The following is a 144179-nucleotide window of genomic DNA, read 5'->3' as shown; positions in this document are numbered from 1 at the left end:
TAATTGTGAAGTTGCTCCAAGAGCTTGTGTTTGCTAGCCTCCTTTTAAGAAGTCTTCGGGACACATAAAAACATCCTACAACTCTGCTGGTGCGGCTGCACTCTGCGATCTGTGAGCCCTACCCTTGCCTGAGGTGCCTCCTTCCAGTTAAAGGTCCTCAAAAGTGGGCTTTGCAGATAATCTCTGCCAGAATAAGCACAAAGCAACGTAAAGCCATGCAAAGCCTCTCAGAACCAACTCCGGATGACGTGAAGCCTTGCTGAGTTCCGCTGAACAGCTGAAAGCCTCTTGGAACCAATGGCAGATGCCGCAAAGCTTTGCTGTCTCCCGCTAAACTGCTGCCAGCCTCTTGGAACCGATGCCAGGTGACACGAAGCCTCACTGAGTCCTGCCGGGTGACACAAAGCCTTGCCGCGCAGCCCACAGCACCAAATGCCTGATGGTGCGAAGCCTCGCAAAGCGACACATCACCCCTGATATGTCACACTTCATACCTGTGCACCCCGTTTTTCCAAGCATCACCTGCAGACCAGAATTGCTTTGGATTTCCGCACCTCACTACCCCCTAGGGTCCGGATTCGATGCATCTCTTCTCCTGATGCATCGCTGTGGTTTACAAAGCTTCCCTTCTCTGTGGCTGTTTGGCCTTGTGAACTTTGGCGTATCTACAGGTACTTAGGTGTAAAATCACGCAGCCAGAGTTTTCTATTTACCAAGTTGCTTGAAACCTTTTAAAGTCATATTTTGAATTGTGTATGCTGGATTTTTTGTCGTTTGGTCTTGTTTAGTTTAAATAAAGATACTTTATTTTCTAACATGGTGTAGTGTCCATTTGCAGTGTTTTCACTCTTTTACTCAGTGTTTGGAGTACAAATACTTTACACATTGCCTTGGGGATAAGCCTGTCTGCTCGTGCCAAGCTACCAAGGGGGTGAGCAGGGGTTTTCTAAAGTGTGTATCTCCCTCTTCCTGACTAGAAGCAGGGGTCTCTACTTTGACAAAGGCGCATATCTGTGCCAAATAGACCCCCATTTCTAACAATGGAATGTCAGTGAATTATCCACTTATTAAATTAAATGCATTTATTACCGAATTTATATCAGTAACCTTTACCTAAAAAAATATTATTAAATAAAATATATAATTGTTATAGGGGCTTCCACAAAACCCCTTTTCTGAGACTTTTCTAAACTTCACTTCTGTATGCCCCAACAAACATGTGGGAAAGCTACTTTTGTTGGCTTCCTTCTTGATCTGTAACTTCGGGGAACTCTCTGGCATAGCTTCTTGGTGCCTCCAGAACCCAAACATCCATGATTATTTATCACCATCTGTTCAAATATATTCTCAGTCTGCACCTCCTATTTTCAGTAGCATAACAACTCTGTAGAAATACAGCAGCCTGGGCATCTCTTGTTCTTGTGCAATATGAAAAGCCTTCACCAATCCTCAGTCTTTCTGTAAACACCTACCTGGGCTCTAAACCGATGATTTTTCCTTTCAATCTAGCATGATAATACAGGGGCATTTCAAAATGCCAGGTGGCAAAATATGCCTCCTCCCTCTAAGAACTCTCCACAAGTTCCTCTGCAACTTACCAATATTAAGTAAAAGTAATAACATACTTGGACATACTGTGCAATAGTCTTAACTAAGCACGCATCAAAAAGAAGACGCTATGCTTCTGCACCAGGTTCCTTTATGGCAGGCTGAAATAGCTTGTGGTTGATCTGAAATAGCATAATTGTTGTCTCCATGCTAAGGAAGCTCAATTTGTAGAAGAGGTGAGATGGAACCTAGAAGGGAGAGAAATAAAGAGCCATGGTGGTTATGGGGGTGGATGAAAGAGGCACAAGGTGGAATCAGGACTAGACGTTCTTGCCATTCACAAGCCTGACATGGGCAGCCATTTTCTGAGATCAACTTTGGGCCCTGAAACTTATTATTTTACAAATTAAGGACTGACTATATCTCAACTGTGTGATAGCCATAAGTGAATTTTAGCCATAATTTATAACATCTCCTTCGCTTGCCTCCTCTTTGCCAACTTTTTGAGCAGATGCTGCGTTTTGTGGTGCTGAGGACATCCTTCTCATTTCTAATTTTCTTTGGCATGTCTTTTTCATCCTCCTCTCTTTTAAATGACACATTGTTCCACTCCCTGCAGTTCAGGAAATATGGTAGGGACCATTGTGAAAGCATGTGCATTGAGATCAGCCCTCTTCAAGTTAAATTATAAAAATTACCATGATCTGAATAAATAAAAGCTGAAATATCGAGAAGAACAACGTGCCACTTGCCATCCATATTTCAACAAATCTTTAATCTGAGGACATTTCCAAAACCGGATTAACTGGAATGTCTAAAAACACGCACATATAATTCAGCACAGGTATCATTAAGCAGATGGTAGACGTTATTGTGCTACACGTCTATGCAAGGAATAAAGAGGGGGAATTTCCGAAATGATCGAGTTCCAATTCAGATTTGTTTGCATATTGCTGCTGATTAAGAGGCAAATATTAAAGCAAGCAATCCAGTCTTGAAAATAAATTATTGGTATCTGCTCTATCTGCTCCTACCTAACATTGTTTCCTCTCTTAGAGCTTGCTTTAATACTTTATTAAAGAGGCTTTGGAAGGGAAAAGATAATGCATTCGTTATTGCTGTAATGATGTGACCTTTACATTTAGAACCTTTTTAAACATTCACCACAACATGGTTATGCCTACAAATGTGTTATCAGATTGATTGCAGTGGAATAATATGTATGTAAGCATGAGGATGAAAATATGCATTGTATTTTAATGGTAGAAATAATTGTAAAACCCAAACCACAGGGGCGTAATAAAGGCCCCAGCAGCCCCCGTGGACCAGAGGGGGCTACCACGTCACAAACTATAGGTCTCTTCATTTGAAGGAAAAGTAGCACCTATCTGGCTTATATGTTCAGGCTTTGCTACATGGCAAGCCAGTAGCCTAATACTTGCCTCGATTGCAAGGCAATGTTACACGAGGGCCAGGTGTTATCAGTCTTTTCGTTGAAAATAATGTTCATTTTGCAATTACATAATTATTGATTCAATTAACTAGTAGTCTGTTAGACTACATAAAACTGCATATGCAACTCTAACGGATACAATATGCAGGCATACATTGCGGTATAATCTTTAGGCCTACCGTTTATTTTAATCAGATTGTTTTTGCAGAAATGCGATTATCGTAAAGGGAAAACAAACATCCCAGTGACAGGGCTTCCCCAAGCACTGTCTGAACTGGTTTCTTTCAGGTACATCCTTTTCAATTAGCCCCTTAACTTCAGTTTCTGTAGGTGACAACGTTACACAATAAACGCTTCAAACCTTGGGTAATTTTGAAAGAATCCTTTAGAACAGAGGACTGAGTATAGCAAACATTTTGACAGGAAACACTGCACCTTGCTGTCCACAGAAATTCAAATAATGATATTTAGTAAAAACCAAAAGTGATAGTGGGAAAGCTTGAATTAATTTCATCTCCAGGTAATGACCAGTTTTTGCTCAGTATGCCACCAGAGACAGGGACCAACCCTATCAGAATCAGCCGCTGGCCACACCCTCCCTTCTAAATGGACCGTTCTTAATGACCTCCTAGGGCATGTCCTCCCACCCGTCAGTCATTGCTTAGGCTGCCAGTCCTATAACCCAGTTTCAGATGCACGTCTTTATGTATAAGTCTCTGCGAAGGTTTGGGCCCCAAGCCGGAATGTACTCCACGGTAATTATAGTGAATACAACGGGTAAGCAATAGCTTATCTGGCCACTGGGAGACATTTCTATTGTCAGCATCTGTGAGGCAAAGAAAAGCTATGGATTGAGTTTCCTTCAGATCGTAGAAAGATCCATAGCCTTAAGAACTGTTGTAAATGTCTCCCAATTCAAGCATTTTTCCCATGTGATTCTGACATGACAGAACCACTTTGATACCTCTGCACTTTCGTACAATTTGAATGGAATTGTGATACCCACATCATGGCATACCCATCACACTTATGTCATGTCACTGAGAAAAGCCAAACATGACAGATGGAGTGATCGATGAATTAATCTTAAACATTGATAACTACTCTGGGTTTCATTGTACTACATCTTTTTCTTCTTAGTGTAACACTGCAAATAGTGACAAACCATAAGAAATGCAGGAAATTAGTCATGATTTACATATCATTGTTCAGTCTTAAGATTTGATAAAGGTACAAGTAATGTGACTGTTGAAAGTTTCCTACTCACTATTAACCATAGCTAAATGCTGGTAGCTGTATTCCACTAATACGTGTTCAATAGCACATGTATTTTGTTTGGTACGGGCATTCCTCTGCTAGAGTCAGGGGGTGCTGACATTGGGGCAGATTCCCTAAGGACTTGTGTTGTTATTGCATATACAGGTGTTTACCAGACCATGTAAATATTGCTGCTTCTATGTACATATTGGTTTATATACAGCGGTGTTGTGCCTGCTACTTAAACTTTACGAAGTGTCATGGACTGTTTGTAAGTATATATAAGTGAATATTAGTTGTTTGTTAACACAAAAATATACACCATTCAACCTTTGTCCCATTTTGCCTCTCTTGACTCATACAAAACCTTACTGACTACTATGACCTCTCAAACGTCATTTTCAAACTTACCCCATCCTTTTTTAGCCAATTCACCCAACTAACAGGTGTATATGTCCTCAACGCCCCTTTTATAACCATCATTCTATCCCTACTCAAAACCTACTAAACACACAAAAACCCAAAAGCCCAAACTTACCAAAACTAATCCTCAAGGAAAAACGATTTGTCAGAAGTAGTAAGTGCTATATATAACTACAATTTACAATTACAATTACAATTACTATTCGTTAGAAACAGTTCTGAAGGGAAACATTTGGAACAATATTTAAGAGCATTTTTCCTCTGCAGAAGAAAGAATGTTCTTGATCCAAACTGACACTTTAGATAAAGAGTGTTATATTTTCTTCCAAGAAAAAATCGATGCACTGTTTACTGTGTAGGTCCCGCTGGGTCGAGACTGTGCACTATCTTGCCAGCATGTCCTCACTGTAGGGCTTTAGTCTTAGGTAATAGCTCATATGGCACTTGGAGTCGCAGGCAGCCACAAGAGATTTGTAAAATGCATAGATGTGCAATTAATACCTCTAGAGGCTCCAAAACGGCATCATTGAATCATCTCTGGAACCTGTTCCTTCCTGGTATTTCTCAGTAGAAATCACTAAAGGTACAGTTGCCTTTAACTTGATTCTTTGGAGCACCATACTTGCCCACAGGTAGTCAAAAGATTTGAGATGGGTCGAGCAAACAGAATATGAGGCTCTGTGTGTTCCCAAAGGATTCTGGTATATCACCTGGATGCAATTCAAGCTTCATAGTCAATTTGAGGATTGACCAAGTTACATGTCGGAAGACTTGTGCATGTAGACATGCTGTCAGAACTCTTTTCTTGTTTGGCCAAACACAACAATAAGGATATAACTACAAGTGTGTATCAGTGGCACCTACAGTTACTACAGGCCGGGTCCTATTTTACACATATGCATAGACTCAACACAGTGCCACTGCCTCTTACCAGCTACAGGCAGTCTTTTGTGTGGAGTACTCCTCCTCCCATATGTCCTTAATTTAAAAATAATCAAAGGTGCCCTCACCAACAGCATATTCCCGGAGTACTCTTAGCATAAGGTCTGTCTTTTCAAGGAGAGGTTGCAAAATCAGTTCAGACGTATGTGGACTTGAGAGTCCTTGGATCAAACATTTCTGTATTCAGAAGACCTATTTCGTGAGGCCCATGATGGCAACATGGGACGGTATTATGCTGTGCTATTGTACCAAGGATTTGATCAATCCTCCAATGTAATCCATGACTAATATATTCTTCAATTTATTTGGATCCCGATATAACCACAGTTTCTTTTCCCGATTGAACCTTAATTCAATGTAACCAACCCTGTGTTCTGGGCCATTATGACACCTACCAGACTAACTTCTTGAGTTATCTGAATGACATGAAAATAATAATTTCCCTTTTAAGGGATTTAAGCTGAGGATCGTTGATTCAACAGCAGGATGGTTAGCACGTCAAAAGGATAAACTATTCATGCATGCTTGTCTATCACACATTTTCTGACCCTCCAGTTTGATAAATGTAACATTACAAAAATACATTTAATAAATATAGCCACTGGTTGGAAAGAATACATGGGTGATCTACTGCAACAGAACACGCTCATTTAAACACTGTAATGCGTGTGCAAATATTGTAAGGCACCCCCATGTCTTTCAAATTACGAATGTGTGCACCCCTGAAACATGATTTATTGTTTAACATTACCCGTAATTTCTCTTTATGACCTAACTTGCACTCTCTTTTAGAAGGCTCAGTCTGCAATTTTAATATGTAATTGGGATGTTGTTTTCTTCTGACACAGGACTTTCATTTGTTTTTATGTCATCAAGGAGCATTGTTCACCCATTTCTTTTTTCGAGAAAAGTGTTCCTCTGCCTTTATTGATTTAGAACTTTTACTTCAGCGTTATCACACCCTCTTATCATAAACTCCTAGGAACCAGGGAATACACGTGATTTTCAACTCAATAGTTCCAGAACTGAGTGGTTGTTCTCCAATAAATCAAGTTTTACTCATAAATGCAGAGTGTAGGTGCGGACTCTCACAATATGCCCCTTTGTACCTTTGCCTCAGTTCTGACCAGTCTTGTGGGATATCAGATATTTAAACACCATTTCCCATTGTGATCACACGCTCTGTTTAGCAAGCATATAGATTTAAAATGGTTTCCTTTAGTAGTGGGAAACTGGCATCTGTTTTGCAAGAGGAGCCTTGCCTGCTCCTCATATTTCTTCTATGGCAAGATGTTGTGTCTTTGGCTATCCACTCAAAGATGGAAAATGCATGGGTCCACACACTTTATCAAATGTACAACATGGCAGCCATTTTTTTGTGATATTATCAACCGCTTCTTAACATGAAGATGTGACATACAAATAATGTACTTACTGTGAAACTTACCCTTCTTCTGAGGAAGGTTGAAATTTCCGGATAACCATGCAGTTTTGCATGTTTTTGGTGCACTTGCAAGACTTTCTACAAGAAAGATACCAATGTTCAATTGCTCACATTATAGATTCTCCTGGCTAGCTGCCTCAATCACTCTTTAAGACCCTGTGAGCTTTTGCACACTCATTGCATCACTACCATCCACTAGCCTCATTTTCTCAGGGTAAGGCAAAGGATTCAACATTTCTTACTAGCCATATATGCACACCCTTCTAGTGCAGTCCTTTCCATGGCCAGTCATTTCTAGAGGTGCTAACTTGTATTATTGACAGAGCATGAGAAACACTTTAGAAAGGTGGAATGTTTCATAATGTAAATCACAGTGCTCATGATTAAGGTGAAGACTGTGTACAACCTCACTATGTAATGCCTATTGCATGCCTATTGTAGCTTCCGCTCACCGAGCACTACAAGTCCTCATATAATTTTGTAAGGAGCAATTCTTGAGTTTGCTTTGCCTCATCATGGAATGTAAGATCAAGATTTGGTCTACAGATAAAATCATAGAGCAAGCCTTCTGTAGAAGCCTCTTTTATCACAATCATTCTACCACCTAAACGTGTCATTGATTGTGAAATCAGCCACCAAATCCTGTTCTCTGATAAATCTACTTTATATTGACCCCCAGAATATTGTGCTACAAGAATATTGAGTACATAACATTGAGTGATTTGATTTGAATAAAATTTATAACGCGCAGACAATAACCCGAAGGCATCAAGGCGCCTAACAAAACATATCATTAACATAGGCATGACACCGTTACAGGTAAGCCTGCACAAAGAGATGCGTCTTCAGAGCGCTTCTGAATGCCTGAAGAGTAGGTAGGGATCTTAGTTCCAGTGGAAGTGCATTCCACTCCTTGGGCGCCAAAGTGGAGAAAGCCCTGCCACCCCATTTAGCTCTTCTGACTCGAGGGACTGATAGGAGAAGTCTACTAGAGGAACGCAAGTCCCTGGAGGGCATATAGCGGGACAGGATAGATCCTACACCAGTGGAACTGTTTTTGGAAAGGGCCCTATAAGTAATGCATAGGGTCTTGAAAAGGATACGGTCCTCAACAGGGAGCCAGTGTAGCAATTTTCTGGCCGCTGTGGCTGAGGCACGCTTGGGGAGGTCCAGCACAAACCTGGCAGCAGCGTTCTGGACTACCTGCAAGCGCTGCAATAGACTCTTATTCAGTCCCATATACAGCGCATTGCAGTAGTCCAGTCGGGAACCAATGAGGGAACTGCAAGCTGTTTTCTTGCCTGCAGAGATGGATAATGCCTGATTCTCCTCAGAATGTGGATGATGCCCCAACAGGTAGAGATAGTTCTACTGACCTGTTTGTCTAAGTTGAGGGCAGGATCAATCATGACCCCCAAATTTTTTGCAGAGGAGGTAGGGGAGGGGCAAACTCCTAATGAGTCTGGCCACCAGCAGGATGACCACACGTCATCATTCCCTCCAAACACCATCACCTCCGTCTTCTCCCCATTCCGTTTTAATGAATTATGAATCATCCATTGTCCGACTGCCTCCATACAAGATCTAAAATTGGAGGCAGTCGGGGCACCTGACTGGGAGAGAGAGACGAGGATCTGGGTGTCATCCGCATAGGATACTATCTCCATCCCATATCATCTAATAAGCCTGGCAAGTGGGGTCACATAGATGTTAAATAGGGTCGGGCTAAGCGCCGACCCCTGAGGAACCCCACATTGCACGGGCAGGGACGGAGATAGAAACTCCCCCAACTTCACTCTTTGCACTCGATGACTGAGGAAAGAGGTGAGTAGATCTAAGGCTGAACCCTGAACCCCAACCTCCCTCAGCCGAGCTGTTAACACTGAGGGAGAGAGGGTATCAAAGGCCGCCGTCAGATCCAAAAGGATCAGGAGGGTGGTCTGGCCCCCATCAACACGCGTGCGGATATTATCCAGCACTATGGTGAGGGCCGACTTGGTGCTGTGTTCCCTCCTGAAACCATGTTGGGAGGAGTCAAGACAGCCCGAACTCTCTACAAATGCGGCAAGATGTTTATTAAGATGTGCTTCCAGCATCTTTGCTGGAGCAGGGAGCAGAGATATGGGCCTAAAATTTTTTAGAACCGCAGGATCAAGAGAGGCCTTTTTAAGTAAAGGTTTTACCACCGCGTTTTTCCATTGGGGGGGGGAAAAGGCCATCCCTCATGGCTCTATTCATTATGTCAACCAGGGGGGGCAGGAGAGTATCCCTACACTGTTTGAGGATCCTAAGCGGGCATACATCCAGGGGTGAACCTCATTTAGTTTTATTGAGGAGATCATTCAAGTCCTCCAGAGAAAGAGGGGGAAAAGAGTCTAAGGTTCCCAAAGGGAGTGTTTCAGCCGGAGCAAGGTCCGTAGATCCCAGAGCAGGAGACCCACTAATGAGAGATTTTTGCAGCTCCAAGGCAGAGTAAATGTCTAAAATGTTTGACTGAAAGAAGAAGGCAATATTATTGCACAGCTCTTGGGATGCTACTACGGGATCTGGGGTTTGGAGGGTTATAAGGGAGTCCACTACCTTGAAGAGCTCTTTAGGAGAAGTCAGTGAGGTAGTCAGGGCCGTAAAATGCTCTTGTTTGGCCTTTACGATTTCTGCCTTATACTTCCTCAGCAGAGTCTTATGTGCTTCCTTATCCTTTAGGTCCCAGCCCGAGTGCCATAGTCGCTCCCGCCTCCTCACTTCTTGTCTGAGGAGTCTAAGATGTTCCGAAAACCAGGGGGCAGAAGGCCTTTTTCTGGCTCGGTAGCATAGTTGGATCGGGGCTAAATCATCCAGTGCCTCAGTCACTGTCTTTTCAAAATGTAGGACTACTGTGGAGACACTTCCCCCTTGAGGTAGGGACAGATTAAGTGTCCACGGGGTAAAGGAGCTATTGGAGATATTCTTAAAATTCCTACGGCATTCCTTTTTGCTCAGAAAGTTTTTGGACGATTGGATGAGCGGACAGGCTAGCTCAAATGGAACGGCCAGGTGATCCGACCATGACAAAAAGATAGGGTCCTTGATCGTCAGCCTCTCATCATTAGAAAAAATTCCATCGAGTGTATGGCCTGCTCGATGTGTAGCCCCTTTAACCAATTGGGAAAAACCACAAGCTGACATAGCATCAAGCAAGGAGATAGTATCGTTAATATCGTACCTCTCCAAGTGAAAGTTAAAGTCTCCCAGAACTGTGAGATCTTGCCGACCAAAGTAGGGTTCTAGGACGTGGAGGAGCCGTTGTCCAAAATCAGTACGTGACCCAGGAGGGCGATATATCAGAATTCCATTAAAGAAGGCACTGTGGCCGCTTTTTATGGAAAAGAACAGAGCTTGAAAACTGTCCGTGTGGACAGAGATAGAAGCAGTGTGGCAATGGAAGTGATCCCTGTAGAGGATTGCTAACCCTCCTCCCACCCGGCCCAATCTATCTTGACGAGCCAGGCAGTATCCTTCAGGGACAGCATCAATAAGATCTGGACCGGAGGAGTCCTTTGCCCAAGTTTCCGTAACGAAAACCAGGGATGGCTTCCTATCTGATACAAATTCCTTAAACAAGATGTTATTTTTAATGAGCGAACGGGCATTTAGGAGGATACAATCTTCCTTCGATGTCCTAACTCTGGGGGAAAGGGATGGTAAAGGCATATGACTGGATGAAAGGGGCGTAGAGCTTGCCGTATCTGACAGCCGGCATCCACAAGATAAAGGGCGTAGGATGTCATCCGGTGAGCATGTATGAGAACATATAAGCCTGTGGGGTTTAAGCTCGAGTAAAGTCTGAATAGAATATCTAAAGTATCGGGGGTCGGAGGTCCCTAAGCCAAATGTCCTGCCGTCCAGCCCGTCCTCAGCGCGGACGGGCGCAGACGGGCTGGACTCTGGCGTGTCTCTGGCGTAGCGACGGCTTACACGCTGCGCGCACACACTGCGCGCCATAGTAGCCGGTTTAAATAGAGCTCTAGCCAGTCCACCTGACTGTTAGAGCGCGATCAATACAGCGCTTCCCAACACCCACCCAAGATGGCGCTCACCTAATTCAGAAGCGCGAGGGACCGGCCCGCCAAATAGCGGTGAGGGCACTATTTACGTGCAGCAATGCGTATCGGGGTTAAAAGCAGGGGGAAACTATGGGCAGATGAAATTAAAATAATAGACAAAACGGGATATTTTTAAAATGCGCTAAAGCGTCCAAAAGCGGCCGTGAATGCAACAGTGACAGGCCTAAGCAGGGGGACCTACCACCTGCCTTCCTTAAATAGTAGACCCGGAAAACAGCCTCTAGCCAGTCCACCTGACTGCTAGAGCGCGATCAATACAGCGCTTCCCAACACCCACCCAAGATGGCGCTCACCTAATTCAGAAGCGCGAGGGACCGGCCCGCCAAATAGCGGTGAGGGCACTATTTACGTGCAGCAATGCGTATCGGGGTTAAAAAGCAGGGGAAAACTATGGGCAAATGAAATTAAAATAATAGACAAAACGGGATGACAAAAATCAAAAGATAAGTGCACACAGGAAAATATACATCCTAATATGGACGCACTTGATTTTGATTGAGTTCTGTATCTTTACACATGTACATAGTATTAAAATCCGACATGTGTTTCTTTATTTACATTCAGGGTTGGTTTCTATCATTGTAAATTGATTCAGTACATGATACAACACTTTGCCGCACCTAGCCTGTTGATTATTTCATGGGTATGTCATTTTTACTATTTATATAAAATATGTCTGATTGAGGCACAGTAACCTATCTGAGCACCTGTAGAATCTTCACTATGACATTGATACAAAACATCTCTGCTATTCTGATGCAGTTATTATCTGCATCTTCTAACAGTGTCCAGCATGCCTTGTACAATTGTGTACTCATTTTTTATATCAAGCCTCAATGATTTGCTGAGTTTCCCTGTATCTCATTCACATTTTCTATGCAAGTTGGGGAGTATCTACTTCTTTCATTTCTCTACAGCTGCATGCAATTCTTTAGTCTCTTGGTTATGTGGCTTTTAAAGCACTTTTCCAGTATTCTTATGAGTGAAACAACTTCTTGATTGGTATATTTTGTCTGATTGACAATACTGTTGTATTATAAAAAAAAAGGGGGCATAAACATCTAGGTTTCTTGTATTGTCTTGTATCCTTTTCAGTGCATTCTGCGACGGAGTCCTGACAAAGGCTTTTTAGAAACGCACGCAGTTTGTCAACAAACCGCCAGTTTTTTCACATTGTTTCCACATATGTATTGTACATTAAAAGCAATCATTGACTATGTACCATTTATAGATATGACATATATGTTATGAAGGAGTGATAAACACTCAATCCTTTGTGCATGAATGTATTAATTAGAAATGACTTTTTCATGTAATAACTGATATCTATGACAACAAACGCTTTTAACAAAATTCAAACAAAAAAAATATATATATATTTAAAAAATATATTTATTCAAATCGAAAAATATTTTTGATACAATAAAAAAATGTTAAACAAATAATTGAATGATATCGGTTTTGGTCTAAATTGTCTGGTTTTCCATACAAATTGCAAATGTATGAAACATGTTCTAGATATATTTGCCCGCATATATAGTAAAAGTACCCTGCCCAGGTGGTTTTTTACAGTTTAGATTTCTTATCCTCAACTTCACATCTATGTACCCTGAAGATATATGTGCTGCATCAGCACATATATGTAAAGTAAGGCATAGAAGGTTGACTTAACTGTTATTATTTTTTTATATTTCATCATTGATATTGTGTCCCATCAATATTTTGGGGTCAATATTCATGGTGTACACCATGTCCTCCAGTCCTGTCTTTAATGTATTAATGGCTCATTGCCCCAAAACGTCCTACCCCTTTAACCCAGGCAAAGTGGTGTGTACTGTCTCAATATAAAAACGGAGGCTTGTCTTCATCCTCCACTGTTCCACTATCTGAAGAAGCTAGTCTGATCCTTCATCTTGTGCCATGCCAAATTATGGGAGTCCAAAATGGATCCCATTGGCCCCAGGCACATATAATACAATGAGTTACACTAGAAGATGCATCTTACAAACATGCATGCACACACATGCAAACACACACACAAACACACATATAAATACACACATACACTTAACATGTATACAGGAGGTCACACTCGAGGGTTTAGAAGGCAACCTGTTCACTGACACAGAAAATGGCCTGGCCACATTATAAATTCACAAAACGTAGAATGAGTGTTTGAAAGTTGCTTATTAGTAGTGATAAGTAGTGACTTACCAATAGTAATAAGGTCACAAACACAATAAAAGGTTCAGTCAAGGTCTCAATAAATTGTTCCCTTGCTCAACCCTTGCTAACTGACAATGTGCAGGCAGGTGTAACTTAGAAGAAAGGAGTGTAAATCATTTGAAAACAGCAATGCATTAAATAAGTAATACACAACACACAATAAAAATTAGATTCCAATTTATAAACATAGATTATATTTTTATGAACACATAGACATCAAAATGACATAAATCCACTGTAGGAAATCAGAGATTTGATTTTTTTTTACATAAACACTTACTTCATCTTAAAAACATTAAGTGCCACTTTGGGACATCTGGTCGTGTTTGATCTGGATAGAGCTAAAGTTTGAGGCCGACCATGAATTCCAATAGAATTCCAATAGAAGTCCAAGTTAGATATCCTGCATATCTAACCTGGGCTTCTATTGGAATTCTATAACTCATATTAGCAATCCCATTATCGCCATTTTAGCGGCAGTTTCCTGCTGCTAAAAAGGCGATAATTTTAGCAAGGTTCTTGCTAATATGCCCCAAGGTGTCCACTGTGCGATTTATTAAATGCTGACTTAGTCCATATGTTTTCCACCTGTCGGCGGCTAGACTCATTAAAATCTTCAATTATTGCTTTTTGTGAATACACCTTGGATCTTAAAGTGAAGGTAACCCCAACCCTAATGCTTCTTGGTGTTGATAACAGTCAGGGGCAAGTCATGGTTTATTGTTTTCTTTTTATTGCTATGGCAGTTCTCCAAATTTGTGTTGCCTCAGCCTGGCTTGATCAAGCCGCTCCAACTTTTCAGCTTTGGCTAGCTAGGTTACTTGGGATAATTAACCTGGAGAGGGGAATTTACGAGGGGAATGGTAAGAGAGGGAAAATTCTTGGTATACATATTTGGGACCCTATCTATAACTGGAAGGAATCGCAGTTTCATAGTGGGCCCTAGACTTTAAAAAAAATAAAAAGACTGGCATATTATTACCACCATGGTGCATTCCCTCTGTTTGTTTACTTGCTTGTCAGAACTTTATTTCAAAGAATATCTGTTAGAGTTACTTTCCAATTGTGGATAACTTTTAGTTTTATTTTTACTAAAAAATGTATATCAAAAATGTCTTTAAAATATCGCATTCAAAACATGGAATGACTAATCCTCAATCGCTAATGAAATGTATATATATAACTGGTGCTGTTTATAAATTAAAACGGCAATAAAACATTTTTTTTTAAAAGAATTATACGGGATTTGGCTTGGAAGATTCCCAAACTCATGTCAATTGTAGTATATAAATAATAAAAAAAATCACTATGCTTGCACTTCCACAGCAGATAAGCTAAGAATTTGTATTCAACCGATTGAAAATCTTTATTCGGTTCAATATCAATTGACCTTAAAAGGTACAAGGTTAAAATTCATTTGAATTCAGCTCATAACAAGGAAACATTAAATGGCACATCATCAGAAATTATCAACAAAAGAAATATAGTACATACCTCGACCTACTATCTTTATAAATATATTTCAGTAAGAGGAAACAACCACACCTGATTAAATATTTAAAAACAGCATAATGAAATTCATAGAATGCAAACAAGTGACATAATTCATAAAATGCAAATAGGCCACATAATGAGTAACAGAACTGGGCTTTCCTAATATAGATTGCTCCCCTATAAATTAGACGGTATTAAAACAGAGTAACACATCCAATGTTAAGTTGGAATCCTCCACAATCTCTACGGATCAGTTTCAAGTAGCATGAATCCAATTTAGAAAATGCATACATTTATTTGATTGGATCCTTTTAAAATACAATGAGTTAAAAAATAAAGTGCATATGACCTTATAAAAGCTTAATGAATTATACTTTTTCCAGATACGAACTGGGCCCCATATAATTGAGGCAATACTGAAACATAACAGTGGACTGGTCAGAGTACATATGGCAGCCTTACGATCCCTAATCTTATTTGCAACAAAGAAAGGCTTCAAATAGTATCTCCACAGTCCGTCATAAAACCTGCAAAAAAGGATAGAGTGTTTAGTGCTTTGTTTTGAAGTGCCATCACATGGCCATGGAATCCTATCAATGTGTTGTTGCTTCATAACTGGAAATGCGGCTCAAAAGTGCAATATACCTAGCCACAACCTTGTTAAAACAAAACCAACCTGGGGCTGTGAGACAATAGACAAGTATCACTGAAAACCTTCCTCATAGGGATTGGACATACATAGTGCAACCGCGCCAGGACACTCATAAGTAGCCGTGCACGCTATAAATCCTTGTAACATAGCATACCATAACATAGGTTTTGTAACTTTGCTAAGCTTCCTATTTTCTGCCCTTGTGCCTAAGAGTAGAGTTTTTATTTCATTGTTATAAAAAAGCCAACACACTGTGTGGTGATGCAATCATGAAAGGCAAATGTAACTGCTTAAATGTATGATTAACCAAGAAATATTAAAACATGATCAAGTGCTAAGCAGTCCATAATAAGAGATCTGAAAAGGACGTTTCGGTTTGGCCCAAAGTGACCGCCAAAGCAAAATTGGCTTAAGTGTAAGTAAGTCTTCTAGGTAGGTTAACCCGACCTCTAAGTCAGTAATATATGTTGAGGTAAAGGAAGGAATACTTAACCATTTGATGAAGGCACTCTCTTCAGCCTGCAAAGGTCTCCTCCATACATGGCAACTGATAATGCTTTGACTATATATTAATAGTTTTTCTAATAGGGCGACTGCCGAGATTGCTAGAACATCGAAATATGCCCTTACAAACCCTAATCTTTTTTGATCTTGTGTTTTGTAACATTGGCCCAGGAACCATTACTGGAAAGTAATATGCCCAGATAGTTAAAAGTGTCAACCCTCACAATCGAGGAGCCTTTAATAAAATGAGGTTTTTTCCCCACAAATCATTGTGTAAGTTTTAGTGCTATTAATCTTCAACATCCTCTCCTCCGTATAATCAGAAACTGCGTCCATCAGCCTCTGCAGACCAATGGGAGTTCTTAACATCAAGACCGCGTCCTCGGTATAGTGTAACACAGCAAGCCAATTATAGGCCCATCTGCCTGCAGAGTTCTGAGGGCATAATCAACCCCACTATTGTGGAGGGAAAATAGAAACAGGGCCAAAACACAGTCTTGCCTAAATCCTTTCTTCATTCGAAAGGGTTGGGTACACTCCCCATTGGACCAAAGTATACCCTCGCAGTATGACTCCCATATTTTGGCAAGAAAGCTACCAATGATTACCGTGTCCCCCGGGTGAGTAGTGTATGTCATAGGGTCTTGTTATCCACCAAGTCAAAGGCACTACTAAGAGCAGCTAAACAAATATACAATGAGCCAGGCTTTTCCTTAGTGTATTTCCCAACAATCAGGTGTAGGTTAACGCACTGTAGTACAGTTCCCAAACCTTTTCTAAAACTATGCTGAACCTCTGAGAAGATAAAGTTATCAGTTGCCGCACTTCTATCAATACCTGCTGAAGTAGTAGAGTTGGTGCCTCCATGTGCAAGTTCTGTGGCCCCAAAGTCCTTTCCAGCATAATAAAGTGTCCCCCACTTCAGGAGACGTGGCCAACAAGCTTAAACAGGGATGGTTGAGTTGCAGAATCACATAGTTGTCCCTGGACTTCTAGCCAATAGGGGGGAGGGGCTGCCGGGCATGCCCTTGGCCGGGGTATGGCACAGGTGCATCCCACGGCATGCATATAACAATGCACTATATAGCACTAACGGCAGGAGTCAGGTGCGGGCATGGGAGGCATTGCCGGGCCCCCTCCTTCTCGGCCTTGTGAGCGTCTGAGACTTGTACTCCCCCTGTCAGAATCAAGCAATGACGTATTCACTTCTTAAAGCTCAATATATGTTTCCAGATAGTGTAGTAATGGCATGTATCTTTAAGACAGAACCCTTCTATGTAATGTAGAATGTTATTGTATGAAAACTGTTGTAGATGACGGAGCGTTTACTGAACACTGAGAAGGCATTCTTAGATTGACCTCCGGTCCAGCTGCATGTACTTCTTTCTTTTGAAATAAAATACTATATATTTCAATTCTACAAGTAGACTTGTTCTACTGATTACCATATGGAAGATACCACAATTTTTGGCGACATGGATGGTGAAAAAATGACGGAATTTTAATTACTTTTTGAACTGTTCGGGGCCATGAAATTATAACTACAGATACTGGATCCGAACCGAACATCATTTGAAGACTTGCATTAATGAAGCTTCGTGAGTAAACGTGGAAAATGAATTCTAGCAGTTTATTGTACACTTTTGTGGATAAATTATAAACGTCAAATTTAAAGACTTTCGAGTGGTGTTTGCATCACCTGCACTGGATTGTTGTTTCTGAAGAGAAAAGACTTTGAATAGCAAGTTAGAAAAGGTCACCCTCAAAAGTACGATTCCTAGCATATTTAATGAATTTCATCACAGAAGTACTTTTTATATTTCTCTTCCATGTTTAGTATATTTTCCAGATGTACAATTTTTATATACATAGATTTTTTTTGTGTGTTGGAACATTCTTCAAGTGGCTGGTCAGACGACTCAAGGTGTCGTGAGTCATGTAAACCAAGAGTGTCAGGATTACCTTCACCAACAGAAACATCTGGACCTTCACAAACCAAGTCACTGTGTGAGTCTATCGAACTATGAGTTCCTGATCTATCCTGTGTACATGTCTGAACAGGTTTGTCTAACAACAGACCTGACATCTCACCATCCCCTTTTTCACAAGAAGATAAAACATCCAACCACCAATAATCTCTTTTTAACCTACTACTGTCTAATCCTTCCCTACCAATGCTCCCTGCTAAAGCAATACGACTCATGTGGTGAATTGTGCCATCATCCAATTCAACAGTATTTCTCATAACTTTAGTAATCGTTCTGGGTTCAGAGAACTTTGAGTGCAATTTTCCTGTCTTCCTGGAAGACTTAACACGCACTAATTGCCCAATTTTGACATTTACTTCTTTAGTACCATGCTTTTCATCATAATATTTTTTATTTTTACTTTGTGATTTCAAAATAGACTGTCTGGTTTTATCAGAGTCCCAGTCCACCTTCTTACTTCTACCAATCCATCCTGGATTAATCTTGCAATGAGGAAATCTTCCCCGCATCAAACAAAAAGGACTTTCACCAAAAGTGTTGTGCTCCGTAATCCTATAAGACCAGACCAATTTGTATAACTCATCATCCCAGTTTTTGTTACTTTTTTTTGCTAGCTGCAACACACCTTTGAGCATTCTATTTATTCTCTCCACGACAGAATTGCCCCTTGGATGATACAATGCAGTAAATTTTTTGTTCAATTCCTGTACTGGTAACAAAAGTCTTCATCAAGTCTGATCTAAACTGGACACCATTATCAGTCAGAATGGATGCAGGAAAACCCTCTCTCAAAAAACACATTTCTAAGAATTTTATTACACCTTGTATGTCTACTTTAGTTACAACTTCCACTTCAAGCCATCTTGAGAATAAATCAACAAGAACTAAAATGTACTTCACAACATCATCTTGCCAAGTTATTGGTCCCATGATGTCCAAAGCAACACTTTGCCATGGCAAACTAGGGCACTCTAACGACGATGAGGGTGGATTAAGGGTTTTCTGTGTTTTATCCGAAGTTTCACATTGAATGCAATTGCGAACGTGTCTCTCAATGCCTAAATCAGCTCCAGGCCACCAATATAACATTTTAACACTTTTCTTGGTTCTAGAGATTCCTGGATGACCTTCGTGGCCCAAATCAATTATCTTGTCTCTCATGCCTACAGGAGGTATAATTCTTCCGGATCTACACACAAAATTTCCATCCAAAGCTAATTTATCCCGGACCTCCCAAAATGGTCTCAGGTTCGGATCAAGTTTGTCATTCTTACTCCATCCTTGAATGACTTTGTTAGAAACATTATGTAACACCTCATCTTTTTTGTATTCCTGCTCCCACATACTCTTTGACAGACTAGGAGTGGTTTCAAAAACCGCAGCAACACACCAATCACTCCAGGGATCTGAAGCAACTTCTTTGAGAGGTAAAGAATGCCTACTGAGAAAATCAGCAATGACATTTTTAGCTCCCGGCACATACTGTACATTATATACAAAATCTTGGATTCTCATTGACATCCTGGCTATTCTTGCCGATGCTCTGGAAAGACCTTCTGTCATAAGTAATTTTGTTAAAGGTTTATGATCTGACCCTAAAAGAAATTTCTTTCCCCAAATAAATTTTCTAAAATACTCCATCGCCCACACACACGCTAAAGTTTCCCTCTCTATGACAGAGTATTTTTCTTCTGTCGGGGACAAAGGACGAGATGCAAAAGCAACCACTACTTCTTCGCCTTCTTTATTTATCTGAGATAAAACGCCTCCCAAACCTGTACCACTTGTATCAGTAGTAATAATGGAAACAGCTACAGGATTAAAACCCTGTAAAGCAGGAGCTCATGCAATAGATTCCTTAATGGTCATAAAAGATTTTTGACAATTATCACTCCAGTGGAAAGGAACTTTGTTTTTCATTAAGATGTGCATGTCATATGTCTTGCTTGAGAAGTTATGTACAAATTTTGCATAAAATTCTGCCAAGCCCAAAAAGGATCTTAACTCAGCCTTCGACTTGGGAGAAGGAGCTTTCAAAATTGCTTCCCCTAAAGAGCTCTTTGGTGTTATTCATGACCCATCAATTTCATGGCCTAGGTAAGTAACATGTTTTTCAGAAAATTTACATTTGCTGCCCTCAGCAATCAAACCATTATTTCTGAGGATGGATAAAACTTCTCTCAATAATGTATCATGATGAGTTTTGTCTTCGCCCATGATCAGAATGTCATCTTGGAAGATAACTACCTCAGGAATGAGATCGAATAGGTTAGACATCAGCCTCTGAAAAACTGCAGCGGCTGATGCCAACCCAAACGGCATACGAATAAATCTATAACATCCGAATGGAGTACAGAAAGAAGTTAATTGTCTGCTCTGCTTATCCAACACCACCTGGTGATAGGCAGACGAGAGATCGAAAGTGGAAAACCACTTGGCATTCCGTGTAAGAGAAAGCATTTCATCGATTCGAGGAAGAGGAAATTGGTCAACAATTATGTTATCGTTAAGATATCTGAGGTCCACACACAAACGGGCTCGACCATTGGATTTCCGGGCAACGACCAATGGTGAAACCCATTCGGCAGCCTCAATGGGTTCTATAACTTTGTTTGCCAACATCTTATCCAACTCTTGTTTGACCTCTTCCCTGATTATGAAAGGAATGTTTCTAGCTTTGTGAATCTTGGGAATAGCACCCTCCCTTAAACGGATTTTATGAGTGAAACCTTTCAATTTTCCCATACGATTCTCAAACACTTCAGAAAACTCTTATAATACCCACTTCTTGGTGTCCGCGCTTTCACATGCAACTAACACTTGTTCCTTACTGTTTGGATTGAGGATGATGTCTAGTAACTTTTGGTCTTTCCACCCTAAAACCGGTGGGCCAACCATTGCCACATACAATTTCCCAGTAGCCTGCCTTTCTTTAAACCTAAATATGAGAGTTCTAAACCCTAACATATCAATTTCCCCGCCTGTATAACACTCTGCAGCAACATTATTGGGTTCCAACCATTCTCCTATCTTGTCTACAAATTGGCTTTCCCACATTTTGTTTGGTATTATATTGAGTGGTGATCCCGAATCAGCTGCTAATTGAACAGTGATACCACCTAATGAGATGTGGCATAAAGGTTTTGATGAAATGTCACTACTGATATTTAAGACTACTTTTTTTTTTTAATCAAATTCACCTGAACATCATCATTCTCATCCGAATCTGGCACAGAGGAGTCATCCTCGTGTCGAACATACGTGACTTTTTTTTGTGGTATTTTATTGTTCTTCCTGTTACACACTCTCGAAAAGTGACCTACCAAGCCACATTCCAAACACTTAGCAGATTTAGCAGGACACTTTTCAAATGTAGCTGCATGTGAATAGCTGCCACACCTGTAACAAATAACATTACTAAATTTCTTTTGCTCATTACCCTCAGATTTTCTTTTATCACGAAAATCAATTTTCCCTTTCTCAAACTTATTAGTTTTGTAGCTTTTATATGTTGCTTTCTTTTGAACAATTTTCCCAACTATCTGTTGAGAATCTTGAATCTTGTTATCATGCGATAATGTAGCTTTCGCGCAACGATCAGATAGTTCCGCCTTTGGTAAAAGTCCTTTTTGTTTGATGCGGGGAAGATTTGCTCATTGCAAGATTAATCCAGGATGGATTGGTAGAAGTAAGAAGGTGGCCTGGGACTCTGATAAAATCAGACAGTCTATTTTGAAATCACAAAGTAAAAATACAAAATATTATGATGAAAAGCATGGTACTAAAAAAGTAAATGTCAAAGTTGGGCAATTAGTGCGTGTTAAGTCTTCCAGGAAGACAGGAAAATTGCACTCAAAGTTCTCTGAACCCAGAACGATTACTAAAGTTATGAGAAATACTGTTGAATTGGATGATGGCACAATTCACCACATGAGTCGTATTGCTTTAGCAGGGAGCATTGGTAGGGAAGGATTAGACAGTAGTAGGTTAAAAAGAGATTATTGGTGGTTGGATGTTTTATCTCCTTGTGAAAAAGGGGATGGTGAGATGTCAGGTCTGTTGTTAGACAAACCTGTTCAGACATGTACACCGGATAGATCAGAAACTCATAGTTCGATAGACTCACACAGTGACTTGGTTTGTGAAGGTCCAGATGTTTCTGTTGGTGAAGGTAATCCTGACACTCTTGGTTTACATGACTCACGACACCTTGAGTCGTCTGACCAGCCACTTGAAGAATGTTCCAACCCACAAGAAAATATCTATGTATATAAAAATTGTACATCTGGAAAATATACTAAACATGGAAGAGAAATTATTACTCCTAAAAGATTTGAGGATTTTATTCGCTTTTGAGTATCTTATACATGCTTATAGAGATTTGTAATTTTGTTGTTTTATTTATTGTTTTCATTGTTTAAGAAAGGGGATGTGTAGTAATGGCATGCATCTTTAAGACAGAACCCTTCTATGTAATGTAGAATGTTATTGTATGAAAACTGTTGTAGATGACTGAGCGTTTACTGAACACTGAGAAGGCATTCTTAGATTGACCTCCGGTCCAGCTGCATGTACTTCTTTCTTTTGAAATAAAATACTATATATTTCAATTCTACAAGTAGACTTGTTCTACCCATTACCATATGGAAGATAACACAATTAGCTATGGTAACTTATATATTTGAACAGGTAGGTATACCTTTGAAATCATTTTTGGGAAAGTTTAATTTGGGGTTCAGGTTAATGGCAATATTCTTATTAACCCTCCTAATTGTTCCCAATGTAAATACAAATTTAATCCTCACATAAATGTTAATTTTTTTAGTAGATCTTGCTATGACATAGCTGGGGTAGGCGGTGGTAACAGAAAGTATAGATAAGCAGCCAAATATGTTGCCTTCCAAAACAAATATTTTAGGCCCTCATTCCAGTATACTCAGGACATTTGACTTGGTATTCCTGCACCTACATTACTTAACCAGTTGGCATTTGTAATGCTGAGGTGCAGAAATACCGTGGTATTTCAGGTTCTACCATGAGAACTAGGGATTGACTTTGTAAATCAGGATTATGCCATACTAAATAGCATTTGGGGTGAAAGACAAAAATGTATAATTGCAGATTTTTTAAATTCTTATGACCTTTGTCACCACTGATCTTATACTGTGTTTCTCTCTCGTTTTATTGTTCAGCAGCTTTTGAAAGCCAGCTCGAATTCCATATAGTATTATTTAGCGTAGTAATTAAATGGAAAATTAAGTTGAAATAAGTCTTTGTGGTATTCAAGATTCTGTGACTGGGGCATTAAAACTCAAATAACAAGACTGTCCCTTCTCTTTCTGCTCCCTGTGCTGCTTACTTTAAACTACTCCTAACCTGCTTACCTCCTTTTAGAGGACACAAGCCGCATCAAATGATGCCAGGGCAGAGAGCGAGCTGACCTACCCTAAATGAAATGAATACTGACATGAAGCCACTGGCTGACCAGACTGACAGAGAAATATACCCATATTAGTCAGTCAGATTTTTCCTTGGCATAGCCATGCAAAGTGGTTCCAACTCTCATTGTTTTCGTCAGCATTTCTACGGTTTATCTTTAGTTCCTTCTCTTCCAGACCTTGTACCACATTTTGGCACTGAGAACGCCAGATCCCCCATGTAGCTGGCCTTTTGCACCCCATAACGAATATACGTCTGTTCTGACATTTGAAGCGTGCTCTTAGTGCAGCTCCTGCACCAGCCCCTAGGCCCTTGAGCCAGTAGCGTAGTTCATGTATGTGGCAAACGCTGTAACATTGAACAAGCTATGCGTAGTAGTTTTCTTTATCAGGGGCCGAACTAAAGTAAGGCCTTATATGGGTTGTGTCACTGAACCAGCTGCATCTGGATTTTTGCCTGCAGTAAGCTCTGGGAAAGAAGCCTCTTTAGCTAGGGAGGGGTGAGGATCCCTGTATATAGCACACTATTGGTGATGAGTGGCGTAGTACAGGCCCCCAAAGCCTCCGCAGTGCGGGAGCCCTCGAGCCACAGGGGGGGCACTGAGCTGCATGTAGGGCCCACGCTGCAAGGGGCTTCCTCAGCACAGTACTGTGGCCTGGGAGCTCCTGATTAAATCTGGAGTGAAGGCCCCTCCGCGTACCTTGCAGGAAGACCCCCTCAAGTTTCGTTACGCCGCTGTCGGCGATAAGGAAAGTAGATATGGTTGAGACTCATAGTGTCACAGCCAAGTAGTTCAGAAGAGAATGCCCACCCAATTTTGATATTTATACTGCTCAGACCTCTTTTCCATTGAAAAATCTGTTCAGGGAAAACAAAGCTCTAAGGTCTAAATGTAAGTTTTATGCTGACTACAGTAAAAAACGCTGATTGGTTTTCAACCAAACTTGTACATAAACTTTGCTCATAAAGTGTGCATATGTGGATTGGTGTTAACCTGTTCTCTTATTTTTTTAATATTAGCATTGGGACAAGTTGTCTGCGGGATGGAATAAGTTGACTTTATAGACATTAAATTTGCAATTTTTATACATTTCTGAATTCTGACAATCACATTTGAATTTTTCAAGGACTGTGATTGACTGACAAAGGGCTTAAATTATATTTTTGGGACATCTTGTAATTCACAAATTTGGAAACATTCATGAATTCAGCAAAATGGAAAATCTTGAAAGAGAGAGAATTGGTGGCCTGATGACTGAGCACGAGAAAAAATAGTTAATAATAGCTGTAGTTACCTTAGGGCACAAGTTATAGTTACTTGAGATAACTATAACAGATGGATTTCTATGGTTGTTAGACTTTTAAACATTACGTTGTTACTGAAAATCTTACCTAACGATAACTTTATTTTAACATATTGTCTTTTTCAGGGAATTTCTAGTTTTCGTAATGTAAATTAATATTTAATTACCATAAGTAAATACTCGCCTGGTCCTATGGCCAACCCCACAATGCATACGCCCTTTGGCCGTGTGCAGTGGGTGGTTGGTCAAAAGGCCTGGCTGTAGTCAACCGCCCCTAAGGCATCCAACCCCATACTGCCCAGGGCCTTCTGTCGTGCTTGGCAGAGAGTTAGCCACAGGACCTGGCTGTGGCTAACTCCTCACATGCAGCCAATCCCAGGCTGTGCATATAGGAGGACAGCCTGTTCCATGACCCCCATCAATACAGGCAAAGCACACTCCCATTTCTTTATCAATGTTAACATGATACATTTGGGAGTTTTTGTAATGGGATCTAATTTGATACATTAGGTGACCAGATTTACCTTTAACTACGTATGGTCCCTGCAATCGTCCAAATAATTTCTGGTTAGAGGAAACCATCATCAAAAGAACAGGATCACCCACTTCAAAGGACCGTTTTTTCTTTGTTTTCTTTTATCATAATGTTTTTTTTTTACTATTTTGGGCTTGTTCCAGATTAGAATTTACCATGCTTCTGTTTTTTCTAAATGGGTTGTTGTATGTTAAATATAACAGCAAAGGGTTAGCACCATCCTTCTCTTTTTCTCACTCCTCCTTGGTCATAACCAGGTGAGAGCATGGCTGTCGGCCATAGAGGAGTTTGAACGGTGAGTACCCTGTACTCATCCGCTCTTTGCACCGTATAGCAAGCAATGTAAGGGGTAGCATGTCTTCCCATTTTCTTGTTTCCAAGTCTAATAGTTTTTTAAGGTTGCCTTCAGGGTTGCATTATAATGCTCAACAAGCCCATCCGCTTGTGGATGGTAAGCAGCCATGAGAATTTGTCATATGCCAAACTGTTGGAACACCTGTCTCATTAGTTTTGAGACAAATATTGCCTGGTCTGTTAAAATCTCTCTTGGGAATCCGACCCTGGAGAAAATGGAACTCAGTGCTTTGGCTATGTAGAAGGCATTAGTGTGCCATAAAGCCACTACTTCCAGGAAACGAGTGGTGTAATCACCGAATACCAAAACATAACGGGATCCACTACTGGAGGGTAGCAGAGTCCCGATTATGTCCATGGTCACTCTAGAATAGGGCTCTCATTTAACAGGTAGGGGAAATAGGGGTACTTTGGAGGGTTTGTATTGGCTAGTTTTCTGGCAGATGGGGCAATCTCTACAGTACAGTTTTACCAATTTATACATCTAGGCAAAACAACTTGTATAGGATTGCCTTCTCAGTTTTCTCTGTGCTAAAATGACCCCCTAAAAACAGTGTTTCCCAATCTGTGCGCCTTGGCACCCCAGTGCGCCATCAAAACTTGCCAGGGGCGCCGCTCACCAAACACACAGCTTGGGAACCACTGCAGGGTGTAACACTACCCATCACTATCTGTATTTTTAGACAACATTTTTAGTACTGATTTAAGAGAAAGACACTGCCCGAACTTGTTTAGGTATTTCTTTAGGGACGTTTTGAGACTGCTCAATTATTTTTGAAATCACGTTAAACGTCTGCGGACCGAACAGGCAACATTGCCTTGCAAAGCGAAGAGTAATATAAACAACACACTGTGAAAATACCGCCCAGCTTCACTTTGACCTCCGAGGGAAACGGGAGTGCATATGGCCTCTGGCATGAACTTGTGACACTTCAATAAATCATGCGTTCTTGCTTTCATCTCCAGCAAGGGTAAATATGCTCTCTGGTATAGCCAGTGGAACAGGCCTGTAAAATGATGCCATTTATTCAGGGGCTGCAGCAATCCATATAACATTACAATTTGTGACTGGTGGGTTTTTGAAGTGTGTCAATCTGCAGAAAAGATATGAGCTGCAACTGTGTTTGCTGAAAACATTTAATACAGGAATGACTCTTTGACACGCTCCTCTATGGCCATAAAGTCAAAGCTGAGAGGTTGCGCTAAGACTTTCATCATCAGGATAAAAGGTATTATTGAGTATTGTGCAGGCAATAACTGGAATGTGGGGGGCTGACACTGCTCCTACCACAAAATCAGATTCCCGAAAAAAACAACCCTGGTACTGGCAGGGGGTGCCACAACAGAGTTTTTCACAATTACTGCTCAGTGCTCAATTAGCTTTGCTTTGTGGGCAGCAGACCAGACCCCATGGAGCGCACTATCGCTGCTGTTCACTGGATAGGAATGTGGAGAAGGTCACTGGCACCATGCGGCGCAGCCCATAAGGGACACAAATAAATTCATAATATATCTAATTCCCCCAATCAAACACAAACTGTGGTCCATGTGGGCAAAAGAGCAACATGGCATTGAGAAGAACAACTACAAATGTGTTTATACTTCAAGAACAAAACAAGGTGATCCAGGAACCCACTGTACATGAGACCAACAATATGCCACAGCAGACGTTACAACCACAGAGGTGATGCACATGCCAATACAATGTTGGTACAAGAACTGAGAGTTGCTGCAGCAATCACGTAACAAGAAGAGAATGATGCCACAGAAGTCATGTAACAAGCACAGAGATACGCCACAAGTCATGTACCAATCTCTTTAGTTCTCACACAAGACACAAAACCAGGAACAGGCAAGGCCTACAGAGAAACTAAATGCCTAGAGTGGATTAGACCCTGTTGTTAGTGTGATTGAGATGTTTTTATGCTTCTTCATTCGTTGGTCAGTTTTAGAGATCGTTCTCAGCTACTAAAGGCACACAGATGTTTCTTGTAGATGAGGGCACTGGCAGGTGCATACATGTGATAATATACATAGTTCTCATGGAAGGAGATATTGTCTTTGATGGCCATGATCAGTCTTATATTTTACATGGTCATAGAGGGCTCTACTGTGGCCCTTCTTTTATCTGCCGTCGTCTTATATAATATGTTTCCTATTCCACACTCATGCGTTCAAATGTATTCTTTTTGATTTCTTCAAAAGTGGTGATTCCTTGGGGGTAAGCTGTTTAATAGGTCACCTGGATGTCTCCTGAAAGCAGAGGACCAAGATACTGTCCCCATTTGTCATCTGGCCAGGCAGCCGCCAAAGCCATTCTGTCAAAGTTATTGAAGAAGAAATCAGGATCCTCCCCACTAATGTACTTATGTAGAACTATAGAGGGCAGGGTTGTCAGTCCTCACTGTTGCCCCAACACATCTGCAAGTCTTCCAATCGTGATTACTCTGATGTTGGTCGGTCAGTGCTTGGTTGAGTTTCTCTCTATTTCCTTATGCTACCACCAGAAACATCTCCATAACCTCTTGAGTTTCTCTTGGCTCTCCTCCATCTTGTTTACTGCAGCCTCCATATCACTGGATCCCACTTCAGACACCAACTGTGGGAGGGCTGGGAGGATAAACAGGTGTGGAGGCTAGATGTATTTCTTAATGATGATATTTATTGAGTTAATGAGTAATATAAGAAAATATATGTACAGCACGTAGGTCAGGATGAGCCGATGCATGAGTAATCTGTGTGTTTTTTTTCTGTGTTTTCCAGAGGGTTCTTGTTTATAGCGGGGGCCAGCCGAAGGGTCTAAGTAAGCGAAAACCATAGCAGTAAGTATAAATCAGAAAATAGTGTCCATCCTAATCCTTCACCACACCCTTCGGTGCATTTGTGTGGACTTGTAGGATATGTCGTTTTTATAGTGCCCAGGGAGGGGGTTAGTAGCATGCAGCTGGAAATTAACAGGCCTTTCCTTCTCTTATGCGGTATGACCTCTTCCCTTACATTAAGGGGTTTCGTACCGGGGTTACTCTCATCCTGGTTTTGTGAAAGGTCCTCAGTAAACTCCAGGTTGTCCTTCCCAGACTTGTTTTCAAGGTGAAAGCTGTCAGGCGAGTTTGTTAGTTTAGGGTCTGTTTCCTTCGGATCTGAATGGAAGAGGTGCTCAACAAAGTTTGTTTATGGAGCTTCATAAAAATTCAGTGCACCCGTGCTGTTTACTAATCAGATTTGTGAATACAAGTGCCAACAGCAATGCCGCGATTGGATGGCTGCAACCTGAGAGGAACGTTGTGTCTGCCATTGTGGCTGCCATTTTGTTCATCTGGACTTGGTTACCAGTGAGGAAAATAAAGTTAAAACGTGATAGAAAGGGTCAGGGTAGAGGTACCCTGACCGCATGGGACTAATGGAGGGATCTGACTGTGAGGGACCCTTCATGGGAAAGAAATTCTCCAAAAACTTTGTTTTTTGCCACGCAAGGCCTCACGGATCCTCATGGATTCAGGTGAATTTGGTCAAATCCACGGATCTAGACCCCTATAAAAAAAAGCTTACACTCACTCACACATCCCCATACCTACTCACACACAAGCACTTACACACTCACACAACCACTCACACACTCACTCACAGGCCCACACAACTTTCACACAACCACTCAGACACCCACACAACCACTCACACACCCATTCACAGACCCTAACAGTTTTCACACTTGAACACAGCCACTCACACACCCACTCACAGACCAACAAAGCCAGTCTTACATGCACTCACACACACACTCCCACATCACTTTACACACTCAAACAAACAATCACACGCACCCTCACACATCCAGGTTGCAGGGACGTTATAGTGAGGCAATAGCATTGAAAAACCATAGAAATTCAGTGAATAAAACAAAGGTTACAGGGATTATAGATAGGTTCAGATTTTACACACATAAAACCATGGAAATGCAGCAGATATAGTTATCTCAAGTAACTATAACTCATGCCCTAATGTAACTATAACTCATAACCTCACCATGCAATGCTAATTAACGCACATATTACATCTTCTATGACATAATTGTTAACGTCACTGCAAAATTTGCAGCGGAATTATTGATGGGAAAACAATGCATGGCTGGCGCTATATATATATATATATATATATATATATATATATATATATATATATATATATATATATACATCTTAAAGGCAAGAAGAAGCCAAACTGCCGTCCCGGGTCCCCAGGTAGAACAGAAGACTCCACGATTCCAATATCAGGCAAAAGATTATTTATTAAGCAGCGCTTAACAAAAGCGGAAACTGACGCGTTTCGGGCAAATGCCCTTGATCACAGTATATATATATATATATCCAAAAACACTTCCTCCATTACACCGGGACCCAGAACTGCGGTGCAAAGCCAGGGATAGAGGTCACCCTGTAAATATAAGATTCTCACCCAGCACAGCGCCGCTGTGCGAAATGTACTTCCAATCCAGCCTCGTCACAATATCAATCCATAAAGCGCGTGTGCTCTCAAGTTGAAATTTTATTCATTTTGGTTCCAGCATGTTACAAATGGAAACATGTAGCAAACCCAACGCGTTTCGGCGAAAAGCACTCGCCTTGGTCACGGGTGGGATATATATATATAGATATATAGATATATATATATAGAGAGAGAGAGAGGGAGAGAAGAGAGAGAAAGAGAAAGAGAGAGTGATCAAGTGGTCAAGGCAAATGATCTCTAATGGAGAAGGATTTTTTTATCCCCACTTTTCTTTTACAGGTTCACAAACTGTTCACTGCCTAGATGTCTTGATGTAACACCGTTGTTAACAAAGAAATCATTTAAAAAACCACTATCATGAAATAAAAAATATATTGAAAACTTCTGGACAGATTTGACCAAATCAACATAGGCTGTATTAAAGTTCTAATTTGTCTAATTGACTGTAAGACTTGTCAAACAGTGGCAATGTTATCAGCAGAACACAAATCACCTTTGTAATTGAAGTTTAGACTAATCCATAACTACACACTATATATAAAGTGTTCTCTGATTGCTTGGTCTACAGACCAAAGCACTGTGACTGGCATGGGACTAACTGTTGCAGTGGCCAATATTGCATTGCAGTTACCGATACCTGGGTCCTGATAAACTAGTTATTTAAATACTAGGGGACAGCACGAAGAGCATACCTTGACACCATGGTGAGTGTGTGTGGGGTAGGGGTAGGGGTGAGAGTAGGGCAGATATTGCCACAAAAATGTATGTCCTCGTTTTTTAAGCAGGCGTGCAAAATCAAAATCAGACACAAGCATCTTTTTAAAATGTAATTATTAATAACAAGCACATATTAGATACAAAAGAGTCATTGATATGTGATAAAAAAATGCTTAAGTCACTATGAATGTGTGTACTGAAATGAAAGTAACTTTATGAAAGCTGCAACCATGTCAACATTGGAGGTAAAGTGGTTAGGGAAACAGACACAGAAACAAGTCAGGGGTTCCCAAATGATCAACTTTCATTTGAATACAAAAAATACAAAGAAGCAGTGAGCATATATTTACGAGTGCCTGGTTTCAAATGATGAGAAATAAATCTATGTAAAAGAGTGTAAGACCTAATATATGCAGGAGTAATCACATGGCTTCCTACATGCTCCTGCACACCTGTGTTTTACCACGTAAAGGCCTAGGGACAAAATTAAAAGAAAATCTTTAGAGCATTTGTGGAAGCCAACAAAAGGATGTTCTGCAGATGTTCAAAATACTGCACTGTAACTTTAAAAGCATCTGCCTGGAGGGGCATTATGTAATTGTCCACAATTGACACAGTAGCTGGGATGGTTGAACATGACACAAGTATGCCTGTTTTAAGGTAGTTTATTAGATGTCACTCTTTTGAATGTGGATTCTAAATGCACTGTAGTCATGCTTTGAGAACCTAGAGCGAAAGGAGTATGTCATGTGGTATCTGATATGTTTGTCATTGATGTAGACATTGATTGCATGAAGAGCAGTCTGGTTAATGGAATTATGAGGTGGAATAGGGTAACTGGGCTGGTATCAAATGCCTATAATTTGCAGAGAAGGATACATTAGTTTTATAATCATGCTGTCTCATTCTGTGCAAAAGACAATGTTATTCATGAGCTCTTAAGCCCTAAAATGTAATGCTTGCTAGCAGTCGCTCTGGAAAAACAGAATCATGGTTTCATGTAAAAAATAAAAGTTGTTGCCCTAAGGTTTTTATATGTTTTTTTAAAAATATGTATACTTTTGTACTTTTGGCATTCATGCCATTTTTTTGTAAAATAAATATAAAATACCTAAATAGATTTTTAAAAAGCAATTTCGTTGCTCACTTTTCATGAAAAGTGATGAAATTATCGATGTATTTCCATTAAAAATCCTTTAGGAAAATATAAATGTGAGAGCAGCCATCAGATTTAGATGACTGTGTAACACATTATACTACTACAAGTTAGAGATACTTCTCTTGAAGAAAATGATGCATTTCATGAGATTTGGACATTATTTAGGATCTATCGAACAATCTATGTCTCCTTATGTTTACCTTAGTATATCATTTCACAATTGCAGTTATGTTCAGTGTACAATTGACAATTTACTCAATGTGTTTCTTTGTTTTATAGAGATCCTAACAACCTGCAGAGTTATGTGAGGCAAGACACGACAATACACAGTATGGAGTTCCTGTGCGTTTGTTTTCTCTCTTATTCAAATGCTCTTTCCCTGCTTTCTATCTGTGGCTCTCATGTTTAGTAAGTGTGGCCGCTAGTGGGGACAGAGAGAGATTGACAATAACATTGCTACTGTTGGGTCTTGCACACAAGGTTACTGCAAATTATAAGACATGCCTGGTTCCTGCCAGAGGCCAGAGAACTGATGCTGACTTTGCCATGACATTGACCCAAGATTGTCTAGTGGAAGGATTCCACTTAGTGAGGGACCTTAGGGTGTTGCTGCACCCATATTGCTACCACTTAGAGTAATCATACAAAAGAACCACATCTGAGAGTAGAAGGAGGTGGGGCCGGTGGCCCAAACCTTTGAGATCTACATTCAGAACCACTTACTTGTGCATACTTTTGTGTACCAAGCACCCAATCCACAAGGTAACTTGAGCCACAAGCACTTGAACATTGACTGTGTCTCCCTATACTAAAACACCAGTGAATAATTACAATTTTGCCCTAAAGAACCTTAATAGTGAACACACATATATGAATATGGGTCATAGAATCAGAGAAGATGCTTGCTCCATATTGCATTGAGCTCACAACTATGACAGTTTTACACCTGAATATTTATGTGTATTTAGTCAACAATAGCACCTGTCTTAAAACTGTTCAGCCAATTCATATTTCCTGTGATTACTATTATATTTTGGTGAGTGATTCAAGTACTTTCTCTCTTTACAAAGAAAATTACAGGGATGCACAGTAAGTATTGTGTGTCTTGTTTGACTGTATGAATTCAGAGCCTTTTCCTCCATGCCACCTCCCCGAGAAGTCCTTGACTATCCGCTCTCGCAAACTTGAGATCAAGTGCAAAAAGGGTATTCTTGACACACGGTTTGCAGTATCATAGTTGGTCAGGCTATGGGATATCAGTGGTAAAAGACCTCGACTTCAAGGGTTGTTGCCTAGTAATCCCTGCTTGCACCATGGCCCCCAAACAACGTATCACATTGCACTACATGGTTTATATCAAAACGCTACAGAAGGCACACAGCTCTTAAAATTTTGCGGCTAGCAGCTCCAAAGTGTAAAGACATATTCAGTGTTTATTCTATTGAATACCTAGAGATTCCCGTCTTCAAAAATGTTAAAGGTATAGTAAATCATAATTGTAATATCACTGTACTAAAGTCCCAAGCTACATAACTAAAAAGTTTAATAATATTTGAGCAGTTCATCAGCCCAGACAACTTAGGGCTAGATGTCCTAACTGATTTAGTGGTCACAAATCCTGCAAACCAGTAAATTCCAGGGTTAGAGACTGTCAAATCATTTTGTCATCCTAATGAATTAATGTTATGATTTGGAAAAGTTTTCCTGAATAGCAAAATGTGTTTAACGAATACTGATTCATAATTAGGAGTGATGTGCTTTTGGCGTACCTCCAAAATACAAATGGGTACTATCGATTTCAATGGTTTGCAACTGTAAATCCAGATGCAAACCATTGATTTGTTACAGACTCCAAAATAGGGGTAGTATCTGGTTTGCAAATGACAAGGTGTCTCCATTGGACTCCTTCCCATTCATGAAGCAGGGTGGCAACTTGGGATGGAGTAGGCAATAATGCAGGGACCACTGCAAGCTGTCACTGAAGTTTTTCAAAATATTAAACTATTTTTTTTCAACACTGTTTTGTTTAACTCTTTCCATGCTGATGACGGAACTGCTCCGTCATCAGCTGCGGTAGCTCTGTGCTGATGATGGAGCGATTCCGTCATGGCCCCCCCCGACGCGCCTGCGCGGCGCTGATTTCGCGCCTGCGCGGCGTGTTCTATTGAGCGGGCGGGGCCATGACGGAACCGCTCTGTCATCAGCACAGCTCACCCGAGGCTGGTGACGGAGCGGTTCCGTCACCAGCGTGTGAGCGCCGCGTGGTCCCCCCGCCCCCTTAGCGCTGCGGCGGAATAGCCATCGCAGCGAAGAGGTTAAGGAAATCTGCCTGCTTTTAAACAACTTCAAAATTGAAATGCAATGGAAGAAATGCTGATTTACAGCCCTTTGCAGTACACCATCCCTGTCATTGCACTCAATTAGAGGGTCACAAATTGCTTCTTTTAGAGAATAGTAATTTGGCAGGGTGTTATGCAACCATGTGCAATTCTCAACTTTGCAATCAATATATTACTTCTTATATTGGTTCTCAAAATTGGAAACTGGTCGCAAATATCAGGCTGCAAGTTGTAACCATATTCTGCAACCAGTATCTTAGTACAGCTGGCCCATAATTTGTATATGTATGTTCTTATTTCGACCTTTCTAGGTCAATATTTTGTATCTAAACTAAAACCTAGTATCAAATCTCCCAGGAAACCAATTCAAATGTCGGTGGTGGAAAAGGTAAAGAAATGTATCAACACACACACCATGAACCATATCTTTATTGAAGGGAGCAAATTAACATAACTGCACATAAAAAATGGTGGTACACTCACACATACACTCACACTGGCCAGAATATACCATTGATAGTGGAAATATGGCTCCATAAATACTTGCTGACACTCACTTCTTTAGGACTGAGCTGCAGAATTTGAATGAGAAGAGAACTTGAGGGTGGCCAAATCTGAGGATTGCTGGTGCTCAGTTCCACTGTACATGTGAATTAAAGACTTGGCATTGGCATTTTCATGCTACTATTTGAAACATAATTTTTTTTACATTTAGAATGTGAATGTTCATATAGATGCATGGAAAATACTGATTTTACCGAAAAAGGAGATTTCACTCTTTATGTTCATTATAATAAGCCAGCAGGTTGGATGAGCCAAAAATGACGAATTTCTGTCAACTTGATTGCAAAAAAGCAAATCAAAATCTTAGGTACGCAGAGTAAAAATCGAACATGGTATAAAAATATGTTCTTTTACAAATATTGAATGCTATTTTGAGTACCTGTGAGAGTGGAACAGTGAAAAATTTTCCACAGTACACTAAGAACTGAATTGCATATTGACGGTTTGACATAAAAAGTGAATCAATTAAGTACGAAAGATTTTTCAAATATAACCACCTTGATCCTTAAATACTGCATGTATTTCTGAAAATAAGTACAGGTTTATGAAGTTTACAAGAGTTTAGTCGCCAGGCAATACAGTTATTTAGGTACAATACTAAGACCTGCAATAGTTTGTTCATTGGGACTTGAAACACACTGTGAAATCACAGACTCAAGAGCCTACTACCACTGGGAAATTAGACCCAGAAAAGAGCTTTGTTGCAAATGATATTTTGCAAAAGTATTTAAAAAGTGTGACTAAAGTGCTGTAAAGACAATTTAGTTTTCAAACACTCGGAGGTTGAGGACTACGGAAGTGGGTTATTATATTTGAAGGATATGAGCCCTTTACAAGTATTAAGTCTGCAATCTTCTGTCTATTGGGAAACAAGCAACCCATTGCAGCCCTTGACTCTCTCAAATTAGCAAGGCAGAGAAGTCCAACATTTTTCTCAGTGACTAGTATCCCCCTTCACAGGCATACAACAAACAATACCCAATAAATCATTGTTGAGTCAGTGTATTTACTTATAAAAGGAAACATATTTTATTATGCACACACGACCCAATCTGAAATTATTTGCAAATATATACATGTTTGAATGTGGAGATACCTATGGTGACACCCTCCTATCAGTTCATACTCATAACGAGCGTGAAACCCAAAAGCACAACACCCCCAAACAAATTAGGCACATTTAATGGGGTTTAGTTATCCAAAGGTAGGCCTACTGGCTTTGTCAGGGTGCCATCACATTCATAAAAGAAGACATGTCATATTAAACCAATGCAACACTACAAATGGTACCATCTTACAATGAAATGCATTGTCATACAATGACCCATTGTTAACTTTGTTATTGTCAATAAACCATTTCAGTGCCCCTCGTCACTACATGTAATGATTCATGTAATTTTTATCAGTGACATCAAAGCATTTCAAATTACAACCAACTGGGTGCAACAATCTTTTTTCTACTATTACTACTATTACAAATGCTGCAAAGCAGTCTTAGAACCCACCAACAGTGGTCCCTGCACTCCAAATCGTTTGTGCTAAAACCTCTAGGTCCCACAGTGCTTGAAAAACCAAGGAGAGTTTCCTTAAGCATCAATTGAGTGAACCTTGGAGACTTATGTTGTTGATGACAGTGTATTATCTGCTGCTTCCAGACATGCGCATGATGACTGGAGGTCTCCTGGGACCGAATCTGTCAGGAGCCCTGTGAATTTACATTTCCCTTTCTTTGGTCCCCAGGAATTGAGGAAACCCAGAGATTCTCAAGCAGTGGACAATGGCGGGACTCTTTAATTTGTCAGTCTGCTGCCTTGTTCCTTGCGCAATTCCTCAGAATCTTTGCTCCCTGGAAAGATTGGGGTCTCGAAGGATGCCAAAATTTCACCTAGCACAATCGCGTTTTTGCAGCTCTGTACCCAGGACCTGTCCTCAGTCCATTGCCTATTGTTCTCTTTAGCCTGTAGACAGCTCCAGTAGAATCCCATAGCCCTCAAGGCAGAATACCTTCCATGCCTTCACACTTATCACCTGTGACCACTTGCAAGGATCCTGGGTGATAGCAGAAGTCAAGTCAAGTCAAGTCAGAATTTATATAGCGCACTACATACCCATAGGGTCTCAAGGCGCTTGAGGGAGGGGGGGAGGTTTACTTATCGAATATCCATGTTTTAAGTTGTTTTCTGAAGGCTAGGTGGTTTTGAGTAAGGCGGAGGTGGATGGGAAGGGAATTCCAGGTCTTGGCCGCTAAGTAGGAGAAGGATCTTCCTCCCATGGTGGCTTTGTGGATGCGTGGAACAGCGGCGAGGGCTTTGTTGGACGAACGCAGCTGGCGGCTGGGGGTGTAAAAGGAAAGGCGTGTGTTGAGACAATCAGGTCCAAGTTCGTATAGGGCTTTGTGTGCGTGGGTGAGGAGACGGAACGTTATTCTCTTGTTGACGGGGAGCCAGTGAATGTCTTTCAGGTGAGCGGAAATGTGGTCTGTGCGGGGGATGTCTAGTATGAGTCTGGCTGAAGCATTTTGGATGCGTTGGAGTTTTTTCTGTAGTTTCGCGGTGGAACCGGCATAAAGGGTGTTTCCGTAGTCCAGACGGCTTGTAACCAGTGCGTGGGTGACCGTTTTTCTTGTTTCGGTGGGGATCCAGTGAAATGTTTTTTTGAGCATGCGTAGGATGTTGAAGCATGAAGATGAGACGGCGTTGACTTGTCTGGTCATCGAGAGTGAGGAGTCCAGGATGATGCCCAGGTTCCGTGCGTGGTCCGTCGGTATGGGGGCTTTTCCTAGGGCCGTTGGCCACCAGGAGTCGTCCCAGGCGGAAGGGGATGAGCCTAAGATGAGGACTTCCGTTTTGTCCGAGTTCAGTTTCAGACGGCTGTGCTTCATCCACTCGGCTACTTCTTTCATCCCTTCGTGTAGGTTGGTTTTGGCGGTGGTTGGGTCTTTGGTGAGTGAGAGGATCAGCTGAGTGTCATCAGCGTAGGAGATGATGTTGAGCTTGTGTTGACGTGCGATGGTTGCGAGGGGGCTCATGTAGACGTTGAAGAGGGTGGGGCTGAGTGATGATCCTTGCGGGACGCCGCAGATGACTTCGGTGGCCTCTGACTTAAAAGGGGGAGGCGGACTCTCTGAGTTCTTCCAGCGAGGAACGAAATGATCCAGTCCAATGCTTTACCTTGAATTCCGATGTTTCTGAGGCGTTGTATAAGGATACTATGGCAGACTGTGTCGAAGGCTGCAGAGAGGTCGAGGAGGATAAGGGCGACTGTGTCTCCGTTGTCCAGTAGTGTTCGAATGTCGTCTGTTGCTGCGATGAGGGCGGTCTCGGTGCTGTATTTGGCTCGGAAGCCAGACTGTGAGGAGTCGAGTGATTTGTTGGTTTCGAGGAAGGTGGCGAGCTGATTGTTAATGGCTTTCTCAATGACTTTGGCAGGGAATGGGAGGAGCAAGATGGGGCGGTAGTTTTTGAGTTTGGTGGGGTCCGCTGTGGGTTTCTTCAGAAGGGCGCTGAGTTCGGCGTGTTTCCAGCTATCTGGGAATGTGGTGGAATTAAGGGAGTGGTTGATGACATCTCGGAGATGGGGTGCGATAATTGAGTCTGCTTTGTTGAAGATGTGATGGGGACATGGGTCTGTAGGGGATCCTGAGTGGATGGAGTTCATCAGGCGAATGGTCTCTTCTGTGGTGATTGGGTTCCATTCGAAAAGGATATTCGGAGGAGGTAACGGTTCGGAGGTGAGTGGGGTGGACTGGTTAACAGGTTGGTTGTCAAAGCTGTTATGGATGTCGGCGATTTTGTCATGAAAGAATGAGGCAAGGGAGTCGCAGAGGACTTGAGAGGGGGTGATGTCGTTAGAGTTGGCGGTGGGGTTGGTGAATTCTTTGATGATGTTGAAAAGTTCCTTGCTGTTGTGGGCGTTGTTGTCTAGTCGGTCTTTGAGTGCTGTTTTCTTGGCTGTCCGGATTAGTTGGTGGTGTATGCGGGTGGCGTTTTTGAGGGCGGCTTGGGTGATAGTGTTTGGGTCTGTTTTTCAAGTTTTCTCAAGGGAACGACAGAGCTTCTTGGATTTCTTAAGGTCATCGTTGAACCAGGGGGCGTTCTTGCTTCCTTGCTTGATTTGATGTTTTTTCAAGGGTGCTAATTTGTCGGCGGTTTGGGTTAACCATTGTGTGAGGTTGATGGCGGCTTGGTTAGGGTTCGTTGAATAGGCAGGGGGTTTATGAAGAAGCGATGTTGAGATCTGGTCGATGGTGATTTTGTTCCAATTTCTTCTCAGAGTTGGTTGAGGGTGGTTGTGGTTCGAGGTCTTATTGTAAATAAAGTGGATGCAGCTGTGGTCCGTCCAGTGGAGGGGTGTGGTATGAGTGAAGGAGATATGCTTGCTGGAAGTGAAGATAGGGTCGAGTGTGTGTCCTGCATAGTGTGTGGGGGTGTTAACAAGTTGTTAGTTGAAGTGAAGTCAGGAGGTGACTCTCTGATAAGAGTTACCTCTCTGCAGGCCCAGTTCCAAGAAATCCCAGAGGACACATTCTCCTGTAGGGTACCCATTGCAGATCCGGCACTTTTCTTTCTCTTAATGGGTGGAAAAAGGCCTGGCCACTGACCCTGGAAAGGTGAAGCCACGGAGTCTTCACAGTATAGGTCCACGCTACACCGGCACCCCAGAAAGGAGTCCGATTTTCTTTGAGGTCCTGCCAAATCCATCTTACCTGTCCCCTTCTCTTCCTTGTGCAGAGGTTTTTTAAGTGAGGGTGGAAAGTTCTGGATGGTAGACACTTCCACCCAATCCTAGGATGATACATCTTCACTCCACCACTGTCCAAACTCTCCTGCACAGCATTTTCAAGATTATGATTTGAAGTGGTCTGTTGACAGCCTGAACCCACAGGCCTAATTGCCACAGCTGCCTAGCGCCTTCCCTTTAAAACTTCTTGAGAGACACCATAGGCGCCATAGGCCTAGCCTTTATCCCATTGTCTTCATTGGGACGAGTCCTTCCAGGCCTGGTGCAATGTAAAAGTTGTCATATGTTGATTCCATCCCCACCCCTTTCAGTTGCCAGAAACACTCCAAATCACTGGCAAATGACCCTATTGTGTGGCGTGTCCCCTTGGTCCAACAGCTGGCCAGCAGAATAATTACCTTTGTGAAGCATGGGGAGCAAAAGTCAATAATTTATTAAGAGCTGCTTTAGAGCAATATGACCAATTTTGAAGTGGCTCAAGAAGTGAAGATATGTGGAAATTAATTAGTATGAGGCTTAAACATAGCAATAGTGTACTGTGGTGAAGATTTCACCCACAACGTAGAATACATTGAATCAGTAAAGCAAAACAGTTATACGTACTCATGCTACTAATGCCTAATCATATTATAAGGCCAGCACAAATCCAAAAGTATCCCTTCAGTGAAAAGCTACCTGTGCACAGACACCAGCCTGAACTGGAAGGTAGCCTCACTGGCTGAGCCCACACACACACGTGCCCATGTCTGTGTCCTTATATTCAGATGCAGCCATCTAAGAACCTTTGGCACCAGCTGTGCAGCAGCTGTACTGGTTTTAAAAGGGGGATACTGGTGGGTAGATCTCCCAATCCCAAAGAAATCTATTTAGCCCAACACAAAATGTGTCAAATTGTTTATTTTATCTTGCATCTTACCTCAACTTTCACCACAAGATACAAACTTCTTTCATTGTTGTTCTGCTTAAAAGACTCATCTTTGGACTGCAGACTTGGAAGGCCTGCTTTTCTCTTGTGTTGCCCTTCTGCCTGCTGCTCTCTGACTGTGCTGAATGAGAGCTGGATTCGGTGTTCACGCCAAGTGATATCCACGGGCTGTTGGCTTGCCTCCTGTAGCTTGAGACTCAGGGAAATCAAAGTCTCTACCCCTGTCCAGTGCCTGGTTGCACTAGAAGTGGCACAGATACTTGCAACACAGATTCTGATGCATCTCCTGTTTGTGTGTAAGAGAATCATTGTATCAACCTGGTCACAGAAGTAAAATTGGCGCATCACATCGGAACCAGTACTTTGCCTCCAGAGATCAATGCATCGGAGAGCATATTGCTGCAGCAGCAGCTGGGTGAGATTGAAACATTACCTCGACTGCATGGCAGAATCTGGTGCATCACCCGATGTCTCTCAACACTGGCACCCTTCTTTGGAACTGATGCATCACCTTCACTGAGTGGAGAAGATTGACGCTGCTTGTTGTTTGCGACCAGGAAAGGTATGTTGTTCACCAGGGCCTACGTGGGTCCTGCAGTCGGATGGTGCTCCATCACGGTCAGCCGGAACTTTGACTTTATCCTGGTCCAGCACGAGCTAAAGTAACCTTTTTAGCACTACTTGCTTCTACGTGCTTTACTGCATTTCTTAATTTAATTTCAATTTGTAAAATTCTATACATTGGATTTTTGTTGTATTGGTCTTGTCTTGTTTATAATATAATAATCTGTTTTTATGAACCAGTGTGGAGCCTTTTTGTGGTGTACTCATTGTGTTACTGTGTGTGTGTTGTATAAATACTTTATAATACACATTGCCTCTTTAGATAAGCCTGCCTGCTCTGTGCCGAGCTACAAGAGGGTGAGCACAGATTATCTTTTAGTGTGTATCAAGCTTACCCTTGCTATGATTGTGGCTTCTGCTTGGCCAGAGTGCATTGCTTTGCCAACTAGAAATGCAATTTCCAACACAGGTAGAATAACTTTGAATACTTGTTACTTGGTGCGGGATAATGGCTGGAATGGGAGATTCTAGTACCCAAACATTACCACACCAAATAAGGGATGACTTGCAATGAGGCCCTTTATAGATGAAATTCAGTGCTGTGAAACTTTCAAATACTATGCAGATTATAAATGTGCTTCACATAACAGAAATACATCATAAAGATATTACAAGTCATCGAGGAGTTCCATGAACATATACAGGATAGAGGCTGAAGGCTGAGTTCTTCATAAGGTCATGAAACTCCAAGGTGGCATGCAGCATCTTTATAATGTATGGGGGTAGTTTATTCCTTATAAAACATAGTCACAACATCATCCTTTCTCCAAACCTCTTAAATCCTTGGTGTGTTAGTCTATCATAAGAAAGTGATGAGATGTTTCTAAACATTAAGAACAAAATGTACAATCTGCAGTGCAAAATAAACCACATAAAAAAAGAGTTAGATATTTGTTACAAATATATATTAGAATCAGTTTAATACAAGCCAATAATTACCTAAACCCTGTAAAATATAGACATGTTGCCATAAATATCTCTTTTTTGTTGATCTATGTTCATCTAAAAAAAAAGCAGAAGAAAGAAAAGCAAGGTTTTAATCTTCAGTATTATTTATGCCCCATGTCCTGCCTTTTCCCTTGGCCTCTGGCAACAGGCATTGTGATGTCAGAACTCAGCTATAATATGTTATTAGAGTTGAGCAGCTAAGTCATTTTTGATTATATGCATCTGGGTATATATGGGATAAAGTACCCGCTGCCATCCATTATAGGGATGTTGCAAATCACAGAGGTGTTCAACGACCTTATAGAAGAATGAGGCCGAAGACTGAGTTCCTTTATCAGGTTATGGAACTCCAATTTGATTTGCAATATCCTTTTCCATCTATGGCAGAGGGTTCTTTATTCCTTATAATACATATTCAAACCATTACCTTTCGCACAAACCACTTTAATCCTTGGTGTGTAGCTCTTTCATAAGAAAGAGAGAGCATGGTTGCAAACATGAAGAATAAAAATAATTTGTATTGCAAAATGAAACACATCACAAAGGCTGTGAGATAATTGTTGCAAAAAGATATTAGAACTAGTTTAAATATATTATAATTATAGTCTTTTTTTAAGGCACAATCCCTTGTAATGTGTAGAAACAGGCAGCAAGCTTCTAACTTTTCCATAATTAAATAAGGGATAACATGTTGCCATAAATATCTCCTTTCTACTTGCCACTGTACAGCTAGAAAAACAGAGCAGAAGAAAAAAAAGTAACATGCTTTTATTATGTTCTGTGACCTGATCTGATTTTTCCTTAGTTGCTGGGTCCAACAGCAAGCATTGTAATGTCAGAAATCAACAGTTATAAATTATTACAGTTGAGTTTGGACTGTCCTTTCTTTAAAATTAACGACTGGGTGTGTCACAAGTCGCATATTATTAAGAAATTAGAGACGGGTTTTTAGTACAGAGTTTGCAGAATCCCATGTATTATACAATTATTAGAGAAGGCTTTTTAAAGGGATTGCAGAATCCCACATAGTATAAGGAAATTGCAGACAGTCTTTTATACAGGCATTGAAAGCTCCCATGGACTATAATACAATATATCTCTGCTGTATATCTTTGGAACAGTTCTAGAAGGCACTACAGCCAACAAAACAATAGGTCATAGTCCACTTTTGCTGTAAATGAACAATAACACGTACAGCCATTAACATGGGTTCTTTAATTCATTAGATTTATCAAGAGTCAACAATAAAGTTATCCTATGGGAATATTGGGTAATGAATGCCACGAACAATCATTCATTTCTTCGACAGTCTTGCAGGGAGTTTCTGTGATGAACAATGTACTGAAGTTAAACAGTATTGTTATTTGACCACCAACGCTTGCCTAATAAAAATTTGCAAAGATATATCTCTGCCTTACTGTAAAAGAGCAAACTTTCAGTGTGCTTCCTTTTAAAATGCAACAATGTAAAGGTCACGGAGGAGGAGATGAAACTAGGAGTTGTAATAAGGAAGGAGAAATAAAAAATAATGACAGAAATAAATTGTCATAAGAGGGGACACAGTTATGATTTATTGTGATATTCTACAAATTTGGTGGTGATTAAAAGCCACCTAAAATTCACATTAACAAGTCACATAAAAATGGAATTAAACTAGTGGGCATAATGTGGCAGGATATAAAGAAAAATCATGACAGAAATAAATTGACAGAAGAGTGATACTGTTCAACTTTTACTTGGTAGAGTCACACTGACAGGAGACGGGTATTTAATTCCAGAGTTGTGTTGGAGTTTTTGGAGTTCATTAAAGGCCCCCATTAATAACCCCATAAAAGGGAGCCGGAATTAGTGACCGAGAGGAAATAAAGAAACAATAATGACAGGAATAAATTGACAGACGAATGATGCACTTAATGTTTCACTCTGACACCCTCTATTAATAGGCCGCCGCAATCTGGAGCAAATGCCATTCATATTTTAGCCAAAGTGCACACTAATTAGGACAGCTTTCTGCACTGCAATCGCATGCGAGACTCCTCGCCTTTAGAGTGGAATCATTTGAATTCGAAAGAAAAGAGCTGGTGACAGAAAAAAAAACTTTCTGCCTGGGCTTTTCTAATGAGATAAAAATCCCCCTTCTCCCCATTTCCCTGCGATAATTGCTGATTATGTTGTTACACAGTAGCGGCTCTCCGCTCTCCCCTCCCAATCATCATGATTTAGTCTGGCATATCAGGGTGCTTCAAACACCGACTGCAGCGGCTTGAGTCTAATTTGGCGCTCATTTGGACCGCAAGTACCGACCAAGGTAAACACTGCATTGTTATAATTAATTACCCCTTAGGCCCCGCCAGGCCAGCTCTGTTTCAGCTGACCCTTATAATAATAAGGCTCGGGGCATATTGTATTTCTTTTGACAGATTAATTAGAAATTCAGCCGTGGAGGTACAAAGAAACCCTGTCATGAATATTTAAATGTACCGACACAAAAAAATCATGAAAGGGCTGCTGAACTACATGACAGACAGGGGATATTAGGCAAGTGATTCTAATCAATAATCTCTTGATCTCTTACATATTAATACACTGCCTGCTGTTATTAAGCTCCATAATAAGGAAGGGGAGAGAAAGTTAGTGTAGCTGTGCTGTAGGCCTTGCTAGGCCCCTGGTGAATACACTAACTGACTGAGGAAATGCTCAGAGGAGCCAGGCCTCAGCCTCTTCAATCTAATCCAATCTTAAGGAATGGCAGCTCTGAGCATCACCGACTTGATAATTATTGGCCCTGACAAGGTGAAGGCGTTTGCAGGCAAATGAGAAAGGAAGCGAGATAAGTCCCCAGACCACCCAGCACAGGGCAGGCTTTAAAACCAACCACACGCCGCTGTGCACTCTTGTATTAGCTTTAACTGCGGGGATGTGGGAATCGGAGACGTACTGAACGGTCAGTGACAGGTGATCGCTGGGAGCTTGCTGTTACTACTGTTAATGTTAACTTTAACACCAAGTCGGATGGATTTACCCCTCGGTCCCCGCGCTCTCTCCTACAACGCCAAGGCCGCACGATGAATTAAACAGCACGGAGGAGCAGCAGCTCTTCTGAATTCATTACAGGGGCTCCTCACAAAAATGTGAGGAAAAAAACGAATTGCACAGTTCTCTTATGTCAACGGCACTCGCGGAACAGATTTTAAAACCATTGCAAATCACTGCGCCACGTGGGTGAACCGAAGCACAGGCGTTGGCGGCGGAAGGTTCACAATAAGTCCCTGGCACAAAGGGCGCTGATTTCAATTAAACAGCGCGTTTAAAAGTGAGTAGCATGGTTTGTACTGTCACAGTGTACAAGGAAAATGCAAGCGAAATATTCAAGTGGTTATGACTTCTGCCTGTAATAATACAGAGCTGTACGCCCACTGGCTCTTCTTTAATCTTCCCTTTATCCACTCCCTATTCTTCTATTGTCAAGGAAAATGCACAAACGATCCTTGTCCCTACAATGCATGTTTCAAAATCTCTTCTTCAGCTGCCAAATTACAGACGTTGATACTGAAATAGAACGTTGCACATTTCGTGAAATTGACGTTTCTCACAAGAAAGGTCCAAAAAGGACTTTTGTTTTACCCATATATGGAATTGGAATATTTTAAATTAAACCTCAAAAGACTCATTTTGTGTTACTTTTACAGCAGATAGAAACTAAGAACTGGATCCCTGTCCTCACCTACACATAAATCAAGCTGCTGCTCGTGTGCTACTCAAAGGTGGACAACCTTGGAGCGACAATTTATACGCGGCCGTCCAGCCGCGGAGTATGCACCACCCCGTCATCCCTTGGGGGTCACGGAAGTGAAACAGCAGCCGTACACGGGATCGAGGACGGGCCCACTTGCGGGGTCCATACAGGACCTGATTGTGTGCTTTCCGCACCACACTTCCCATAATACACAGTCTCATTTGAGCCTCCCATTGGTGGGTGTGTCATATGGAAAATGGAGAAGTGGGTTAGCGGTTGTGCACACCGCTTCCGTTAAAGCCCCTAAAGAGAAGCATATGGAGCTTCGAAACGCGTCGGGCAGATCCATTACGGAGCGGCATCTACAAGCGGATCCCCGTCCTCACCTACACATAAATCAAGCTGCTGCTCGTGTGCTCCTCAAAGGTGGACAACCTTGGAGCGACAATTTGTACGCGGACGTCCAGCCGCGGAGTATGCACCACCGCGTCATCCCTTGGGGGTCACGGAAGTGAAACAGCAGCCGTACACGGGATCGAGGACGGGCCCACTTGCGGGGTCCATACAGGACTTGATTGTGTGCTTTCCGCACCACACTTCCCATAATACACAGTCTCATTTTAGCCTCCCATTGGTGGGTGTGTCATATGGAAAATGGAGAAGTGGGTTAGCGGTTGTGCCCACCGCTTTCGTTAAAGCCCCTGAAGAGAAGCATATGGAGCTTCTAAACGCGTCGGGCAGATCCATTACGGAGCGGCATCTACAAGCGGATCCCCGTCCTCACCTACACATAAATCAAGCTGCTGCTCGTGTGCTACTCAAAGGTGGACACCCTTGGAGTGACAATTTATACGCGGCCGTCCAGCCGCGGAGTATGCACCACCCCGTCATCCCTTGGGGGTCACGGAAGTGAAACAGCAGCTGTACACGGGATCGATGACGGGCCCACTTGCGGGGGTCCATACAGGACTTGATTGTGTGCTTTCTGCACCACACTTCCCATAATACACAGTCTCATTTGAGCCTCCCATTGGTGGGTGTGTCATATGGAAAATGGAGAAGTGGGTTAGCGGTTGTGCACGCCGCTTCCGTTAAAGCCCCTGAAGAGAAGCATATGGAGCTTCGAAATGCGTCGGGCAGATCCATTACGGAGCGGCATCTACAAGCGGATCCCCGTCCTCACCTACACATAAATCAAGCTGCTGCTCGTGTGCTACTCAAAGGTGGACACCCTTGGAGTGACAATTTATACGCGGCCGTCCAGCCGCGGAGTATGCACCACCCCGTCATCCCTTGGGGGTCACGGAAGTGAAACAGCAGCTGTACACGGGATCGATGACGGGCCCACTTGCGGGGGTCCATACAGGACTTGATTGTGTGCTTTCTGCACCACACTTCCCATAATACACAGTCTCATTTGAGCCTCCCATTGGTGGGTGTGTCATATGGAAAATGGAGAAGTGGGTTAGCGGTTGTGCACGCCGCTTCCGTTAAAGCCCCTGAAGAGAAGCATATGGAGCTTCGAAATGCGTCGGGCAGATCCATTATGGAGCGGCATCTACAAGCGGATCCCCGTCCTCAACTACACATAAATCAAGCTGCTGCTCGTGTGATACTCAAAGGTGGACAACCTTGGAGCGACAATTTATATGCGGCCGTCCAGCCGCGGAGTATGCACCACCCCGTCATCCCTTGGGGTCACGGAAGTGAAACAGCAGCCGTACACGGGATCGAGGACGGGCCCATTTGCGGGGTCCATACAGGACTTGATTGTGTGCTTTCCGCACCACACTTCCCATAATACACAGTCTCAATTAAGCCTCCCATTGGTGGGTCTGTCATATGGAAAATGGAGAAGTGGGTTAGCGGTTGTGCACACTGCTTCCGTTAAAGCCCCTGAAGAGAAGCATATGGAGCTTCGAAACGCGTTGGGCAGATCCATTACGGAACAGCATCTACAAGCGGATCCCCGTCCTCACATACACATAAATCAAGCTGCTGCTCGTGTGCTACTCAAAGGTGGAAAACCTTGGAGCGACTATATATATATATATATATATATATATATATATATATCTGTATATATTAAACTAAAGTTGAGAATAATTTATAGTTTGGAAAAGTATATTCATTCTTTTTTTATATTTCACATAAGTCGCGCACCTACGCGCACCCTACATGATGGCTGCTCATATTTCCCTACAGCACATTTTAGAAGTCGCGCCGGGGTTGCGACTTTGGCGTAATTTGAAAAGTAGGAAATATCATTATAGAAATTATCATTCTTTTTTTTGTTATGGTGTTTGACTAATTTAGTTTAGAAAACTGTTTATAAACTATTTTTTTTAGTGTAATATTGACCATACGAACTTTCATGACAACGCGACGTGTGTGCATCTGGTGCATGACCTCTCCCCACGCGTTTTTCTGGGGTCGCACCGGGATCTCGCCCCAGTTGCGACTTCGCTGTGTTTTCAAAGTTTGAGATATTGCTATTGAAAATTAGAATACCAAATTGGAATAAAGAGTTTTACTAATATCCCTTTTAAAATACTGTATGCACATTTATTTACAGTCTATAATTATGTCTTCTATATTTTACGGGTGTTTGGTTTAAATAATTTTCATTACAGTATTGTATGGGCCTTCTTCTCAGTCCCAGAGGGCAAGAAAAAAGTGACCGCCCGTAAGGTGACTTGCACAATCTGCCAATACTCATGCGGAACCAGCAGCATGAAAAAGCACCTGGAAACTCAGCACCCACTTCACCTGGCTAGAGAGGAGAGGAGGAGAGAACTTAATGAGGCGGCACATTAAGACCCAAATGCCCCTTTTACTTTTTCGCAGCAAGTTCCTCCAAAGCCAAGGCCCCACATCATCCCTGGACTTTTTGAAGTGACGATCAGCTGTAAGAAGTGTGACACCAAACTCTGCATTGCAGAACTATCCATCAATGTTTTTACAGCTGCCATAAAAACATATAAATGTAAAAAAAAATTATAGTGTGCTTTTCTTTTTGTGAAACAGCTTGCTTTTGGTATGTTCTTAAAAAAATTAAAAACACACAAAAAAAGAAATAAAGGTTTAAAAATATATATATTTTGGTTTTGTTCAAAAAAGAAAAAGAAAAAAACGGTTCTTATGGAACCACATCTATTGGTTAAAAAAGAAAAATTACCTGAGTGATTGCGTGAGAGCAAGGACACTGTGCGGGTGATTGGAAAAGTTGAAGCGTACTGCAGTGTTATTTTATGAATCTTTGGGTAGTGGTGGTGGCATGATTGAAGGAGTGTATGAATAATGGTGGGTGATTAATTCCTGGGTAACTCAAGGAGTGAATGAGTAGTGTCTAGGTTATTAGAGGACTGCATGGGTAGTGCACATGTGTTTGTAGCACTGCATGGTTAGTGCCTGGGTCATTGGATGAGTACATGGGTACTGACTCAATGATTAGAGTACTGCAAGTAGAGTGCATGGGGAGTGTTAGAAATGGGATCTATGGTTGGCTAAGGATTGCGGCAAAGCCAGGCAGAAACCACCACTCTAGTCAGGGCAAGGGAGTTACACGCCAAAGAGAACCCCTGCTCACCCCCTTGGTAGCTTGGCACGAGCAGTCAAGCTTATCTTGGTGGCCATGTGTAAAGCATTTGTACCTGCACACAGCAACAACATCCCAGGCACACTACAAAAGTAGCTCCACACAAGGTTATATCAAAAATAGCCTTTGTATTCTCATAACACATTAGAATAGTAAACACATAATATACATGGTGCCAACTGGCACTAGGTCATATCTACAAGGGATTATATACACCTGACAAGGATCACTGGACCACTGTCAGAAGCATCACAGAGAGAACTTAGTAAAAGTAAAACATATCATAAACGTACAACCAGTAACCACTGGTAATCACTGTACTTAGCATCAGCCTGTAACATAAACTACATTATGCACAGTATACCATTAGGTACCAAACGCATTGTACTCCCTTAATCTCAACAGTCTAATATCTTAGACCCTAACCTCCTAAGCATAACTCACATTAGGATATAATCTCAGTGGAACACAATATCACTAGCATAAACCATAATATGCCAAATAACCTCATACTCATAAAACTACATTTTAGAGGTATCAAAACAGTAGATTATCACATTTCCTAATACCACATAAATCACATTTAGCACATAGTCTCCTAATAAAGACCATAGTAGAGGCATTAATCACGTTAGGGCCTGGTGCCCTATTTACCTCCCAGTCCCCCTGGCCAACTGGCCTTCTCAAAGGGGCTGAAACATCCTGTGTCCAGAATGTCAGGGCTGCTGCCTAGCAGCTAAAGCCAATTATACCACTGTGCAAACCTAAACGTAAGAGCTGGCACTAAGTGCTGCGCAGCTTTGAATGAAAGGGGGCAAAGGAGTGCATCTCACTCCTAACTTCATAAAGACATTCCCCAAACAAAGAATGGCCTAAACGATGCAGCTGGCACCAATTGCTACGCAGCTGTAAATAACTGTAGGCCTGGCACCATTGTGCCTCTTCTGTCCCCCTCAGGGACTCTCTAAAGTAAAACTGCGCTAAAATGTTGCAGCTACCTGCGCTCTCGCAGGGCAGCTGGGAATACTCAATTAGGCCCTGGCACAACTGTGCCCTCGGGGCCTCTTTTGGGGTTCTCCAACCAACCATGCTCCACAAACGAGGCAGTTGCCCTCTATCAAGGCGGGCAACTGGAAATCAACATAAGGGCCCGGCAATACGGGGCCCTCTAGCCCCAACGGGACCTTTAAAATAACTTGCGCCACTTTGGAGCCACACAAGCTCTGTAAACAAGAGATGCCCCTCTCCGTGGAGCGGCCCGCTGCCAGATGGGGCCGCTATGACTCTGTGCCTCTCCCTGGCACTACATACCTAGATCCCCACTCACCGGCTGGGGGAGAAGGGAGGACTCTCCTCTTAGCGAATGCAGCACTTCTCTCGCGGGGCTTCCCTCTACTCCTGGGAGCCCCGCACTGCCATTGGCAGCCTCAGCTACATTTCTCCTTCATTGGGGCCCTCTCCTGGGACCCTGGACTTCTCTGTTCTTTGGCCGCCACCGAGGGGCTCTCCCTTACGCATGGGAGCCCTGCGTCACCCCTTCGCGCCGGGCTCTTCTCACCAGCGCGGAGTGTGTGGGACTTCCTTCGCAAAATCGGAAGTCCCGCCTGCCGCCAGGCACCACGTTGCCTGACTTCCTCCCGGACGCAGCTGTGATCTCCTTTTAGGCTCTGATGCGGGGTGGGCACCCGCCTATACCATAAAATGCTAGCGAGGTGAGCACCCGCCATCTGGAGTAACTATAAAGCGGGGTGGGCTTTCGCTCAACAACACGCAATTGCGAGGGGGGCACCCGCTTTCCTTGACCAGAATGCAGGGGAATCCCTATGCTAGGGATTCCCTCCTCCACGGGCAACTCAGTGCTGTGGAACCCTCGTGCTCCCTCTCAGGGGGAAATTTGAAATCAATCATAGCTCTTACCAAGTGCTAGGGCCATGAAAAGTAAGTTCCCATAAATGAAGAGGCTCTTCAGGAAAAATAATCTGTCCTTAGAGGAAGGGAGGAAGGGGTAATGCAGCACCCAGGGAGGCAAGCCCTCTGTCCGCCCCCTGGGCCCCAGCAGCAACACGCCCCACAGGTTCAGGATCCACAAACAGAACATTTTCATGGGGTCACAGCCCCTATATTTATATCAGTACATCTCTTTGTGTCACAGCACAGGGCATGGGGGAACCAGATGCAACTGGTTCAGGGGGGATTTGGAGCACTTTGTTTTGCCCAGCTCCTCTCCACTTTGTCAGGTGGGGGCTCAGTGATCAGACACACCCCAGGGGGCTGAGCCAGCATTGTGAAGGGAAGGCACAACCCTATACAGGTCCCAGGTGCAACTCCTGCCTCCCATCTGCATGCAGATCTCTCTATTCACCACTGGGCCAACTCACTCTGTCTCCTGGAGCCACCCACACCTCTCAGCTCCTATCAATTACAAGCCAGACATGCAATTCACATCAGGCAGGCAGACACACAGTACACAGAAATGCCAACTTTTAAAAGTGGTATTTCTCCACCAGTCACCATAAATTTGTGCACATCATTGTGCAGCATTTATTCTCACAAGTTCATAGATACTATACTCGCCCCTGCACTCCTCTCATACCAGGAATAACATGGACACACATATCCCCCATGTATTCCTATGGGAGGGCAGGCCCATCTCACCACACATTCACTGGACCACAGTGCTAAAGTGCTCAGAGGCTTAAAATCACCAACACCAGGTTACAAAAAAAGGCTAGGAGAACGCACAAAGTTTTGGGGGGAACCTGCCAAAAGGACCAAGTCCAACAGTGAATTTATAAGTACTAGGGTATTTGCGGAGTGATTGGATAAGTACATAGTACTGGCTGGGTGATTGGAGCAGTGCTTGGGTAGTGACAGGGTGATTGCTGGACTGCATGGGTACTACCTGTGGAATTGTATGACAGAATGAGTAGGGTGTAGGTGATTAGAGGACTGCATGGGTAGTGCACAGGGGATTGTAGCAGTGCATGTCTTAATGTATAGGTCATTACATGAGTATATAGGTACCGACTGAATGATTAGATTACTACAAAAAGAGAGTGCATGCGGAATTAATAAGAGCTTGGTTTACTCCATGACTACATGGGTAGTGCTTGGCTGATTGGGAGAGTGTATTGGAAGTGCCTGGGTGATTTCATAACTGTTTAGGTAGTGGGGGAGTAATTTAATTAGTACTTGGATACTAACAAGGTGATTTCACAATATGGAATCAGTCAATCATTACTCAAGTAGCTTTAAAATTACCTACTCACTACCCTTGCACTCCTCTAATCGGTCAGGTGCCTCTCAATAGTTCACTAAGCATACATATAACTGTATAAATACAATTTGAACACATAGATCAGTCATTACATATTATCCAGTTAAATAGATAAGTACTACATGCCTGCAAGGCTAATATGTGGCTGTTTACTTTTGAGCTACATCTTGACCATCCTATCTACAAATATGTGACATCATTACATTATATCTCTCAACAGACTTAAAAAAAAGATAATTAACAACACCTTTTATGAGCATTTTTAAAACCCCACTTGTATTTTACATCTTCACCTTTGTATCTAAAATTATATGGCATCATTCAACCATACCTTTTTTCAGACTACAAAAAAAGCCTAATTTACAGCACCTTATTTCACCATTCAATCTTAAACTATGTGGCATCATAGGGGACGTGCCGGCCAAGATTCATAATCTGTCATCATCCTGCAGACAATTCGATCTAACCTGGCTTTAATCAGCATTTCCTGTCTTGGGGTCTCTTGCGGAACCGTTTGCTCCAGCTCCGAACTCCTGGCCGCGACTAGAGACCGAGAGACATTGCCCCGATGTTGGTGCCAGCTCTGAGTGCTGGGGCCAACTGGGATCTGCCCTCCTCCACTGTCTCCCGAGCATGGCTCTCGGAGCTCCCTGCTGCCTGACAGATGACGGTGCATCCAGCGACGTGAGGCCCGGTGAGTGTTGCCGCCGTGGTGGGGGGCTCTGGTGGGGTGGGGGTTCACGGGCTGTACCGCCCGGCTAAAAATCCATTGTGTACATTGCCCTGATCTGATGCAAAATGTATTTTGATTATACTGAATTTGTCAATAAAGGTTTTGGAAAAAAAAATGTGGCATCATTTAACTTTACCTTTGTACAAACTAATAAAAAAAAACTAATTATTAACACCTTATATGATCATCTTTTATAGCATGAATACATGGGTAGTGACTGACTGATTTGAGTACTGCAAGGAGAGTGCATGGTGAATTTATAAATACTTGGGAATTGGCGGAGGGATTGGATAAGTACCTAATACTGGCCCGCCAGGACCACGCATCATCGCTGCCTGCGCACATGCTGGGTGAAGCAGGTGCCACTAACTCAGTGCACCACAAGTCACTGCCGTGTGGCCTTATTGATTCAGGTACGCAGAGCCCCGCGCAAAGGTGTCTCAACATTGTCACTCTGTAATTATCCCCGTGCTTTTTGACACACGAATTATATCGGGCTTTCATTCATTTTTTCCACAGTCCATGGCGCACCTGCACGGACCTCATCCCTCCGCCTAAAACAAGTCTACGGATTATAATGTTAATTCCCGCCAGGCTACATTTGAGGTAAATTGTTGGCCCCAAAACCCACGAACCATCAGAGCCCTGTTGGACTTTCCTGTTAGACAGCCTTTTTAAAGTGGTGGGTTTCTCTCCTTTGTTTTGCAGATACATAACTGACAATCTCTACAGACGGCGATCCGCTGCGTTTTTGTAAAACAGTTTTTCCAGGATACACGCTTATGCACAGCCCTTCTGCAGGTACCTTCGCTTGTGATATGAACACATTAAAAAAGACGATTAGACGTGATTTTTGTCAACTAACCCTGGGCCCACCTTTGTTTACAGACTACCTCTCCTTTTTTCTTAAGAATTAACAGTTTTGGAAAGTCTTGAAAACTCAGGTAGGCAGCTCTGCACGTTGATGGTCGCTTTGTTCTCCTTTTTCATTATTTAAAAAAAAAAAAATAATAGTTTTGCCAATTCTAAAAGGAAATTTGTTTCCTCTTTCAGATTTTGTGTCCGGTCCTGATGAGAATCGGACAAAGGGTCCGGTTCGAAACGCGTCGACCTTCTTTGTTTTGGGTTTTTGTCAAAATAATTGTATATATTAGTGTTCAAAAACTGTTATATATTAAGTATTTAGAGAAACAGTTTTTTCTTCTATGTTATTTTGAACAGTCTTTGGATTAAGTCATTGACTATTCTGTTTCCCTTGTTGTCTATTGTGTTATATGTCTGGTATGTTGTAAGCTGAAAGGAGTGTAAGTATGATTGGAAGACGGATGTTTTTCAAGAGAGGGTGAATATTTGTTCCAATTGTCTATTTTATGGAGTGTATGTCTTTTCCCTAAATCTCTTTTTTGATTATTTTTGATACATATATATATTGAAAGCATTTCATTGCGGTTGTGTGGATTTAAAAAATTTCTATAAAAGAAATAAATATTGATGGATTAATTCCAATATATGGCTAATAATTGATTGTTTGTTAGCCTTGGAAACAAAAAGGTCTGTTCGGAATTGCACTCAGTATTGGCATCTTCTTTGTTGATTATATTAATAGACTCTGCTTTACTGTAGGTGAGTCAAAGCCCTTGTTTGTTTTTTTGAGCATATAAGCGGATACCATATTGGCGAGGCTTCACTATTTTTACCTAATAGTGGTTGTTTGCACAGAGTGTTAGGTAGGTTCCCTGCCTATAAACAGAACTAACTTTCACTGTTTATATATATATATGTTATTTGTTGTTTGTCTGTAATTACTAACAAGACATTAGGACAGTAGGACTATGAATGACGGTGACACGTTCGCTTATAGCGAAGAACATATTCAAAAATTGCTTAGCGACCCACCTGCATTTGCTTCCGCTACCTTGAGTGTGACAGCAAAGACTCAAAACGAATCGGAAAAACTTATAAGACTAAAAAAAAAACAAATCAGGACTGATTTACATTGGCACTTCCTAATCCAACATTTAAGAGCTGGAACAATTCCCAGTGGCCTCCAAATTCGTAATATTCCTGTGGTGTTCACTGAGGATCCGGATTATAAAAAAGGTTTCAGCTGCATCGAAACTAAATGCAGCCGCGACCTCATGGTCCTGACTGTGGAGACGGCGTTAAGAATATCTCAAAAACAACTGGAGGAGAAGAGTCTCTTGTATCAGAAATAATAAACAACCAGCAAATTGCGGACTCAAAAACCCTGCTGGAAAAAGTGGAAAAAGAAATGCTGGAGTTTAAAGACTACACAGTGGCTCAAAAATCAAATAAATTTGAAACAGATAAGAACAACTATTCCCTTGAAAGCAAATACCCTTATTTAAACAAGGATTTCTATACCAGAACAGATTCTAGGAGGTACCTTCAAAACAACGAGGGTCGATCAAAAAATAAATTTCTGACTTTCTCAGACACCTCATCTTCATCCGGTTCAGAAGCCGGAACAAGTGAACAGGACACCAGTGGCTCTAATAAAAGAGGAGGTCAACCCACTCAATACCAACAAAGAAATAATCAGCAGCCTTTTTTAGGAAGAGGCCAACGGAGATCCAGGGGCAGACCCCGATACAACTCTCAACCATGGGAAATTACAACGAGACGCCAATTCTACAAAAACTAGGATGTTCCTCGGTTTTTAATCTATCAGGCAGGTCCCTTACAAAGACAGAGATACTAGTCTTGGACAAAGGACTCTCTTTTGTTCCTTCTAGGAGAACAGATTTTGTGAAAATGAAATTGGAGGTCCTTGAGTTCTGCAGAAAAATTAGATTAAAGACTTATTTTAAGGATCAGGAAATGGAACCAAGCGGAGAAGTTACAGGTCTCCGGAAAAAATCAAATTTCTGTCCATTAGGCAACAAAGTACCAAAGGAAGTCATAACTTTTGAAAAAACGTTACTTTCTGCCATCACTCAAATGGAGTCTAAAAAACAATACGTTAAATTTAATCTGCCTAACGATCAGAAAGACGCCATGTTCTCCTTAAAAAATGATCCAACACTAATAATAAAGCAAGCTGACAAAGGAGGAGCAGTAGTGGTCTGGCAAACGGATAAATACAAAGCAGAAGTTATGAGTCAATTGGAAAATACGGATTGCTACAGAAAGATCAGAAGTGATCCAACAGCTGATCTTCAAGGACAACTTTTTAGCATCATACAATCAGGACTTGAGCAAGGTTTTCTTGGTCCTAAAGAATCATCTTTTCTACAGAACAAAAGACCTCGCATACCAATTTTTTATGCATTACCAGAAATTCACAAAAATGAAACAAATCCCCCTGGCAGACCTATCATCTCGGGGTGCGAGTCCCTTTGGGAACCAGTGTCTAAGTATATAGATTTTTTTCTGAAGCCATTGATTTCACTAGGGATGACAGACGTAGCCAAATGGATGTCGAACAGCCGCCTGAAACTGAACTCAGACAAGACGGAAGTCCTCATCCTGGGATCCTCACCCTCCGCCTGGGACGACTCCTGGTGGCCCCCCGCCCTGGGCAGCGCACCCAAACCAACAGACCACGCACGCAACCTGGGCTTCATCCTGGACTCCTCCCTCTCCATGACCAGACAAGTCAACGCCGTCTCCTCGTCATGCTTCAACATCCTGCGCATGCTTCGAAAGATCTTCCGATGGATCCCCACCGAGACCAGGAAGACGGTCACCCAGGCCCTCGTCACCAGCCGTCTGGACTACGTCAACTCCCTCTACGCTGGAACCACCGCCAAACTCCAGAAAAGACTCCAGCGGATCCAGAACACCTCAGCACGACTCATCCTGGACATCCCCCGCCGCAGCCACATCTCCGGACACCTGAGAGACCTGCACTGGCTCCCGGTCAACAAGAGAATCACCTTCCGGCTCCTCACCCACGCACACAAAGCCCTACACAACCGAGGACCAGGATACCTCAACAGCCGCCTCAACTTCTACGCTCCCAAACGCCAGCTTCGATCGACCAGCCACGCCCTCGCAGCCGTCCCCCGCATCCGAAGAGCCACCACAGGAGGAAGGTCCTTCTCCTACCTGGCCGCCAAGACTTGGAACTCCCTTCCGACCCACCTCCGCCTGACCCAGGACCACCTCGCCTTCAGGAAGCAGCTCAAGACCTGGCTGTTCGAGCAGTAGCGGACCCCCTCCCCCCAGTGCCTTGAGACCCTCCGGGTGAGTAGTGCGCTATATAAATGCTCTGATTGATTGATTGATTGATAGTCCCAGCACATCTACATGACACCACTGCATTCATCAACAGACTGGCCAACATTGTGTATGATCCATCCACACAATTGTTGGTTACAATGGACGTCGTTGCCTTATATTCCCAGATCCCTCAAGAAGAAGCACTTGAGACTTTGACCTACTTCTTAAATACAAGAGAACAACCAGCGAGGGTACCTACTGATTTTATCATTTCCCTTGCCAAATTAGCACTGCAAAAAAACTTCTTCATGTTTGGACCGGAATTTTTCTATCAAATCAAAGGGGTGGCCATGGGCTGCCCTTTTGCACCGGAATTGGCTGTATTATTCATGGGCCTTTTTGAGGTGAAATTCATCTTTGATAACAACCCATTTTCACCACACATTAACCATTATATGCGTTACATTGATGACGCCTTCTTCATTTGGAGTGGTTGTGAGGAACATCATAATGAGTTTTTGTGTTGGCTCAATAGACGCACAAAGGATATTCAGTTTACCATCAATTATAATAAACATCAAATCACTTTTCTGGATGTAAAAGTTTATTAATCAGAAGGTACATTGGCCACCACTCTATTCAGGAAAGGAACAGACCGTAACCGGGCTTTACATTACACAAGTAACCACCCACGGAACCTCCGCCAAAATCTTCCTTTTGGCCAATTCTTACGAATTAGGCGCAACTGCACGTTCAAAGATGAATACTTTGAACATGCCCATAATCTGTTGGAACGCCTCATGGCTCGGGGATATCCTAAGAAACTTCTAAAACATGCAATGCGTAGAGCATGGTGGACCCCGCGGGAAGTCCTCCTGGAGAAAAAGGAGAGACCACACCTGGAAAGAACAGTCTGTGTCACTACCTTCTGTCCGCATGCCAACCAACTGAAAAAAGTCATCAATCAGAATTGGCACCTAGTGAAGAACCTTGAAGTCAGCCTACAACAGCCACCTCTTTTTGCTTTTAAAAAGGAGAGAAGTATTGCTAACTTCTTAGTTCGTGCAGCACTACCTAAAAAGGAACCCTCTACATTAAGAAGTATGTTGGGCCTACAGCCCATTTGCAGACATCATAAGTGTGGCACCTGTGTGTGCTGTGACAACACAATTGAGGGGGACGTTTTCTCACACAATGACATATTTTGGAAACATTCAGCGTTTACAAATTGTAAAACCAAAAACGTTGTGTATGGGGTCCTTTGCCCCTGCCAAAAGCTGTACGTTGGCGAAACATCGCAAGAAATCCGCCAGCGTATTTGTCAACACAAGTCAAGAGTCAGAAGAGCTGTAGCCAATGCACCTTTAGTGAGCCATTGGACTATAGAAGGGCATACAGAACACGACATAAAATGGACTGTGTTGTCTAAAATGGAAATGGACACGAGAGGGGGCGACTTGGAAACTAAACTATGTCAACGTGAGGCAACTCTTATTCTCAGATTTAACACTGTTAGCAATGGATTAAATGAACTTTCAGAGGTGTCGCGGGTTTTCTGAATAAATTTACATTTTGTCTGCATCACATCATCGGTAGGTTTGACTACGACCGACATCGATAAACTACAACATCCAGAATTCCCTCTGCTACCCTATGACCCCGAACGACCAATGGCAACCCCTGTTATTACCACCTGCCTCACAACAGCGGACGACGTGTTCCTGGCTCCCGGTCCGCACAAATCCTTCAGTGGCGTTCCGTTTTTTGCATTCTGAGATTCCCGATTCAGGTACGCAGAGCCCCGCGCAAAGGCATCTCAACATTGTCACTCTGTAATTATCCCCGTGCTTTTTGACACACAAATTATATCAGGCTTTCATTCATTTTTTCCACAGTCCATGGCGCACCTGCACGGACCTCATCCCTCCGCCTAAAACAAGTCTACGGATTATAACGTTAATTCCCGCCAGGCTACATTTGAGGTAAATTGTTGGCCCCAAAACCCACGAACCATCAGAGCCCTGTTGGACTTTCCGGTTAGACAGCCTTTTTAAAGCGGTGGGTTTCTCTCCTTTGTTTTGCAGATACATAACTGACAATCTCTACAGACGGCGATCCGCTGCGTTTTTGTAAAACAGTTTTTCCAGGATACACGCTTATGCACTGCCCTTCTGCAGGTACCTTCGCTTGTGATATGAACACATTAAAAAAGACGATTAGACGTGATTTTTGTCAACTAACCCTGGGCGACCTTTGTTTACAGACTACCTCTCCTTTTTTCTTAAGAATTAACAGTTTTGGAAAGTCTTGAACACTCAGGTAGGCAGCTCTGCACGTTGATGGTCGCTTAGTTCTCCTTTTTCATTATTTTTTTAAAAAATAATAGTTTTGCCAATTCTAAAAGGAAATTTGTTTCCTCTTTCAGATTTTCTGTCTGGTCCTGATGAGAATCGGACAAAGGGCCCGGTTCGAAACGCGTCGACCTTGTTTGTTTTGGGTTTTTGTCAACATAATTGTATATATTAGTGTTCAAAAACTGTTATATATTAAGTATTTAGAGAAACAGTTTTTTCTTCTATGTTATTTTGAACAGTCTTTGGATTAAGTCATTGACTATTCTGTTTCCCTTGTTGTCTATTGTGTTATATGTCTGGTATGTTGTAAGCTGAAAGGAGTGTAAGTATAATTGGAAGACGGATGTTTTTCAAGAGAGGGTGAATATTTGTTCCAATTGTCTATTTTATGGAGTGTATGTCTTCTCCCCAAATCTCTTTTTTGATTATTCTTGATACATATATATATTGAAAGCTTTTCATTGTGGTTGTGTGGATTTAAAAATTTTCTATAAAAGAAATAAATATTGATGGATTAATTCCAATATATGGCTAATAATTGATTGTTTGTTAGCCTTGGAAACAAAAAGGTCTGTTCGGAATTGCACTCAGTATTGGCATCTTCTTTGTTGATTATGTGGCCTTATTGAGGCAGAATTCATTAGGCAAAAGACATTGCTCCCAGTGTAGCCCATCCGAACCAGGCATCATTGCTGGCTGCGCACACACTGAGTGCTTCAGGAGCCACTAACTGTGCAGCTCAAGTCAACGCCACATGGCTATGGGCCCTTGCTGACCGCTGCCTCTGGCCTACACTGAAGACAGCAGGGCTCACAATTCAGATCGAGTCACCATTGCAGATGATGCAGTCCTCTAGGCAACAGACATTGCTACCAGTGTGGCCCACCCAGACCACGCATCATCGCTGGCTGCGCACACGCGGAGTGCTTCAGGTGCCACTAACTCAGTGCACCACAAGTCTCCACCACGTGGCCTAATTGAGGCAGAATTCATTAGGCAAAAGACATTGCTCCCAGTGCGACCTACCCAGACCACGCACCATCGCTGGCTGCACACACGCTGAGTGCTTCAGGTGCCACTAACTCGATGCAGCTCAAGTCAACGCCACGTGGATGTGTGCCCTTGCTGACCGCTGCCTCCGGCCTACACTGCAGTCAGCAGGGCTCACAATTAAAATTGAGTCTTCATTTATTAATTGCAGAGTCCAGTAGGCAACAGACATTGCATTCAGTGCAGCCCGCCCGGATCACGCATCATCGCTGGCTTCGCACACACTGAGTGCTTCAGGTGCCACTAACTCTGTGCAGCTCAAGACAACGCAACGTGGTTTGGGGCCCTTGCTGACTGCTGCCTCTGACCTACACTGTGGTCAGCAGGTTTCACACATATCCAATCCAATCCTGACCTGCAAGGACACACCATCATCGCTGGCTGCGCACATGCTGACCTCTTCAGGTGCCACTAACTCTGTGCATAACAACTCATGGACCCTTTATGATTGGGGCTGTAGACACCGGACACAACAATGTCACCCGAGGCAGCACGAATATCCTGAAGGATTATTAACAATTTCTTCACATGAGCATGCTCATCTCTGGTGCCCCTACCTCAGGGCACCACAAGTCATGGACCCTTTATGATAGAATCTTTTGTGCATGATTTCAGATCTGCTGCCCCAACCTTAATGCACCACAAGTCATGGACCCTTTACAATAGAATCTTTTGTGTGTTATTTCAGATCTGGTGCCTCTACCTTAGTGCACCACCAGTCATGGACCCTTTATAATTGAATCTTTGTGTGTGATCCGATGATCACTGATGTAGTTGTTGCCAGCATCAACCATTCCCTGAGGGCTGGCTTACACTCACCCCACACGCATCCAGCACAGACGTCACTGGATATGTGACCCTGTTAATAAAAAGGGGCCGAGCGCGCATGCCCGTCGCCCATTCCACTGTCCATCTAACTGTGTCTGTGTGTTCATTATGTATGCATGATGGCATCGGGCCTACCACATTACATTGTGCTGTGGACAGCGTATGCAACCATGTTACCTCTGGCAGTGGGGAAGATCTTGTTATGTAGCTTGTATTTAATGGAATTGTACCAATGCTGCTTGTATTATTTTTAATCCTATGCCTGCTTATGCTTGCAAAAATACTGCATCTTAGAGCACATCATTAAAAATAAACATTTTAAACTTTACTGTGTCTCTTTTTTACCCATGTTGTGGACTGGTATGAGAATAACAAACAAAATAGTGTTCTTGGTTCCCACTATTCCTGAGAGTAACCTAAGTGGCATGTTCTGGGTTGTCTAATCATTGGTTACTTTGCTATAGGACGAAGAGCTAATGTGACACTGATGCTAGTTGATTAGGGGTTCTAGGTACTAAGGTGAGTTTTTAGGTCCACCACAATTCACTGAGGTCCTGGGTCTCTGTGCACAGTTCTGTGTCTGAGCAGATTCCCTGCAACATGGCGTACCTAACGTAGTGGTCTTATTTTGAGACTCTCGAGAAGTGCTTATATCAGTCCACGACCCCCTCAATATTGTTTCCGGTTGACAGTGGTGACGAATAAACCTACCTGTAGTTACATAGGTTTTTTCAAGCTTGATAATTTAAAAAGGTTTCTATTGAATTACTACCCCGGTGTGCTACATTATTTTGCATTGTTCTTCTCCTTTTCCGTGTCCTTATGGCTGACGTTGACATCCCACAGTATAGTAGGGTGGCCGTCCGCAATTATTTGCAGACGTATGGCGTCACAGTAGATGGCTTGGCGGTTGTTTTTGTGATGAGGGCTGGGGCAGTGCACCCATTTGAGATATTCTACTCATGGGTCACCTTTCCTGCTGTAGATGCAAATATTCTTGTCTGTTTCACGTTTATACTCTCACAGCCGTCCCTGTACATTACACCCCTTATAGGACTCTGGAAATCCCTATTTATGCTTGCAGCATCGCGTTTTGTTTGATGACGCCCTTCCCCAATCTTTAACGGTGGTTCAGTAAGACCTTTTGTCTATTCCAGGGGCCACGTGGCCGGTTTTGGCCGGCTACACACTGCATCCGCGTTATAACACTGTCACTATTGAGGAGTTGCGTGAGCTCAATACCTCTTTGTTTAGAGTGCACCAGGCTCTGGTACGATATGTGACCCGCAACGTCCATATAGGGGCACCTGGTGCTGTAGCGCATCCAGTTGGACCGGCTGGGATCAAAATTAATCCCGTCATGGTGAATTCCGTCATGGGCAAGCGTCCCCAGTATAAGGATGATATGCCTTTCTGGCTTGCTGAGAAATTTGACCAACTGGAGGCGGTACTTCCTAACACGTCTCCTGTTGAAAAACACGGGATTCTCACCATTAGCTTGCAGAAAGACTTAATACCGAAAGTTACTGGTTGTGATACCTGGGGTAAGATTTTTGCTGCAGTATATGCTAAGTGCTTCGACACTCCATCCATGGTTGTCCTACCCTCCGTCATAAGCGTGTTCAAGATGAACATGGAGCTGAGGCGGCTGTTGAATTGGGAATGAGGCTCATTGGAGTGCTTGACGTAGTTTCCGATCTGGTTCTTGCTATTGTCAAGGGTGATGCGGTGAGCTTTCAGATGTCTTATGCTTTACGCGATGTCCCCGATGCCGATAAGCCCCGACAGTTACCAAAAATTATTTCGGCAGCTTATGAGTTCATTGGCCGCAATAGTTTGGGTGTTAAGCCTTTTGCTAAAGCAGCACAGAACCAAACTCAGGAGCAGAAGTCTGCTAAAGACGACCGCTCAGATTTTCCAAAACATAATTAGAATAAGAATAAGAAAAAGGGGAAAAAGCAACAGAAACAGGGGGCCCGTCCTGCTTCGCCAGTACCTGTGTCTACTGAGAATACTTATGATTTGCGTGACTGCACTACTATTAAGTCACCTGATCGTTTTCAGATTCCTGAACAACGTTCTCCTCACTCTTTACAGGACACGTCGGTCTCAACAACCGGTGGAGGAGACGGCGGCAAAGGTCGGGGTGTCCAGCAAAGTCATGAGCAGCCCCACCAGACTGACGGTAAAGGCAAGAATTTCCGTGACCCCAGTTTCTGAAGAAGAAAGTTGAAGAAAGTTGCTGCTTTAACAGCGAGGTATGCCACGGATGGTGAGAAAACAGCTTCAGAACCTGACGTGGGCAATGACGCTGTTAGACAGCGTGGCGAAATTACCATAGTGCGGGAAGCGTTGCATCCACTTCTGAAGGTGACAGCAACTGACACATTCCTTACTGTTGAGACAGCTGACACTAGAGTGGCTCCCCCTGAAAGAAATTATGAAATAGTTCTTTTAATTGAATGTGACATACAATGTACTATAAATGGGGTGTTCTGGGAAAATCTTACGACTACCTATGACATTTTATTAGCGGAAGTAGATTGGGCCCCGCCTTTCATTCTGCCCGCTCCGCAAGGGGAGGGGGTGATCCTCCCTGCTTTCGCACTCACAGTGTCGAAGGAGCAGGCCCTGCATTTTGCAGAGGATTGGGCTGTGGTGCTTGCACCGGCAGTGTACTGTACTCAATGTGGATGGGATAAATGTTCTCCCCAACATGAGATTCCATTGTGGCCTGTGCCACAGCCTCAACCCAATACCCCATGCGACGAGAAGCGAAAGCTCCTATGGCGAAAATCCTTGAGCAGTTGGAATATCAAGTTGTGATTGAAACATGTGTGTCTCTGATGAATAACCCTCTTTTTACTGTGACCAAGCCTGATGGCTCGTACCGTTTGGTATTAGATTACCGGCACTTAAACTCCCATTGTCGGACTTGCGTGGTACATAATACTCACAGTTCAGCCCTTATGGATAGTCTTGTGCGTAAAATGTTTTAAACCACACTTGACATATCTAATGGCTTCTTTAGCCATAACCTGTTCTCTATTAGTAGTCAATTTCAGCATTTACCTGTGGCAGTAAACAAAAACAGTTTTGAAGATTGGCTATGGGCTATAAGAGCAGTCCTGCCGTCTTTGCCGCAGGCATAGTCTCTCTTTTGGAGAGACTCGACCCTGATGCATGTTCGTATGTGGATGACATTTATCTCACAGACAACGAATTGTGGACGCATCTGTGTCGCGTTCAATCAATCAATCAATCAATCAGGAATTTGTATAGCGCGCTACTCACCCAGAGAGTCTCAAGGCGCTTGGGGGAGGGGGGTCCGCTACTGCTCGAACTGCTTGAGTTGCTTCCTGAAGGAGAGGTGGGCTTGGGTCAGGCGGAGGTGGATGGGGAGGGAGTTCCAAGCCTTGGCTGCCAGGTAGGAGAAGGATCTTCCTCCCATGGTGGATCTTCGGATGCGTGGCACGGCGGCGAGGGCGTGGCTGGTCGATCGAAGCTGGCAGGTGGGGGTGTAGAAGGTCAGGTGGTCGTTGAGGTACCTGGGGTCCAGGTCCTGGAGGGCCTTGTGTGCGTGATTCTCTTGCTGACGGGGAGCCAGTGAAGGTCTCTCAGGTGTCCGGAGATGTGGTTGTGTCGAGGGGTTGTCCAAGATGAGTCGTGCGGAGGCGTTCTGGATGCGTTGGAGTCTTTTCTGGAGTTTGGCTGTGGTTCCAGTGTAGAGGGTGTTTCCGTAATCCAGTCGGCTGGTGACGAGTGCCTGTGTGACCGTCTTCCTGGTTTCGGTGGGGAGCCATCGGAAGATCTTTCGGAGCATGCGTAGGATGTTGAAGCATGATGATGAGGCGGCGTTGACTTGTCTGGTCATCGAGAGGGAGGAGTCCAGGATGAAGCCCAGGTTGTGTGCGTGGTCCGTTGGTTTGGGTGCGCTGCCCAGGGCAGGAGGCCACCAGGAGTCGTCCCAGGCGGAGGGTGATGATCCAAGGATGAGGACTTGCGTCTTGTCTGAGTTCAGTTTCAGGTGGCTGTTCCTCATCCACTCGGCTACGTCTTTCATCCCTTCGTGTAGGTTGGTCCTGGCTGTGGCGGGGTCGTTGGTGAGGGAGAGGATCAGCTGGGTGTCGTCGGCATAGGAGATGATGTTGAGGTTGTGTTGGCGTGCGATGGCTCGAGGGGGCTCATGTAGACGTTGAACAGCGTGGGGCTGAGTGATGATCCTTGTGGTACGCCGCAGATGACTTCGGTGGCCTTGGATCTGTATGGGGGAGGCGGACTCTCTGGGTTCTTCCGGAGAGGAACGAGATGATCCACTCCAGTGCCTTCTCTTGGATTCCGATGTTGCTGAGGCGCTGCCCTAGGATGCGGTGGCAGACAGTATCGAATGCTGCGGAGAGGTCCAGGAGGATGAGGGCCGCTGTTTCCCCGTTGTCGAGCAGGGCTCGGATGTCGTCAGTGGCTGCGATGAGGACGGTCTTGGTGCTGTGGTTGGCGCGGAAGCCGGACTGCGAGTGGTCGAGGGATCCGTTCGTCTCGAGGAAGGCGGCAAGCTGGCTGTTGACGGTTTTCTTGATGACGCAGTTGGTGATCCACTGTGTGAGGTTGTTGGCTGCTTGGTTGGGGTCCATTGAGCTGGCGGGAGGGTTCTGGCTCAGTGATGTGGTGAGCTGGTCGGTGGTGATCTTGTTCCAGCTCCTGCGGGGAACCTGTTGCGGGTGGTGGTGAGTCGTGGTCTTTCTGAAGCTGAAGTGGACGCAGCTGTGGTATGTCCAGTGGAGTCCGGTGGAGTGGCTGAAGGAGATGTACTTGCTGGAGGAGAAGACTGACGTTGACCACATCATCTGTGCGTTTGCGGACTTTGGTTACAAATTTTACTTTCCAAAATCTCACATTGCAGAGTACACAGTGTTGTTCTTGGGTTATGAGCTCAATAACGAAGGTTGAGGTTTAGCACCCCACTTTCTGGAGAAATGCGCATAACTGTGTGCTCCGACAACACAGAAAAAATACAATCTTTGCTATTTTTTTTGAATTTTGGGCTTACCTAAATTCCCGATTATGCCCATTGTATCAAGCCGCTTTATGCCTTGGTACAACCTAATTTCTCCAAATCTTGCTGGCTGCCTGAACATTCTGCAATTTTGCGATCTTTGCAGTCTGATCTTCTTGAATCTAGATTCTTACTGACTCGTGATAACCACACCAACCTGGCAATAAGAATTGTGCCTGGCGGTGGGTTTCACGTACCTGACTTTTAATGAGGGTGACACAGTCCCAATTGCTTACAAGTCACACTTGTACACTTCGGCTCAAATGCGGTTTTCCTCTGTGGAAAAAGTCTTGACTGCGGTTCAGATGGCGATTCTGAAAGAACGCGCACTGTCACAGGTGAAACGCATGTTGGTTGTTACTCCGTATCCTGCCTTGGAGGCAGTGACAAAGGCCAGAGTACCTAATTCAAAAGCTTTACATGCCAGGTGGATACAATGGGCCACATCTTTGACGTCTCCGGATGTCACCTTCATTTTCGATTCCTCTCTGCAGACTCAAGAGTACATGCATTGTGAATTTGTTCATCCTGCTCCTCTGCCCATGCACCCACTGGAGGATTTCCATTGTATCATTTACATAGACGGTCCGGCACAACCGGCGACGGGGTCTAAACATGTTTATTCTGCGGCCTGCGCAATAGTGGTTGGTACCATGGTGAATGGAGAGTTCAAGTCCGATGCGTGCACACACAGACGTTGGGTGACTGTACTGCCCAAATGGCAGAGCTCCTTACTCTGTTGCTTGCACTGGAGTACGCAGATCCTAGTGTGACTACCCTTATTGTGAGTGACTCTTACTAATGTGTGCTGTCTTACAAGGACAACGTATTCTTTTGGCCTCAGAATGACTATTGTGATTCCAAAGGTAGCACGATTAAACATAAAATGCTTTGGATTTGAGTGGCTGAGCTTAAAGAATGGCTGCCACTTGTGTTTGTACACGCTGTTTGTAACGGGCTTGCTGATAATGCAGCGAAGACAGCAGTTGCGACATACTTAGTAGCAGCAGTACACATTCCAAAAGTAAGATGGATGATGACATCTTGGCAGCTATTGCCTCAACAGAGAAGGAAGGTAATTACCCAAAAGGTTTCCCTTCTAAATACTCTTATCATTTAAGTCCTAATAAAGTTCCCTATGTGAGAATTAACGATGTTGGTGATAGGATGATTCCCAACACGGACCGCAGGCAGGCTTTGATAACAGCGGCTCACGAGGGTATGGCCTCGGCACATGCCGGCGTATAAGCTACTGTATCTCTCCTACAACAGCGGTAATGGTGGTGCAGTTTGTACAAACAGACGCGTGATTATGTCCTTGATTGTGACATATGCCAGCAGATTAAACCTTTAACTGCTGCGCGCCCGCCCCAGACACAGTTGTACATATCTAATAAACCACTTGGGTGCATTTATTTAGATTGCTGCATCCTTTCTCCTCTGATACTGTGTATAAGTACATCTTAGTTGCAGGTGATTCGTGCACACACTTTGTTTGGGTGTGTCCGCAAAAGAGTACTGATGCCCGCACTGTCATTAGGAATTTGCAGGAATTTTTGCATGTGGTAGCTTTCATTCGGACCAGGGTCCAGCGTTCGCCTCTAAGGCGTACAAGGATGCCATGGCTTCATTGGGGGTCCAAGTCAAATTTTTGTCCTCATACAGGGCTGGGGGTAATTCAGTTGTGGAGCAGATGAAATGTGACTTAAAGCAATCCTTGATAGCTAAGGTTTTAGGTACAGGCCGGAACTAGGTTGCCCAACTCTATAGCATGTAACGTGCACTTAATAATCTCTAGAAGGTCTTTGGGTGGCGGGCCCAATATGAAATGCTCTTTGGCATCAAAATGTTTGTTCTGGACCTTGAGGGTAGATGTACATTGTGATATTTTACATAATCCACAAAAGACCAGAGACAGTTTTGCGAAGGAACATTTGCACTTCACATCTGATTCTGCTCTTCAGATTCCGGTAGTTGGCTGGCTACCCGAGTTGGTAATCTGGTCCGTGAGAAGGTGGAGAACAAGAAGAAGTTCGACCCCTCATATCGAGCACCAGTTCCTGTACATGGCATGCAGGGCACAAGAACAGTCATTTTACCTCCACTTCCTGGTCGCAAAGAAAACAGTTACATCTCCTTTGGCAATGTCAAATTACAGCGAGTGGCCGATTCTTCTTAGTATGACACCTGCGGTCTCTTGTCCGGCGATGCTGAGAATTTCTTTACTGGCTCTGGCGAGTAACACCGGACCTGACGTTGCCATCGAGACGCCTACAGTTACAAATCCTTTATTAAATCCTACAGCTGGTGATCCCCTTGATGATACTGAGTATACTTACCCCACAGATTTGTCCATGCCCGATTTGCAGACATGGGTGGCTAATCAGTCGCCCTTTTCATTTGACACTGACTTTCTCTCATCGAAATGCCCCTCAACGGTTTCTATTTTGCTGTTTGGTTTAGGAAACAATTTTTGATAGCCCCTTGGACTTACATTTGGCTAGTGCTATTTTCTATTTTTTTTATTCATGTCCATTGGATTTTTGCTTTATTTTTTCCGCTTTGTGAATGGCCATTATGTTAAAGAAAGATCTACATTTAGACTTATTGATGGAACTTTGGCACCCCACTCCTCATCACACATCATGAAGAGGGACCAGACTTTTGTGAATATCACTGCTTGGCCTGTCTTAGATGGGATTGTATGGAATGCTGTAAAATTTCAAATACATGGACCCACAGAGGTCATTATTGTCCCTAATGTACTTCGAGTTTCAATGGGGGATGTTGTGAAACAAAACATTCACTCTGATGAGTGGGATGTACAAGCCGTAGAGGCTCTATTTTCTGATTTGAAGTATTATGTTGCCTTTGATGCTGAAGATTTGTACTTAGATTCGGCAAATTATGCTGACCTGCTTTGCTACCAACACTATGGCAATCATTTTCTGCACAAAGCAAACACATTTAGAAATATGGTTAATTATACACAATGGGAACATTGTCCCGCCCCTGTTGAAGCCAGCTCCAAATCTCATTTGTAAAAGTTTTTTATATTTTACTGATTTTAATCAGTCCAATACTGATGCAGTTTATTTCAAGATGACTGCTAAGCCATCTTCCAAAGTAAGACTTACCCTTTATTGACCAATTGGCTATTGGGGGCTATGAGCTGTGGAAAGATACCATTGATCTTAAATCTGTTTGGGGTTATAAAAGTTGGCAAGCGCAAGGCACTGAGGCTTTACATCATGCATGTCTCATCCCGAACCATATGTTGTTTTTGAATTCGACTACTTTACAAACCACCTGCTTTGGATTGGCTACGTCTAAAAAATTAAATGCTCCTTCTCTTCCTGATTTGGGAGAAAACCCCACCTGGTACAATCACACAAGTAAATCACTTAGGGCCAGATGCAGATAATTCCGAAATATTGAGTCCTTAATAGCGATTTTTACTGATTCTCTATTAAGAAGTCGGCATTTCCGATGTAGGTAATAATTCTGTATAAATTACCAAATCGGTAAAAATCGGTAATTTTTAGCGATTTCGTAAAAATCGCTAAAAAAAATTACTGATTCCCCATTACTGAATCAGTATCACCGATTCCTTAATACAGAATTGGTAATTAGCAGTTTGGTATTTTAAAAAATCGGAAATTGTTGAATCAGCCAATCCTGTGCTTCCTCATGACCTCACAACCAGGAAGTGGCCACACCCAGGCAGCTGCACTGATCCTGAAGCTGTTGGAGAGGCAGGGAGCACAGCAAACAACCCAGGAGCAACTTTACCTAGATTTTGCTGACATCACAGCCAAGACATGGACAAACAGGAGAGGGAAAAGGAGGCAGCTGAACGCAAAGAAATAGTTGCATGTGATCTCAGCCCATCTGCGGCTCCCATCTGGTGCTGCTTCGACACCAGCTGCGCTGTGCTCTGCCTGTGGACAATCTTCACCCTCGTCCACGGAGTCAGTTAGTTCCACTGCTGTTCCTTTTGTTTGCCGCAAGGTTATGCAGCATGGCACATGTTGATATTATTTTACAGCAGATGATGGGGCGGACTGACGTGCACCTCCACTTTTGTGGAGGCAGCGGAACCTGCTTTTTAAGAGTCCAAATGTGCACTCCACAACGTTGCGCGTAGTTCCATGTGCCCCATTATATCTTCTCTCACTTGTGGTGGATCGGTTGAGCTATGGAGTCAGGATAAATGCCTGCACGGCATATGCGCTATGACCTGAGTGAGAAAGGAAATGCCATCAATAACATTCACCAACACATTCCTCCAAGGTATACATCAGGGTGTGTCCCATTGATTTACCTAGCAGGTATCCTTCTCCAAATTCTCCCCCAGCCAGACGTGTGCAGATCCCACTGTTCCTGGATATGTAGGAGTCATGGGTACTCCCTGGAAATGTGGCTACAATGACAGTAATGATGTGGTCCCCATCGCATATCAGATGCACGCTGATGGAATGTGTAAATTTGCGGTTCCGGTATACGTACTCTGTAGCTGCAGGTGGGCAGATTGGTATGTGTGTCCCATCAATGCACCCTATTGCATGTGGGAACTGTGCCTTTTGGTAAAAATTCATCTTTGTTTTCTGCAGTTCCGCCTCTGTGCTGTGGAAGCGTATGTAGTGATGCATTCTTTGCATCATGGCATCCAGTAAAGTGTTGAAAAAATGGGACAGACAACTCTGTGACACACCACCTGCCACAGCTATCACCCCTGGTAACTACCTGATGCAAGTAGGTCCAGGCTACAGAGCACCCGAACATGTGTGTGTATGGTATAGCGTGCGCCCTTGGTGTCTGATGCTCCAGGAATGGGTGCAGGTCCCGTATCAGGTCTAGGATGGTTTGGGGGTCTAGCCTGTACCTCTCATGGATTTCAGCCTCAGTCAGTTGGAACAGTGTAACACACAGTCTGTACACGTGCTCCTCCCGTCTCCATTTCCTCAGTCCTGCTGCTTGCATACGTAGCCGCCTTGCAATGACGTAGAGGGCCGCCATTGTGTTCACACTCACTGTTGCATTTTGGGGCTATTTAAATGCAGTGCATCTGATTACCACCTGCTTTGAGTCAGTGGTAATTAGCGACTCCTAAATACCGAAAAATGTAAAAATCAGTATTACCGATTTTTTAGCAATTCGGTATTTGGGGGTTTCGGTGTCTGACAATCGCAAATTAAGGAATCTGTAACTGGTTTCCCTTATTTGTACTGATTCCTTATTTGCGATGGTGTTTGGTGTTTCCTACATTGTACACGGCAAAATATTGGTCGGTAACGCGGAAATTATGCGAATTTCTGCGTTACCGATCGGTATTTAGCCACCTACATCTGGCCCTAAGTGATTTACAGTCTCTGTTAATAAATTCGTCCTTTAATATTTCCAGTTTTGAAACCCAAGGTTGGTTATTATGGCAAAAAAGTACAGATTCATGCCAACATCGTTTTCTGGGTTTGGCCCCGGGTTACACACAGGTTAGGGTGGATCCCCGTTTTGAGAGTGGACATTCAGTCACTACCTACTCAGTAGGCAAGCTATGTCTGAACTGGCTTAAACATTCCACTTTGGCGTTGGTTAAGCTTCATTTATCTAAATTGACTGACGATGTTGATTTGAATGATTTTGTGAAAGGTCCTGCCACAGGCAGATCCAAAGGATGGGTTTACGCTATTTACAACAAGGTTTGGAAACTGTCCCAAATTGAAGCTTCTTCCAGGATAAGGGCTATTGATCAAGTGAATTTAGAAAAGGTGCTTGCAGTTGTAGATAATAGCATCAACAGGCTTTCTTCCCATATTTACATGTTAGACAATATTGATTCTTCTGTTGTTGATATTGTGCAAGATGATGGCTCTGTTTTTTACCCTAGTCAAAATCAATTACATTCAAGTATGCAGTTTGCATAGACTTTACAAACTTTCAAGGCTGGGAAAATGCCATGGGACTACATGAACATTTATTCGCAATTTTTACCCTTTAATCTGACTGTTAAAAAACAATTTATGTCCATGAAAGATGCTACATATTCTCTTTTGCATATCGAAAATTTATAACAGTTGCCATTTACTGTAGCCAAAACTAATTCAGCTGTTTGGCTTATTCATGAGTTATTAACTCTACATTTTCCATTGTTTAAATTTGAAGCATATATGAAACACTATGCCATAGGCAGATGTGAACCCTTAGATAGCACTTACATCAATTAAGTTTTGGTCCCTACCATTTACCTACAGGTGTCTGAGGGAAGGTAAAGAACTTTATTTGAAAGGTGAAGATTGCACTTCGACACCCAATCACTCATTGGTCTGTAGAAATATACAATTGCACAGCTCTTGTAATTCCGACGCCCCAAATTTGGCCTGCATTTTAAAAGGTACACCATCTCCGGCTTTTACACCGACTTTCACGTTGTTAGCAAACGGTATTTATTTACTTTTAAATAATGAAGATTGCTGTGGTATGCTGTCAGGGATTCCGTACATAGCGACTGTCTCCCAATGGGTTGTCTGTTGTAAAAATGTGCTGTTTCCTCCTCCGCATGGGAAGCTCGATGTATCCATCTGACTTTCCATTCCGACGCTGAAAGCAGAGTTCAACAGATGAGTCGAATAAGAGCTCCTTTGTCTCAAAAAGAAGTCACCCTTACATCCGCCCGTGAAACATTTGTCCTTCACGTAGCAAACACTCGCACCGGAGTGCATGCCATTTTGAATACTGTTCTCCCCCTGCATTTTGGGGCTTTGATTCACACTATATTTAATGCCTCTTCGACCACGGGCTTGCCACACTTTTTTAACAGAAATCACAAATGGTCCAGTGTTCTTAATAGTTCTCATACTTGGGTAAACATATGGCATAGAAATGTTCTCAGGTCGATACTCTTCCCATTCCCATTTAGTTCCTTCAGCTCGCGGATTACCATCCTCATCTGGATAACACACTCTATTGAGATGATAATTAATCCTTCCCACTGCCGCCTTTTAGAAGCAATTAAAAGCGCAAACTAAGCTTGGCAAGAACCATTATGCGAGAAAGGAAGAGGAATAAAGGGTGTTCCCCCTTTCTTCTGGTGGGCAGGTATCATCCCACACAGCCAACAGTCAGTAGTATTTGTGGCATTATGAGTGTGATGCGGCATCTGAATAAATGTATTGTTCAGGTAGGATTCAGATAGGATTGTTGATGTTTCTGCTCATGGTAGGGAAGCGTAAAATAATAATGCTCATCTGGTACTGGAGTAGAGGCGATCAGCAGGTGTCGAGCAGGGGCCACTTTCTCAACAAACCAGGTTTTCACTGCTATAGCCACCCACCATAGTAACAACAAACCCTACAGCACAAAATAACTTTTTATTGATTTTAGCAACAGTTGATCTCCCTGCAGACAAGATCACTTTGTTGTTGAAAACAATCATTGGAGCTCTAAAGTCCTGGGCAGCTGTTGATTTCTTCACTGAGGGCCAAGACGGGTGTCACTATGTAGGACTGATCCCCCCCTTACCACATTAGTGCCGTTTTACCAACCCAGGACGGTTGTTCAACAAGTCTTTTTCAACAATGCAGACTCCTTCTTCGGTCTCCGTTAGTATCAGGATACTCTAGGGATCGCGTGGTCCGGGAAGTTTCCCTCAGATTCATCAGGTGAAATAGCGTGGCCTTTCTCCATTTCCAGAACCTCTCGATGGTCAGTCAACACAGAAGGTTCCACCAAGGTAGGCAACACTCGCTTGCAGTGAGTGCTATGGACCCAGTTCTTCCTGTTCGTCACTCGAACTGCTGTCCTCATCGCTAGGAGCACCTGCTTTGGTCCTTGCCACTTTGGCTCCAAGCTGTTTGACCTCTCGAAGACCTTAATCATCACGTGGCCACCGGGTCAGAGTTCATAGGTTTTGTTGGACTTGGCCCTTTTGGCAGGTTTACCCCTAAACTTTTTGCATTTTCCTAGCCTGTTTCTGTAGCCTGGTGTTGGTGATTTTAGGCCTCTGTGCACTTTTTCACCCTGGTCCAGGGTAAAGTGCATGCGCTCTCTGTGTATGTGTGGTGAGAGTGGCCTGCCCTCCCATAGGAATGCTGGGGATATGTGTGTCCATGGTGGTTCCTGATGTGTGGGGAGTGCAGGGGCGAGTTTGGTATGTGCAAACTCATGAGGTTAAATGCTGCACGACGGTGTGCGCAGATTTAATGTGTCTAGTGTAGAAGTGCCACTTTTAGAAGTGGGCATTTCTGTGTGCAGTGTGATGTGAATTGACTGTCTGGCTTGTGAGTGACAGGGGCTGGCTGGTGTGCTTGGCCCCAGGAGCCAGGATGGGTCTGCCCGGTGGTGAATGGAATGATCTACATGTTGATGGAAGGGAGGAGTTGCACCTGGGACCTAAATAGGGCTGTGCCTTCCCTCCACAATTCTGGCTCCACCCCCTGTGGTGCGTCTGATGTCCCTAGCCTGGCCAGTGAAAGGGAGAGAGGGGCTGAGCAAAACAAAGTGCTCAGGAGTTCCCCTGAACCATTTGTAGCTGGTTCTCCCATTGCCTTCAGCTTGTAGACAAAGGATTATGTGTGTATAAAAGAGGTGCTGTGACCCCATGATTTTGTTCTTGTCTTGCTACTTGAAACAATCAGGGGTGTGCTGCTGCTGGGGCCATGGGGAAGGCTTGCCTCCCTAGGACCTGCCCTGCCCCTCGATACCTGGAGGACTGTCTCTTTGCTGAGGAGCTGATTGCTCCATTCCTTTGTTCCAGGACCTTTGCAGCCTTCGTTGCGCTCTGGGAGCACTTTATGCTTGGCTCTCCCTCAGGAGGAAGGAGCGTGTCTGCCAGCCATGGCAGCGCTGGGCTGCAACTTGTGGGAGGGAGTCCCGACGTGGGGATCCCCCTCCCGCCGCTGCTGATCACAGGTGCCCACCCTGCATTTTGGCAGCTTGTGTCCTTCGATAATGCGCAGGTGCTCACCCTGCGACGTTGGCCTTATTTTTATATTTGGAGACTTGGAATTACGGGTGCCCACCCCATTTTTATTGGAAAAAGAACAGGAGCCTACCCCGTGTTCTGGCCCAAAAGAGGGAAGATTGCCACCGCTGCCACCCACGGCCCACCTGGTTGTAGGTGGGGCCGCTGGACGGAAGCAGAAGTGTTGCCGGAAGTGAGGAGAAAGCTTGAGCCTGCTCCGCAGGGCTCCTGTAGGACGGTGGGAGCCCTGCTCAATGTCCAGTACAAGTGCTGACGGTGAGGTGGGGCCCCCCCTGTCGCCGAGGGTAGCCACACATGTCCTGGGAATAGAGAGAGGCGGCGCGAGCAGATGCCGCCTCCCGATGTGGAGTGAGTGGAGAGCCGCCGGGAGCCGCACAAGAGAGCGTGGCTCGAAGTGTCCTGCCCCCAGAGCAGGTGAGTGGCGCACCGGTGAGGCTCGGTGGTGTGGGTGCCTGTTCCAGGCACCGTGATGGTGATGGGTGGCCTGCCTGACAGAGGGCCACCCCAGTGAGGATGACTGAGGGCCACCGAGGGCCCCATGGCAGTCAGAGTGGCCCCATCTAGCAGCGGGCAGCTCCAAGAGTTGTGGCCATATCGGGGCACATTGTCGGCACCTGGGCAGCCCCGCTTGCATGGTTATTTAAGGAGCCTAGGTGGCTCCCCCGCTCCCATTAGTTTTCAGAGCTAGAGGGCTCCGACGCTCCACAGTTTGGCCTCAATATTCCAGGGCCCGTGTGGTTCAGAGTTGCCTTAATTGCTTTCAGGGTCAGATGACTCCGACGTCGTCGGTATGTTTATAGCTACATCGCCAGTTCACCCCATAGTGTTTGGGGGCAAGCTCTTCCCCTATCTTGGGCGCATCGTTATTTCAGGAGCCAGAGTGCTCCCAGGGGCATACTTTATTGTCAGAGCCTAGGTGGCTCCAACGTGTTTCCAGTGATTTCAGAGAGCCCCAGAGGTGGCACAGTGGTGCAAGGCCTTCCCCAGCTGCGCAGCACTTAGTGCCAGCTGCAGCATTTAGGCCCCATGTAATGGTTCTCAGCTGCCCAGCAAGTAGTGAGCAGCTGCAATGTTTAGGTTTTGCGCAGAAGGTGCACCCCTGACTGGCGCTGCCTTGGCAACGCGCCCTGACATTCTGGACACAGGGCATTTGAGCCCCTTTGGAGATGGCCAGTTGGCCAAGGGGACTGGTAGATGTATATGGCGCAAGGCCCTAATGTGATTATGCGATAAAGTGATGTGGTGCTAGGAAATGTATTGTGTATAGTATGTTTTGAGCACCCTGTATCTGATACCTCTAAACTGTGGTTTATGATTATGAGGTTATTTTGCATTTCATGTGGTTATGCTAGTGAGATTATGTTTCACTGTGTGAGGTACGCCCCTAATGTGAGTTATACTTAGGGGGTAGGGTCTAATGTGTTTAGACTAGTGAGGAGATTGCATAATGTGTTTATGCTGGTGAGGTTGGCGCAGGATGTAAGTCGCGCCTGATAATGTAGTTTATGTTACCGGTTGAGGTGGAGCACAGTGATTACCAGTAGTTACTGGTTATATATTTATGATCTATGTTTACTTGTACCAATTTCTGCTAAGTGCTGATCCTGACAGTGGCAAATGTGGCCCTGTCCTGTGTAAATAATCCCTTGTAAATATTGCCCGTGCCAATTGGCACAGTGTATGTTATGTGTTTACTATTATAATGTGTTATGAGAATACAAAGGCGATTTTCTATATAACCTTGTGTGGAGTTCCTTTTGTAGTGTGCCTGGGTTGTTGTTGCTGGTTGCGTGCGCACATGCTTTACACATTGCCTCTGGGATAAGCCTGACTGCTCGTGCCAAGCCAAGGGGGTGAGCAGGGGTTATCTTTGGCGTGTAACTCCCTTGCCCTGACTAGAGTGGTGGTTTCTACTGGGTGTTGGCGCAAGCCTTAGCCAACCAGAAATCCCAGTTCTAACAGGTCTCTCCTGTAGATCTATCAGGAAAAGCTTCTCTAACCTGTTGATGAATAGAGATCAAACTGTCAACTGTGCTAAGTAATCATTCATCAGAACACATGGTACATCACGTATGGGGCGTGGCTTAGGAAATCATCGGTCTCCCAAATACCACTTCATATGGTGTAAGCCCAGATCGTGAATTTGGCACCGATCTTATGGACTGCAATGCCAAGGGTAGTGCATCAGGCCATTTCAAAGATGTGGAAGCCAGTATTTTCGCTAATTTCAATTTCAAAGTAGCGTTATACCTCTCCACCAATCCTACTGATTGTGGGTGGAAGACTGCATGGAACTTCTGTTTGATCCCTAATCCTTTCAGGACATGTTGAACAACTTGCCCAATAACATGAGGTCCGTTGTCACTCCACAAAAGTTTACAAACACCATATCTAGGGAAGAATTCCTTTAAAAGCACCTTTGCTGTAGTGAGAGCTGTATTATCCTTTGTAGGGTATGCCTCTATCCATTTACTGAAGGCATATACCACCACTAGAACATACTTCAAGTTATTACAACGTTCAAGTTGGATATAATCCATTTGCAAAACTTCAAAAGGTGCAGTTGGTGTAACAAACTCTCCGGTAGGAGCTTGTGTCCCTTCCCTGGATTGTATTGCCTACAGATCAAACAGGATTGTACTATTCTTTTAGCTGTACTATTGTACTATTCTTTTGGATGCTCCCAAACTTGCGTAAGCAATTTCGTTATCGCTAAAGCTCCAACATGTGCCGGTCCATGTGCCATTTGAACCATAGGCTGTAAATAGGCAGCAGGCAATTTCCACTTATTCATCTCTTTATTGTGCCAACAGCCCTCATCATCCAACATTCCCTCTTTGGACCATTGCTCAAGTTCTTCCACAGAGGCAGATCTCTGTATGTCTAGCACTTCTTGTCTAGCATCATGCCAACGCTCAGCTTGTGACTTCACTACATACATAGATGTAGTACTTTGTTGCATCGCAGTCTCACGAGCTATGCGGTCTGCAAAGGCGTTGCCTTGTCCTGTCTTATCAATCACTTTCTTGTGCGCGCTACACTTAACAATAGCTATTTTCTTTGGATATGATAGTGCAGTCAAAAGGTTATGCACTAATTCTTCGTGCATTATCTGCATCCCGTGGAATGTAAGAAAGCCACTTTCCTTCCAAAGTAGGCCAAAATCATGAGCCACTCCAAAAGCATAGCGGATATCTGTATAGATGTTCACACACAAATCAGTGCTAAGTTCACACGCTTGTGTCAAAGCTATTAGCTCAGCTGCTTGGGCTGTGGTATACAAGCTGGCTCTACTACTGTCTCAAGTGTCGTAATTGCATATGCATCTGAAGTCGTGGCATCTGGTAACTTCAAACAGGACCCATCAACCCACAGTCCCCATCTGCATCTAAAAGGGGTGTATCTTGCAAATCAACACAACCCTTTGTCTGTTCCTCAGTAAGGAATATAGAATCATCACGTTTGACTCCTGTGACTGAGGTTGAGTCACTGGATATGGCAACAAAGTAGCTGAGTTTAGAGTCGCACACCTCTTCAGGGTAATGTATGGGGCCAACAGTGTCAATTCGTATCCTATCAAGCGAGCAATAGTCAAATACTGTGTCTTAGTCTGATTCAAAAGAACATCAACCACTTAGGGTACTAGCACCAACAATTTATGTGACCAAACTATCTCTTCACTCTGACGTATGGACACAGCTGTTGCTGCAACTGAACGGAAACACACAGGCAATGCACGAGCAACAGGATCAAGAACCGCTGAAAGATTTGCACAGGGGCGCTGCTTGTCACCGCGTGGCTGTACTAAAACTGACAATGCATACCCATCTTTCTCATGTACATAAAGTGTAAAAGCCTTTGTGTAATCTGGAGTGCCTAACACTGGTGCAGAACAAAGAGCTTGTCGTAACTGATGAAAAGCATCCTGGCATTGATCTGTCCATGGAAGGGGCATTGGAATGTCTTTAGTCAAAAGCGCTAACACGGGTTTAACAAAGTGTAAAAAACCTAATATCCATTGCCTGCAAAACGAAGTCAGACCAATGAATGCATTAACATCTTTCTGAGTAGAAGGCACTGGTGTGTCTAAAAATGCTTGAATGCGATCTGGTGTAAGTGCACGTCACTCCTTAGACAGAAGGTGACCTAAGTAGGTAACCTTCGGTCTACAATATTGCAATTTCTTCCGTGACACTTTGTGGTGGCGTGTAGCAAGAAAGGAAAGTAAAGACAAAGTACATTTTTCACACTGTTCAGGCGTATCGGCTGCCAACAAAATATCATCGACATATTGTATGAGAGCCACTCCTACAGGCAAAGTGAAAGAATCAAGTTGTTGTTTCAGTGCTTGACTGTAAATGCTTGGACTCTCAGTGTACCCTTGAGGAATTCTACAAAATCTATACCATCGATTATTCAAAGTGAAACCGAACAAATATCGGCTATCAGGATGAATAGGAATTGAAAAGAAAGCATTCTTAATGTCGATCACAGTAAATGTAGTCTCCGTTGGAGGAATTAAGGTAAGTAGTGTTGTTATGTCAGAAACCACAGGATATTGTGGTACTACAATCTTGTTGACTTCTAGTAAATCAATAATGAATCTGTAAATCCTTGGAACCAATTGTTTAGATAAGGCGCTGCGAGTAGCTCCTGTATCAACCAGAAACTGATCAGTAGAACCCAAAACATGTGCTGTAACATAGGGACCTTTCTGATCTACTGGAACTTCAACTGATTCCTTACCCCATCCTAGGCAATCCTATTCATAAGCAGAATCTTTCAAATCAGACGGCACATAATCGAACATTTGATATTGGTACCGTCTATCAAAAGTGTTAAACCCATCCTGTCCATGCATATTAGAATCAAACCCAGCACGATCGTCCGTGCTTCCTCTAGGCCCTGAATATCCTGAGAGATTTCTCGTTTGTACCCGTACACATGGATACTGCTGAGCACACAGTGCCGGACAATCGGCAGTCCAATGTCCAAATTTCCTGCAATACGCACACTGATCAGCAAACAAATTCAGACGAGTATAAGTAGGAAAAGACGAACCATAAGGCACACGTCCACCTCTAACATTACCTCTAGAAGGTGAACCATAAGCCCGAGCCAACCTAACCTTCGTTTTTAATATGTAGTATTTTTATCCTCATTGCCCTTCGCATCTAACTCTTGGCGTTCATAATACTGAGCCATAGTCATACGAGAAACCGGAGAAGAGGTGGTCCATGAACTCTCACTAGCCTTTAGGCAACTAGCTATTCCTGGCAACAGGTTGGCGACATATTTATCAACCAACAGATGCCTGCCCTTGTCATCTGTCAATGACTGGCCACTAAAATTGTGGAATGCCTCCTCAAAGTGTGTAAAGAAGTCAGAGACCGATTTGTCTGCTTTTTGCTTGCAAGATGCTAATACAGTCCAGTCAATCGTTTTAGGAGGAATAATCGTGTTTAACTAGACTATTATGGCTTCGGGAAGATCTAAAATTAGCTGTCATGGTTTCTGTGTGGGTTCCATTTCTACATCCAGTTGTTCTAAACCTTTCCATTCCGCCCCAAAAGTTGCACGATCATCAACTTTATGAACAGTTCTCCACATATCAGGGGGTAATATCAATTTGAAAAACATATCAATATCAGGCAGAGTCATAGTACAAGAGCTAATAGCACCCTCAACTTCCTCATAAAAAGCTGCTGGATTCTTCCACGGATCAGGTAATGCAGTTTTAAGAGCCATAACATCTGTGTGAGTGTAAACCCAATTATAAACAAAATAACCCTTTGCATCAGCAGAATCCTTATTATCATCTGTTCCCGTGACTCTAATAGGAACATACAAAGGTGCTGCTTCCCGCATAGGTTTCGCATGAACTATCATCGTCTTACCTGTTCCGGGAGTAGAAGCTCGTGCCATGCTGATCTGAGATGTTTGTACAGCTGCCTCTGCTGCCTTTTCTCCTCCCGCAAACGGACCCCGTAAGCACGCAGTTTAACTAAACATCTGATTGCATCTGCCACCTGAGAGAAGACAAAAAGACCATCACGTATTTGCTTACAATCACATGCTATATCATCGGGCTCCAATTTATTAGAATATTTCCTAAACTGCTCAATAACTGCTGCAGCAAATACCTCAGTAAAATATATCTGTTCCCTTTCCTGCCAGTTTTTCATCTCATCTAGTAGTTCAGAGGCAGGAGCAGTACTACGAACTGCTTTACGAGCAGCGGATCTTAGCTCAGCCGAATGCTCGGCAGACAACATAGAACGAGTTTCCCGTGCTTTCTCTTCCTCTGACGGAGAGTCCTCATCTGACTCATAAGGAACAGACGGAAAAATATACGGAGGTGAAGAACGGTCTAACAGGAGAGAATCATCTTGGGGTTTATTAAGAATAGGATAGAGAGGTCGTCGAACAGCATATTGGCCATTTACCTGTAAATTACGCTCCCTATCTTCTCTCTCTTTAATTTCTTTAATTTCTTTTTTTTCATTTCTAATGCTTTCGCATGAATGCTCTTACGCTGTTCTTTTTCGGCCAAGGCTTTCTCATGCTTCATTCATTCACGCACTTCTTTCTCCCACATTCATACACAGTCAAACATGTATTGCCTAGCCTTTCACTTAAACATACATTGTTCCACATACTGAATCTTTCGTAAATCAAATGACCCATGCATAGGCCAACGCAACTCAGGATCCTTACGAGTATATTTATTCCATAACGTGCTGTACATTATAGAAGAAATACCATACTTAAAATACATATCCCTATTAGGCGTCCCCTCTGAGGGGGCCGGTTGTGCTTCATCAAGTCTCAAACTGGTACCTCTACAAAAGCAACACATTCTACGAAGTGTGCTAGAAACAGGCATGCCAAAAATAGTACAGTATATGCAGTATTATACGCAAAATAGCACTTAAAGTATGCTTGTATGCTGTGCCATTCAAATCAATTCAAAACAGATAACATTCTCCTCATTACCTGCCTATATCAATTGCAATTCATATATCAACTACTAACAAATCCCAAATTGGCCAATACAAATTCCAAAGCCACAGCAAGCATTGCATCATTGACCTTACCAATCCCAGGCGTCCAGATTCCAACTGCCAACTTCTTGAATCGACCAAATGGTCACTGCACGGCGAATCAACAGAAGAGATCTCAGTCGAGGACTGGCACCACCTGGAGGGTCAGATCAGAAAGAGAGAGAAAACGCTGTGGTTGCCAAGACGCGGGTCTCCTCAGGCAGTGATCGGCCGTAGCGATATTCCAATCCTTCATTTCGAACACTCCTTCGGACATTCTAATCTCCGATGAGCCCCACTGGGTGGCCCCCTATTTGTCATGGTGAGCTTTAGCTAGGACTACCAGTGCTGGGTGTTCGCCCTTCTCTGCACAAAGTCCTGTAGACCAATAGGAAGAAGTTGGCACGGAAACTGCAATACAAAACAGAGTGCTTTTATTAACCTCAAGAGGTGGAACTACATTCACACAACACCCTTCGGTAGTGTATGAAGTAGCATAATGAACAGAAGGAACATGTTCCTTTTATACCCACACAGGGGCTCAGAAGAAGGCGGTACAAGTACAAAACAGAAGGTTTACATACATAAAAGTTCATGTAGAAATGTACAATCAACAATAGGGTGGAGCTTAGCAGTATACTAATTACGGTAAAAATACCCTGACAGATACAGACTAAAACATATGTGAACAGTTACAGTCTCCCCTGCGCAAGTGCAGAGTAGCAGATCCTAAATATAACCTGTCTCTAGGCAGAGTAACAGAGCAGAGAACAGAAAGGTAGGACAGAGCACATGGTGAGCACATGGCAGACAAGATGGCTGCTGAATCCAAGATGGCTTCAGCTAAATGCTAACCCCGATCGCTGCCAAATTACAACACTTTGCTATAGAACAAAGAGCTAATGTGACACTGATGCTAGTCGGTTAGGGGTTCTAGGTACTAAGGTGAGTTTTTTGGTCTACCACAATTGACTGAGGTTCTGGGACTCTGTGCACAGTTCTGTGTCTGAGCAGAATCCTTGCAACACCAGGACACTACAGGAGCTGGCCCTGGGTGTGGCGGTTCCCAGGTCCATCAAGGTCTCCTGGAGGGGGCCGCGCGGCGCACTTCCCTTCAATTACAAAGCCCCGGAGAGGTGGTGGTCCCCAGGGTTCGGGGGTCAATAACATACCACCAAATCTGCATTTTAGTGCCCTGGGGAGGTGGCGGTTCCCAGGGCATGTGGGGGGGCTTGATCTTTTAAACAGTATGCTGAGAAACGTAGTGCCTGGAACACATTTTACCCTCCGGTGGCTCCTGTTCAATCTCAGATTATTTTCTGTTTCCACTGTCCTCCATTGTCTACGTTTCCCAGCATACTGTTTGAAAGCATACTCACCTGTGAGCAGCTGGGAAGGAAGTGAAGACACTGCATTTGAACATTCAAAAGCTGTGTATGGAACTTTCCTGTGACCATTTCAGTCAATACCCATGATGAAGGAGTAAGGACTCCGAAAGACGTAGGTTTAAGAAGAATTTCAGAGAGGAGTTGGCGGATCCTTTTTAATAAAGTTCTTGCTGAACTGACTGCTGTGGGAGTGTGTCCCTAAAGCTCGGACATCTTTGGAATTATATATATATATATCACGACAACCTCCTCCTCACGAAAGAGCAGCGGCCACAAGGGGGGAATTCCCTGGAAGCAGCTTTATTGACATTTACATGGTGAAAGCATTTTGGCGTAGTGTGCCTTCATCAGCGCCCAACTAGCACTTCGATTTTACATGTGCAGTGTGCGTAGTACATTTCACTTCTGTTATAGTCCCGCGTTCAAGTGGTGTCTATGTGGAAGTGCCTACTGCGTTACTGACACAAAAGTGGCACAACGGGATTGTAAATACGGCGACTTATTTCTAATGGAGGCATTGTATATCTAGGCCGCTGTGCTTACCTTGTATAAACACTGCGGCCAAACACTGCGGCCACCGGAGTTCACAACTTCAATACAACTCTGCTTCTACACGACAAAGTAGACAGCAGTGTCTATAACTTTAAAAGAGAATGAGAAATGATGTCACAGAGAGTGAGAGAGAGAAAGAGAGAGAAAACAACATTAAAACTGTCTCGCAGAGTCTGGAGTTGAGACTTTTTCATGAAAAGTCAGACGCAGATTTACAAGCTGCTTGTGTCACTTTTGTGTCACATGTTAAAAGTGACACAAAAGTGGCGCAATAAGCTTGTAGATCTGTTTCTCAGACTGTTGTAACCTATCGGTTGTCACTGCTCGGAGGTAATTATACATTTCTACACAGTGAAGCTGCTGCACAGTACCCAGTCTCTTTTCATAAATAATTTGTTGTTGTTTCGGAAACAAAATTCTTTGCACACCTAGTGCTTTTGGCGTGATTGAAAGAGGGTGCTCTACGTGTCGAAGAAGCCTTCAGTGTAATCAAGAGAGTTCACCACTTCAACACAGATAAGGTTGTATATAACAGACTGAAGGTAGCAGCGTCCAAAACTTTGAAAAAGAAAGAGAAACAATGTGAGAGAGTAAGACAGAGAAAGAGAGAAAAAAGGACATTAAAACGTGGGAGAGACACACACGACAGGGGCTGCCGAGGGCCTGAAGCCAGAGGCGCAACCACAGTCAAAAATATCGGGGGGGGGGCTAGAATTTTTTTTCGGGGGGCTTAACTTCAAGGTAAAAAAAGAGTAGAGCTGCAGGGGCTGTAAGGGGGGACAAAAAGCCTCATTAACAAGCAAAATGTTTTTAAAAGACCTGTGAAGTACTCGGGTGAGACTGTGTGTGGGCCTAGGAAGCTATCTCATCCTAGCTGAAGCCCCGTTAGCCCAATGTGTGTTTTGTGCGCCTGCTGCATACTACACATTCTCTCCTTTCACAGATAACTTGTCGTTCTTTCGGAAACAAGCTTCTTTGCTCACATTGTGCCATTGCCATCGTCCTTGCTACATAACCCATCGTGAAGCTCTACATCTAAAAGATATTAAAAGAAAGATGTTATGATTGGTAATTGTTACCATATTAATTTGGAGTTAGATAACATCGCGCTTTTAAACACGTTCCTTTTCACATTTCTACAAACTGTTTGTATTGGTAATATTCCAGACATTTCAGCGATTATAAAAACTGAGTATGGGCGAAATTTGCGAATTCGCGGTCCGCGAATTCATGCGAAATTGCAAAAAAAGTCAGCGAGTTCGCGAATTTTCCCGCGAACTCGCGGATTTTTGTGCCATTTTCACAAATATGTGACCACGTGTGACTGTAACTTTGCCAGCACGCCAAAAGGCGCCGAGGTCCCTTGAGTGAGCTGGCCATTATAGTGGGGACGGGCGGGAAGATGTTTCATACCGCTAGTGTGTGGTGGATGGGGCCAAACGGGCGGGGTTTCTATGCGAGTTCACATGCATCATGTTTATAAAGGGTCAAAGACCGAGCAGAGCAGCAGATGAGGAGAAAGCAGCCTCCTGGTCACAGGAGCTCCACGGGGATGGTGCTCGGGAAACTCATGGATGCAAAAATAAGTTTGGCACAGGACCCCAGAATCCTTCAGATGTCCAAGATAGCTTTGCTGCACGTGTTGGTACAAAGCCATTCTGATCCTGCTCAGTGGGTTCAGGCGCATGCAGCTGCTGCTGCTGGACAATGTCCCATCTCATACTAAACTGCCCCGTACAGGCATATGCTGGTGCTGGGCAGTAGGGTGCAGTGGCATGCGGGTGCTCCACGCCTGGTACATGCGCATACCAGTGCCAGGGGGACACTTGTTTATTGGTGTTGTGTAGCAAGTTATGACTTTACATTTTGTCTGCACCAGACGGTGGTACCACCTACACGGATCAGGAGCATCCAGGCACCAGACTTCATGGTGCAAGAGCATAATGGTGCTGTGCGGTACGGGTATATATGTACTGGGTGCAGGGGGACACTTAGCACAATGTGTGCTCACACCCAGAGGGCTCCCAATTGAGCACGAAAGATTTTCACACTGAGAGGGCTCCGGGACAGTTCAGCAGCACGGGGGCTCACACCTACTGGGCCCTGGGGCAGTTCAGTAGCGCATGAGCTCACAACCCCTGGGCAGCTCAGCAGTGCAGGGGCTCACACCCACAGGGCTCCCGGGCAGTTTAGCAGTGCCACCCTCTGGTTCATCACTGTCACCCTCTAGTTCATCACTGCCACCCACTGGTTCACCACTGCCACCCTCTGGTTCATCACTGCCACCCTCTGGTTCACTACTGCCACCCTCTGGTTCAACACAGCACCCTCTGGTTCACAACTGCACCTTCTGGTTCATCACAGCACCCTCTGGTTCACCACTGTAGATTATGGGGAGAAAGCACACCTGCCCACCCTCAACCGGGGGCTGGTTAATGTGTTACTGAATTTGAGCTTCAAATCCGGCACCTGCTTCCTTATCTGTAAGTGCTTCTTGTTGTGGTTTAATTTTTGTGACAGCCTGGAGCATTGTGCCAAACTTGTAACTATTCTATGACCCTGCTTCCAGGGTCAGAGCAGGGTCAGAGAATAGTTGCAAGTAGGCAACAACTCTGGAGGCGCCGCTCAGGAAGCACTTACAGGGTTACAGCAGGTGCCCAAGTTGAAGTTAATTTCTTTGTAACCATTTTGTAAATGGTTAAAAAGAAATTAGCTTCAAATGTAAGTGCTTCATGTACTTCAGTTTCTGAAAATCCATCCCGAACGCGATTTCGCTGATTTTTCTGCGAAATTACAGAAAATCCACGGATTTTACGCCCATGCTTAAAAAAACATTCCTGCTATTGGGAAAAAATGTATACTTGTAAATTAATACACTATATAGGAGTGCGTTCGTCTAAAATACTAAGCTCAGTGACCAAAGAGGCCACGCATGTAGTAGTGGGCCCCCTTGTTCGGTACTTTGGGAACCAATCTAAAATGGCGTACAACACGTGCGCTCCGTCTTTTTTATACATAGGGTCACGTGTGTAGTGACGGATGCGCTGAATGGGTGTGCTGTGGGTGTATACCAGCCATGAGGGAGTGTGTGTGTCGATCTGTCAACTAGACCTGCAACTAAGTTGTCAGTGATATTGTGATGCATTTTCCAAAAGAGAAAGTAGTAGAGGGCAGGTTAGGAACACTATTAGCTCTGTACAGTGCCCATAAGGTGGTGTAGAGGGATTATGAGGGAAACAATTTTTTTTATATGTTTCAAGGGCCATTTATTTAATTGTCATGTGGTGTATAAATTACGGCGGAAAAATGACAGTGTCTTGCGCTGTTTTTTTTTATTCAAGTTTGTAGGTGACATACTTCTTAGGAGTACTATTTACTTATAATGTGGTGTTTTCGTTCCTGGTGGGGAGGTGTGGTTGCGCAGCAAAAAATTCAGTCTAGGTTTGAAACAGTTTTAATTAAGCAAATACTAATAAACTTTCTTCAGAAACTGTTGCTGTATATATGAAAGGATTCAGAAAAGGGGGTGGTGATGAACAGAGTGTCTGAATTAAGCAGACCACTCTTACCCAGTCCAAAGATCAGGGCTTGATCCATCACCGTTATTTAGCTCACTGCCCCATCCCAGCTCAGAACCTGGCTATATGCAAATTAGTCTGTCCCTGGCCCAGTGCATCATGGGAACAGGGCAGACCAAACTACCAAGCCAATTCTTCACCAGAAAGGAGACAAGCTTCCGGGGACCAGTTTCTGGCATTTCAGCCTTCGTCGGCCCGGCTTGCTTGAATCCTGATGGAGCAGTGAGCAAGGGACTCATGTCTGAGTATACCCTGCCACACCTATAGTGGCCAAAAACGATTCAGGAAAGGGGGTGGTGATGAACAGAGTGTCTGAATTAAGCAGACCACTCTTACCCAGTCCAAAGATCAGGGCTTGATCCATCACCGTTATTTAGCTCACTGCCCCATCCCAGCTCAGAACCTGGCTATATGCAAATTAGTCTGTCCCTGGCCCAGTGCATCATGGGAACAGGGCAGACCAAACTACCAAGCCAATTCTTCACCAGAAAGGAGACAAGCTTCCGGGGACCGGTTTCTGGCATTTCAGCCTTCGTCGGCCCGGCTTGCTTGAATCCTGATGGAGCAGTGAGCAAGGGACTCATGTCTGAGTATACCCTGCCACACCTATAGTGGCCAAAAACGATTCAGAAAAGGGGGTGGTGATGAACAGAGTGTCTGAATTAAGCAGACCACTCTTACCCAGTCCAAAGATCAGGGCTTGATCCATCACCGTTATTTAGCTCACTGCCCCATCCCAGCTCAGAACCTGGCTATATGCAAATTAGTCTGTCCCTGGCCCAGTGCATCATGGGAACAGGGCAGACCAAACTACCAAGCCAATTCTTCACCAGAAAGGAGACAAGCTTCCGGGGACCGGTTTCTGGCATTTCAGCCTTCGTCGGCCCGGCTTGCTTGAATCCTGATGGAGCAGTGAGCAAAGGACTCATGTCTGAGTATACCCTGCCACACCTATAGTGGCCAAAAACGATTCAAAAAAGGGGGTGGTGATGAACAGAGTGTCTGAATTAAGCAGACCACTCTTATCCAGTCCAAAGACCAGGGCTTGATCCATCACCGTTATTTAGCTCACTGCCCCATCTCAGCTCAGAACCTTGCTATATGCAAATTAGTCTGTCCCTGGCCCAGTGCATCATGGGAACAGGGCAGACCAAACTACCAAGCCAATTCTTCACCAGAAAGGAGACAAGCTTCCGGGGACCGGTTTCTGGCATTTCAGCCTTCGTCGGCCCGGCTTGCTTGAATCCTGATGGAGCAGTGAGCAAGGGACTCATGTCTGAGTATACCCTGCCACACCTATAGTGGCCAAAAACGATTCAGAAAAGGGGGTGGTGATGAACAGAGTGTCTGAATTAAGCAGACCACTCTTACCCAGTCCAAAGATCAGGGCTTGATCCATCACCGTTATTTAGCTCACTGCCCCATCCCAGCTCAGAACCTGGCTAGACAAGCTTCCGGGGACCGGTTTCTGGCATTTCAGCCTGAGTCCCTTGCTCACTGCACCATCAGGATTCAAGCAAGCCGGGCCGAAGACGGCTGCAATGCCAGAAACCGGTCCCCGGAAGCTTGTTTACTTTCCAGTAAAGAATTGGCTTGGTAGTTTGGTCTGCCCTGTTCCCATGATGCACTGGGCCAGGGACAGACTAATTTGCATGTAGCCAGGTTCTGAGCTGGGATGGTGCAGTGAGCTAAAAAACGGTGATGGATCAAGCCCTGATCTTTTGACTGGGTATGAGTGTTCTGTTTAATTCAGATGCTCTGTCCATCACCACCCCCTCTTTCTGAATCGTTTTAGCCACCACAAGTGTGGCAGGGTATACTCAGATGTGAGTCCCTTGCTCACTGCACAATCAGGATTCAAGCAAGCCGGGCCGAAGACGGCTGCAATGCCAGAAACCGTTCCCCGGAAGCTTGTTTCCTTTCCAGTAAAGAATTGGCTTGGTAGTTTGGTCTGCCCTGTTCCCATGATGCACTGGGCCAGGGACAGACTAATTTGCATGTAGCCAGGTTCTGAGCTGGGATGGTGCAGTGAGCTACAAAACGGTGATGGATCAAGCCCTGATCTTTTGACTGGGTATGAGTGTTCTGTTTAATTCAGATGCTCTGTCCATCACCACCCCCTCTTTTTTAATCGTTTTAGCCACCACAAGTGTGGCAGGGTATACTCAGATGTGAGTCCCTTGCTCACTGCACCATCAGGATTCAAGCAAGCCGGGCCGAAGACGGCTGCAATGCCAGAAACCGGTCCCCGGAAGCTTGTTTCCTTTCCAGTAAAGAATTGGCTTGGTAGTTTGGTCTGCCCTGTTCCCATGATGCACTGGGCCAGGGACAGACTAATTTGCATGTAGCCAGGTTCTGAGCTGGGATGGTGCAGTGAGCTAAAAAACGGTGATGGATCAAGCCCTGATCTTTTGACTGGGTATGAGTGTTCTGTTTAATTCAGATGCTCTGTCCATCACCACCCCCTCTTTTTGAATCGTTTTAGCCACCACAAGTGTGGCAGGGTATACTCAGATGTGAGTCCCTTGCTCACTGCAACATCAGGATTCAAGCAAGCCGGGCCGAAGACGGCTGCAATGCCAGAAACCGGTCCCCGGAAGCTTGTTTCCTTTCCAGTAAAGAATTGGCTTGGTAGTTTGGTCTGCCCTTTTCCCATGATGCACTGGGCCAGGGACAGACTAATTTGCATGTAGCCAGGTTCTGAGCTGGGATGGTGCAGTGAGCTAAAAAACGGTGATGGATCAAGCCCTGATCTTTTGACTGGGTATGAGTGTTCTGTTTAATTCAGATGCTCTGTCCATCACCACCCCCTCTTTTTGAATCGTTTTAGCCACCACAAGTGTGGCAGGGTATACTCAGATGTGAGTCCCTTGCTCACTGCACCATCAGGATTCAAGCAAGCCGGGCCGAAGACGGCTGCAATGCCAGAAACCGGTCCCCGGAAGCTTGTTTCCTTTCCAGTAAAGAATTGGCTTGGTAGTTTGGTCTGCCCTGTTCCCATGATGCACTGGGCCAGGGACAGACTAATTTGCATGTAGCCAGGTTCTGAGCTGGGATGGTGCAGTGAGCTAAAAAACGGTGATGGATCAAGCCCTGATCTTTTGACTGGGTATGAGTGTTCTGTTTAATTCAGATGCTCTGTCCATCACCACCCCCTCTTTTTGAATCGTTTTAGCCACCACAAGTGTGGCAGGGTATACTCAGATGTGAGTCCCTTGCTCACTGCAACATCAGGATTCAAGCAAGCCGGGCCGAAGACGGCTGCAATGCCAGAAACCGGTCCCCGGAAGCTTGTTTCCTTTCCAGTAAAGAATTGGCTTGGTAGTTTGGTCTGCCCTTTTCCCATGATGCACTGGGCCAGGGACAGACTAATTTGCATGTAGCCAGGTTCTGAGCTGGGATGGTGCAGTGAGCTAAAAAACGGTGATGGATCAAGCCCTGATCTTTTGACTGGGTATGAGTGTTCTGTTTAATTCAGATGCTCTGTCCATCACCACCCCCTCTTTTTGAATCGTTTTAGCCACCACAAGTGTGGCAGGGTATACTCACATGTGAGTCCCTTGCTCACTGCACCATCAGGATTCAAGCAAGCCGGGCCGAAGACGGCTGCAATGCCAGAAACCGGTCCCCGGAAGCTTGTTTCCTTTCCAGTAAAGAATTGGCTTGGTAGTTTGGTCTGCCCTGTTCCCATGATGCACTGGGCCAGGGACAGACTAATTTGCATGTAGCCAGGTTCTGAGCTGGGATGGTGCAGTGAGCTAAAAAACGGTGATGGATCAAGCCCTGATCTTTTGACTGGGTATGAGTGTTCTGTTTAATTCAGATGCTCTGTCCATCACCACCCCCTCTTTTTGAATCGTTTTAGCCACCACAAGTGTGGCAGGGTATACTCAGATGTGAGTCCCTTGCTCACTGCAACATCAGGATTCAAGCAAGCCGGGCCGAAGACGGCTGCAATGCCAGAAACCGGTCCCCGGAAGCTTGTTTCCTTTCCAGTAAAGAATTGGCTTGGTAGTTTGGTCTGCCCTTTTCCCATGATGCACTGGGCCAGGGACAGACTAATTTGCATGTAGCCAGGTTCTGAGCTGGGATGGTGCAGTGAGCTAAAAAACGGTGATGGATCAAGCCCTGATCTTTTGACTGGGTATGAGTGTTCTGTTTAATTCAGATGCTCTGTCCATCACCACCCCCTCTTTTTGAATCGTTTTAGCCACCACAAGTGTGGCAGGGTATACTCAGATGTGAGTCCCTTGCTCACTGCACCATCAGGATTCAAGCAAGCCGGGCCGAAGACGGCTGCAATGCCAGGAACCGGTCCCTGGAAGCTTGTTTCCTTTCATTAAAGAATTGGCTTGGTAGTTTGGTCTGCCCTGTTCCCATGATGCACTGGGCCAGGGACAGACTAATTTGCATGTAGCCAGGTTCTGAGCTGGGATGGTGCAGTGAGCTAAAAAACGGTGATGGATCAAGCCCTGATCTTTTGACTGAGTATGAGTGTTCTGTTTAATACAGATGCTCTGTCCATCACCACCCCCTCTTTTTGAATCGTTTTAGCCACCACAAGTGTGGCAGGGTATACTCAGATGTGAGTCCCTTGCTCACTGCACCATCAGGATTCAAGCAAGCCGGGTCGAAGACAGCTGCAATGCCAGAAACCGGTCCCCGGAAGCTTGTTTCCTTTCCAGTAAAGAATTGGCTTGGTAGTTTGGTCTGCCCTGTACCCATGATGCACCGGGCCAGGGACAGACTAATTTGCATGTAGCCAGGTTCTGAGCTGGGATGGTGCAGTGAGCTAAAAAACGGTGATGGATCAAGCCCTGATCTTTTGACTGGGTATGAGTGTTCTGTTTAATTCAGATGCTCTGTCCATCACCACCCCCTCTTTTTGAATCGTTTTAGCCACCACAAGTGTGGCAGGGTATACTCAGATGTGAGTCCCTTGCTCACTGCACCATCAGGATTCAAGCAAGCCGGGCCCAAGACGGCTGCAATGACAGAAACCGGTCCCCGGAAGCTTGTTTCCTTTCCAGTAAAGAATTGGCTTGGTAGTTTGGTCTGCCCTGTTCCCATGATGCACTGGGCCAGGGACAGACTAATTTGCATGTAGCCAGGTTGTGAGCTGGGATGGTGCAGTGAGCTAAAAAACGGTGATGGATCAAGCCCTGATCTTTTGACTGGGTATGAGTGTTCTGTTTAATTCAGATGCTCTGTCCATCACCACCCCCTCTTTTTGAATCGTTTTAGCCACCACAAGTGTGGCAGGGTATACTCAGATGTGAGTCCCTTGCTCACTGCACCATCAGGATTCAAGCAAGCCGGGCCGAAGACGGCTGCAATGCCAGAAACCGGTCCCCGGAAGCTTGTTTCCTTTCCAGTAAAGAATTAGCTTGGTAGTTTGGTCTGCCCTGTTCCCATGATGCACTGGGCCAGGGACAGACTAATTTGCATGTAGCCAGGTTCTGAGCTGGGATGGTGCAGTGAGCTAAAAAACGGTGATGGATCAAGCCCTGATCTTTTGACTGGGTATGAGTGTTCTGTTCAATTCAGATGCTCTGTCCATCACCACCCCCTCTTTTTGAATCGTTTTAGCCACCACAAGTGTGGCAGGGTATACTCAGATGTGAGTCCCTTGCTCACTGCACCATCAGGATTCAAGCAAGCCGGGCCGAAGACGGATGCAATGCCAGAAACCGGTCCCCGGAAGCTTGATTCCTTTCCAGTAAAGAATTGGCTTGGTAGTTTGGTCTGCCCGGTTCCCATGATGCACTGGGCCAGGGACAGACTAATTTGCATGTAGCCAGGTTCTGAGCTGGGATGGTGCAGTGAGCTAAAAAACGGTGATGGATCAAGCCCTGATCTTTTGACTGGGTATGAGTGTTCTGTTTAATTCAGATGCTGTGTCCATCACCACCCCCTCTTTTCGAATCGTTTTAGCCACCACAAGTGTGACAGGGTATACTCAGATGTGAGTCCCTTGCTCACTGCACCATCAGGATTCAAGCAAGCCGGGCCGAAGACGGCTGCAATGCCAGAAACCAGTCCCCGGAAGCTTGTTTCCTTTCCAGTAAAGAATTGGCTTGGTAGTTTGGTCTGCCCTGTTCCCATGATGCACTGGGCCAGGGACAGACTAATTTGCATGTAGCCAGGTTCTGAGCTGGGATGGTGCAGTGAGCTAAAAAAATGGTGATGGATCAAGCCCTGATCTTTTGACTGGGTATGAGTGTTCTGTTTAATTCAGATGCTCTGTCCATCACCACCCCCTCTTTTTGAATCGTTTTAGCCACCACAAGTGTGGCAGGGTATACTCAGATGTGAGTCCCTTGCTCACTGCACCATCAGGATTCAAGCAAGCCGGGCCGAAGACGGCTGCAATGCCAGAAACCGGTCCCCGGAAGCTTGTTTCCTTTCCAGTAAAGAATTGGCTTGGTAGTTTGGTCTGCCCTGTTCCCATGATGCACTGGGCCAGGGACAGACTAATTTGCATGTAGCCAGGTTCTGAGCTGGGATGGTGCAGTGAGCTAAAAAACGGTGATGGATCAAGCCCTGATCTTTTGACTGGGTATGAGTGTTCTGTTTAATTCAGATGCTCTGTCCATCACCACCCCCTCTTTTTGAATCGTTTTAGCCACCACAAGTGTGGCAGGGTATACTCAGATGTGAGTCCCTTGCTCACTGCACCATCAGGATTCAAGCAAGCCGGGCCGAAGACGGCTGCAATGCCAGAAACCGGTCCCCGGAAGCTTGTTTCCTTTCCAGTAAAGAATTGGCTTGGTAGTTTGGTCTGCCTTGTTCCCATGATGCACTGGGCCAGGGACAGACTAATTTGCATGTAGCCAGGTTCTGAGCTGGGATGGTGCAGTGAGCTAAAAAACGGTGATGGATCAAGCCCTGATCTTTTGACTGGGTATGAGTGTTCTGTTTAATTCAGATGCTCTGTCCATCACCACCCCCTCTTTTTGAATCGTTTTAGCCACCACAAGTGTGGCAGGGTATACTCAGATGTGAGTCGCTTGCTCACTGCACCATCAGGATTCAAGCAAGCCGGGCCGAAGACGGCTGCAATGACAGAAACCGGTCCCCGGAAGCTTGTTTCCTTTCCAGTAAAGAATTGGCTTGGTAGTTTGGTCTGCCCTGTTCCCATGATGCACTGGGCCAGAGACAGACTAATTTGCATGTAGCCAGGTTATGAGCTGGGATGGTGCAGTGAGCTAAAAAACGGTGATGGATCAAGCCCTGATCTTTTGACTGGGTATGAGTGTTCTGTTTAATTCAGATGCTCTGTCCATCACCACCCCCTCTTTTTGAATCGTTTTAGCCACCACAAGTGTGGCAGGGTATACTCAGATGTGAGTCCCTTGCTCACTGCACCATCAGGATTCAAGCAAGCCGGGCCGAAGACGGATGCAATGCCAGAAACCGGTCCCCGGAAGCTTGTTTCCTTTCCAGTACAGAATTGGCTTGGTAGTTTGGTCTGCCCTGTTCCCATGATGCACTGGGCCAGAGACAGACTAATTTGCATGTAGCCAGGTTCTGAGCTGGGATGGTGCAGTGAGCTAAAAAACGGTGATGGATCAAGCCCTGATCTTTTGACTGGGTATGAGTGTTCTGTTTAATTCAGATGCTCTGTCCATCACCACCCCCTCTTTTTGAATCGTTTTAGCCACCACAAGTGTGGCAGGGTATACTCAGATGTGAGTCCCTTGCTCACTGCACCATCAGGATTCAAGCAAGCCGGGCCGAAGACGGCTGCAATGCCAGAAACCGGTCCCCGGAAGCTTGTTTCCTTTCCAGTAAAGAATTGGCTTGGTAGTTTAGTCTGCCCGGTTCCCATGATGCACTGGGCCAGGGACCGACTAATTTGCATGTAGCCAGGTTCTGAGCTGGGATGGTGCAGTGAGCTAAAAAACGGTGATGGATCAAGCCCTGATCTTTTGACTGGGTATGAGTGTTCTGTTTAATTCAGATGCTCTGTCCATCACCACCCCCTCTTTTCGAATCGTTTTAGCCACCACAAGTGTGGCAGGGTATACTCAGATGTGAGTCCCTTGCTCACTGCACCATCAGGATTCAAGCAAGCCGGGCCGAAGACGGCTGCAATGCCAGAAACCGGTCCCCGGAAGCTTGTTTCCTTTCCAGTAAAGAATTGGCTTGGTAGTTTGGTCTGCCCTGTTCCCATGATGCACTGGGCCAGGGACAGACTAATTTGCATGTAGCCAGGTTCTGAGCTGGGATGGTGCAGTGAGCTAAAAAAACGGTGATGGATCAAGCCCTGATCTTTTGACTGGGTATGAGTGTTCTGTTTAATTCAGATGCTCTGTCCATCACCACCCCCTCTTTTTGAATCGTTTTAGCCACCACAAGTGTGGCAGGGTATACTCAGATGTGAGTCCCTTGCTCACTGCACCATCAGGATTCAAGCAAGCCGGGCCGAAGACGGCTGCAATGACAGAAACCGGTCCCCGGAAGCTTGTTTCCTTTCCAGTAAAGAATTGGCTTGGTAGTTTGGTCTGCCCTGTTCCCATGATGCACTGGGCCAGGGACAGACTAATTTGCATGTAGCCAGGTTCTGAGCTGGGATGGTGCAGTGAGCTAAAAAACGGTGATGGATCAAGCCCTGATCTTTTGACTGGGTATGAGTGTTCTGTTTAATTCAGATGCTCTGTCCATCACCACCCCCTCTTTTTGAATCGTTTTAGCCACCACAAGTGTGGCAGGGTATACTCAAATGTGAGTCTCCTGCTCACTGCACCATCAGGATTCAAGCAAGCCGGGCCGAAGACGGCTGCAATGCCAGAAACCGGTCCCCGGAAGCTTGTTTCCTTTCCAGTAAAGAATTGGCTTGGTAGTTGGTCTGCCCTGTTCCCATGATGCACTGGGCCAGGGACAGACTAATTTGCATGTAGCCAGGTTCTGAGCTGGGATGGTGCAGTGAGCTAAAAAACGGTGATGGATCAAGCCCTGATCTTTTGACTGGGTATGAGTGTTCTGTTTAATTCAGATGCTCTGTCCATCACCACCCCCTCTTTTTGAATCGTTTTAGCCACCACAAGTGTGGCAGGGTATACTCAGATGTGAGTCCCTTGCTCACTGCACCATCAGGATTCAAGCAAGCCGGGCCGAAGACGGCTGCAATGCCAGAAACCGGTCCCCGGAAGCTTGTTTCCTTTCCAGTAAAGAATTGGCTTGGTAGTTTGGTCTGCCCGGTTCCCATGATGCACTGGGCCAGGGACAGACTAATTTGCATGTAGCCAGGTTCTGAGCTGGGATGGTGCAGTGAGCTAAAAAGCGGTGATGGATCAAGCCCTGATCTTTTGACTGGGTATGAGTGTTCTGTTTAATTCAGATGCTCTGTCCATCACCACCCCCTCTTTTCGAATCGTTTTAGCCACCACAAGTGTGGCAGGGTATACTCAGATGTGAGTCCCTTGCTCACTGCACCATCAGGATTCAAGCAAGCCGGGCCGAAGACGGCTGCAATGCCAGAAACCGGTCCCCGGAAGCTTGTTTCCTTTCCAGTAAAGAATTGGCTTGGTAGTTTGGTCTGCCCGGTTCCCATGATGCACTGGGCCAGGGACAGACTAATTTGCATGTAGCCAGGTTCTGAGCTGGGATGGTGCAGTGAGCTAAAAAGCGGTGATGGATCAAGCCCTGATCTTTTGACTGGGTATGAGTGTTCTGTTTAATTCAGATGCTCTGTCCATCACCACCCCCTCTTTTCGAATCGTTTTAGCCACCACAAGTGTGGCAGGGTATACTCAGATGTGAGTCCCTTGCTCACTGCACCATCAGGATTCAAGCAAGCCGGGCCGAAGACGGCTGCAATGCCAGAAACCGGTCCCCGGAAGCTTGTTTCCTTTCCAGTAAAGAATTGGCTTGGTAGTTTGGTCTGCCCTGTTCCCATGATGCACTGGGCCAGGGACAGACTAATTTGCATGTAGCCAGGTTCTGAGCTGGGATGGTGCAGTGAGCTAAAAAAACGGTGATGGATCAAGCCCTGATCTTTTGACTGGGTATGAGTGTTCTGTTTAATTCAGATGCTCTGTCCATCACCACCCCCTCTTTTTGAATCGTTTTAGCCACCACAAGTGTGGCAGGGTATACTCAGATGTGACTCTCCTGCTCACTGCACCATCAGGATTCAAGCAAGCCGGGCCGAAGACGGCTGCAATGCCAGAAACCGGTCCCCGGAAGCTTGTTTCCTTTCCAGTAAAGAATTGGCTTGGTAGTTGGTCTGCCCTGTTCCCATGATGCACTGGGCCAGGGACAGACTAATTTGCATGTAGCCAGGTTCTGAGCTGGGATGGTGCAGTGAGCTAAAAAACGGTGATGGATCAAGCCCTGATCTTTTGACTGGGTATGAGTGTTCTGTTTAATTCAGATGCTCTGTCCATCACCACCCCCTCTTTTCGAATCGTTTTAGCCACCACAAGTGTGACAGGGTATACTCAGATGTGAGTCCCTTGCTCACTGCACCATCAGGATTCAAGCAAGCCGGGCCGAAGACGGCTGCAATGCCAGAAACCAGTCCCCGGAAGCTTGTTTCCTTTCCAGTAAAGAATTGGCTTGGTAGTTTGGTCTGCCCTGTTCCCATGATGCACTGGGCCAGGGACAGACTAATTTGCATGTAGCCAGGTTCTGAGCTGGGATGGTGCAGTGAGCTAAAAAAATGGTGATGGATCAAGCCCTGATCTTTTGACTGGGTATGAGTGTTCTGTTTAATTCAGATGCTCTGTCCATCACCACCCCCTCTTTTTGAATCGTTTTAGCCACCACAAGTGTGGCAGGGTATACTCAGATGTGAGTCCCTTGCTCACTGCACCATCAGGATTCAAGCAAGCCGGGCCGAAGATGGCTGCAATGACAGAAACCGGTCCCCGGAAGCTTGTTTCTTTTCCAGTATAGAATTGGCTTGGTAGTTTGGTCTGCCCTGTTCCCATGATGCACTGGGCCAGGGACAGACTAATTTGCATGTAGCCAGGTTCTGAGCTGGGATGGTGCAGTGAGCTAAAAAACGGTGATGGATCAAGCCCTGATCTTTTGACTGGGTATGAGTGTTCTGTTTAATTCAGATGCTCTGTCCATCACCACCCCCTCTTTTTGAATCGTTGTAGCCACCACAAGTGTGGCAGGGTATACTCAGATTTGAGTCCCTTGCTCACTGCACCATCAGGATTCAAGCAAGCCGGCCCGAAGACGGATGCAATGCCAGAAACCGGTCCCCGGAAGCTTGTTTCCTTTCCAGTAAAAAATTGGCCTGGTAGTTTGGTCTGCCCTGTTCCCATGATGCACTGGGCCAGGGACAGACTAATTTGCATGTAGCCAGGTTCTGAGCTGGGATGGTGCAGTGAGATAAAAAACGGTGATGGATCAAGCCCTGATCTTTTGACTGGGTATGAGTGTTCTGTTTAATTCAGATGCTCTGTCCATCACCACCCCCTCTTTTTGAATCGTTTTAGCCACCACAAGTGTGGCAGGGTATACTCAGATGTGAATCCCTTGCTCACTGCACCATCAGGATTCAAGCAAGCCGGGCCGAAGACGGCTGCAATGCCAGAAACCGGTCCCCGGAAGCTTGTTTCCTTTCCAGTAAAGAATTGGCTTGGTAGTTTGGTCTGCCCTGTTCCCATGATGCACTGGGCCAGGGACAGACTAATTTGCATGTAGCCAGGTTCTGAGCTGGGATGGTGCAGTGAGCTAAAAAACGGTGATGGATCAAGCCCTGATCTTTTGACTGGGTATGAGTGTTCTGTTTAATTCAGATGCTCTGTCCATCACCACCCCCTCTTTTTGAATCGTTTTAGCCACCACAAGTGTGGCAGGGTATACTCAGATGTGAGTCCCTTGCTCACTGCACCATCAGGATTCAAGCAAGCCGGGCCGAAGATGGCTGCAATGACAGAAACCGGTCCCCGGAAGCTTGTTTCCTTTCCAGTATAGAATTGGCTTGGTAGTTTGGTCTGCCCTGTTCCCATGATGCACTGGGCCAGGGACAGACTAATTTGCATGTAGCCAGGTTCTGAGCTGGGATGGTGCAGTGAGCTAAAAAACGGTGATGGATCAAGCCCTGATCTTTTGACTGGGTATGAGTGTTCTGTTTAATTCAGATGCTCTGTCCATCACCACCCCCTCTTTTTGAATCGTTGTAGCCACCACAAGTGTGGCAGGGTATACTCAGATTTGAGTCCCTTGCTCACTGCACCATCAGGATTCAAGCAAGCCGGCCCGAAGACGGATGCAATGCCAGAAACCGCTCCCCGGAAGCTTGTTTCCTTTCCAGTAAAAAATTGGCTTGGTAGTTTGGTCTGCCCTGTTCCCATGATGCACTGGGCCAGGGACAGACTAATTTGCATGTAGCCAGGTTCTGAGCTGGGATGGTGCAGTGAGCTAAAAAACGGTGATGGATCAAGCCCTGATCTTTTGACTGGGTATGAGTGTTCTGTTTAATTCAGATGCTCTGTCCATCACCACCCCCTCTTTTTGAATCGTTTTAGCCACCACAAGTGTGGCAGGGTATACTCAGATGTGAGTCCCTTGCTCACTGCACCATCAGGATTCAAGCAAGCCGGGCCGAAGACGGCTGCAATGCCAGAAACCGGTCCCCGGAAGCTTGTTTCCTTTCCAGTAAAGAATTGGCTTGGTAGTTTGGTCTGCCCTGTTCCCATGATGCACTGGGCCAGGGACAGACTAATTTGCATGTAGCCAGGTTCTGAGCTGGGATGGTGCAGTGAGCTAAAAAACGGTGATGGATCAAGCCCTGATCTTTTGACTGGGTATGAGTGTTCTGTTTAATTCAGATGCTCTGTCCATCACCACCCCCTCTTTTTGAATCGTTTTAGCCACTACAAGTGTGGCAGGGTATACTCAGATGTGAGTCCCTTGCTCACTGCACCATCAGGATTCAAGCAAGCCGGGCCGAAGACGGCAGCAATGCCAGAAACCGGTCCCCGGAAGCTTGTTTCCTTTCCAGTAAAGAATTGGCTTGGTAGTTTGGTCTGCCCTGTTCCCATGATGCACTGGGCCAGGGACAGACTAATTTGCATGTAGCAGGTTCTGAGCTGGGATGGTGCAGTGAGCTAAAAAAACGGTGATGGATCAAGCCCTGATCTTTTGACTGGGTATGAGTGTTCTGTTTAATTCAGATGCTCTGTCCATCACCACCCCCTCTTTTTTAATCGTTTTAGCCACCACAAGTGTGGCAGGGTATACTCAGATGTGAGTCCCTTGCTCACTGCACCATCAGTATTGAAGCAAGCCGGGCCGAAGACGGCTGCAATGACAGAAACCGGTCCCCGGAAGCTTGTTTCCTTTCCAGTAAAGAATTGGCTTGGTAGTTTGGTCTGCCCTGTTCCCATGATGCACTGGGCCAGGGACAGACTAATTTGCATGTAGCCAGGTTCTGAGCTGGGATGGTGCAGTGAGCTAAAAAACGGTGATGGATCAAGCCCTGATCTTATGACTGGGTATGAGTGTTCTGTTTAATTCAGATGCTCTGTCCATCACCACCCCCTCTTTTTTAATCGTTTTAGCCACCACAAGTGTGGCAGGGTATACTCAGATGTGAGTCCCTTGCTCACTGCACCATCAGGATTCAAGCAAGCCGGGCCAAAGACGGCTGCAATGCCAGAAACCGGTCCCCGGAAGCTTGTTTCCTTTCCAGTAAAGAATTGGCTTGGTAGTTTGGTCTGCCTTGTTCCCATGATGCACTGGGCCAGGGACAGACTAATTTGCATGTAGCCAGGTTCTGAGCTGGGATGGTGCAGTGAGCTAAAAAACGGTGATGGATCAAGCCCTGATCTTTTGACTGGGTATGAGTGTTCTGTTTAATTCAGATGCTCTGTCCATCACCACCCCTTCTTTTTGAATCGTTTTAGCCACCACAAGTGTGGCAGGGTATACTCAGATGTGAGTTGCTTGCTCACTGCACCATCAGGATTCAAGCAAGCCGGGCCGAAGACGGCTGCAATGACAGAAACCGGTCCCCGGAAGCTTGTTTCCTTTCCAGTAAAGAATTGGCTTGGTAGTTTGGTCTGCCCTGTTCCCATGATGCACTGGGCCAGGGACAGACTAATTTGCATGTAGCCAGGTTATGAGCTGGGATGGTGCAGTGAGCTAAAAAAAGGTGATGGATCAAGCCCTGATCTTTTGACTGGGTATGAGTGTTCTGTTTAATTCAGATGCTCTGTCCATCACCACCCCCTCTTTTTGAATCGTTTTAGCCACCACAAGTGTGGCAGGGTATACTCAGACGTGAGTCCCTTGCTCACTGCACCATCAGGATTCAAGCAAGCCGGGCCGAAGACGGCTGCAATGCCAGAAACCGGTCCCCGGAAGCTTGTTTCCTTTCCAGTAAAGAATTGGCTTGGTAGTTTGGTCTGCCCTGTTCCCATGATGCACTGGGCCAGGGACAGACTAATTTGCATGTAGCCAGGTTCTGAGCTGGGATGGTGCAGTGAGCTAAAAAACGGTGATGGATCAAGCCCTGATCTTTTGACTGGGTATGAGTGTTCTGTTTAATTCAGATGCTCTGTCCATCACCACCCCCTCTTTTTGAATCGTTTTAGCCACCACAAATGTGGCAGGGTATACTCAGATGTGAGTCCCTTGCTCACTGCACCATCAGGATTCAAGCAAGCCAGGCCGAAGACGGATGCAATGCCAGAAACCGGTCCCCGGAAGCTTGTTTCCTTTCCAGTAAAGAATTGGCTTGGTAGTTTGGTCTGCCCTGTTCCCATGATGCACTGGGCCAGAGACAGACTAATTTGCATGTAGCCAGGTTCTGAGCTGGGATGGTGCAGTGAGCTAAAAAACGGTGATGGATCAAGCCCTGATCTTTTGACTGGGTATGAGTGTTCTGTTTAATTCAGATGCTCTGTCCATCACCACCCCCTCTTTTTGAATCGTTTTAGCCACCACAAGTGTGGCAGGGTATACTCAGATGTGAGTCCCTTGCTCACTGCACCATCAAGATTCAAGCAAGCCGGGCCGAAGACGGCTGCAATGCCAGAAACCGGTCCCCGGAAGCTTGTTTCCTTTCCAGTAAAGAATTGGCTTGGTAGTTTGGTCTGCCCTGTTCCCATGATGCACTGGGCCAGGGACAGACTAATTTGCATGTAGCCAGGTTCTGAGCTGGGATGGTGCAGTGAGCTAAAAAAACGGTGATGGATCAAGCCCTGATCTTTTGACTGGGTATGAGTGTTCTGTTTAATTCAGATGCTCTGTCCATCACCACCCCCTCTTTTTGAATCGTTTTAGCCACCACAAGTGTGGCAGGGTATACTCAGATGTGAGTCCCTTGCTCACTGCACCATCAGGATTCAAGCAAGCCGGGCCGAAGACGGCTGCAATGACAGAAACCGGTCCCCGGAAGCTTGTTTCCTTTCCAGTAAAGAATTGGCTTGGTAGTTTGGTCTGCCCTGTTCCCATGATGCACTGGGCCAGGGACAGACTAATTTGCATGTAGCCAGGTTCTGAGCTGGGATGGTGCAGTGAGCTAAAAAACGGTGATGGATCAAGCCCTGATCTTTTGACTGGGTATGAGTGTTCTGTTTAATTCAGATGCTCTGTCCATCACCACCCCCTCTTTTTGAATCGTTTTAGCCACCACAAGTGTGGCAGGGTATACTCAGATGTGAGTCTCCTGCTCACTGCACCATCAGGATTCAAGCAAGCCGGGCCGAAGACGGCTGCAATGCCAGAAACCGGTCCCCGGAAGCTTGTTTCCTTTCCAGTAAAGAATTGGCTTGGTAGTTGGTCTGCCCTGTTCCCATGATGCACTGGGCCAGGGACAGACTAATTTGCATGTAGCCAGGTTCTGAGCTGGGATGGTGCAGTGAGCTAAAAAACGGTGATGGATCAAGCCCTGATCTTTTGACTGGGTATGAGTGTTCTGTTTAATTCAGATGCTCTGTCCATCACCACCCCCTCTTTTTGAATCGTTTTAGCCACCACAAGTGTGGCAGGGTATACTCAGATGTGAGTCCCTTGCTCACTGCACCATCAGGATTCAAGCAAGCCGGGCCGAAGACGGATGCAATGCCAGAAACCGGTCCCCGGAAGCTTGTTTCCTTTCCAGTAAAAAATTGGCTTGGTAGTTTGGTCTGCCCTGTTCCCATGATGCACTGGGCCAGGGACAGACTAATTTGCATGTAGCCAGGTTCTGAGCTGGGATGGTGCAGTGAGCTAAAAAACGGTGATGGATCAAGCCCTGATCTTTTGACTGGGTATGAGTGTTCTGTTTAATTCAGATGCTCTGTCCATCACCACCCCCTCTTTCTGAATCGTTTTAGCCACCACAAGTGTGGCAGGGTATACTCAGATGTGAGTCCCTTGCTCACTGCACCATCAGGATTCAAGCAAGCTGGGCCGAAGACGGCTGCAATGCCAGAAACCGGTCCCCGGAAGCTTGTTTCCTTTCCAGTAAAGAATTGGCTTGGTAGTTTGGTCTGCCCTGTTCCCATGATGCACTGGGCCAGGGACAGACTAATTTGCATGTAGCCAGGTTCTGAGCTGGGATGGTGCAGTGAGCTAAAAAACGGTGATGGATCAAGCCCTGATCTTTTGACTGGGTATGAGTGTTCTGTTTAATTCAGATGCTCTGTCCATCACCACCCCCTCTTTTTGAATCGTTTTAGCCACCACAAGTGTGGCAGGGTATACTCAGATGTGAGTCCCTTGCTCACTGCACCATCAGGATTCAAGCAAGCCGGGCCGAAGACGGCTGCAATGCCAGAAACCGGTCCCCGGAAGCTTGTTTCCTTTCCAGTAAAGAATTGGCTTGGTAGTTTGGTCTGCCCTGTTCCCATGATGCACTGGGCCAGGGACAGACTAATTTGCATGTAGCCAGGTTCTGAGCTGGGATGGTGCAGTGAGCTAAAAAAACGGTGATGGATCAAGCCCTGATCTTTTGACTGGGTATGAGTGTTTTGTTTAATTCAGATGCTCTGTCCATCACCACCCCCTCTTTTGGAATCGTTTTAGCCACCACAAGTGTGGCAGGGTATACTCAGATGTGAGTCCCTTGCTCACTGCACCATCAGGATTCAAGAAAGCCGGGCCGAAGATGGCTGCAATGACAGAAACCGGTCCCCGGAAGCTTGTTTCCTTTCCAGTAAAGAATTGGCTTGGTAGTTTGGTCTGCCCTGTTCCCATGATGCACTGGGCCAGGGACAGACTAATTTGCATGTAGCCAGGTTCTGAGCTGGGATGGTGCAGTGAGCTAAAAAAACGGTGATGGATCAAGCCCTGATCTTTTGACTGGGTATGAGTGTTCTGTTTAATTCAGATGCTCTGTCCATCACCACCCCCTCTTTTTGAATCGTTTTAGCCACCACAAGTGTGGCAGGGTATACTCAGATGTGAGTCCCTTGCTCACTGCACCATCAGGATTCAAGCAAGCCGGGCCGAAGACGGCTGCAATGCCAGAAACCGGTCCCCGGAAGCTTGTTTCCTTTCCAGTAAAGAATTGGCTTGGTAGTTTGGTCTGCCCTGTTCCCATGATGCACTGGGCCAGGGACAGACTAATTTGCATGTAGCCAGGTTCTGAGCTGGGATGATGCAGTGAGCTAAAAAACGGTGATGGATCAAGCCCTGATCTTTTGACTGGGTATGAGTGTTCTGTTTAATTCAGATGATCTGTCCATCACCACCCCCTCTTTTTGAATCGTATATATGGAAGGGGTAACAATCAAAAATGGAATTTCATAAAATATCAGTTAAGCGTGGCTATATACATCTTTTTTGTGCTACAGTTTGTAAAAGTGTTGCCCCACATTGTTGATAATGTAAGAGGGCATCAGTTACTTTTAGATATAGTAGAATAGAAGTGCTACAACAAACACTACATTATCTCAGATCAAGACAACAAGTAAAAAACAGTTAAATACAATTATGTCATATTACATAGAAATGTATGCGTTATTATTTTTCAAATTTGTATTCTGTACAATTCAAGAACATGCTGTTGTAGTGCTTAGAGGTTGCAGACTGTTCTGCTAATAAATCACATACGCACTAAAGAATATATAGTATGGTACTCTTATAATATAAAGTACAGGTCCTATATATTCTTTAGGGAGAAGGTGAATAAGAACTGCAAATAAGAATAGAAATTAGAAAATACCATTCAGAAACGTAGGGTTTATTAAATATTTAAAGTAACAAAGTATGCATGATAGCTATATTTTTGTGTTCTACTGTATCGTAAAATATCTGATCGAGTACTTTTTATTATTTGAAAGATATATTATAGATGGCGCTGAAAAATCTCCCATTCCCCTTCTGTAGCAATAGGACAATCTATTATAATATTACGATTGATACCATTGTTACAGTAAAAAGAAAAGGAAAATAAAGTTATGTATTTAACAGAACATCCACAATGAAATACTTTTGAGCGGTAATTATTTACTGAACTTCTTTTCTGCGGGAGGTAAAAAAGTTTGATCTTCATGGTGATGGGTCATAAACTCCTCTGAGATCATGATGGTGAGAATAATAATATGTATATATTCTCACTGCACATGATGACAAGGCAAAAATAGATTGAAAACCGGAAGCCGGTAACGTTGCTTACTTATCGTTACTCTTTGTGACGACGGATCGTGACCTCCACTAAGATCACCAAGACTGTTAGTGTTATAATATACATATTAACAGTATGTGATCTCTAGGGGAAAACACATAAACAAGTGGAAGATGGTAACGTTGATTGTAAATGTTGAGGGTTTGCGTTGACGGGTCACCAACCCCTCTCAAGGGAAATACAGTGTCAATATTATAATATAAAAAGTCACTATATTTATTTATTTATTTATTTTTAGAGCGCGAACAAATGCCCGTGGGCGTCTCGGCGCTATAGAATCAGTTAATGCCTCCTAAGAAGGAAGAGGGAGAGAAACCGGTCCAGTTACTAGGTGTATTGCCAGGTTACTGGTTAAACAACCAGGTCTTCAACCTTTTACGGAACTGAAGAAGAGTGTTACTTGACCTAATCAGTACCGGAAGTGAATTCCACAGTCTGGCTGCTGTGACCACGAAACGCCTATCTCCCCAGGAGACCGTCCTCGTCCGCGGTACCACTAGTTGATACTGTGTCATAGATCTCAGTTGTCTGGTAGGGCAGTAGGATATGAGCTACTCCCTAAGAAACTGCGGGCCTTGTTTGTGTAGCGCTTTGAATGTCAGGCATAAGGTTTTGAATTTGATCTGATTTTTAATCGTCAGCCAATGATAATTACGAATAATTTGCGTAATCGGTTTAAATTTTTGGGTCCTAGAGAGCAGTCTTGCTGCGGCATTCTGAATCGTTTGCAATTTATTAACCACCCGAGCCTGTGCGTTGGAAAATAGGCCATTGCAGTAATCCAGAGAGGAAAGCACCAGTGTGCTAATCACAGTTTTTCCGGCACTTTCTGGAAGGAACGGGATAATTTTCTTTATGAGCCTAAGCTTGTGAAAAGCCGTGGAAGCTGTTTGATTGGCATGGGAGACAAAATTAAGACTCTCATCAAAGATGACTCCCAGATTTATCACCCTTAGGGCAGGAATAGGCAAAGCTCCCAATGCTGGAGGCCACCACACGGACGACCAACCCGGGGACATTTTCCCAAAGATTACAACCTCCGTCTTCTCGGTGTTAAGTTTAAGGCAGTTACCGGCCATCCAGTCTCTGATCGCCAACATGCCTTCTTGGAAGCCCTCAGCTACCTCTTCTCCATCATTACTGACGGCGAGCACTAGCTGGGTATATATATATATATATATGGTGAAATATTTAAGGTGAAAGGAGCCAGAAAAGGAGCAACGTTTGTTATAATCTATCTGTTTCTGAAAACAAGCTGCTGCCGTTACAGAGAAAAAGCGAAACACATGCAATAAAAAAACTTTCTAGATATAAATGTTTAAATATTGACAAATAGCCGCAAATTATTACTAAGTACTATGACTATGCCATATTGAAACAACTTACAACTCCGGAATATGTTTGTTGACGCAAAAAGAGAATCCGATGCTAGAAAACGGAACCTGCAACATAGATTGGCGACCCACAAATAACTCGCAAAAACGAAACTAATTGCACAGTAGGTGTGGTTTATATAGTTTTTGGTTGTTTAGTAGTCTACGAAAGGAAGCTGTGGGTCCGCCTACTTAGATGTCACATTTTGCAGTTTACACGTGCTCACGTTATAACTGTTTTTCTTCTGCACGTGTTAGGAAAAGTTACAAACTGTAAAGCTGTAAAGGTTTAGATTTCGATCGTAACACTTATAAGGTATTATTATCTACATACGTTGGAGAGTTTAAAAAGTGTTACTCTGTAAACTGTGTTCTTTGCATATTCATGATTAAAAACTTCTAAATAGAAGACATAAAAAATATATATCGTTATCATTAGAAAAAAAAAGTATTAATATTTGTTATTATTATGCTTCTTAATTTAAAAAATGCTAGCATTTGTAAATCGTAAACCTATCCACGGAAAGGTGTGCTGGCGCTTGGGGCATTGGGAAGATTAATAAATAATAAATGCCATTTTCTATGCACCTGTAAACTTGGCTTTTAAACTTTCAATTGCCCAGTCTGTATCTTTACACTTCCAGCAAACACTCTGCCACTGCTGTTTTAGTTTTGTAGTGACTCATTCATCGGTATGTAGTAATCCATTCACTACATTAAAACACTAATGGGCACATATACAATAACTGGCATATCCCCAGGAATATGCCAGTTATTGTGCACCGTGCCACCACCACCATGGATGCGCCATATTTACAATGCGGTGCACCATGGGACAAAAACGGCACATGGCTTTGTGTACTCTTACGGTGTGCTTACGATGCTATTACGATGCTGGTACGTATGATGTCCCGCCACATTTTGCGTAATTGCTTTTAAAAGTAATATACGCTTATTAAAAGTTAAAAAAACTATTTTCATAATTATCTAGATAATGTCTACTCTTAGTATGTACATTAAATACTTAAACAATTAAAAACGCTTGCGCCTTTCGAGTACGGGGCACCGTACATGACGTCATACGGAAGCATTGATGCAATGAGTAACGTCAAAGCGTATTTGTAACGTATGCGCGGGTACGCACAGAGTACGATTTGCCATACAAAGTATGGTGCAATCACCATACGCGTATGGCACGATTATCCCCCCCAAAAAATGTAAAAGGAATTAAATAGAATTTATTTTTAATATATTGAAGAAAAAAATTAATTAATAAAAAAAATATTTTTCAATTTACTTTTGTTATTATTTTACGTTAAGAATATGAAATATAATTTAAAAAATCAAATAAATATAAATATTTATAAGAAAAATGTAGGAAATTAGTATACAAGAAAGAAATACAAAAATTAATCCATTTAAAAATTATCATTTACAAAACCTTTGAAATTCACTGAAAAAACCATAGGTTTTACACACGTTATAGTTAGGAATTAGCATTTAAATAACCTTGCAAATTCACTGAAAAAACCTTGTTTCACACATGTTATAGTTAGCTGAACATTTCACTCATACAAAACCATTGAAATTCCCCCGTTATAGTTAGTTTAGCTAACTATACCTTGCGTGCCCGGAATGCTCTGCTGATGAAGTCACATATTACATCACTCATGACATGGCCAGTGACATCACTCATGACATCACTGATGACATCTCCAATGGCATCACTGATGACATCATCCTTGTGAAAGAGTGGCAGACCTCCTCTCACCCTAATATTACCTTTGATACACACATTCAAAAATAGAAACTAACATTTTCAAAAAATGGAGATACCGATACCAGTTACAAGTAACAACCTATTCAGTAATTCCAACATCTACATACACATCCACTCATTCACCAATAGTTCTATATAGTCACTCATACATGTACTCACTCATCATATGTACTCATACACCTATACATCCTGTTACACACCGATACTCATCCAGAGAGTTAGTCACACACATACTCACAGATGCAAATAAACTATCAAACATCCATTTACTTACATATACAGCTATACACACACACCACTACACTAACTTTTACAGAAACGTACACATACTTACTCTCTTAAACAATCACTTATGGAAATACATACTTATTTATACAGGAACTCTTTTAAACTCTCACTCTCACATATACTCACTTATATACATCAATACTCACATATACTAGTTTAAAACATATGTAGTTACTCATAAAGATACTATTGAGACAGGCATTCACTCACTAACACACCCATACACACACTCATCTACCCATGCAGTCCTGCACATATGCTATCTTCAAAACACATACAAACAGTGAGTCACTCAGTCATGCATCTATGCGCTAAGTAATATCCCCCACCGAACCATACAGACACTCATATTGATACTCAAAAAACAAACTAATAACCCATATACACACTTATGTAGCTACTCACCAACCCTTGCAGCCACTTATACACAAAGTGAGACACTGATACAGATATTTAAATATTTAAACATTACTCGTTAATACATGTATTCACTAAGATACACTTAATAGGTCATTTATACAATCAATTTTAGAAAATAAAACATCCAATTAGACACTTATTTACCTATTTATTCTTCCATCGACCTTTAGATATACGTATAAAAAAATATGTATTTTTCAGAAAGACACACATTCACTGGATGATGTCATCATTGATGTCATCAGTGATGTCATGAGTGATGTCACTGGCCATGTCATGACTGATGTAATATGTGACGTCATCAGCAGTGCATTGCGGGCGCACGAGTTATAGTTAGCTAAACTAACTATAACAGGGGAATTTCAATGGTTTTGTATGAGTGAAATGTCCAGCTAACTATAACATGTGTCAAATCTATGGTTTTTCTGTGAATTTGCAAAGTTTTTTAAAGGCTAATTCCTAACTATAACATATATATATATATATATATATATATATATATATATATATATATATATATATATATATATATATATATATATATATATATATATATATATATGTATATATATATATACAGGAAAATCAGTTAGACCAGTCACAAAATTGTTTTGTGTTTAGAAAAAGCATATACTTCTGAAAACGTGTGATTTCTAGATAACCAAGAATTGTGTGTGCATGCGCACGATACAGAGAGTAATAAAGAATTAAATGGGTGAGACTGTGTGCTTGTATTTTGGATTTTACTTGTGTACAAATGTATTACCAGTGGTTTATCTATCAATTTCCCAGAGGGTTCAGTGGCTCTAGGACCCCTTGCTGTAAGGAACTAACTGCATTCTAAATATAGCTTTCTTTTACTACCTAACTGAGATGCAAGTTGTTCCATTTCATCTGCTCTCCTTAAGCCTCATTGTAGCTTTGCTATGCTATGACATGGTTAATAACTAGTGTATGTGGAAGGATCTCATCAGCTAGTCACAAGGGCGGCTCCTCCACTAAGGCGGAGGAGTGTCGCCCCACAGCTCTCAGAGCAAGAGAAAGGAAAAATGAAATGATAATAAGCCTGTTATTATCATTTTATTTTTCACTACCGGGCTAGGTTAGGGCGGGGCTGAGCTGGGGTCACAGGGAGAGGAGTGGTGGCACATTATGAGTGTGCATGACTGTTTGGCTGGCCGTCTTGGACCGGCAAAACTTTCAGGCACACTTTGCATGTTCCCCACCAGGCTGCCATTAACAGCCTGGTGGGGAACATGCCCGGGCTCCCATTCCACATCTGAGCGCCGAACCATGGCACATCACAACACAGCATTGTAGTGTTGTAATGGGCTTAGGGGAGCCTGTTTGCTTCCTGCTTCTGTAGAAGCTGAGGAGATGGTGGTGTGAGAAGGGACCGAAGCTGAGGAGAGACGGCAGTTGGAAAAGGGTTTTTTAACATTTATTTTTTGTCCACCCACTCCACCACCCCTATTCCCTGCCAGCTGCCACTAGCGAGTCAGTGAGGGGGACCGAGTACTGGTTCAATACAATAAACATAAGCGTGCTCCACACCTTGCTAACAACTAGAGATGAATAAAACACCTGCAAAGTACTCCTGACTCTAAACTGTCCTCTGCATATGAATCGAGCTATTAACAGGAGGAGATAAAAAGAATGCCCTCCCACAGGTGGCCATTTCTCTCCATGTGCTAGTTTTGATGAACTGAAGTCATAAACAGTGCAGTAGCTGATGGAGTTTTGTGACCCACTTTGTTAATAGGATGTAGAAAGTATGGGCCTGATTAAGAGTTTGGCGATGAGGGAGTAGGCCGCCATGCCACCGCCCACTCCCGCACCACCAAACCTCACCACTGGCTACCAGCCGCCTGCCTAATTGCGATTAACCTCGTGGTCTGGCAGGTGGTCATTTGGTGTTCTCACGATGGTGCCTATTAAAAAAGCACAGCAATGGGCCCTGTTTCCTCACTGCCACAAAACGTCTCCAATATACTTGGTGGTGGTGCTGTGGCACGGCCAAACATATTTGAAGTTTCCTGATTGCCACATTGGGCCTACCGCCATGAAAACTGTTGCAGTGAGGAAACTCCAAATATGCTTGGTGGTGCTGCTGCGACACCGGCAAGCATGTTGAAGCCTCTGACTGCCAAACCACCACCAGGGATCACGGATCCCTGGTGGTTGCGGTGGTCCTATGGCGGTCCAACCGCTGTAGTTTTAATGCGGCTGTTTCCGGCCGCCACCACACCTCCAGAGTTTGGCAGATGAATGGACCACCAAACTCGTAATTAGGCCCTATGTCTTCAGGTCACAGCCAAGTGGGGCTGAACTGTGTGGTGTCACCCCCGAGGGAGAGCAACTCTTTGCCCCATTCCCATTTGGAATTACAGGGTTCTAGAGTCCTATCCCACTATATGGTACATCTCTGAGGCCCACTCATCCCAGGAACTCCACTTAAAAAAAACAGCCTTATTCATGACAGTATTTCCTTGTTGACTGCAGTAATGTCATACTAAAGGAAATCACAATGCCATTTGTGATGCGAATGAGCAGCACTGGGTGTGTGCAAACTGAGCAGTGTGTTGCACTGAGAGCATTTATACTTTAGGAGCACTCAGAAGTAAACCACCGGCCTTCTGTAATGGGCATTAGTAACAACTAGTTACCAAATGGTTTTACAAACAGAGATGTGCACCACCCATTCTACAAGGAAGACCAACCTGTTCATAGGCTATTTTCGAAAATAGACCTAAACTAATTCTGTGTTGGGACTTGGGTCGATACAATAAATTATCTAAATCTCACTTTGGTGTGGAATATTTTTTAGACATTTAAGCTAAAGTGTTTTTTCTTTAGAATTGTCTCGGTGTAAATAAGACATATGTTAATACCCACACCAATGCATGCATCCATAAAACGTTTTCCTCATGGAAGTCAAACTTATCATAGAACATTTTAAATTACGAATGCATACATTATGCATGAATCACAAAGGATGAGGCATGCATAAAATCTTTGAAATTAGTTTGGACCAATGAGCATTCCCTGGGGAGTGTCATGGCCATGAAAATAAAATGCAAATGTGGTGAATAGTTACACAGTTGTAAATGAGTCGGCATTTACAAAATCTTATTAGGTTTTCAGCAATCTATTTATAGTGTTGTGATATACTTCGGAAAGTGCATAAAATACTGTGAAATGAAATTATTGGTCTGGGAAGGTAAGTAATGTAATGCGAAAACATATTTAGCAATTACATGTTAAAAACAAGATAAGCTTTACAGATTTCTCAAACCTATGCATACATACTCCACACAATACTTCCAGTGTGCACAGTTAATTTGCAACATGGGTAATGTATGCAAGCCTAATTAGGAAGTGACTGTGAACAACCCTAAATTTCTAAAATGAGGACCATGCGTTTTAATATCAAAGCACATTTGTGAGTCAGGTTATAAGTAATATTCTTGTTTTTTTCATGCTTTTAGTTGTCCAGAAAGAGTGGAAATATGAGAATACTCATATCACTAGATTGTTGTGTAAAGCCAGTGCTCACCTTCCAACTGACTTAATTCTTAAGTAGTTGTAGGTGGCTTACAGCAAAACGGAATGGCACAAGTGAACCAGAATGGCACATGTGAGCTAGTGCTTGCTGCTCACTGTATTTTGGCTTCTAGGAGCTGAATGGACGGTCCCAAGATCAGGGCTGAGGAACATTTTCTCTCATTCAAAACACTGAAAGTCTCTGATGCACACATTGTTACTGTCTTCTCATTGGTAAACGCCTTGGCAAGGCAGAATCATAAACTAGACACAGTCCTCTAGCCAGTGTTCCTTGGACGAGAGTAGTTTAGTCAACTCGTTTAACAGCTCATGCTCTTCTGGGATATTATTAGTAAGCCCTAAAAAACATTCAGATCACAATTCTTGCAGAGTGAGTCATCTCTCCACAGTGATTTTGTATTGGTCCTCATAAAAAGTGACAAATTCATTGTTGAATGTGGGACTAGAATTAGAGAACGCTGTATCACTTATGCATAACTATCATTACTTTTACTGGAAAGGCTCATGTAGTTAAAAGGATGCACCTACCTCATTTCGAATGTCACTGCTTTAAATATGCACAGTTTAAGGAAGGACACCTTGGAAAAGGTATGCTCAGGGCTGTAAGTGGGATAACAAAACTGGGGGGGTCTCTCAAAGGGGCGTAACCAATGTAATTAAGCATGTGGCTTAAAACGCGTAAGCTCAAAATCTGTGATTAGCATAGTGTGCCCCCAACTTGTATTTTGCTGTTTCTGTCATTGCATCTAGATATATGATACAACAAGAAACATCATACCTACAAGTCAGGACTATTGGCGAGCAGGCAGGCTTAACTTCAAAGACAGGTATGTAAAGCTTTTAAAAACACCAATTCAGTAAATAATTAAGACACAACTCATAATAAAAATCCAACACCAATTTATAACAATAGGAAATATTTTTGCCTATAAAATGACACCAAACGACAAAAATCCAATGTAGGGAACCAGAGACATGAATATTCAAAGATTTAGCATTATATAGCACTTAGAAACATATAGCACCTTATTGGGATATCTGGTCGCGATAGACCAGCTGAAAGTCAAAGTTTCAGGCCGACTGCGATGGAGCCCTGGGCGGCTATCACTCACGGTCGGTCCCGGTCACAGTTTTTACATTCGGACTTAAAAGAGTTTCTGGAGCTATTCTTCCCGGGGTCGCTCGAAGCTCTCAGCCAGTCCAGATTCGGTGAGGGTTCACCGGATTGCCTTGCGATGAGCTCCCGGTCAAAGTTATGGGAGACCGAACTCCGGAGCATTTCAGCGGGGCAAACCCAGGATCCAGGTCGACACCCGGTTAAAGGCAGGCGGCTTGGTTTTCGCAGCTGCTCCCGGTCACCTTTTCTTTGTTCTGACTTAGAAACTTTTATGGAGCTTTTTCTCGTGGGGTTCCTTGATGCTCTTCACAAGGCCGGATTCGGTGAGGGTTCTCCGACCTTGGATTTCTTCAACTCCCGGTCAAACTCTGGAAGTGGGACCTACGGAGCTTTTAGCTGGATGAACCTGGATGGCTTGGCCGGCTCACAGTTGAAGACTGGCGGCTTGGCTGGCCAGGTTGAGTCGGTCCCCTTATTGAGCTTTTTTTTTAAAGTTGCTCCAAAGTTCTCCAAATTTCTTGAACTTCTTCCTGAAGTTCCTCAAGGGGTCGCAACGTGTCTCAAACTCACTCCAAGGGTCTGGAAACTTCAAGATTATCCTTGAAAGTTGAGGACTTCAGTTCCTACAATCCACTTGGTCAAAACCCTTACAAATTCACTGGTGTTCTCCAGGTTGAGGATCGTTGGTGGTGATGGTTCAGGTGCGCTCTGTTAACCTGTAGCTTGCAGGGAGTCCAATATTTAGTTATTTTGCACCAAGGTAATCCACAGGGCTGTAGTTTCAGCTTGTGCAGTCTTCAGAGGACAGGCCTTAGAACTTTGCACCCCAACTTCTCAGCATGGCAACGTCTTGCTTCCTTAAGTTTCAAGCAGCAGATCTGAGAGGCTCTGCCCCTCTCATATACTTATTCCCAGTTTTCTGGGTGAAGCAGGAGGGCACTGCTGACCAATGGGAGCAGGGTAACTCCCCAAGAATATATGCCCACATCCTGTAGAGTGTGGCATTATTTTGTCCCAGAGTGCACCAAATTCTCCAAATTCATAATGGCTGATTTTCCAGCGGGGAGGTAAGAGCTGGCTAAACACACCCCTAGGATGGCTCATTTCATAAACTCTCCTCCTTGCATCTGTGCATTCCTTAAATGATCCTGGCTCTGGCTGAGGTGAAAAGTTAAGATGACACTAAGCCCTCCTCTTCTCTTTGAAGACCATGGTTTTCGACTCCCCTCCCTGCTCTGGCATTCCTGTGTAGCAGCACACTACCCTCCCAGCAGAGCTGGTTAACCCCAGGGGCTCTTTAACACCTCTTTAAGGCAGCCTGGCAAATCCACTTAACTCTGACCAATTAGGACAGACCACTGGAAGGCTGAATCTGGACTTACAAACAAGAAAGTCTTATAACTTCTTGCATGTACACTTTGGGAGAAATTCAACCATATCATATTCTTGATTTTATTAATACCATTCGGGGAAGTCTTTGAATGTTTCTTCTAGCCCTCTCCTATGAAGAGTTATTAGTTAATACCTTCCTGCTATGTTAACCTATGTGGCAGGGGATTTGCAATGGGAAAAATGACTTGGGCCATTTTTTCAGGACCAGGGGACTTACAAAAACATATTTTATAAATACTTTGCTTATATCTACAGGACCCCCGCCCCCTGGAACGAATCCTGGAGGCTTGGGGGGTTTTGAATCTGTAGAACTAATACAGATCCTCCCTCCACAGTGCTCTTAGCACCAAAGTCGAATTTGAGCAGCACTTCAGCACAATGTGGGGAGTGAAATGTGAAATTCCACTTAACCCATGGCTTAAAAGACTCCTTTTATAAGGGGCTACCTTATAAATACCTGACCACCTACCTCTGGTATACCTAGGGGAGACCCTGGGGGTTCCTAATATGCCACAATATTGGAGGTTATCCATTTCTAAGTGCCCCAAACCCCAAAGTTGAGTTTGAGCACAATTTACTTATTAAAAGCAGTCCTGCCACCCAGGGCCACTTTTAAAACTGACCTCAGGCTTCAGCAGTGCACACATGCAAGTGCAAAAGACCTGCTGGCCTCTAAACTGCCATGCCCTATTTATCTTAGGGCCTGATAGGTAGTTTCAATCCCCCTGCCCTAATATCCATTGGGGCCCTAGGAGGTAGGTCATGCCAATCACATGAGTACCCTATACCATAGTGTACCCTAGTGTATGTAGGTGTTTTCACTGTCTTCTAAATGTGTCTCTTTCAGCATTTTACTGGCCCTGGGCCTGGTTAGGCAGAGACCAGGGTCAGTCAGAGTCAGTTACCACCAGTACCATTCAGCAAATGTTGGGGGGTGCCCAGGGCAGAGGATGACTTTGCAACAGCACTACTACTGTTTGCAGACCATTATGCAACCACATACTGTTTTTCTCTATTTACCTATTTTTGTGACATCCCTTGAAGTTCACTCATGTCGCAGGTTGGTGACCCAACAGTTGTTGTTCCAGAAAGTGCATTTGAGATTGGGAAGTTGTATTCTTACACCGTGACTGACAAAGCAGTTTTGCAAAGATCTTTATTTCCGTATGAAGCGTTCCACCCGGAAGGGGGAGCTGCAGAAGGCACGGATTGCCTTTTTGGCAGCTAGAGAAGCAGGGGAGGCTGAGGATGATGTTGTGGAGCTGGAAGTGCAGCTGGAAGTACAGAGCCAGCCAGGGGATTTTGCATCTCAAGATTTGCCTGTGGGTGAGAGCCCTCCAGGCCTGGCAGCAGTGTATCCTTCAGAAGTGTGTTCCCAGAGGAGATGGAGGTCAGGCAGAATGCCAGGGATCATGAGTTTGAGCTTGAAAAACTCAAATTGGAAAACAGAAAGCTTGAAAAGGGTAAGGATTTTGCTTTTGAGAAGCAGAAACTTGCCATAGAAGAAAAAGGAATGCTGCTGGAACATGAGAGAAGGTTAAAGGAACTGGGCATAAAAGCCAAGAGTGTGGAGTCCAGTTCAAATGTTGGCAGCATGCAGCCAGTGCAGCCTGTGGGGAAGGTACAAATCTCAAAGTATCTGGTACAGAATTGTCAAAAGGAAGCTCCCAGCATGAATGAGGTCCCAGGTAAGCAATGGGGAGGGGGCTTTGTTGAAACACTTTAAGTTAAATGGGAGGGACACCTTGACACCACTGAGGGAGGCGGGCACCCTCACTTACCCAAACATGAAAGAGGCTTTATGCCTCTGGTATGGGCTCACCTCTGAGCAGTATAAGGAGAAGTTAAGATCTGTTAGAAAAGTTGAGTTTGATAGTTGGATTGAATGGGTGAATCTTTTTAGCAAGTCACTGGATGGGTAGATAAAGGGAAGCAAGGTAACTGATTATCAGGGGTTGTATGATTTAATTGCATTGGAGTACTTGTATATTCTATGTGTTTCAGAGCTGCACCAGCATCTGATATATAGTAATCTGATAGACCCCAGGAGGCGTGCTCAGGAGGCGGACCGCAGGTTGAGTACCAGGGTCCACAAGGGGTATAGGGGAAACTCAGCCATGGTTGGGCAGGCCACCAGCAGAAGTGAGGGGTGGGCGTTAACCTGAAGGAACTCTCTAAAGGGCCCCAAACTAGTTCCCAGGGTAAAGATTCCCAGCCCCCAGTGGTAAGAAACTGTGGCCTCCTTGAGGAAGTCAGGGGAGAGGATCCCGCAAGTGCTTTGCATATGATCTGGAGGGTCACATGAAGTGGGATCCCAAGTGCGCCAATTACACACCGGCATCCACTGGTGCACCGTCATGTGGGTTGGTTAGTGTAGTGCTGGGGGAGGAGTTGGTTCCATGTGAAGGGTGGAAGCCAATTGAATGACCCTTGTCTCACTAGGGGACACAGGACAATAGTGCCTGATAACACTAAAAAATGCAGGCAGTGGGTGAACATCAATGGGCGGAGGGTGCTAGCTCTGAGAAACACTGGAGCCAGTATGACATATGTCAGGTGTCAGCTGGTGTCTGAGGAGCAGGCAGTCACTGATGTATTTCACACAGTAGTTGCAGCAGATAACTCTGAGAGCATGCGTAAGGTGGAGCAGGTTCGCTTTGAATGGGGGTGTCCCAGGTACCTTGAGGATAGTGTAAGTCCCTCCATGCCTGTTAATTTTCTCCTGTTTCACAATGACCTGGAGAGTACCCCTGGGGAGAGGGTGGAGCGCCGGGCCCATTTGGAGGTGTTTGGCCTTGCTCGAGACGGGGATGTGCGGCCATTCAATCTATGGCAGCCAGTAGAGAAGATCAAGAGGGTCTAGAGCCTGAAGGAGTGGCCCATGTGCCTGATAGAAAGAGGAGAGGAATGGGGCATGGCAAACCCACCTCAGAAGTTCTGATGCTCCGGGAGGAGGTAGACCTTGAAGGGGGATACTCTGCATCCTATAGGGGTTCTAGTGGCTGAACTATGAGACCAACCTGAGCTGACCCATTGCCAATATAAGGGAGGCCCACTAGGGAGAAATTCAGCCACAAGCAGATGGAAGGCCCTACTCTATTTGGTTTGTGAAAGCAGGCTGCAGACCAGGCAGTTGGTGATCAGTCTGGATCACATTGGATCTCCTAGGAGAACAGCCTCCTGTACAGTGAGCCTAAGGCTGCTAAGCCTGGGTCAGCCTGTGTGCTGGTGGTACCCCCAGCACTTTCGAGCCTTCCTACTGGGTTTGGCCCATGATGTGCCATTGGCAGGACTATTGGGGCAGGACAAGCCCTTTGACAGGATCGTCATCAACTTCTTTTGGCCCCAAATATGGAGGCAATCTGATGCACATTGTTAGTCTTGTCAGACTTGCTAGGCAAGTGGTAAGAGTGGGAGAAGGTGAAGGCTCCTCTCACACCTTTTTCAGTAGTGAGCACCCCTTTAAGTGGGTGGGAATCGACATTGAGGGGCTCCTAACCCCCAAGTCCACTTTAGGCAAGAGGTACATCTTGGTCTTTGTGGACCATGCCACCAGGAGGCTATGCCTCTCAGGACAATCACAGCTCCTGTGGTGAGCGTGCATTGATGGGGATCTTTTCCCTGTTTTGGTTTCTCTAGAGAAGTGGTATCTGACAGGGGTACCAACTTCATATCCACGTAATGACATCTCTTTGGGAGGAGTGTGGTGTAACCTATAAGTTCACCAATCTTTACCATCCTCCAGGGTAATGGGTTGGTTGTGAGATTCAACGGAACCCTGAAAGACAGGATCAAGAGGAGCAAGAGGACCTCTCAGTTGGTGAAAAAAGGCTGGTTGAAAGCTCCCATTAAAGCTCCCCAGGATGTATTTAACTGCATGCTGGCCTTTAGAAACCAGACTCTGTGCTTCAGGAAGCTCGCTCAAGAGAACCAGATGTGCGGATTACCAGAGAATACTCTCTTTATAGACTATATTATGTCCCTGAATGTCTACATAAGATGTCTGAAACCAACAATATTGAATGGTTTCAATGTCAATATTCAAGTGGATCTCAGCATCACATGCTATGAGTATGCCCACATTTAGAGGTTTTTTTCGGAACAGATCTAAAGTAATCTTAGCTGTACTATGGGGGCAGATGTACATGAAGATCACAGTATTGCATTCATAGAGCATACAGCGAGAATGAGGAGTGTGACAAGATTTTAATTTGTATTTCTCTCTAGTTGCACCTTCATTGATTGCACTAAAATAGAGAGAAGTAGAGGGCCTCAAGAGAATGAGTATGACAAATGAAGCACATAAGAAATCTGAAAAAACGTATTGTTGAATGGAGGGACCAGCCTGATCTAAACAGCTTGGGGGAACATTTAAGGGATGGATGGACAATAAGTAAGCAGGGACTCTGATATGGATCTAAATGATCATTGAGTACTCCATTTGGAATATATGATGCAGATCTAATTGAAGGTGTACTTACTCTTAAATAATGTTTTCTCATACATGTAGCTCAAAACATAAATGTAAAAAATATAAACGTTTTTGTTCAATGTCACTAGAATGAAAAGAACACATACAAGTTAAAGATAGCAAAATGACAATGAGAAAGCTGAGAACGTTGTCTTACTTACACTAACCTGAAGCCTAAAAAGTTCCAGAAAGGAGCAGTTGCATATTGTTGCAACATGCTTCTTTTTTGCCTGGTCATCACTATTTAATAGAGAGTGATGCTGCTAGTTTTAGATCTCTACACGCTGGGGAATTGCTGACCAGTCACCAGAGTATGTGCCCTAACCCCCCAAAAAAACATATTAAAAATGGTTAATCCCCGTTTGGTATTTTACCTTTGTAGTAAGGCCATGGTATATGGTGCAGGAAACTTATCAATGCCATTGAACGTTAAATGCCACCTAGTGGGGCTTGTAGCTCAGAGGGTAGGGTGTACAGTTTTCTAAAGTCGAACACATACAGAATTTAAGGTTGAGAGGTTCCTACAATGACTAGCCCAAAACACTATTTTGACATTATAGGTCTATAGTTTTTTTCAATGAGAACACTAACATTCAAGTATAATGCAAATCTTTTACTTTTTACTGCATCTCATCGGAAAGAGAGAAGAACGTCAATTCCCGCAAGGTAACTTTCACACTTCACAACAAATACTGCAAGGGGCCGCCGTGTGATGAGACAACATGGGTGATCATGCATCATTGATCCATGCATCCCCATTAATTTTTTGAAGCTGAAGTTCACAAAAGGGACTGAGAAGTGTAGGAATAACAAGCTGTGGCCTCAGACATTACTTACTGCAATGACAAAGAGTGAGCCCACATTTGAAAATGTTCCCAAAATACTGGACATTTTGTAAAAACATAATCTGATTCGGGGAGCAAAATCAAAATATTATACATTCATGCTATGAACAAGCACCAAAAACAAAACACAAATACTTTTTAATTCCATACAAAAATGAGCGTCCAGTTAAAAGAAACAGTTTGAAAATAGAAAGCATTTACCTTAAGAAATCAAAATAGGCTAAGTGTAGGATATTTCTGTAGGTCAGCCCCCCTGGTCAACCCCTGAAGCATACAGCTGAAAGCCATATGCTTCTAATGTTGGATGCCTCCATCTAGTTGGGTATAGGGCCTTTCCAGAGGTCAGGTTCTGAGGCCAACCTGCACTGCACACGTTCAAAGGCCCTTGCTCTTTGCTCCAATCTCCACTGCACATGGAAACTGGCATTGCGCAGTGGGGGTTGGTGGCCATGGCAGGTTGGGCAAAGGTCTTAGCCTCCTGTCAGAGTCTACAGGTATTTCCTACTGAGTACAGCTATAGGATGTTCTCAATGGGTGTTGGCTGCCTGCAGTAGTTTAGGCACAGGCCCTGGCCATAAGATAAGCTTTGCACTCTGGCTAACAGAAATTCTAAAATTAAAATAATTAGTGATTTGTTATTTTATTCAAAATGACAAATACATTTGATTGTTTGCATTAATCTAAGTTTCCATCAAGAAGATCTTAAAAAAGTAATACAACAATTAATGACCAAAGGTTTGTGTGGTTCAAGGCCTTCAGTCATTACTGTTTGAGAATGTGCGGGTAAGGTCCAGAACACAAGCAGACCAAAAACGCTCAAAGTTGGCAGATGCGTTAAGCTCAAATGCCAGTACAGTAATAAAAATAAATAATACCGTTATTTAAAAATGAAATGTCTGTCAACAGAACAGTAGGTCTGAAATTTGATATGTCACACTCATCTTACCAGTTTGACTAGGATGTAGGTGAAAAACTGTAAATGCACAAAAGCATGCAAGCTTTGAGTAATTTATACGGGGCAGTGAATTTGAAAGATCAGGGGGCAAAATATCTTCGGTTCGAAAAATGAGGAAGATTTAACCTAAAGAGTGTGTGTGAGAATGTGTTTTGGTGAGAGGGAGACATAGGAGTAAGAAAGCAGTAACACAGTGGGTATCTAACTTTAGCTACATCATTTAATGGCACCACATTGAACTCTGGCCAATATTAAGTAAGTATTTATTTGTTAATTAATTAAAACCATTACAAAAAAAGAAGAAATATATACAAAACAATCACATTAACTACTTGAACATATAGGGATACAGTGCATACATAAACATTGTCCATAGTTGATTAACATTTTCCAGTTAGGGATTATAGTGCTGCCAATATTTTCACAGGATTGGTAACAGTTCTACATGTTCCAAAATAAAGTGCAATGTGCTTACGGAGCCGAAGCTAAAGTGCAATGTGGTAGCAGCAAGATTTCAATAACAGTTAACGGTAGAAAAAAGAAAAGACATAAAAGAACATTTTACAGATTGTCTATAACTGTCGTATTGCAAAATCAATGCTAAAGTGACTTATGCTATCATCAAAAAAGTGAACAGTGCATTAAGTGCAATGGGCTAGCAGCACATTTTCAGAGCAGAAAGTGAACAGTGCATTAAGTGCAATAGGCTAGCAGCAAATATTCAATGGCAGTAAGCAACAGAGCAACAGAACAATATCACAAATGTCTAAAACTAAAACCGACTAAAATACACTAGTAGAACAGAATCAATAATAAGGTAGCTTGTGCTATCTGCTAAAACGTGAAAGGTGCATTAAATCTTTCACTGGCAAAGCTAAAGTGCCTTGTGCTAACAGCAAAGAATTATTATTATTATTTTTTTTAACACAGTCTATAATGGATGGCAACTTTCAGGGATAAAGTGCACATACGCCAATCAATAAAAATAGTAGACATGTTAAGCGGGACATTATTAAAAAAGAACTCTAATAACAAGCAAATGAAACACGGTTAAAAAGTGCCATAAAAATAATCTATCAACCCACTAAAAACAGCTACATCATCATTTCACAGCCATAACAAGTTTAACATATACTTTGGGTGTCAACTTTACATAATTTCTTTTCCACTCTAAAAATGAATTGAACCAATTGCTGTATGATATAGACATTGACACAGCTTAAGCAAAATATTAATGCTGATCTACAAGTTCTGACTCCCTTTTCTTTAAAAATAGGTTTTAAAATTGATATCCGTTCCTGCAATAATGTTATCATATGCAACAAGGTTTCATCATACTGCCCGCAAAGCCTGCAAATATTTGAAGCCCATTTAGACTCCCATTTAGGGGTTCCATCTTTGGTTGGATATATTCCAAACCTTAATAACATAAATTTCTTTTTGATTAGGGGTTTTTCACCTACATCACCTACATCCTAGTCCTAGTCACCTACATCCTAGTCACCTACATCCTAGTCAAACTGGTAAGATGAGTGTGACATATCAAATTTCAGACCTACTCCTCTGTTGACAGACATTTCATTTTTAAATAACGGTATTATTTATTTTTATTACTGGCATTTGAGCTTAACGCATCTGCCAACTTTGAGCGTTTTTGGTCTGCTTGTGTTCTGGACCTTACCCGCACATTCTCAAACAGTAAGGACTGAAGGCCTTGAACCACACAAACCTTTGGTCATTAATTGTTGTATTACTTTTTTAAGATCTTCTTGATGGAAACTTAGATTAATGCAAATAAGGTTGGGCAATCATTTTAACAAAAGAATTGGCAATAGACCAAAAGAGAGTTCTTTTCTCAACTCATCTTTGTCCAAAACTTCTGACAACAGGGCAACGGTTGAATTAATTAATTTTTTTAAAATCATTTTACTCCTTATTTCATCTTCCAATTTAGGTCATTCGAAATTTAGGAGACACTCAGCTAAATAATCCTGCCAGCTTCTGGAATATTCGCCTTTCGAAATCTCACGCCAGCACAAATTGGCCAGCGTGCCCTCCTTGGCTCGAGACAATGCCAATAATGTTTTTAAAAATTAAGCTTGACGAACCAAGAGCTGATTCCTTAAACCATATTCCAATCTTAAATTGGCACATGGGATCTGCCTAGGTATCCTAAAAACTGATTTATATGTTCTTGCCACTATGCCCTCCAGCACTTTCACATCTCTACCCTTACAAATTATGGACCCATAGTCCAGGGAGGGAATAAGTCTTGCTTTCATGACTTTAAGCAGGTGGTCATAATTGGGACATATTAACTTGTCACTCAGTTTTCGAAAAGCGAAGGCAAGTGAGGTACCTTTAGCCTCTAAGTTATCAAAATGCCGTCTAAATGTCAATCCGTCATCAAATGTAATTCCCAAATACTTATAAGCTTTTACACAGTCAATAGACAAACCATTGATATTCAAATCCTTTACCCCTACTTTGCCTTTCCCTATGAACATTATTTTTGTTTTTTTTTAGTTAATTGTTAAACCATTTTAAGTTACATATATCTTAAATGAATGTATTAATCTTTTTAATCCTATCATGGTTTGGCTTTGGCTAAGTAAAATAGTATTGTCAGCATACTGTAGGTATTTAATGTCTTTACCCATTACAGCAGGGGAATGCGAGTTTACATCATTAAAATGTGATGGGAGATCAGACATAAATAAATTAAAAAGACAAGGGGCGAACACACATCCTTGTTTTAAGCCGACATTCGTTTCAAGGCGGCGGGTAGTGTGTCTACCGTCGCCAATTTTGACCTGAACCCAGGTATTGGAGTACAATATTTTAATCATTTTTAAAAGGGTTTCTGATATACCCCACTTCATTAACTTAGTCGAAAGGATATTTCTGGGTACAGAATCAAAGGCGGCTTTTAAGTCGATAAAACAGATGTACAGTTTTTGTTTCCTACATATTGCTCTTTCTCCTAGTAATGACAATAAAATCAAATTAGTAAGAGTCAATTCTCCATTCCTAAAACCTGTTTGAAAAATAGGGATCAATTCTTCTCTTTCCGCCCAAGTCTCCAACTCCTCTAACAGACAACTTGCAAATATTTTCGCATCAATGTCTGTGAGGGTAATTAATCGATAATTGGCAGGATTGTCCTGGGGACCACTTTTGTAGATCGGCTGTATAATACTACCCTTCCATGACTCCGGAATACAGCCTGACTTAAGGATGTCATTAAAAAGTAGCGTTAATAACTCTGGCCAATATCTAATTTTAACTTTAAAAATAGCATTGGGAATTCCATTAGGGCCAGGTGCTCCATTTGATCTAATTTTAAGTAGAACTTTTTTAACTTTGTCAACCGACCGTAACTCAGTATCCCTGGAGCCTGGTGTATCCCTAGTGCTGAAAGGGTCACACCATTCTACTGGCTCCATTTTGCTTTTCTATACAATGATCTTATTGTTTTGTTAAGAGACCGTTTCAAGTATAATAAGCGGAAGGAAAACCATCCTGGGTTCTTAGGGTTCAGATCTACACCCCCAGTTGGTTGCCTAGTAGGGAATTTATTCAATAAGGAGTCACATAAGGTGGGCCAAACAGCAACCATTGACAATCCTGCAGAGTATGCGGCCTGGGCATCGCGAATTAAAAGCAAGCGAAAATCAATAATATCTTTCTCTGTTTTTTCACTCAATATTAACCTCTTTAGGTTAAAAGCAGTCGGGGCAGGTCTTAGTATTCTGGTTTCTGATAAATACTCGAAGGGTAAACTAATCGTGATAACTTGCGGATTATGGTCACTCTCAATCCTTGGAACAACCTCATAACTTTGAACTAATTCTGAGAGTTTATCTGACAATATTGTATAGTCAATTATAGAAAGACAGTTAGTTTTATTGAAAGTTGGGAAATGCTCTCTATCATGCAAAATCGTTAGCTTATATTTAAGAAATTCACATTTGGACCATTGGGCTAAAAGATCTGAATGGGTATCCCGCTTTTTATACGATACAAGATGAGTGTTAAAATCCCCAGAAATAATCATCTGTGCATCCCTATGATCATAATATAGCACTTTCACCATTTCCCATAGCTGGATAAGTTGAGATGATCGAACCTTTTTTTTCAAACTTAAGTAAACATTTAAAATTATCAACCATTGACTAGCTACTAACTTAACGCACTGAATCCATTTGACCTGAAGGTCTATCTCGTAATGTTCAACATAAAGGCTTAAAGAAACATATTTTGAAAGTCCCCCACTTGGTCGACCATAAGCGGCATCCCTACATGCCACATTCAAGTATTCGTAATAGCCGATCAGGGTTGTACTGACCAAATTCCATGTTTCTTGTAAAATTAACATATCAAACAATTTTAAAAAACCTACAACATTTACATCCTCTATAAGTGTATTAAAACCATTTGTATTCCAAGAGCAAAATTTAAACACTGATAGTGCATTATATGAGGTACCCCGATATCAATCAGTCTTTACTGAATTTTTTCTTGATAGAATAGACGGAAGCCAGCTCCAACCATCAGCCGCCTCGGGAACCCCTTTTAATTCCTCACACACACATGACCTGGGCTGCCAGCTTTTAATTTTAATGCCACCTAACCTATTTAAGTATGAGGATGGGCCCGATGCGCCTTTCAGTACTCTGAATTGGTTAACCTCAATTAGTTTTGGAGCCTCCTTCTTCACTATAGGTATTAACGGGGTCGGGTATTGCAGACCATGGAATCTCCATACTTTAATACTCCAGCTTTCAAAATTGATAGAATTTGCTAATATTTTCCTTACTATATCATCCTTTAGCCAAGTCGTGATGGTTATCTCCCTGTTACCACCGTCTATCTTAAACTCTACAGAATCCAGGTCTCCAGATACTACATCCCTAAGATCTGGAATTGCTTTTAGTAGTTTCAAAATGTTCCCCCTATTCAAAATATCGTGTATACCACAAGTAGAATATTGGGGACAAAAAACACTTTTTGATTTTCAACCTGCATTTTGGGTGATTCCATATTACTCCTTAGTCTTGAATCAGATAGATCCATATTCCCAGCAATCACCAACAGAGGATTATCTGGCAGATTTAATCGTTCAATCTGCTCTGAGCGAACCGGGGTACAAACGCACTCAACCTGTTCATTCTTATTAGATTGCAGAAGCGTGGGATTTACTAATTTTCCAATAGGCGGCTTCTGATCTTGTATACAGGGCTGTACTCCCTGACTAATCTGGTTATTGTATATATGGGAGGGGTTTACAGTTTTATTTTTAGCGATATATTGCACTCCTTTTGAAACTCCTCCATCCCCTATATACCAAACTGACCCTATTTCCCTTGGATAGTTTTGTGAATTATCTTTGGGCCCGGCTAAATCTTGGATTGGAGTAATCTCGTTCTGAGTTATAAAGTTTTGAATACCCTTATATAAATCATGGGAAGGCTTGTCTTGTCCTCCTTGATTCTCTCGAATTGCTAGTGTCTGGGTTTTGGTCCCCGTATTTAGAGTAAGCTCATCTTTTGACCCTTCACTCCCAACTTTACTGTGTTTTTTATCTTTTTTATTGACTTGAGGGTCAATCGAAGGTCTAAAAATTGGGAAGAGGGCCACGGGACCAGAGTTCGAGGTTAATGGGCCGCTGTTGTTTACTACCATAATAGATATTTTTTTATCCTGGGCTGACTTGTTATGTGATTTTCTTAACCGTTTCCTCGCCCTTTTTGATAAAACTTCGGGTACTACCATTGCTTCTGTGGGTACTATTGAGCAACTCTTATTTAACTCCCGATTTATCTTTGGTTTGGGGGAATGGGGAGTCTCTAGAGGAACACCAATGCTACCAGCTACTGTTCTAGGGGCCATTTTTTTGTTACTAACAATCCGCGGGGGGGAACGTTTTAAGTCTAGAAGATTTTTTGCTATGGTTCCAGTATTTATTAAATCATCACTCCCCTCGACTTTCCTACCAGATAGTAGTTTTACTTCATGGACCATAGAACTAAGGACTGATGGCAGGTCAGAGATTTTATCAATCAATTGAGCACACGTGCAAGATATTAACTGGTTCTCCTTATCAGCTTGAACTTTAGAAATCAACTTAGTTAGTTGAAAAAGCTTTGCGTCAATTCCTACAACGTGTGTTGATAAAGTATTTAAAATGTCCACCTGAATGTCTAACTTGTCAGAGTGGAAATTAAGGGCATTTGTTATAGAATCCATAGTGTTAAGCAAACAGTCCCATACTCCACGCTCAGGGTTGCTAACATTATTTTCCAAGGCATCTGGTTTTGCCTGAAAGTTTCCGTCTAATTTTGTTAACAGAGATAAATCTGCGGAGTTAAAGGATTTACATTGCTCATTAATATCAACCTTAATATTATTGCGCCTACTAGCCACACCTGGAATCAAAACTGACTTATTAATAGAGAAGCCATTCTCCAAGATTATACTGGATTGACTAGAAAGGGCGAACGTCCCCAGTAGAGGAAGGATGATCAATCGGACTTAATACTAAATCCTCCCCACCACCTTTATTGATCGACTTAACAGCATTAAGATCCGACACTACAGCCACATCACTCACATTATGATTCGAACCTGAAGAGATATTAATTACTGAACATACAGCATTTACACTCTCTATTGTTCTTTTGTTCGGTTCTTCCATTCCTGAACTTTGTAAGTCCTCCACCAGAATTCGCCCGGTCGTCTGATCCACCATATTTTGACGGTGGATTTGTGCTTGCATCTGCAGCCTACCAGGATGCACCAATAAGTTTTCCGGCGGATTAAACACTGAATCTTGTGAGTCTTGAGAGCCTTCAACTGGCATTGGAGTCTGCTCCTTCTCCTTGAGGCTGCTCACATCATAAGCCTTAAATTGACCCGGGATAAATTTGGTAACTTTCGATGAAAAAGAGTGGCCAGAAATTAAGTTCCTATCTGGGGAATCCTTCTCATCACAGAGCCTTGCTACAGCCGAGTCAATTTTAAACTCCGGATTTTCACAAAGCTGAGCACTATTTAGGCATGGTGACGATAACGGAGAAGAAAAAGATGAAGTTCTGCAATCAGCACTAGAATTGTCATTCATAATTGGATTTCTATTTTGCTTTTGAGTATGGCTGTGATGATACTTAAAAAAGAAACTCTTAATCGATGGTTGAGCGTCGATATTGGAAATCTTTTGTATCTTCCCGGGGGTTATGGGAGATAAAGGTGATGAACTCAACTCAGCCGGCTCAGTCACACAGTCCCTTAGTAAAGCGGCCCCCTCTTTTTTCCAATCTGACTTTAACTCTGACCCCGCTTTGGTTAGTGCATCGGACCTTTGGCGTTGCTTTCATTTCGGCAGAGCACCATATTGATGACCGGATCTCATCATCAACTAGCTCCTAAACGGGGCAGCAACTTTGGGTATAGGTGGATATGGCCTTCAGGCGCCCTGTGAGCCCTCTGTGTGCTTGACGTGGACTGTACCTGCTTCAACAGCGGCTTAAGTATTTTTGGGTTTTTGGTTGACTCGGTTGAGATGCGGGCTGGGATACGGGATTCTTGCGGGCTTTCTTGCACGCCACGCCATACCACGCCACGCCGCCCGTGACCGCTACCCGCTCCTCACGCCGCTCTGCTCGTATCCACTCGTGTCATAACTCCTCCTCCTCCTCGTGCACTGCTGCCCCTTCAAAAGCTTACCAATTCTTTTGTGGTTGCCAATGTTTGTTTGAGAATGTCTTTATGCAATTAATAAGGGAGCGCACCCTAGCGCTTCATTCCTTTTGGCTCACAAGGTATCAAAAAAATGTATGGTATTTACTATACCGTAGCTTCCGCATTTGTCCTAGCGGGGAGCCGGTACTTGTAGTTCTCAGACCAAGCTCTTCCTCAGTGCGAAGGGAGAGTGATATTTAGCATTTGCTCAGCATGCCTCAATGCTGATACGCTGAATCAAAACAATGATTTTACCAGGTCAGCGTATGAGACGCTACTCGGTAGGCTTTTCCTTACTCTGGCGTCTGGCGTCCTATGGCATGCGCGGTGAGGACGCGCTACTCCAGGAAATGAGTCGGAATCTGCAGGTAAACAGCGAGCAAGTGAGCCCAAGGGAGGTGCGGGGAGATACGAAGAGATGCGGAAGGTGGGTATAAGGCAAGCGGGGCACATAGGGCAGAATTGCAGGCTGCACCTGATCTAATTGGGCTGCCTCCGCAATCTCTCAGGGGCATGCACTGACTGCGGCCGCCAACTAATGGCCGTGCTTGTCGCAGGGGCTCCGGCTAGTCTTGGGCAAATACCACGCTCTCAGCAGCCACGTGCCCCCCTACTGTCAGAGAGGGGCCTCCGGGGAGCTGGCTGCGTTACAGTGGCTCCGCTGCTCACTCACATGCTCTCCTGTTCACGGCTCGGCCGCACCGCTGCTCTCCCGCTGCTCCTCTGCTTGGCCAGTAGTCACCGTTGGTTGGGCCGCAAGAGTCAAATGATGTCACTTCTGGCAATCACCATCACCAACTCTGGCCAATAAATCACTCTTAGAGTGATTGGATGATCGACATGGACATCATTAGAGTGTCTCGATTGGACTGGATTTTTTGGTTATTTGTAAATAACAGGGGTGGCATTCAGGCAAGCAAAACATGACATGCTAAAAAAGACTGATCTTGAGTTAATGAAGTTCTCACATTCTGACTGTTTTGGAAAGTTTGTGTAATGAGTACATTTTTGTAACCGGAAAACAATGACTTTATTTATCTATTCATGAGTATTAGGCCTTAATTAATTGTTTCTTAATCAGACTACCAAGTGAACAGATGTTTCCATAAGCATTTTAATGACAGACTTTCACCATCAAGGTATGTCTGTTAATGAAGATGTTACCCATTCAATGCAGAAATAATCTCTTCAATTAATTTCCTCAATTCAGACGAGTAACCGCTGGAGTATTTGAATATATTCTTTGCATTCTTCATTGAAGATTCTTTATTGCTTCCTTTTTTTTTTACTTTAATGTTAGCCTACATAGCTTTCATCTCAATTTCCCTATCTTCATTCAGTGCTTCTCGGGGCCATGAATGCAATATATATAATTCTTGGAAAATAAAGTGCAGAATAATGTTTCACTTGCTACACTGACATTGGCTATAAGAAAAATATTTAGGTTTGTACAGCTAGCTCAACAGTTTATGAAAATATCATGTACAAAACAAAGGCCAAAGGACAGGAGGGTGGAGAAGATCTTCCACAGTATTGGAAGAGGAATGGAGGGTATACGTCCTCCCAACTTAGTATCAACAATTCAAAGAAGTTTCCCACCCAGTAGAGATATCGGCTAGGCACAGTTCTCTAGTCAGGAAGTCTCATCAGATGTTTCTAATATACATGGGAGCAATTCCTTTTTATATGGTAACCCTCACACACTCTAATAGTGTCATGCTTCATCATCGGGTTCACCCTAGCTCCTAAAGGTCAGGGTAGGCTTGACTTTAAAGAAAAGGCCAGGGGGATTAAAGATTGAAAATCCTCCCTGGTCTCCAGGTGTCCCTTTAATATGGAGTGACGGAGGATAATAAAAGAAGAATGGTAGAGTATCTCAATGATTTAATGGTCCTATGACCCTACAAACATTGCCAACATGTTTAAGCTAGTGAAAGGCCCCTATGGGTCCACTGCTTTCATCATGGCAAACAACAGATACAAATTCCCTATCTGGATGCAATATAAGACAAGTAGTGGAGCAGAAAACTGATTCACCATTTCCGCATCTTGGATATACTTATCCTAAATGTGGGTGTTCAGTCCTTATTCATCCAACCCAACTTGGGCAGACTCCATATGTCTCAAAAGAGTGCAGAGAAACGGAGCAGTCCTGCAGTCACAGTCATCAAGGATCCTGATCCCCAAATACCACGTATTCACTCTGCATCTCCCGACCTGCCTGTGGGATACTTCTTTGAATTGTTATGAAAATATCATGTCATTTGGCTAAGTACCATAATACTTTGTGAACAACTTGCATGTCTGTGATAATAAAATGAACACTGAAAACTAAACATTAAAGCAAGCAATGTTTCTTTAACTGAATCGTTTAGGCAGTGGCTTTGTTCTTAATGGAAAATCTATTTTTGTTGTGATTTTTCATCCGTTCATACAAAACACTTTAGAGCTTTTTACGATATTGGTCAGAGTTGCCTCCGACTAACACCATCTCGGTTTCGGAACAGATCGACCTCTGGTCGGTGGTTCCAAATGCCTTATTACGATGCGACCGAACACGATACAGTCTGATTCCCACTGTTCTCTATCGGAGCTTGGGATACAGCCATAAACTGGCCATAATATAGGCTCCTATGGAGAAAAGGGTGTGTGTGTAAAACCTGCACCCTGTGGCAGGCACCCTATGGTGCCTGTCACACAGTGCAGGGGTTTACAAGGAGGTATCCTAGGTACTCCCTCATCCGCCAACCGTAGGCAAAGGAGTCAAGAGGTCATGCTAGGGGCCCCCAAAGTTTCTGTCCGACTGCCTTTCCGTATTGGAAATGCCGGCACATAAAGGCTGTTGGAAACCGCAATCGTAATCCCAGCGTGGAAACGCCGTCCATAGGGGATTACATTGCAGTTCCGACTAGCAGGAGAACTCTGAGAGCCGGTTGGAACCGAGTTAGAGTAACCGGCAGGATTATGTTCTGACTGACAATATTGGCATTGGGCAGTCCGACCACAAACCGACCGAGTCGGTCGGAAACCCTCCAATGCGGTCAGAAATCTTCCGACCAACGGTTGGAGGCTTTCCGACTGACATCGTAATGGGCTCTTAGGGTCGTATTCACAAACTGCTTTATGTAATATGTAAAGTAGTTCTACAGTAGTACTATTGATGTACTACAAAATTCAATTAATAAATCTACTGCAAGAGACCTTCACCTTTCCTATCTTTTCTGTTGTCTCCACCACAATTCTCTGCACACTTAGATGTATGTGTAGTAGTCTCTTCTTTAGTTCTATGTTCATGCTTGTGGCCACTTTTACTTATGATGTCATTGTCATAGCAATAGAACTGTATATATATATTCACTGAAAAAACAATAGGTTTCAGGCACATTATAGTTAGAAATTAGCATTTAAAAACCCTTAGAAATTCACTGAAAAAACCATAGGTTTCAGGGGTGTTATAGTTGTTCTATCTGCACGTCTTCCTTCTTCCTGCACTTTTCTGCGTCTTTGAGGACTTCTGTTGCTTCTTTCTGCATTTCTTTTTCTTCTTTCTGTGCGGTTTTTCTTCTTTTCTCACATATCTTACCTCTGTAAGCATAGTTAGAAACTAGCATTTAAATACCTTAGAAGTTCACTTAAAAACCATAGGTTTCAGGCACGTTATAGTTAGAAATAAGCATTTAAAAAACCTTAGAAATTCTATGAAAAAACCATAGGTTTCAGGCGTATTATAGTTAGTTGGACATTTCACTTGTTCAAAACCATAGAAATTCCCCTGTTATAGTTAGTTCAGCTAACTATAACTCGCGTACCCGCAATGCACTGCTGATGACGTCACATATTACATCACTCATGACATGGTTAGTGACATCACTCATGACATCTCAAATGACATCACTGATGACATCACTGATGGCATCAGTCAGTGACTGTGTTTCTGTAAAGTATAAATATGTTTTATATATATATGTGCTAAGGTTTGTTGAAGAATGAGTGGGTGTATGAGTGTCTGAATGGATAATTTAGTGGGTGCGTGACTGAGTGTATAAGTGAGTTACTAAACGTTTCTCACTGAATGCATGGGTTAGTGACTAAACTGTGTGAATGTCAGTATCAGTCTATCAGTTGATGGGTAAGGGGTTCCATGAGGTAGTGAGCAGCTATATGATTTTCTATATGGATTATTGATTTGTTGTCTGACAATCTGTATGGGTGTCTGAGTATCTGTGTGGGTGGGTGGGGGGGTTTTACTCCATGCAAAGATATGTGAGTGGTTGATTCACTGAGTGTATGGGTTCAAGAGTGCTTCTCTGAAGGGCAGTATTGGTGGGTGAGTGTGTGTATTGGCGTGTTGGTGAGTTTTTAGATATATCAGTGGTATATGTGTGAGGAACTATATATATGAAAAATAGTATATGTGAGTGTTTGACTATATAAATTACTATATTTGAGAGTGAGTCTTTGTGACAGTGGCTGTATGGATGAGTGTGTGATTGTGTCAGTGATTGCATAAGAGAGTAAGTCTGTGCTAGTATCTGCATGAATAAGTGATGTAGTATGTGTGTTAACTGTATAGGTGAGTAAATGGCAGTGTGATTGATTCTTTGGTTGACCGAGTAGGCATTTGAGTACCTCTATGGGCGAGTGACACTGTGTGAGTGTTTGTATAGCTGTATTAGTGTATACGACCTCGGTTTCTGGTTAGAATCGGCCAGTGACCTGTTTGCCCCCCTCGTCAAATTTCCCCGCACCAAGCACCGGAATTCCCATAGATGGTTTTCTGACGACCTTAGGGCTCAGAAATTAAAAACGCGCCAGCTTGAACGCACCTGGAGACGCGATTATTCCGACTTAGCCAGACAGTCCTACCTGGCCGCACGGAAAGATTACAAAGTAGCCATCAACTTAGCTAAAAGGGAACACTTTTCCAACAGGATCTCTTCAGCGGTCGACAAATCTAAGGAGGTGTTCAGAGTCCTGAACGAGTTAACCACAGATGACAGAACCCTCCCTGTCCAGACCCCCACTCAGGAGGCTTGCGACACCCTCAACTCTTTCTTTGCGGAAAAGATCGCAAAAATTAAAAAGTCTATCCCTCCCCCCCAGGCACATTTACTGGATATCACCTCTAACAACTCCCTGACCCTCACCTTCTTTCCCACATTAGACCCTACTTCCCTAGCGGAACTTGCCACCCGCGTGAAATCAGGCTCCCCGAACGATTGCTGTCCACCATCTGTCCTGTGGAGTATCTGCCTTAACCTGGCAGAGTGTATTCTACCTCTACTCAATAGGTCTCTTAGTAGTGGCATCCTTCCCTCTTCTTTCAAGCAGGCCATCTTAGTACCCCTCCTCAAAAATCCCAGTGCCGACCCCGCAAAGCCATCGAATTATCATCCCATTTCCCTCCTTCCCTACTTCTCTAAATTAATGGAGGCCCATGTCACCCGGTGCCTGTCCAACTTTATCGAATCTTCCTGTCATCTTGAGCCCAATCAGGCCGGCTTCAGACCCGCCCACTCTACAGAGGCCGTCATCCTGGCAGTTCTCGACACACTCAGGGGCAACGCAGACGCGGGTCTCTCCCAAGCTCTCGTACTTCTTGACTTGTCGGCCGCGTTCGACACGGTGGATCATAACATTCTTCTTCACCGTGTCGGGCAGGCTGGCATTCAAGGCGCTGCTCTTGAGTGGGTCAGGTCCTTTCTCACCGGAAGAACACAGTCTGTCCGCCTGGGCCCCTACACTGCCAAACAAATCCCCACGTCTTGCGGAGTCCCCCAAGGCTCCTCCCTTTCCCTACTTTTATTTAATCTATATCTCCGGCCACTCATTCAATCCCTTCGGAAATGGGATGTCATCGTCTACAATTATGCCAACGATTTACAAATCATCCTCTCACTTAACTCACCACATGCCATCAACACATTCCACACTGCCATGAATCACATCCAACTTTGGATGAACCAGAACCAACTGAAGCTGAACCCCGGTAAAACTGAGCTCCTTCTCCCTGGACTCAGTCACGTCCACTGGGGCCCGCAGTTCTGGCCTGCGGAGCTCGGTCCTCCCCCCGTTCCTGCAAAAACAGTAAAGAGTTTGGGGATAATCATTGATGCCGAACTCTCCCTCAAAGCTCAAGTTGGAGCGGTAGTGTCATCCTGCATGTACCAACTCAGGAGGATTCGCAAAATCCGCCATCTTCTTCCCCCTGAGGCACTTACCCAAACCGTCATCTCACTGGTACTCTCCCGGTTGGATTTTTCCAACTCCATCTATCACGGTCTCCCACAATATCTGTCACATCGTCTCCAAGTTGTCCAGAACCAGGCGGCTCGCCTGATTCACGAAACTCCCAGATGGCAATCGGCAAAACCTCTGCTCCATAGCCTTCATTGGCTCCCAATAGACCTAAGGGCAGCTTTTAAGGTGGCATGTCTTACCTTCAAAGCCCTTCACTGTTCTGGCCCTGTGTTTCTCAAATCCCTTATCTGCCCCCACTGCCCAATACGTAACCTCCGCTTAGCCCACCGCCATCTGTTGGTCCCTCCTAAGAATAAAACTAAGAAATTCGGTGGCCGCCGTTTCTCCTATTTAGCTCCTGTGCTTTGGAATCTCCTTCCTCTCTCAATTAAATCTTCTTCCTCCCTCTTGAATTTCAGAAAACTATTAAAAACTCACCTTTTCCCCTCCCTCAGCTAGAACTTTCTACTCACGCTTCCTCCTCACTCACCCATTCTGTCTACCAGCGCCAGGAAGCTTCGGCGTCAGTGCACTCTACAAATTGCACCTAAGATAAGATAAGATAAGATTGGTACTGGCTGGGTGATTGGAGGAGTGCATGGATGGTGCATGGATGATACGAAGAGTGCAAGGGTAGTGTCTGGGTTATTGCATGAGTGGATAGGTAGTGCCTGGGTGATTGCATGTGTGCAGGGATGGTGTCAAGTGATTGGAGGAGTTTATGGGTTCTGCCTGAGTGATTGAAGAAGTGCATTGGTAATGACTGGATGATTACATGAGAGCATGGCTACTGTCTGGGTAATAGGAGGAGTGCGTGTGTACTGCCTGAGTGATTGCAAGAGTTTAAGGGTAGTGACAGGGTGCACAAATGAGTCCATCTGTAGTGCCTGGTTGCTTGCATGAGTGCATGGGTGGTACCTGGGTGATTGTACTATATGGGTAGTGCCTGGGTAAATTGAATGAGTATGGGAATAGTGCCTGCGTGCATAGATGAGTGCATGGATAGTGTTTAAAGGAATGGATGAGTGCAGTAAAAGTGGCTGTAAACATTATTTTATATTATCATACATATTACATTATTTCTTCTTACCTTTTTTACCAATTTAGATACAAAATTCAGTGGAACTTTCTTACAGTAGTTTTGTTGTAAACTGAATTTAAAATCTTTTCAAGCTTCACCATAACCGTCTGTAAAAAAAGAAAAACTATTATAAAATATAATATAATTTTAAGAACACAACATAATTTTAGAATTACATAACATTTTCAGTGTCCCTTATTGCTGTTCTCAGATTCATCCTGAATTTCACCATACACAGTGATTTCAATGTAGATCATCATACAACAGCGGGGATAATCAATGCGATTGTAAAAAAAACAAATCACCATTGACAAATATTTAGAACATGTGTAACTATGTGTTTACCTATCTACAGTTTTTAATTACATTCTTCAACTACATTAAGGGGCCTATTATGATTGCGGTGAATCCGCATCCTCGGGGCCGGCGGAAGCCACCGCCGGCCCCGAGGATGCGGATTCACCGCTGCGGTGATTCACAAGACCCCCGCCAGATTAGGATGGCAGGGGGGTCATGAAGTCCGTACGCAGCTTTTCCGCCGCGGTCCCGCGGCGGAAAAGCTCTAATATGGTGGCGGTGTCTCTCAGACACCGTCCACCATATTAGGAAATGCTTAAAAACATGCTTTTCCGCGGCGGATTTTCCGCCGTGGAAAAGCATGTGGAACTTCACTGCGGGGGCCCGTTGCGGGCCCCCTAGGTGAAGGGGGGGTGGGGGGTGCACATGGGGGGTACCTATGGTACCCCCCTGCATTTGCATGCAGAGATTGGCAGGCACCGCGCGGTGCATGCCGCTTTCTGCATACAAATGCAAAGTATGCATTTTTAACATTGCGGCGGGTGCAGCTTGAAGCTGCACCGCCGCAATGTTAAGGATTGAGGATGTGACCGCCACACTGGCAGTCACATCCTAATCTTCACGGGGGGAACGCCGCTGCCCATGCGGACGTTCCCCCCTACTCTATGGTGGCGGAGGGACTCAGGTCCGTCCGCCATCATAATCGGCCCCTTAGTCTTTTATTTGCTCTCAAGTACATTTTGTAAAACGTACACTCTCATTTATAGCTTGTATAATATAGACAAAAAATATATAAACTACTTGTTTCTAAACGCAATTTTCCAAATGCAATATGAATTAGAACAAACAATAATCCATACACTAATTGTTCACATCTTTCCAATAGGCCGAATAATGTTTCAGCAGCTTTTGTATTGAAAAATTCCAAAATAAACTTGTTAATTCATGTTCACATCTTCCCAATAGGTCGAATGATGTTTTCAATTTCATGGTCATTTCGAGCCTTGGATTCGGCGAGAGAAGCACAGAATCCAGCCCGGAGGTTTTGCAAAACTACTTGTGACAAATGCAGTTATATCACGGAAATTAAGTTACGGACTAAGACAAGCGTGGATATAAAATTAGCATACGGTGAAACTGGGGCTACATTCGGCAGGTCAAACCTCCCGAGTTATCAATAGGGATCCAAAGACAACTTCATCTCATAGGAAAAAGGGTCTGCAGAGAAGACTTAAGAGTCTTTTTTGGTCCTGATGAGATTCGAAACGCCTCGACCTTGTCCCAAGTCACACGAACTAAGGAGTCATCATTGTTGCTTGAGTTTAATTCAAAGTCACAAATCTTAAAACACTAGAAATGTTTTTACAACCAATTTCATTCCTGAAGTATAATTTTTGATTTCATTACAGTGTGACCACGGACTATTGTACAGTTTGTGTGTGTAGTTTGAAAGAAGTATGTATGTGGTGTAAGTGAAACTTTTTCAATTGTAAATGTATTGTTCATTGTGTACATATTTGTATATATAATCAGTTTTTTGTCAGATAAGGTTTGCTGCACAAAGAATATTTTTAAAAAATGTATTTCAAAAAAAGGAAAAATTCAAGTTACATCATTAAATGATGCAAATTAATAATTAGACGTTTATGTTTCATTCGTAAAGGTCATCATTAAGTATTTGTTTCAAATCACTATCAGTCCTGGCACATATATTGTTCTTTAGAGTTTTCAAAACTTTGGCATCAAAAATATCAGATATGAATTTTGTCATTCGTAAGGCAACCTACATTTAAATTCCTAATCGGCATCATTGCAATGTGTCAATCCTCTATTGCACTTTAAATACACAGTATAAAATACAAAGTAACACAGTGTAATGTTCAGATGTTGTAGTAGGTCCATCATGGAAAATAATACCCACTGCTTTATAAGTTCTTCCTGAAATTAATACTTGACTTGCCACAAAACTTTTAATTTTGGTTTCCAAATTTCTTCCATGTGCTCTACAATGTTGTAGCATTAAAATGACATATTTTCCAAATTTTTCTATATGTAATGTTGACAACCTTTCTGATTTACAATGAAAACATTTCATTTCGTGATTAGCTGTTTTTACTAAATTGTTTAAATACCCTGATTTGTAATCTGGTGTCGTCAAGTGTATGAATCATTCAGTGTCTATTTCAGTAGTAGAAGAAAATGAAAACTCTTCACATTTATGATTCCATCTGTAACTTAGTCCAAATACATTTTTAATTTCTATTCCTTCATCTTCCAATACTCCAAGCACAAAAATAAGAAATGCTTGTGCATCTTGTTGTATATTCAATGTAAATTTCAATGAACCAGCACATGTATCCAAAAGATCCCGAATGCCAGAAGCAGTATAGATTTTAGTTCTATAAGTTACCAACTTTTGAAAAGTAAAATGTAGTAAAGAACAGAATCTTTTTTCTTGATTTTCTACAATTTTATGATGAAGATCTTCTAGGTAAAAGACAACATTCACAATTACATTAACATAGCAGTTGATACCTGACCTATTTTCTAAATGGTATCCTGTGATATCATCAACAGTGCCCATTTTCATTTTCTTTGCAGCTTCATCATTCTCTTGAATTGTTTTCTGTTTTTGAATCTCAGTAGAATGTTTGTCATATTTACGTTTTGGACACACTACATGTTTCTCATATACAGGATATTCACCTAAGTTAGGAGCATAAAGTCTTCTTAAACGATTGTACTCTCTTATACAATCTGCATCAGCCCTAATCTTTTTCTCGTCAAAATCATTCAAATACAGACCACATAATGTTCTTACTCGAGACAATGCAACATACGCCATGCCTTCTTTAATCATTGTACTTCCAATATTTACCAAAGCACTGTCTACACTTAAACATTGAGATTTATGAATGGTTACTGCATATGCTAAAGAAAGAGGATACTGTTTTCTATGAACATGCAAGTCTTTGACAAGCAAAAAACGAACAGCACAATGTCCAATCTGATCAAATTTAATCTTAAAAAATGTAATTCCATGTCTGTTCTGAGGATTTTCTAAATCAACAACTTTTTCCCATTGCTCCATTCACTAAACCTTCTTCTACATTCGAATGACAGAGTAAAATCACCCGAAAGTTTACACATACATATAAAGTATTTTCTAAACCTGCAGTCTTCCATACATATTTTTCCAAAGAATCCAATTTTGACTGTGATTTCTCTGAGAAAAGAATAGTAACTCCTTTGTGTTCCATCTTATCAATAGCTTCCATTTTCACTATTGGTTGCTTTTCCAATTTCAAAAGTTCTTGGTTGAATGTAAAACACTCTTGCAATGTTGGCATTAGGCAAACTATAGACTTCTTTTCTCCAATTTTTTTGTACATTATTTCAGGTGCTATGTTTTCATTTGGAAACAAGTTCATTAGTAGCTGACTTTGTGAAGCTTCTTTACCATTTGTCAAAACACCAATTCATATATTTTAAAGAATATTTCCATAATGTTCATCATTTGCTTATCGCATATTCTTAATAGGTTCTTTATATTCAAAATTAGACCAAATGTTCTCATTTCCAATTCTTCCCAAAGATTTCCTAGTTTCTTCCTGGACAAGTGTTTTAAAAACTAGTTGCCCTTTTACAGGAGTAATTTGTAGTAGATCGCCAAATACAATGACATTCTTTCCTCCAAATAGAACATCATAACCTCTTTTTAAAATCTGTAGCATTCTTTAATGTACAAAGCAAGCCTTAAGTTTGAGACCATGCTCACCTCATCAATGATTAGAAGTTTCTTTTTCTTCAGTACTCTTGAAACTTAATGACAAGCTTCTCCAGATAGTTTGTGATATTCCAATGTATTTTCATGTTCAACTGGTAGCATGAGTATTCAATGTAAATTGGAGTTGTTACAACATAAGGTAAATGCCATCCAGTAGTTTTGTGTAGATAACTGGTGAAAACTTTTATTAAGAAACTTTTTTCTGTTCCAGCTCGACCACTGATGTACATTCAAATAGGTTTAAATTATGTGCATTGGCATTCTTTTTTTTCATGTAACAAACCATGCTGTATCTGTAGTGTCCCTTGCTGATATACGTCTTTTTGTTCAATATTTAGTTCTTCTTACAAGCTTCTCAAATCTATAATATCCTGTTGTGCTTGTTGCATTGTAACTTCGACTTCATTCATGGCTATTGCTACTTCATTTTCAATACCTGGTTGTCCTAGTGGATCTTGACTTAGTGGAGCAGAACTTTGAGTATCTTGAGAACTGTCTATAGCTATTCCAGCTGCAATATTAGTTTCTTGTTCAATCTCTTAATTTTACATTTGTAGATAAGTACGGAAAATTGTGCACTGAAGTGATTCCATTTCACTACTCCAAGGCTTGAAGAGTTGCAGGAGTGCAAAATAGAAAACTTCCCCTTTTTCTGGAGTTTCACAATTCAGTTTTCTGTGGTCAATAAGATTTCCTTTGGCATGTTTTATTAAACATCCATCACATCCCATAACTACATATTTTTCTTCATTTGTATTTTCAGTAACATTTCTCTTAAAGCTGTAATGTTGCAGTACTTCATAGAGACTTAAGTTTTCCAGATGTGGACTCCTTTTGGGATAGTACGTTTCCAACATATTAGTTTTAAAAATATCCATACTTTCTGGTTCATCCAATGCTAAGTATTCAATTTTTTGTGGAGATTTTAAAACTCTATTTCGTGTAGCCACAAAACCTAGACATACCCAAATGATTCCTCTTGATTTTGAATATAAACTGGCAGAGCTCAACAGATCCAAACCTTCAGAGGATCCAATGTCTCGATGGGAAAGCATTTTCAAACTAAAGGTGTACAATTTGTTACTAAGACTCTTCAATTGTAAAATTTCTTCCCACATTTCCTTCAACTCTGTCTTTTCAGATTTGTTATATATGATTTAACATAGCGAGCAACAGCAATTGAATTATCTGCAACATACTGGATATTTATATTAGCATTCCACATTGTGAAAATTACTGGATTATGGTCATTAATATAGTTTCAATCTTCAATTCTTTTTATGTTGTATGTTTTCTTTAGAGATTTTTGAGTTATAGTATGTCTTACTGCTTACATAAAACTATTGACTCCTCCTTTTGAAATTACTGGACGTGGGAATCCAAAATGACATTTTGTATAACATGTTCCCTTTGACTTGTATTTTCGTCAACGATATTATGTTCGACATCGATGATTTTGAAAATGTAAATCTTGTTCTCTTACGCTCTGTTCGCCTCCTTTTTTTGAATGGCACAGGTAACATACTCTTCGATGTAAGACAAAACTGTTTCATTGGAATCGGTTCCAAATTTAGGTGCATTCTTGATCTATAATAGCATGTGTATATGTGTATAAGAGGAGCACCTCTGGCTTGGTACTCCTTTTCTCCAAAAGAAATCAGTTACTTCTCCAAGAGGTGGATTATGTTTATTGCATATAAAAGACATCA

Source organism: Lissotriton helveticus, chromosome 5_1 (genome assembly GCF_964261635.1).
Source record: "Lissotriton helveticus chromosome 5_1, aLisHel1.1, whole genome shotgun sequence".
Lineage (NCBI taxonomy): Eukaryota > Metazoa > Chordata > Amphibia > Caudata > Salamandridae > Lissotriton > Lissotriton helveticus.
This window is presented reverse-complemented; position numbering follows the sequence as displayed.